Source organism: Rhipicephalus sanguineus, chromosome 2 (genome assembly GCF_013339695.2).
Source record: "Rhipicephalus sanguineus isolate Rsan-2018 chromosome 2, BIME_Rsan_1.4, whole genome shotgun sequence".
Lineage (NCBI taxonomy): Eukaryota > Metazoa > Arthropoda > Arachnida > Ixodida > Ixodidae > Rhipicephalus > Rhipicephalus sanguineus.
The window spans coordinates 104,108,324-104,244,321 of NC_051177.1; the positions used below are offsets into that span (position 1 = coordinate 104,108,324).

Here is a 135,998-nt window from a genome sequence, read left to right on the forward strand (position 1 = left end):
TCAGCACAGAAATTGACCACCGGAAGAATTAAGTATTAGCTCGTCATGAAGGCGCTATTGGCGGAGCAATTTAGGGTGGCGAATGTGAAACCCTCCCTAATTGCTGGCAACTGAGCGGTCGCGTCTGTAATTTTATTAAGAAGGCAAAATGCAATTACGTCTTCGCTTCAGATCATTATCCGAGCCACTTTACACCAGCGGGTGGCTCGATGCCAAGACCTCAGATGACCTCAGATTCATGTTTTTTTTTTTTTTAAATATCTTTCGACTCTTGAGCACGATTAATTTTTGGTTGTTTCCAAATTATAACAGAAGAACCTTCTAAAAAACAACGCGATATGGAATTGGGAATACCAATAAATCTCATGTAGCGAATTCCTTTCTTCGACACGATTGCTAGCAGGCTTTGGCAAATCGAACGAAAGGAATTCAACTTTTATACGCGCTCGAGCTAATGGGACCGGTTGCGATGCACGACCCGCATTCACAAAAATATCTTACGGTAAAGATGTTCGCAAGAGAATAGTTCAGCCAATCCTGGCGCTAAACATCCCATTAGAGAAGCCGGACAGCCAATGGAAAATAGAAGTTTGGTGAATTCGGCCCCCGAAAGTTAGGTAGCGACAAAAGTGTACTTTGAAATAATACAATAATTCATAGATACAATTCAAAATAGACGCGCAAGTCGACGCGCCTATAAATTTGTCTTCATTTTCTGCGCGGGCAGAGGTACCATTTCAATATTTTTTATATTTTCACGAAATAGTAATAAAACCTGCACAGCTGCGAGAGCTCGCGTAGCGGTCCATCAATCACGAGACTTAATTACAATGCTTCTAACGAGTAGCACAGAGAAGAGGTTGGGAGGCAGCATGCACCGACAGAATGTAAGAAGAAACGTTACAATAGCCGAGGAAGTGTCCAATGAAATGCATGCGTCAGTGTGTTACGCCAGGCTGTGATTTTACACACGAAGGGACAAGTAGCATGGATTTATTTGTGAGAAAGAAACTATGTCGTAGTGCACAAAAAGCAGAATAAATTTTTGTGAGTGAACTTCAATCAATCTTTCACTTTTCATACAAAACGAGCTGATGTCGATAAAAAAACAAAAAAAACTGAGGTTTGACTTGCAGCTGAGATTTGACGATAAATATCCAAGCGAGCATGTTTCGAAGAGCAATGCGCAGAATTACCATTGGTAAATTACTTTAAATTTGTTCAAATCGCAATGACATTTGTCGTCTTGAAGCGAACGACACTTTTGTTACACGATTTTGTTATATACAAGAATGCTTGCAAATCTGGATCATTACAATATGGTGTGAACGAAGTTATGCTTGCAAGATGACACGTAGTTTAGGGAGGTACAAGAACAAATCGCACCTAAAGCCGCGACTACATTTCACTCATGTTTTGATATCTCATAGTATGGAGTTCAATTTAAGCAAGTTTCCGCACGGGAGCCCAAGGACTCCCATGCGGGAGCCGAAACTTCGTGTTTGTTTTGAAGTGTTTTTATTGTGGTGGGCGTTTATTTCTTTTTTACAATTCCTTCTCCTGACCAGACGGGATTCTGTCAAACCCTGGATTTCCTATCTTTCATTTCTTCGATCTCCGCCTATAATGTGCACCGCTTCGTTTTCCTTGTGCAGCAAAACCTTTTCCTTGAGGTAAACGTAATAATGTCGATTATCTTTATCGTGAAGTATTATAATGTTACAATTAACCTCCGTCGTCTTGATGAAGAATATTGCGTGGGAAATGGTGCGCGAGGGAAGCTTCCTCAGGCCTCGTTTGTGCATTAATTACTGTTTAACGGTGCATACTAAAAGTTAATCATTTAAATTGTACCAAACGTTAGATGCAGGTACTTTGTGATCATGCGCTAAATATACGCTTATTGTTATCTTTCTTTATTTCGCATGGTTGTAGGACCCAGCATTTTAACGTCTCCATGCAGCAACAAAAAAGGCTTCGATTCGAGCGACTAAATTGTCGCCGTAAAAAGCTTGAACATTTCTTCTTAGTGTTCTGTTTTTGGGGAGGCCTTTAAGCAGTTATTCGGTCGTCGTAAAATTAAAGCTAATGCGAAGGTTTTTTTTTTTTGCTTCCGTCGACGAGATAAACACGGAACACGCAGTGAAGAACGAGAGCCTTCTTTATAGCGTAGCATTACTCGTGTATTCGAGGGGATTTCGTCCCGTGTTGAAACACCCCTACTTATTCTTGCTTTAACGTTTATGTATATAAAAAAGCTACTAGTTCATAAGTATCAAAATTATCATACTTTTTGGAAGCCCGTGGAAGTCAGGTATGCTTTAATTTGTAACTGTAGTTTCGAAAAATCCAGAACCAGATAACATTGGGTAAGTGGAATAAGACACCTGCCATCCCTGCTGCCCTTCGGCAATCTTTTTATTGCACAGATCGAAGTATATTTGGAAGCCCCGCTAAGGAGTTCGCCAAATATTCTCAAATATTATTTTTATTACCGAAGTTTTATTGCCCCTCTGCCATTTCATCAGCTGACTGCAGCTGCAATGGCAACTGTCAAGTATTCCCTCAGCACAATATGTGCTTGTAAAAAACGACATCATGAAAGCTTCACACTGTTATTGAGCAATTCATTAGACCGACGTCAATGTCTGTCGCTACCAGTTTTAACGCTCCAAGTCATCTTCTGTTCTTTTAAAGATATGTCAGCTTGTGTCCCTGTACTCGTTTCCGTTCAGCTTGTTCTTTTGAGCAGCCATTTAGATTAGGCGTATCACACTTTTCACCTTCTACGTCTTGATATCGCATTCAACGTGCTTTGTACCGTACCTGTACAAAGAGCCGTAGAGTATATCAGGTTACTACCAAACAGACGTTTTGTGTGCCTTAGGTATAGATTTCTCGTTTCATTAACCGTAAGAAGAACCGTTCCAAACACTAACTTTAATACGTGCTGTTAGAGCTTACGTTGAAAGCTTTCGCTTCTTTTGGTGTAGCTCTTCCACAAGACGACATTTCACCGCCATATTCAGCAGCTGACCACCATGGGCAGCACGGCAAAACCTTCGAAGAATGTTCCTCTGCAGATAAGAAGGGAAAGACTCGTGCTAATTCATAGTCGAAGGAACATTTCCCCAGAAAGCATTACGTGCAAACTCAGTTCATTAGCAGCATTTATTTAATTTCCACTGTGCCGACGCCAGCAAGAAGTTATGAGAAAACAACTTTAGCTACCTTTTTCACGTCGACTACAGTGTTAACTAATTGTCATACCTTGCTACCGTGAAGTAGTTCTGGCGCATCATCTGTATAATGATTTAGTCAGATTTCTTCTCTTGCGGAATATGTAGTACATACGTACGTAGGCGATGCCTCCACAAGCTCGAAGCGATGTTTTGCCTCTGCTGCAGTCATTTCAAATGGACTCCATGTTTGTGCCACAGCGAACTTCTATATTAATTAATGTCTATTAGTTAATGAACTATTGTTCTCTCTCTCTCTCTCCTAGCATCTTATCTTTGTAGCTCCTCCTCCAACCGCCAGGCGATGTAGCAAACAGTATATTTGTTCTGCTTAACCTTGCTCGTTTCCCTTTCTTTCATGTAGCTTGCTTTTTTTATATATATCCCCATTTTATTTCAGTTTTCTTTCTCAGTGCGTATATTGTCTTCGAACATTAGAGTCGTCAACGGAAAGCAATTACGCGGTCCTCGTTTTTATGTGCGCTTAAAAGTCGTTTTCATGTTGTATTAGGCTGGCTGGCTGTGTTCGTCAGATACAGAAACGGATGATAGAATGCCTTTCGAGAGGCACAGCCTAATGCAATGTACTGTGCCAAGTACATTAATGATCAATGCGCCCATTTTATGCCGCAGACTTATGAGTGCACTATAGCCAAGAAAGGCTCGAATATATTCCACAGTGGTTTCCGCTTTGACTGATGATGCAAACAGGTTACATGTACTCAATACTATATGCGTCATGTGTGCTCATGTAGCGTAATCCAAGCCATTATATGCGGGCAAATCAAGTGCGACTATGGCGAAAAAACACCTGCATTCGCATAAAGGCTATTACTTTAGCGGCCAATCCAGACGCAGGACATAATATTAGGGAAATTGCCAGCCAATGGCAAGGAGTAGGTTCAAAGGAAGCGATTTGTTTGTTCGTCCATTGTTAGAGTTGCTCGCTGCTTATATAATGGACATTCAGAAGCGGCGTCGTCGAGAAATGTCTGGCATGAAACTCTCTCACTCACATTATTTGCCCACGTGGAATAAAAGCCCAGTATTTACCTGTGTAGCATGTTTTCTTTTATGAAAGCGTATTTTACTCAGTAGGCTGGTTAAAAGCGCCCATCTTGTGAGTGAAAAAGCGTGCAGCTAGTATAGAGCACAGCCTTAGCCGTTTTCTGCTGCCGAATAATTTAGAACCTCAATGCCGTACAATAATACTGAAGAGAGCTGAATAAAGACATACACATCGTAGTTGAAGCTTAAAGAAAGCCTTCATTGAATACTTGTACAATAAAATCAACGTAATTCGATCAACCGTATCTATGCAGAAAAGGCATAGTTTGCTTATACCAACAGAATGCGGTGTTTTTTCCGCAGCCAGACCGTCATAAGTTAACCAAACAAAGAGGACAGAAACTACCGGCGAAATCTACACCTCAACACTTACTATTTTCTCGTCAGTACTTCATCATCAGCTTTTGGGGAAAAAAGATTCTACTGGATAGTAGGTTTCTTATAAGTTCCCTGTTTTTTATATGTATATTTAACCTGAAGTACATTGCTGTTGCTGAAACACTTTCAGCGTAGTCGAATAATATATTATGCATAGGAATGAACTCTGAAATTTTTTCATTGTTATAATAACGTTTATAAATATCCAAATGAAGCTTAATAATATGGCCTATAAGCACATTTCTTCACTTTTACAAAACATCTTAAAGCATGCAAATTGATATGTTAATAGTTCTGCTTCTTACGCTCCAGAAACTGGAAATCAGGTGAGTATTGGTGTTCCTTGAAGTTCCTTTCTATGTTGGCGCAATTGTTAAAGCAAATGCTATGCAAACGTAAAAGACAAAAACGATCATTGTATGAGCAGTCGCTCGCGTCTCATATTGAGAGGGTGATTTCCGAGAATCGCAGCGGGGGCATGAGAAAACCTAACGACAAGCTACCTTGCATACATCGAATAGATAGGGCAAGTATTGGATTACTTTGTGGAGTTAAAAGTCGAGAACCAATTGAAACATACCAACGTATTTAATACTGCAGAGAGCTCTAAAAAGTGCTCAATCAAAGTGTTTCTCGTAACTACTTATCTGCATACAACATAAAGAAATTTTCATATAGTAGGGGGCGCCACAGAAACAAGCGGAGAGCCTTCCTGAAATTTCTGGTTGAATTTATGAGATTCCGTAAGCATTAACAATCTCTGTGACGATTCAGGCAAAGATAGTATTCAGAAACTACGGAGTTTCGTTTCCTTTTTTCTCCTATTTCTAACTCACGAAAGAGACACTTGCTCCGTTGCACGTGTTTGTGTGTATGTAGGCCTATACTTCGCGTTCTTTCCATGATTCCAGTTTAAGCTTCTCGCTTTTCAAGTATTCTCTGTTGTGTGCCCTAGACGACACAGGAAATGGCACTACTCCAATGAAGAGCCAACACTTCGGGCTCAACTTCACACTGGCCAACGTTTCGTTGTATTCCTGCCTCGCTTTTGTAAATGTAAATTTCACAGAACTTGTTCTTGGGACTAGAGCAGCAATGTGTGACGCGCGGGCTTGTCTGACATTCGGGTGCAGTCGAATGTCTTCTTGCGTCGAGTTATAGACACAGAGTGCGTAGGTGGCACGTTGGCGTTCCCAGTTTCAGTTGCTCAGCGGAAGATCGATATTCGATAAACGTAACAGCGAGCGTTTGTAAGGAATGCGTTGTTGTCAGGGCGCGTTAACTCGGTGCTGTTCAAGGAAGCGCGAAAGATGTGAAGGCAAGCTCCTTCGCCTTTCCTGACGAAGTTTATCAATTTTTCGTTGTAAGGCAGTCGCTTCAGGCGCACCCTACAAGCAGCGCCTCTATTTTCTCACGGTAGATCAAGCAGAGAATGTGCGATATGCCAGAGTGCAATGGCGTCGAACGTTCGACTGATCAGGAGACGAGGGAACAAATTTGGGCTGTCTTACGCGTTCACGCTGCATGCTTCTTCCAACAGAGCTTTCACTTCGTTTAGAGACGACGTCAGTGCCATGTTTAAACCGTGCTATCGGAGTTACTGCATAGTTTTCTTAACTTTCGACGATATGTTAATTTTGGAAAACATTCTAGGAAGCAACACTTAAAATAACTGGTGTCGTCCAATAGCGGCAATTCCAACCGCATCAAATCGAGTACTCGCTTAAGCTGTAGAACGAAGTATTAAGTAAATAAATAATACATTTATTTATTTATTTATTTATTTATTTATTTGTTTATTTATTTGTTTATTCTCAACACCAAGCAGCTAGGTGGCACAGTAAATACGAAAACGAAGAACACATTCCATGTGCTATCGCAATTGAGATCGCTGTCCTTTATTGATTATCTAAACAAGAACAAAACGTCAACTACGAGCTAGCCTCATAAAGGGTCAACACAGAAAGCAGAAATTGCTGAAAAGAAGAAAAATTCGGTCTAGCACATTACGTAGTTATATTCTCACTCAGTCATTGCAATGTTTCTGTGCCTGTATGTTATTTTTCTACCGCTTGTACCTGCTCCGTTATGACTTGAAAGAAATTATATATTAAAAATGTCGCAAAGTATTCAAGCAGCGCTGGCAACTTCGACGTTACACATCTCGCCGCATTTGAGAAGAATCGTCACACGCAAAATACACAGGCTGTTCCGATTCGTCGCGTGGTAAACGGCTAATTAGCGAAGTTACTTGGTAAGTGCAAATGTGATGGCAGAGACGTCATACAGTGCTTAATTCTTGGTTATTCGTTCAAGCGTCCCCGGTTGTTCTCAAACAGAGTCGTAAAGTAGGTTAAACAGATCATTACTCTGAAAGTAGGCTTTTCGCACTGTTGAGCTCCTGTTGGTGCAGTTAGATTTACGTAGCAGCGATGGCACGAGCTTCCCTGCTTGAATGGCTCACTTGAATGAAATTGTGCCGTGCGGCTTTCGACAGAATCGTGAGCTCAGGGGTGGACTAGACAAGCATAGTTGAATTTCATCCATTGTGCGTATAGAACATCCAACCTCAGCTATAGTATGCGATACGGCGCTTTGTTTCCATGTTTGCCATTTTTCCATGATGTATCGATATAAAAAGTACAGAAAACAAATAAGAAAATATTGTTAAAAAAGATAGCGCAGCTTGCACCAAGTCGCGCAATGCTTGGTCACAGCAGAGCTGCTCGGTCCTGGCTTGGCTAGGCTCTTACCCTGCTCATGTCTTTTTCCCACCCCTTGCCATACTAAACTCTACATAGATATGCTTGCTCTCGCAAATATTTTTTTTTTGCCAAGAAGTTCTCTTTCCCTCTATGTTTATTTCTCTTTCTTTTTCTATCTCTCTCTCCCTCGCTCTTTCTTTCTCCCTCCCGGTACTCGTTCTCTTCCCCACCAGAGTTATTGCATCTCACGCCGGAGAAACGGGAGCACGTGTTTTGGGAGCGACGCAGAAGACGACAATGAAGGAGAGAGCGCGTGTCGGTTCATGATCATAATAATTTTCTATCTACGACACACGGCCAACCTCGAGCAAAACAGCTCTGCTGTAAAGGCTTCATTTATGCATTCTGCTACAGCAGCCAAACAAATCTGCATCTTTCAATATTTGCTTCTTATCTCTCATCCATCGCTTGCTGTAGAGAGATTGTCGGAACGAATAGCTCGGTGAGTTTATGGATTTTGTTTTACAGCAGATGATAATAAAAATAATAATAATAATATTACTACTACTACTGATAATAATAATAGTAATAATAATAATAATAATAAGAAGAAGACTTGGTTGTTATAACAAGTTATAGTATTTACTAATTCTTGGATCACATGTTTCCCCCTTTCAATTAAGCGCGAACAATGGCATCTGCGGCAGAGGAACGCCTAATTCGACTACACTAGTCCTCACCGATATCTTGAACAGCGCTGATTACCACGACCTAATCGTTTGTTGGGCGACAAGCAAATGTCTTAGACTATCCTTTAGTTTGCGCAGGGTATCTAAGGAGCATAGAACTAAAAAAACCTCTCAAATTTGTTACCGAGTGTAGCAGAAAAGAAGATCAAAACAGTGCATATAATAGTAAAAAGTACCTACACTTCTCGCCCTTGCATTTGCAGATCGTGGTTCAGAATCGGCGTGCTATGACACGTCATAGGGAGCTCACATAAACTGTCACGCTCGCCGACCACAAGCAAGGAAACTTCGTGAGGCAACTTCCAGACCTCATCTATTATAAGGTTTAGCCTGCTACCAGTCGTCTCAACCTCTACTCGCTCACTTCTCGTTTCATGTCGCGACTGCTGTTATCCTTTCGAAAATGGACGTTGCTGTGATGGATCGCTGAAAGTTCTCTCGCGAACAGGCAAAACTACAGTGTTGTACAATTCCGTTGCTTTTTTTTTGCTTTTTTTTCTCAGACACCTGAAACTCACTCGCGAGCTGTGGAACCTCATCCATCACTGCGATCGAGTCCGTTAAATTTCGGCGGTGACGGCGGTCGAGTCACGCACAGCAGCTATATACGGCTGCGTACATCAAGATGTTTCGCCGTATTCCTGCTGCTGAGGAACGCGGATGCGTTGGAGACATTGCCTTTCTGGAATGCGCAAAAATGCAAGAAGTATGAGCCTCTGCACCTTTTCATTGCGAGAATGCAAATAACGTCTGAAAATGCACGACAGTGAGGTCTTAGATTATATGAGACTAAACTTTTCCTGATATGCTGCAGGTTTTAATGCTGGAAGACCAGTTGGAAAAAGTTGGTTCTATTCGGTGATTTATGTGCTACTGCGTTCCATACCCAATGTGGTATTTTGCGAAAAGAACGTTTTGAATGCGTCAATCGTTCCATAAGTTTAATTTCATGCTCCGAATATTTACGACAATTATCTAACGCATCATTGCAGAGGATTTCTTTCGAGAGATAAAGGACCGTTTATCAGTATTACGCTAAGCAACCACTATAAGTTTATAAAACAGTAAATAAGCTAGTCGGTGGAGAAGAGGAATAGGGGAGAGAGTGGGGAGGGGGGGTTCTTACCATGGTATACATTCTAGCATGGTATCATACACTGCGGCTTCAAACTTTCGAAACATGTTACTTCAAAGCACTGCACGTCGTGCAGTGCACATTGCTGCTTTTGTCCAGCGCTTTATTGATGCACTTCACAGCTCCTCAAAAAAGTGCGTGGAACCGACAAAGAAAAAACCTTATGTACTCCAGTGGGTACATTTTTTCCTCAGTATAGTCCTACCTTCTAAATTTTCTGATGCAAATCGGCCGTATCGCAACTAGCTGTATCGCGTGATATGCAGTGCGGCTGTGAAAGCAATACTCTGAGTTAGCGATCACTGAATTCTCATTTCATGTACGCCCTTGCTCACTTCTTTATTGCACGCACAATTCTTTTTCCCCAGTACATCATGCTTTCATCAGCCATTTCACCTTTTGTTCAGTTGAAGTCGACCAGGCGCTTTGAATGCACACTGCAGTCTCGTTGGCGCTCTGTCGTAAACATTGCCAGCACTGCGCAAAGAAATGTCACCGGGCAGGGTAGTCTGTTATATTTTCACGACATCTCTTTTCACGACAGCTCCTTAGCTTTATCGGTATTGCAAAGTTCGTTTAGCTTCCTATCCACGCTTGCCAAGTAAGCATTCCGTTCACACACCGTAGTTAATTTTATAGCTACCCACATCAGAGTTCCCAGTATTCATCAAATGATTAGAACAAAAGAGCTGCCCATTTACATTCCTAGAAAATCACCAGCATGTCGCAGTGCAGAGGTACGTGATGCTGGACGCGCAATGAACAGACGCTTGATGGCGCAATTCACATCCTAATTGATGGCTCAGTTAGTAAGGCTTCACAAATATTTACACCCACACTGTTGACGTCTAAAGACGCATGATAAACGTTCCTGAACACGAAAGGAAAAAGTTGACAATGTGAGTCACGAAGCGATTCGGCGGCATAGATGTGCGTTGGCGTTAGATGCCGCCTGCAGGCCCCAATGTGCATGCGAACACTTAATATATTCTGTGCAGTACGTTTCACGCATGGAGAATAAAAGTCGGTCCAATTAGAGGTAATGAAGCATTTTCAATGCGTTTACGTACAAGCTGATGCGATTGTTAGTTCTTCGTGAAATACGGTTGCGTTTACCCGTTCGCACCTCTGAAACTTCACTTGAATTTTTCCTTTTTTATTGCTGCGTCTATCTTGCTTTTGTGCTTGTTCTGTGCTGATTGTTCTTGTCTTGGTACCTCTAACCTTCTGGTATAATCGGATTAAGTGTTGACGCTGGTCACATAAAGCAACGCCACAATTACCTCAAGCCAATTCAGTGCCGAGGGTGCCTTGCCGAGTCCCTCGATGTACCGTTTTAAGCCCTGTGAATTTTCTCAAGATAAGCCAGTGCATTAAATACCACACGCCCGTTCCTCGCTTAAATGCTGCCTACTAATTGACAAACTATTGACAATTTCGCTGAATGGGTCCCCTCTTTCCGCCCTTTACTCCGAGTTTTCGCGGACTGAACTCGCAAAGCCCTTTGTCTGGAGGATGCACAAAGAAAAAAACCGTAATAGCGCCCACGTTCGTCTGCGTTGCGCTTAGTCGCTAGCGGGACCAGAGTGACCTAGTTAAGGTTTCTTTTCCAAGTGTTCTTTTTTCTTTAGGAAGTGTTCTTAGAAAACATGGCGGCCGTATTTGGTCGACGACTGTGTCTCGTTATGGTAAGTACTAAAGTAAGAACGTTCTAAGATGAGCGAGCAGGCGAATTCACAGTGGGTAGAATTTTCCGCGAATCTTGCGTAGACAGGCGATAGCAACTACTCGAGTAGCGATCCATTAGACGTAGCAATGAAAGATTTGACGCAGTTCTTGCACTTTACATTGTTCTTTTTTTTTTTCGTTGGTGTCTCTAAGTGGGTGCGTAGTCTAAGAGATGTGGGAGGGTTAAAAATATTTTTTTGTTTCACTAGGAGCCCTCTGCTACAGCGACAAACGGTAAAAGATGAAGTAGCGATAATTAAACATCAGAGGCCTTCCCATAGTCACCTTTATTGTCATAGGAGTTACGTTCACCTACATTGTTCATCTTGCCGAGAAATGGAGGAAGCATATAGGGAAGCAATATTTAATATGTTACGTTTCCTAAATATGTTGCCGTAGGGAAATTCAAGTAAAACGCGCCTCGGCTACTTCATTTCTGTCTAATGTACAAAAAGAATAGTGAATACTGAATCATAACATCTAGACCAGTAATATCACATACTGGGATAATAAAAACGACGAGATCCCTGTATTAAGAAGTGAACGTTCAGCTGCAACACATGACAGCAGAGGCTTGAATTACCTCACGTGTAACACGACCTGTATGTTTTCCAATGACGCTACCATCAGTGAAAGTTGGCGCACAGCCATACGTGCCACAGTGAGCATCATGCATGTCTTTCATTCACATTCATATAAATCTCTAATCAAAACTAAATATGCGCTGAAAGTATAAACGTTTACACATTTTCCTAAAGCCTGCTGTGTGAACTCTACCGTGTTTACGCATACAGCAACAAGTATGGCTAAACGCCGGCTACTCGCTCTTATAACAACGTAAGAAAGTAGGACATGACCACTATGTCCCTGCATCCTTCCATAAAATATTTGACACACTGCTTCATCTCCATTAGATATATTTGTGGCGTATTTACTTATATTTTTTTGCATAGCACACCGAAAGCGTGAAACGTTTGAAGCAAGTAAACGCCGACAGGCATTCGCGATTATAAGCCGCAAATTATTCCACCGGCGCTAAAACTCTCTTTCCGCTAGAACTTTGATGCGCTAAAGGCAACATATTTTTCTACCAAATGTACTTTTGGTGGACAGTGCTACTTGTTACATCTGTTTTTAATACACCAGTAAAGGAACAGAGACATGTGATAAACACAAAGAAAGCAACAGCATGCCTAATGCTCCCAACATTTAATAAATATGTTTGTAGTATACGTGGCGGTAGCCTTATATAAGATAATGAAGTTCTGCCCTCGTTTTGACAACGTAAAGTGTATAGAGCTGCACACTTATAAATTGAACGCGGCATGAAATTCGAATGCGTGAAATGGGCGCTTATGGCCAGAGGTAATTTACGTAATCAGGTGTGCCTTGACGTCCATTGGTGACGTAATGACCACGTTCTTACGATGAAATGAGAACAAGCATGTGTGTGTGTGGAAGGGGGGGGGGGGTATGCGTCTATCCTGGAACGCGTTACTCTTCCCAACTAGGACGCCGTAATTAACGTCAGTAAACTTTGCTTAACTTTACCATCATAAAAGCACTTGCAGGCCGTATAAAGCAAAACTTACCCGGAAACGCTACTCTTGCATCAACTCAACTGGAAGTGCGTTATCATACACTCACGGTTAAGTGCATTAGTTAGGCTGCATCGACGCGTAGTGAACTTCCTGCGGAAGCAGTGTGAGCATGTCAAAGCCCTACTTAATATTATACGAGACCAATGCACCAACTCTGTAACGCATTTCCGGAGCACGCTTAGCAACTAGCTACCACAATAGTATTTTATTCATCTCTTCTCCTAGCGGGGACGTGTGACCTGTCAATCAGATTAACCCAATCTTCCAAAGATCGACAAGATGGCCAAAGATGGCCAAAAACGACGTGGCTGTGAAAGATTGGCAAGTTATCGCAAGGGTATATCTTTCCAACATCTGCGCGTGAGATTAGAGCGTGGGAAAGTATACAAGGCATGACGACGTCAAAAATAGCTTATTGCGAAAAACGACCGTAGTTCGGTGCTCGCAGTAAATTTCTTAGTGGCAATGCCGGTGACGACATTCCGTAGACGTCACCTAAGATTCAGAGGAGACGATACAGCGTTGCACAAAGTCGAAGACCGCCGTTTCGCTCTGATTGCCCGCTCGCAATTGTTAATTCTACTCTGCCATTGACAGCTTCAGTTTTCATCGAACGGCCGCATTGAGGAGTCCAGTGCACTTGGTGGAGAAAGGCGCCTAGTGCACCCCCGGCGACTCAACGACAAGGAACAGCTACAGTGAGCTCATTTATCAATAGTGTGATTTAATCTACAATTAAACACTTGCTTGAACATTTCCTAGCAGAGCAGTGAGTGAGCACGCCCGTGCTTTCCTGTGAGCTTAAAGGGGAACGCTACGAGCGCCGGAACGCTATACATGATTGTGAGGGCGTATTACCTGATTATGTATTACTCAGATTATGTGTTCCTCAGACCAGGTTGGCGCTGGCCGCTGCTCGTTTCAAAAGAATGCCAGTCAAGATCATCATCATCATCATAGACTGTTGTATAGCCTCTACAACTTGCTCCACTTATATATATATATATATATATATATATATATATATATATATATATATATATATATATATATATATATATATATATATATATATATATATATATATATATATATATATATATATATATATATATATATGTACACTGTTACAATATAATGCTAATAAAGATCAGCATCATCATCATCGTCGGCTGAAGAAAAACCTCTAGAGCTTACCGTAGCTTCAAATGGCTTACCGCATGCGTATATGCGTGTACTTTAAGTGCACGTGTACGCATATGGTCTTAACCACTACAGAGCGCTTCAACGTTTAAAATAATGAAAGTCAAATTCCTGTACAGCGTGGTTGCAAGGTAACCGAATACACGATGAACAAAGTATATCAGCGTTCTCACGAACAATTTCTTCGGACTGGTCAACCAGATGTGCTATAACTGATAATTTTAGCCCACGGAAGTATAGCGACACTGATTCATAGAAATGCCCCAGTGAAGCGCTGCAAATCAAAATTTCGCGTTTCTATCTTCCTGTAATACTTCGAAACCGTAGGACGAACTTATGACGCAATAAAAATATGAAACACTTGGTAAATTACGCTGACCCCAATGTGTCTTTGTTTCCGTTTTTTTTCTTTCACTCAATTAGAATTCAGAGGTCGTTGAAACGCCACACATTTTGTTTCGTATGGTTAACCTCGCGTCTTCTTGGTTTTCCGTAGTATTTTTGTTACTCTTGTTCATGCTTTTTTTTTAAAAGGAAAAAAAATATATGTTAAGGTGTACTGAAGGTCTTGTACTGAAGTTTGTACTGAGGTTTTGTACTGAAGGGTTTTGTCGAAAGCAATGGAATCGCTACTTATGTCTCGCCAAATGCTGCATGTCGCCATCTCTCTACTGTGGAAAGCACAGGGCGAAACATGGGAGAGAGAAAGAAACATAATAAATTCTGCTTGTACTAAAGAAAAAAGAAAGAGAAAATCGTGCCTGTACTAAAGCCGAGCATTCCGCCTCTGGCAATTTTCAGTTTTGCATCTGTAGCGCTTGTTCCAATTGTGTCATTTTTGCTTTCACCTAAAAGAGAACGGTTCGTCCGTATGCCATACAAGTCATGTTTCAACGTTTAGTTTTCAACAGCCGACTGAGCGCTCAGACGAGCGTGCCTCAGCTACGCCACTGCTTTGTTTTGTTTCTTTTTTTATACGTCCGGTGTTTCTTCAGCTGGGTATCCTGCGACGCTTCCGAGACGTCGATTCGCAGCGTTCGATGCCAGGACTCCGCCTTTCCGACCACGTCTTGTTCACGGCTGGCCTAAACTTTTTTGGACCGGCATCGTTTATTTGTGTTTTGCAAAGATTCTAACCATTGAGGAAAGAAAATAAAAGGTAATATGCTTAAGGCTCGAACGCAGTCGAACACGGTTTATGCACATAAACTAGCTCAATATGATTTTATAAACGTAGACAAGCCCATAACAAGCTTTTGCGATCCGCTTCAATAGACAGATATGTTAGAGAAAACAAGCGAAGAAGCGAAAGTGTGCCATGCCCGTTATTGCAATAAAACAATTTACTTTAGCCCATCTTTACACACGTTACGCTGATCGTATTAGCGTTTACACTGATGGGTCATGTCGAAACAAAGTTCTACGTCAGCTTTCTATATATACCTGAATACCAAGAGAGAAAAGCTTTTCGGCTCTGTCACTTTACGACGTCCACAACAGCAGAACTATTCGCTATACTTTCTGCTTTACGCTACATATGTAGAAAAACAGGGCCACTTCGCTGGGTAATTTTAAGTGACTCGCAATCGTCATTAGTGTGTATTAAAGACATCAACTTTGACAAAACATATAACAAATTAACATATGAAATTCGGAAGACATACGCCATAGCAAAAGAGTTACATCATGATATCGTTTTCCAGTGGATCCCAAGTCACTGTGAAATCACCGGAAATGTCACAGCTGATTGTTTGGCAGATGCAGCCCATCAAGATGACGATTTATCTCTATTACCTCTCGCGGTGAGTGATGCACGATGTTTCTTGAACAAACTCTGTGGTCGATTGTCCAAAGAGACTTGGTTCGCGAATGGAGCTCAAAACTCTCAACTATATACAATCGATCCAGGAATGGAATTTCAAATTCCGATTAAAATTAGCCGTTCTGTAGAAACAGTAATTCACAGACTTCGTCTAGGCACTGCCTACACTAAGAGCTTCCTATATAGGATAAGAAAAAATAACTGCGCTACATGTACATGTGAAGAGGCAGAAGAAGACATAGAACACCTCCTTCTACACTGCAAAAATTATGCTGTTCCCCGTAAAAAATTCTTACAAACACTAAACAGATTGGACAGACGGCCGCTATCATTAGCAAAAGTATTGGGTCCATGGCCAACTGAAACTCTTCAAAACATTGCTGCACGCGCCCTAGTACAGTTTTTAGAAGAGTCGGGAATATCAAAAAGATATTGATTCACATTTGCAATTATTCTTCACATTGAGATACTTCTAGTCACATGTTTCGCGTTGCCTCTTGTGATTCAAGGGAGCTGTGTTTAAAATGTGTTTAAAGTGTGGGCAATGCCCAGTGACTTTTATGTGATGTGATCGCACTATACAAAGGACTGTGGCACTGTGGGTTGAACTCTTCGGCAAAGTGCAAACGATTCTTGTGTGTCTTGTGTCTTGTGTGTGGACATTGTTGTCATCACGTGGACATTATGCAGGACGTGTGAACATTCCTTTTAAATGGACATTGCCGTGAGTGAGTGTACTTTTATTTATAAGTTTGTGACGCTAATTAATAAGTAAGGGAAGAGGAGTACCCGGAGCCATGTATAGGCACCAACCTCTAATTAAACACATTTAATAAAAAAAAAGCAACCTATTCATTGTTTTGATGGCAACTATATCTCATTCATTCATCGCTGCCTCCGTCATGGTTGCGCCTTGTCACTGACGGTTCCCGCGCGGCTTGCACGTGCCACTTTACAGGGTTTGCAGAGACAAGGTTTGCGTTGCTTAGAATGGTGTTTTCGGTGGTAACATGCGGTCGACTTCCCTGTACTGTACTGGCACAGTACATCCATAGCAGAAAGCAATTTTTGAAGCGCAGGAAAAAAACGCTGCTCCTCGCCTTCAAGAAGGTATTATGCCACGGACAGCGATCACCTCAAACTCAACATATAGTGAGTTCATTTATTTATGACGGAGCTATTTTATGTGAACATCGATCCCTGTTTCACGTGTTCTATTTGCGGAAGTTTTATTCGGGCTAGTTCTATTCGGCTTCAACCTTAGTGAAAGCACGCCTAAAGTTTATTTACACCATGAAACATATTAACTTTCAAAGATCTTGAAAATTGTTGAGCGGCATTCCAAAGTAATGAGCGTACGATAATTTAACAATGTTGAATGCGAGAGACGCACGCTACTGTACATAAAAAGCCTTAGAAAAAATGTCATTAACTTCAGAGCACGCTGCCTTTGCAGATAACCATACAACGTAGTGTTGGCGGAAAATCTTCAACCGCGAACAAGTCCTCCCAAATCTCACCACAGAAAACTAACTCAATTATGAGATAGGCGTTGCGGCCTTAATTACGCCGGCGGCTTCCGTGGGCGAAGCGAAACATTTTATCTAGTTTTGGAAACGGCACCCAGCCAGACCTCCAAGTCGATATCCAGCCAGAGCCTTTCGAAATTGTTTACACATGGAAACAGGAACGGAAACGACGACAACGAGAATATGCAACAACAGGAACTTGTTTGCCAGTAAGTGATCTTGGATAGATAGGAAATGCACTTCCAGAGCGATTTTGTTTTAAGAAAAGGCGCTAAAGCTAAATTGCAGCACTGCTTCAGAGCACCACCGAGGTATGGCCTTCCAGAGATAAAAATATCTGGCAACGCTGTAAATGATGGTGTTCAAAATATGAAATCCAAATTAGCAACGCAATTGTATGCCCTGGTTACCGGCTTTCCACACTTAATCAGGAAGCCAAAGTGACGGCCATCAGGCATTAAGTTATGAGTTGCAAACCATTCGTATTTACTCGCTTGTAACTTTTGGAACCGCAGCTGGATTCCACAGGGCGTGCAAACTTTGTCATAGAGAGCATGTCCGAACTGTCCTCTTTCTTTTCTGTTTGCCTTTACAGGTCTTTCATTGCGAGGTACCAAACCATGTGTTTGTCGTTGGTTGTCCACCCTGCATTTCGTTCATCTTGTACCCTCCCCCACAACCCCTCGAGTCACCTCTCTCTCTCTCTCTCTCTCTCTGTTTCTTTCTTCGTACAGCAACTTTGCTAGGTACGCTAAGGAGATAGCTGTTTGAACGGATGCAAACAGCGAATGCACTCGTGTGCAACGTCGAACATGTTGAAGACTCCCAGAACGGCAAAACCGGCCGTATACTTCCACTGCAGCGTCCCTGTGACGTTAAACAGCTAATTTCACCTATCAAACTTCCTCCAACTTAACCTCACCTCTTAGTACTTGTCAGCAATGCCGCTGTCTTGTAAGAAACGTGTTAACGCTTTTAAAGCGTGCGTCTGTAAAACTCCAGTTGGCCACGGGCCCAGAAGTAAGTACTAAGAAATAACGAACTTTCATTTGTATAACACATGTCGTACTTATTATGCGCAGTCTCATATGACACCCATCATATGTGTGTGCTGAAGTGAATGAAGTATCGACTGTTATGTCCACACGAGCGAATACATCTTCTTAAAGACCAGACGTGTGCTCTGCTGTTTTTGTGCTGGTCGGACCAAATATTAACGACGGACATTATCAGAGACTTCTTTCGCTGACTTTGGAACATTTCTTTATCATTTTGTTGTGATATGTGCCTATAAGTGTGTTTTTGCATATGTGTGCCCGAGTGTTCTATTTTCCATGAACTGCCTTGTATGTTTTACTTTAAGATATGTGTTCAAGTTTCACTCAAGGGCTAAGGAGTAGCCGGTGCCATAATTGTGCGCCAACATCTCCTTATATATCATATCAAAAAAAACCCTCACCTCTTCCCCTCTCTCTGTCCCTCTACGGAGGAAACAAGGTTCGTTTAATATAGCTACTGTCGTTCTAACGACCGGCGTTAAGCATCTGTAAAGTGGATTCTAAATGCTAATCAAGTGACAATTGCAATCCATCAGAAGTTAAGCACGTAATGTGTTTTCCCTTTGTTAGCGGAAACATTGCTAGAAGTTATTTCAAGTAAAGGTCCATGTGAATATGCACAGGAGTAAATAATTAGATTTGGCATGAAATAACCACAGTTTCGCTATTCTGTATAATCTACATGGTCTACGATTGCTTCGGAGTAAGTGCTGTTACTGGGGTTCCTAAACGTGTACCGGTATCTGAATGCATACGACACGCATTTGAAACCACAAAGCACAGCAAGCTATTGCAATATACTACCACAATGCCGGTCATTATACCATTAGCACGCACATGCTTTGCTGCTCTTTCAAGATACGCATTCATTGGCTTGGTCATCGGCTACTTATTGGAGTTGTTTTTTTTTTTTTTTGTAAAGTGCTCCTGTACATATAAGGCACATTATGAATGAAACCATGCGATCCCTCAACAGACTCGCTTGCAGGTGCGCTAGAAAACCCTAATTTGGCCTGTATTTCGATATAAACTTTATTGTTCTGTCCTTAGCGATGGGTATGATTGTTGACACGCCTATACTGGTGCCCCACCAAATGTCTCGCGCTATTCTTAAACCTTCGGAAGTGCGTCAACCCGCCCATTATGCTGCAGTGAAAGAAGCAGAACTTACAGTAGAATGCGTGTTCTTGAGTAATAGAAAAATCGCTCAAAATGAATTCGAGTAGAGAGATCAATACTTTTTCTTACTTCATTTCCATTCCTATATATCCTCAAGGCATTCATTCACCCACCCACCCACCCACCTACCCACTCTTTGCGTTCTGTTGCACTATATCGGCTCACCAGTTCCCGTAATGCGCTTTGTTCCGTGATCACTTGAGCTACAGTGTCAGATTCAACACACCGTGAACTTATAAGCAATGATTACCCTGTCGTCTTTGTTCGAAGACGAACTGCTTGCCTTCAGTTGCGTATAAGCCTTTATAGTCTCGTGTCTTGACATCGCAAGAAAATAACACACACAAAAGTCCCAGCGCGTTCTGTTGTTCACTACAGCGGAAAAACTAAAAAAAAACATGACTCTCTGATCGGGGGAAAAAAAGAGCACTGAGCGAAACAAAAAAATAAGCCACATCAAAAAGTATGAGAAATAAAAGTGGCTATTGCTCGGGTCAATGGAACCTCGAGCCAGTGAGCGATGAGGTCTGACCCGGCTTGTGACGGCGGTCTCGTGTGTCGCAGCTTGTTGGTGGGTCGCGGCGTTTGTTGCTGTGCACTTCGCTCGTATTTATCTCCGCCCCTTTGCTTGGTGTGGGTGTCTTATAGTCTGCACTTGGTATGCTCGTCGACTTCCAATTGTGTGCAGCCAAATCGGGTTACAAAGCGCACTCGGATGTACAAGTGGGCGTCCATCAAGCTGATGCACCGTGTGTGTGTGTGTGTGTGTGTGTGTGGTGGGTGCGCGTGTGCGTGCGTGTGTGCGTGCGTGTGTGTGTGCGTGCGTGTGTGTGTGCGTGCGTGCATGTGTGTGTGTGCGTGCGTGCGTGTTTGTATGTGTGTGTCTAAATATTGCAAATGCGTTTTCGTTTCTGGTCTAACACTTTGTGTGTTAGTCAAATATTTAACCAGCACATATGCTCTCCTATAAAAACGTATCTTCAATCCGGTCATCACCACACCGCTTCCGCTGACGCATTCAGCGTTAATTAATGTCGTCACTAGATCTTTAAAAGTTTTATTTTAATTTGAAATGCCGAGGCCTTGTGGCTTTACGAAAATAAAAATAGCCACCCTTCACAGATGACTTCATTACACCCACATGCTTTGTTACTAAATATAGTTGAGTTTATTGCGTGTACACGTCACTGAACCTTGGCATGAGCTCCAGATTGAATTAACTGTTGAGAAATTAAAGGGACGCGCGCCACGCAGATTATATACACCTACAATGCACCCCCCCCCCCGCTTCCCCCCCCCCCCCCCCCAGCCTAAAGACGCACGCTCACATATACTGCATTTTTCAGTCTGTAATGCAATATCAAATCAACAAGAGAAAAAAATATTTTCTCAAAAAGCCAACGCATGTTTTCGTTATATAACATATCGACATAATTAGTGAGAACTTGGGCGGTTCGTTTTAATGAGTTTACTACTGCACACGCCACCCTTCGTGATTTTTTTTTTCTTTTTGCGGGTACGATATTTGCAGAGAGGATGACATTTACTCCGACACTTAGCGAATGATAAAAACAAGAACTAATACATTCCAGTTCTTTGATAACGACCTCTCAAAACCCAGCCGTCAACCGCTTTATACGAGGAGCAGCTCTGGCTTGTATAAAATACGTAGGCGGGAACGTGCGCCCTAGAGAACGCATATTTCAGGCGTCAAACTTTTCCGAGCGTATGAGAGACGGTATAACACCCGCGCATTGTTCGACTTGGCGAAACAACCAATGATGGGTGCAAAAAAAACTTTCGAGCTTCGAGTTTAAGATCATCGCATTTATCACGGAGTTGGAGAAACAGAAGAAAAAAAATTCGTTTCCGAATAATCGAGCCATTACGTTCACCTCCTCTTTCCCCACTTTGGGCATTATAGTTATCGTTTCTTTTTTTCGATCGCTACGGGCTGACGTAATCATTTTCAGCAACGCACGCACGTCACGCCTCAGACACGTAGTAATTTCGCCCGGTCGCTGTGCGTGCAAGCACACTGTGCTATTCTTTACACGCCATCATCTCGGCTAGATGCAACCAAAGAACCTGCATGAAGGCCGCTAGTGACCATAGCTAACCGTTTTTGCTATATTTGCTACTGCTGTCTTCTCTGTGTAGTTAACCAAATATTTCCAACCATTCTCACTTCACTACGTATTCAGAATGGCTAATAATATCATTTCTTTCGCACAGCGGAAGTAGTTTCTAAGCTCAATTATGTCAGTTTCGCCATGGCGCTTTATCGAAGGCAATGATGTTGAAAAAACGTGAATAGGGTGTGTGATTAGAACGCTATGTCAAGTAAAGGCGGTTCGGTCGCTTGGAACGGGCACTAAATATTGCGCGGCTGCTGGCTTCCAAAAGCTTGATAATATGCACAGTTGATCAAGTTTGTTCGGCGTAACGCGATGCCTGCGTTATATCCTAGACTGCCGAAGCATTTGTTTCTGCATATTCATGTTGTTCAAGTTGTACATACTGAAAATACGTGCATTTGGTGTGGTATGTTTGAGGCATACACTAAAGCATGTGTATTCTGAATATGATATTGCGGGCTCTTTATATTTTTCCAGTTCCGTTGGCCATACACAGTGGTTTTTTTATGCATCCGAACATTCGGCTTGAAATTCATATTGCTTCGAGAGAGGTAAGGAGGATGTCACGTGCAACATTATCGTACGAAGCTCTTACTTCAAGGAAAAGCGCTCATGCTTTCTCCCTTCGCTATCTATCTATCTATCTATCTATCTATCTATCTATCTATCTATCTATCTATCTATCTATCTATCTATCTATCTATCTATCTATCTATCTATCTATCTATCTATCTATCTATCTATCTATCTATCTATCTATCTATCTATCTATCTATCTATCTATCTATCTATCTATCTATCTATCTATCTATCTATCTATCTATCTAATGTGTAGGGACCACAAGAACAAACACAGAGTGTCATGGTCATACGCGTAGTATGGTAGTAGAAGATCCTGCAGGAAGCTATGCCAATTTGAGAATCACTGTTCGTTCCATTGTAATGCCATTTACTGTCTATTTTTTATTTTAAGAGGAATTTATGATAGTGACATGTGTCCAGTTGGCCCTGGAGGTAGCAAAAAAAAAGAGAGATCCGTTCTTTATACGCACAGGGACGGCTTAAGTTGCTATAACTGTGCATTAACCGAGGCGCACAACACCACCCACTTTGACTCCAACATGTCCACTACAATGTTCACCGTTATGATGAAAAGCATTCCATATTTATTGTGGATTATGGTAATGGTTGACGGACAATTGTTTAATAGAGTTGTTTAGTAGAATAAATTAATGTATCTGTGTTAGAATTCGACAATCACGTATGAGGCCTCTGAATTATGTTGACGCAATTTTAACTCCTTTCAAGGAGTTAAAATTGTAGTTCTTCTTGTAGTTCTATTAAGTTGTCGCAGTTCTCACACGGCACATTGATGAAAACGTCTGTATACTATAGCTCAACATACCTCGTATTTCGCGCGCTCATGCGGGCGAATCAGATGCCAAAGCATCTAAGTGTTGCCACAGCTTTGGCTTTCTGGACTTCGTGGTTGGCTTCCGTAGAACGACGGGTCAGTAAAGACATGTACGAGAGACGCAAAGTGTTGCAAACAACTCAGCTGCGTAAGTATACATATATATGAAACGCAGCAGCGCCGACACTGCACGAACACAACCGGCTAAACAAGCCGGCCGCGCATGGGGAACTAGTTTGCCATATTTCATTAGGACATCGCAATCAATAGTGTGTTTGCGCCTCTCACCGATGCTCACGTATAGCTATCGCTTCGGAGGTGCTGTTCCGAAAAACGGTGCGATTGCATTCACAAACTTTGTGCGAAGGCCGAGGATTGGAAGGATCTTGTGTGTGCACTGTAGTTATGAATGCGATGAATGGGCTGTTGTGTATCATAACATAACGGTGTGCGGCATCTACCCTTATAAAGCATGTCTTCATTTTGTTGTTAACGCACACGTATGGACAACTATACATCTTCGACTCTGAAGCCCAGACTTTAAGTGGCTCCACTATGGGTGGTGTGGGGGGGGGGGGGGGGGGCAAGTGCCTCTTTTGACTTTTGCACCCCCTACCGACGCCCGTGTAGGAATGCCGCCATCGGAGTTGGAAGAGCATTTCACAGCTTATGTCGTGGGAGCGTGATCCCACACCTATTGTATTGTGGCGAGAAGGGAAGTCCATGTCGTGCTCCACAAGCTTTATCGCCAATCAGTTCTCATAGTTGCTGCGAACCGCGTGTGCTTTTGCACTAGTTCCTGTTATGTACTAGTAACAGATTATACATGCGAAGCGCAAGAGGCCACTTCTCAGACGCTGCTTCTTAAGTGTCAGTTGTCACTTTGTGTATCGGTAATGCCGCTTACTGCATCCAATGCAACGCCAATGCCACCGACACGCATTCGAGGCAGTTGCAGGAGAGAACGTTTCAGTACCGCTTCGAAACTCATGAACAATGAAATATGCGGCCTCCTTTATAACGTTTTTTTTTTTTCTTGTACGCTTGCTGTGTTTTTACGTTCGTCCTGCGTTTGGAGAGGAAGGGAGGGAGAATATAAGGGAAAGAGGACAAACAGACTATAGCGTCCTCTTTGCAAAAGAATGGTGGAAGAGAAAGAAGAAATGTGGCCAGAATTCGGTAATAAAGTGGGCCTACGCCGTACCACGAAATACGAAATTCTATTCCGTTTGCTCCGTGTCGTCGCGTTTTTGGCACCGCATGTGGGTGGCCTTGATGTATTTCGATATGGCCAATGCGCTCGTAGTGCGCGCGTAGTGGAGGGGGCACTCGCTTAGTTGACTGACAGGCAGAATCGACCAATCAGGAACAACCAACACGGAAGAGTAATCCGCATTCAATGGTACGGTATAGACTCGAAGTTTACGCGTGGTAGAGATTTTTTTTTCGCTGTCCTATAGCAGCTTATTGATCTCGTACAGGCACGTATATCAGCTACACACAAGATCATAGATGTTATGAGGAGGGTCATCGCTTTTCGAGTATATTCTAGGGTCTGTTAATACAAAGAAAAAGCACCGTAACGGACGGTAGACATGCGCATTGAACGCTCGGATAGGATGAGCGTAAGTGATTTGGTTTATAAAGAAGGGGATGCATATTAAAGTACTATGATCACTACTATAGGAGGGCGGTAAGCTGTCCCCACTCTCTCCCTGCTGACAGTTCCACTAAATGTGAAGCGTCTGTTTAGACAGAAATAGTGACTCGGTTAAGTACTCTGCACTGTACTATTGCAGAGCTGTACCTTAAATTAACGTCTATATGTTTTGACGGAAAATAACTTAGCCCTTACCGCTTAGAGTTTCTGCACAGAATGTTCGGGGCAACATGCTTGTTGCAACATTGTACAATAAACTGTGACCATGACACTGCTTCTGTAGTCAACGTGTTAAATACGCAGCGTTCAGCTCTTATAAGAGCCCTGTCAAGTAAAGATAGTCAAATGTGACACAATAGTCATTAGACTTAGCTTGCCCGTGTGCACAATATGGGAAGGGCGGCTTGTGCATTTCATCCATTATGCGTCTATATAAAATCGCATGGTGACATTTTTTTATGCTCGTCATTGTTCAATCTTTCTTCGCTGTTACGTGCGCCATAGAATTTTAATATCGAAGAAGATGCTCCATTGTATCGCTTCTTTTCTACTGTGCCACAAAAAGGTGTCGAAAAACGCCAAGCAAATTGCCGCATCACTGGTGCGGCACTAACGTTAAACCATTTACTTTAATAGGCAAACAAAAATAAACCTTTAGGTAATGAGCCCAGATGTCTTTTCAACTCTCGACACACTTTCAAATATATGATTAAAAGCCCTTCTCATGTAGAAAAAAAATGTCGTTCGTCTTCATCACTTCCTAACAGAAAGCACATGCAGCAAAAGGATGAGGCTGAAAGTCGACCTGTATTTTTTTATTCTATTCTGTAGCATGCCTAAGACCTTTTTTATACTACTTCGGCATGGGGTGTTGTCCACAACATTAGCATACGTCAAGTAGTTTAAAGTTTCACACTACAAATATAGCTCTAACGCATTGTTCATTTTTTATCTTCCTGCGCTAGAGCTAAACGAAACATTGTAGTATAAAAACATTAAGCGCACTGGCACGAAGTTGCAGCGTTTTTCGTGGCAGCGTCCTCTGTTGTAAGCACAGGCAATGGCTATAAAGCTAAAATGTTTTCGCGTGTGGTAAATAAATATAATAACAGTGCTCACATAACAACTTGAGCCAGCCAATCACCCACCGCGCTACAGGAATTGCCGTTGACTCGGACGTAAATATTCATAAAAGTTTAGCACTGAAAACCTCATGCCTGAATCTTCCTACGTTCGCTGCCTTGTATTACTGGATTTCTGGGCCTGAACAGCGTTCAGTGAAGCCGCTGAATTACTGCTGACAGGTTAGTGCTGCTGCTGCTGCTGATGATGGTGGTGATGATGATGACTATGGCTGGGATGACTTGAGTTAAAGCAAATAAACCTAGCAAACAAAAATATTCTCTTTCCTTTTTTTCTTAATTCTGAATAATTTGTGCATACATTTCGTCGTCCTCTGATAATAGTCCATACAGCATAGCTGCCTTTAATTTAGGGGCGTGCTTCAGTTAGTTGAAGTGCCAAATTGTATATGAAGAAAGGGAAAATAGAGAACCACCCGTTTGTAGCACGAAACCACAAGAAAATCCAAACGGATCTTTTAGAAATAATGTCTATTTCCCCTTTCCTAACCCTTCCGCCGCCTTGTATGTTGCATATTGCAGTTATTCCCATATTAGATGTTTATTGTGCATTACGAACAGTTTTCTGAGAACCTCGCTGATTTCAGGATTTCAAATTTGTCTAGGTTTTTCATCAGCCATCATCTCGATCGTCAGTGGTTTTATACATTCCGATGTTGGGCCTGAGGTGGCAGGCTTTATTACACGAATCAGTAAGAAACACCGATAAGCGCACACACCGTGTGTGCTTATCGGTGTTCACACGGTGTGTGCACACACGGTGTGTGTTCACACACGGTGTGTGCTTTAGCGCACACACCGTGTGTGTGCGCTAAAGTTCTAATATGTAGATAAGAAAACATAAAGACAAAGAAAAACAATCGCAGAGCTTTTTGTTCTTAAATGTTCTTGGCTGTTGGCAAAAATGTTGCTGTGCAGTACTTGGACTACGGTCATGGCCTTTTTTTTTTTGTTGCGTGCTGTCATCACAAACTCTTTTTCTTTTTCAATCTTTTACATCCACTTTCGCTTTCCCAGGTACAGGGTAGTAAACAGGCGGCGTTCTTTGGTTAACCTCCCAGTCTCATTTCTCTCTCTCTCTTGACCACTCCTCTTGGCTCTTAACATGTTCAGCATCGTGATTGGTTCAACTTTCCTCTGACCTACAGTTTGACCGTAAAGACTTCTTGAGAATACGAACCCACAACAACGCGCAGGAATGTTGGATATGCTAATACCCAGCGTCACCTTTCGATAAAACATCAGACATATCAGCGTAAATAGTGGCAGGAGACAAGCCGCACTTGTTAGTACACTTATGTATTGATTGACGTTTGCTTTAAGTACAGTAGTGAAGAGCAAGAAGAGAAGAAATTGGAGAAAGAAAGGCAGGGAGGTTAACCACTTTAGGACAACCGGTTTGCTACCGTACCTATGGGAACGGAATGGGGAAGATTGAAAGATAGAAATGAAAGAGGAGAGAAAGACAGCACATAACACAACACACACACAGTCAGTCATAGTCCTTCACTCTTGTGTGGTACGCGACATCACTGTCACGGCCGCTTGTCCAAGAGCCGAAGATCAAGCTACTCGTAAAAGGTCAAGCGAAACTGCCAGGCTACCTCTTGAAAACTTCCGACTGAAGAGAAACGCCACGAACTGTGGTACAGGCAAAAGGGCAGTCTGAGCTCAGAGCGAACTGTTGGGCGAAAACACACGTTTTTGCTAAAGTTTTCAATAAGGCAACCCCTAGTTCTAGCCTAGGTGTTTTCTGCTAGCTGAGGTCCTTCATTTTTTTTTGGGTGTGGGTGGCTCTCACTTGTTCTTCGTATTACCGCTTTCATTTTGGTCGATCCTTAATCCCACAAATTGGAGCAGACGCACGAGTTAAGCGCACCCCCGGCCTAGTTCTGAAAATTTCTCGAACACGTGTCACGGGGATCTCAGCCTATGGCTGAGATAGCGACCTTCGCGAAATTGGCATTTTTCTTGTAATCCAATCTTGCTTCGGAGTGATATCAAACTTCTGGTCTTTCAGAAAATTTTCTAGCAAGTTGCAATGGGACGGTTGTACTCAATACATACGTGCAAGCAGCGAAACAAACCGCAAACGGGATTCAATATAGTGGCCAGGGATGTATATACCAAGTGCATGATAAACAAACGAATGTTATAAATTTTTTGTTGGAAGATTGCTGTCGCTCTTGGTTTTGCGAACCGGTGAAATATACAGCTTCCGAACAGCGTGCGTGGGGCCACCTGAAGGGATTTAGGTGCGGCATTCATTCTTCACTTGCTGCAGGGCATGAGTAGCAATTATAGTGAAATACGAGTGTAGGTGCCCCCCCCCCCCCCCCCAAAAAAAAGGAAGAAAAAAGGAGCCCCTTGCCTATCGGGAAAACCGAGTCAACGAAGCTTGGAGTGAGCGTGCCAGACCTACTGCATTACTCTCTTTCTTTTCTTTACTTTCTCAACGAGCAACTTCGGGAACATGCACAAAAAGTAACTAACAATGTTGACAAAGGAGCACATCTTGTTGCTCATCTTAACTCCTGCTACAACTGTGCTCTGCGATTTCGCGAGACGTTCATTCTCGGCAGAAGCAATAATGGACATGCGCGGCTTGCCTTGGAAGCATACCACATCAAGCAAATGGGAGCTGATTTTATCAGTGATACCTCTATTTCTCTGTACTCCTCACAATATGAATTTCTGCGTGCGTATCTTGGTTAGATATTTATTTTTTTACGTGTGCAATACGTCTCTACGCGTGCGCACGCAAGGAATGTGGTCGTGGCATATATATGCGATGCTGAGAGAAGAATAACGCAGTTGTTAGTAAGCGCCAGTGCTTGCCGCTTCTGTTCTTTGTGGCCCGTCTTGATCTGCGCTGAAGTTCTCTTCTTAATTACAGTAATTATATATGTTCTACGTCTTCGTCCAGTCGTGTTTTGAAAAGATTTCAAGGTCCTATACTAGGTATCTTATATACCTCAATGAAGCCGCGATACTCGACATCCGCTAACAACGAGTAAAAAAATTTTAAATTTTAAATGCAGCATTGTGGTGCTCATAGGAATCGAGTTCGGGCCGGAGGACCGAGGTATTGGGTTTCTTAACGTTTTCGCCGATGTTTTTTTTTTTTTTAATTTCTGCATTCATTACAAGGTTGATCATTTGCCCATCGGAACCTTTCATTTTCCTTTCCTGTTCAAAGCGCGGAGCGACATTATGTTTAAATTAAATAATTGATCTCATTCGTTCAATGCAGTTAGGAAATACGACGAACTTCAAGGACGTACACATTATCGTTGGTATAGGTCACCGCTAGTTGGATTATATGAGTAAGGTTGGTTTAATATATCCTTCAGGGTATGCATTTAATGCTGCCCGTTCTCGTTATAACGACGGGTAAAAGAGCCCCGGCGCGCAGTTTTATTCTATTATTTTACTATTTTATTCTATTATTTTAATAGCACCCTTATATCGTTCCTATCTTCTGGCAGTGTAACTAACGCTCGGCTGACTCCTGCTGAATAGATAACCATTCGTACCACGCTGTGGTCACCACAGTTCCGCAGTTGTTTCTGCAGTGCACACTATGAAAAGATTAAGGTCATTACGGCCACGTGGTAGGCGCACGTTTGAAGCTGCACAGATGATGCAGTGACAGCGTAATAGGATGATTTCTTTTTCTCTTAGATATTCTTATCATCCCAAAACACACGAAACGGATAGTTAAACCAAGAGTTCACCATTCATACCACACTGTGGTCACTACATCTCCGCAGTTATTTCCGTAGTGCACAATATGAAACTATTAAGATACTTACGGCTACTTGAAGTAAGTGCGCGTTTGAAGCTGCACAAATTATGCAACGAGAACGTAATGCGATGATTTCTTTTAGGAGCTGGCTCGCCAGGTTCTTAATTAAAGGGATGCTGAAGTGGTTTTACAATTCGGTAAAACTTTGTTGTTAACAAGGACCAACATTATTGCGACGATGGCGTAATTTTTTTCGCTGTTGGGGCAGCAGGAGCTTTAAAATACGCGAAAGAAAAGTTCGTCTTGCTCCCCCCAAGCAAGCGCGCCAAAAGTGTTGGCGTGGAAATGTACTAACCGGAACGACGTCATAGTCGGTAGCTTTGGCCACGTTTCTCCAACCGTGGCCTCCGTGACTACTTCTGGCTGCGCGCGTTGGTGGAACTGATCGCGAAGGCCATGCTTTTACAGAGCTCATGGCGCCGATGACGCGGCACAACGAAGGGGACGTCACCGCCTTCGCTCAGCAGTTCAAGAAGCCCTGCGGCCGCAGCCGCTGTTTTTTTTTTTTTTTTGCCAAGGAATGCCATTTGCGTTCACTACTGTGAACTCTTACATTGGTTTTCGAATTCAGCAAGGATCATAAAACTATGATTACACATTCCAAAGTTATTTTTTTAAAGTGCTTCAGCTTCCCTTTAAGCTGGGGCAAAGTCCCGCGCCGTAAGCGTAACCTTAGTTCCAGAGGCGACTGCTGCAGGCGCAGCTCGCTCGAAAGAGAAGTCTTCTTCCTCTTGTTCTTCGAGAGCATTGATGATGATAACAACGCAGGCAAAACTACATATAGCATAGTCAACTGTAGCATGCTGCGCTCGCTCCACTCCGGCAGTGCGCTTCGATACTAATCACATGAACAAAGAAGACAAGGCGGCGGAACGGTGGGCTCACCGCCAAGGCCCTGCGGTGAGAGCTCGCGAGGCCGCAGAGAGACGTGGGCGTCGTGCGGACCCCAGATACAAGCCCGCGAAGCCAAAGCAGCGCGGAAGCGGCGGCAAGAGAACTTCGAAGAGGTACGGGCGCGGGATACAGCGGCCAAGCGCCGAAAGCGGTCGCTACCTGAAGTTGGTGGCGCCAACGGCCGCTTCAAGCGGCATTTCCTCGACCACACGTTCGGCCACAGCTGCAAGGTCTGCGACCGCTTGTGGTTCGACAACAATCTGACCACAATCGCTACTATAACAACGTGTGACGTCTTTTTATGACAGTAGATGAATTGTACGCAGCATTCACTGTTTACCCGATTATCTCCTAGCCAGCTCCTCAGTCATCATTCACTTCGTGGATATGGCGTGACTTTTTTTATGATCCGGAAGAAGACACCGACGACTTCCAGAGCCTGGGTAGTAATAAAAATAATATTTTGGGAACACGTCTTGCATCTTTATAGCTGGAAATCTGAGTGAACCTTTCTAGTCTTAGTTAAATGTGGTTTAAGAAAGTATTGCTTCCACCAAGCAAGAACATCAATTATATTTGAAAAATTTGAGGTCAGAGAAGCCGAAAATTACAACTGATTTTCCATTTCCTGGCTCTCCTTTACCATTTTAGGGAAGGAAAGAGGAAGCGAAGTGAAAAGCAGCGCTCGTTTAGTCAACATTTATGGTTTCCTAGTGCCGTTGCTGTAGGAAATACGAAAAACAACCATAAGTACAAGACGACGAACACGATGGTGAAACGGCACGTGCGAGTAATACTCAAGCTTACCACAGCCTACCACGTCATGATGTTATCTCTGCATGCGCATATTTTAACAATTCTTTCACTGAGCTTTCAGAAACATCAGAACCATAGAGGTTCCACAAAATGTTTCCGGATATCACCTCCCTGCATCAAACATCTTCTCTGTTCTGGTGTCATCAGCGCGTCAACGTCTCGCAGAGTTCATACGCTTCAAACCCCTCCTTCTCTATCCCGGCAAGCTTCGTAAACGAGGCGGCGCGTACAGAAATATGTTACATGTGATCGCAAGTTTCATGAACGAACCAAGTAAAGACATACTCCACGCAGTGCGTTTACTCCTATATTTCTTGATTGATCACTTCAGGTCAGTTTCGTTTTCCCTGGATTCGAGCACGTGCGCTGGATCCGCATGCACTTTTGCTTTATTTTGTCGCTATAACTGCTAAACCTGCCGAAAGGTTCCCCATTTCTGAGCAATGATTGTCGACGCTCTCTAGCAATACGACTCTCACTCACTCATCACTTTTTATGCGTTCGGCTCCAACACTCGCGCACAATATCCCATGGCATTACGTTATTTTTCGTCTCTATGGCTTGCCATCTTATCTTTCTTTCCTCTTTAGTTATCTTTTTGTCCTCAACTATTCCTCCTTCCTAAAGGCAAAGGAAGTGTCGTGCCCCACTCAGTGGAATTTCTCAGCCTGCTCTCTGGTGATTTCCCTGTGCGTCATTCGCATGTTTGTAGCAAGATTTGAGATTGGGCTATACTCGCGGACAACTTGTCTTGGCAATAGACAGATTTAGAATAGCGTACGCTAAGTTAGCGTTAGCGTTTGCGGCCCGCTATTTCCGTCACTTAACGGGAGCCCGCGAGCGGTTAGCGTACGACGCATGCGCAGTTGCGCGAAAAGCCAACGCAAAGCTTGGCGTACGCTATCCTAAAACTGCCTAACGAATCGAAGGCTACAGCGCCACAATGCACGTATCCTACCGCTAATGAGTGTAGTCCCAGAATTGCGTCCGTATTTTCTGCGTCAGATATATAAAATACTCCTTCATTTTCTACATGTAGCTTTTTGAGGACGGAACGCAGCGCGCACAAGTGAGATATTTGTATTTCTTTTACTTTATACGTTGTCACTTTGCGTTTTTGCGTGCATAAAAGGTCGTGCCCTTTACCCGTACCTCGGACGCTAAGCAGCGTTTGCGTCGAAATGCAACGCTATACCTGGCGACAGCTTTCTATGGCAGCACAGTCAAGGCTACGCAACCAAACCGCGCACTTTTTTACTACGCTTCTTTATGTAGTCCGCGAACGTCAGCTTATGTAGAATACGTAACATAAAAGAAAATATAAAAGAAAAGAAATAGGCATTACGTTCAATATTGTTTGCATTGAAAGTAAGAATGATTACATCGTAAAGGATTTGCGATTTTTGCCCTTTTGAGTTTTCAGGTTTTCTGGTGTCCATTTCACGTTTTCTGTCCGCACTGAACAACGATGGCGTCGCTCGGCTGCAACAGGCGCACATCGAAGCTTTCAAGTGAGCATAAGCGCGTGTTCGTTAGGTGATCTGTGTTCATCGACGAGAAAGAAACGAAGACAGCATTGAATTGTGAATTGTTTTGTTGTTTTGCCCATACCATCACCGAGAAAGAAGTGTGCAAGTGGTACCACCATCGCAAGTGGGTCTCTCGTCGCGATAGCTTCCTTGACGGTCACGACGGCGACCTGCAAGTCTTCAGCAAGAAGAGCCGCTTGAGAGCAAAACTGCGATTGGAAACAGTGCGTAAAATAAGTGGCCCATTTCACAAATTGCGATGCATACATGGTCGGTATTTCGGTCGCCTACTATTACTGATACAATCGCGCCGAAGACTGCGTCTAACACCGTGCCCGTCGTCGTCTACGGCGGGAGGTGTTTTGGCGCTTTGCAACGACCACGATTTACGGTGACAAAATCACGCGTGCACAGCTTTGCCTCGGTAACAGACGCGTTCATGTCTATTATGCGACCGACAGCGTGATTTCGCAATGTGCAAAAAAAAATCACAGCATATCCACGGAGGGAATGATGATGAGTAGGCGAAGCTGCGGAGGTTCATCGGTAAACCGTGAATCTTCCGTGAATTCTGCCCAGTACATAATCACCGACGTGAGATCGGGCGCGTTTATACTAAAGGTTCGATGAGAGTTATGACGACTTGCAGCTCACTTTAATTTTTACATGTACGCTGTGAATTTTCATTGTTTAATCACGCACAGGAGAAATCGCACACACACACTACCTTGGAGGTCAAAATCTAGTGCCTATATATACGGGGTGGTCAGTGAACGGTTGCGCAGCGCGAGCGGTCGGTTTTTTCAATCAAGACGCTGCCGCGACGCTGCCTCGCGACGCTGCCTGCGTCGGCGCCGCTGCGCCGCGAGGCAAGATAGGGGGGGGGGGGGACCGTAGGAGAGGAGAAAGAGGGGGAAGCGTAGGAGAGGAGAGGGCGATACATATCACGTACTGTACGGGAGATCCGTTTACGCCGGACAACGGAGACGTGACAAGGTTAGACTAAGAGGAGCTACGCCCCTAAAAAAGCATTCTTGACCACGGGAGTAACGAGCGCGTTTCACCCGTTTGTAATTGCAAACATGAGATGCCCGCTACTGACCGGTCGTGGCCAAGAATTTCGACGCCTTCGCGTCCTCTTACAAAATAACGCGAGCATCTCGAGAAAGTTATTGCGTGTCCAAATGTAGGAAAACGATGATGTCGACCCTGTGTGCACCGAGAGAGAGTGAGTCGTGAAAGAAATGAAAAGGGGTGCTATTTTCTGCCTCCCGTCGTGGGGGCCCGGCTCAGCGCCCTTAGGAATGGGGAAGGGGAAGTAAAGATGATAGAAGAAAGGAAGATAGAAGGAGTGATTAGCGTGGCAAGAGTGTCTTGTCCACGAAGGCGGGAGCACGAAGCCAAAGGGCTCGTCTATAAGGTGGCGAGGTCCGCAGAAGCCGCAAACTCGAGGAAGGCTCGCAGGGCTTGTAGCTTTAACCGTGCGGGAAAGAGAAAGTCCTCCACCGTTGTGGCAGGGAGACCGAGCAGGCAATAGCGGCGCGCCATCAAGCGTCGTTCAGCGGCCAGGGCAGGGCAGGCGCAAATTATATGGTCCAAAGTTTCGACGTCACCGCATCTGCGGCACGCAGGCGATGAGCAGCGACCCTTGGAAAACATGCGTGCCGCAGGCCAAGCGCTGCCGGTCCGCAGGCGAAGCAGTAGCCACCGCTCGCGTCTCTCCAGGCCGGTCTATGGTAGGGGTGGCGGTGGTTTGCCGCTTGCCACCCGCGTGTCAGGGTGGGCCGCTGGAAGCAGCTGCCGCAGTCGTTGCCGGGAGTAGTCCGACAGGGCTACCGCCTTAGTGACTGGGGTGTCGCCGTGTTGTGCTGCCTTAGCGGCGGCGTCGGCCTCCTCGTTACCGGCTATCCCAACGTGCGAGGGAAGCCAGTGAAGGGACAGACGCACACCGCTAGTTTCGATGGCGGTTGGCTTGGCGTGCAGTAACGCCACGGTAATGCCGGCTTGGTCTGGCTGCAGCAGCGCTTGTAGGGCTGGCCGGGAGTCGCACAGGATCGCCACGGGCAGCTGGGGTGGCATAGCAGCGAGGTAGTCAGCTGCCAAGTGAAGGCCAGCCAATTCTGCTGCAGTGGAGCTGGCGTGGAAGGGAAGGCGACACCGGATGGTCGTCCCAGTCGTTGGTATGACACAGGCAGCCGCGGCCGAGCGGGGGCTGTCCCGGACTGACCCGTTCGTGAACACCAGGAGGTGCCCCCGCAGCCTGTCGTGGAGCTTCGCCACGGCTGACTGGTGGAGCTCGCACACCGGTGTTCGCCTTTTGCTGAGGTTCATCATCATCATCATCATCAGATGATGAACCTCAGCAAAAGGCTGAGGTTGCCCAGCTGAGGTTTCCCAGCTCCAAATGCACGTCCAGAGGCTTCTGGTGTGGTGGAGGGGGCTGGATAGGACAGGGAGCCGCGGGCACCAGTTCTTCATAGAGTGTGCAGATTTGTCCCATTCGTGAAGCTGGTCGGCTCCGCAGTCTCCGTAGGAGGGCATCGCCCCCTGGGGCCCTGTGGAGACGGTCCACATGATGCAGCGCCTGTCGCAGCATAAGGAGAGACAGCGGCCACGTCTTGGCCTTTGCCAATGAAGCAGCCACGGGCGACTGGCACGGGTGTCCCATGAAGCGCCGAATCGTCATGCGGTGTTGCCGCTCCAACTGCTCCTTGCGGTGTTGCGCCAGCTGCACCAGAGGCAGTGCGTAGGTTTGCACTGCCGTTGCAGCCCCCTGGTAGAGCTGAAGTGCCAGTCGCGGGGTGCACCCTTGGCCCCTGCTCAACAGCTTGCCCACAGCAGTCTGAACCCTGGTGGCCTTGAAGGTCGCGAGTTTGACGGCTGGTATCCAAGTGAGGCGGTGATAGATCTTTAGCCCCAGGTACGTCACCGCCTTGCTCCACGGGATTGGCCGGTCTCCCAACACAAGCCTTCGGATGGCCCTCCGCGCAGCGACTCTGGGGTGAACCAGCAGCGCCTGTGCACCGAAGTTCAGAAAATGGCTTGTTACCTTTAAGAGAGAGAGAGAGAAGGAATGTAGGAAAGGCAGGGAGGTTAACTAGACAATGCGTCCAGTTTGCTACCCTACACTTTGGGAGGTGGAATAGATGAGTAAAAGAGACAGAGAGAAGGATAGACAACGCGCAGCATAGCAGCCTAGAAAGCCACACGAGCCCTCCTGCGGTACTTGAAAAGAACCCTATTGAGCGACTGCCTGTGAAACTCGGCACTGTGTGTGTGATGTTTAAGATTTCCAATTGCGCAGTTACTGCTGGACCATGCCTTTTTTTTTCTTTGAAAAGTAAAACCAACCGCTTTAATAAAGCTGATTCCTGCGTTCCTTCGCAATACAAAGTATCCTATCGCTTTCCCGAAAAAAGAAATGTAAACAATACTAAATCGTGTTCGCTTTGCACGTGGACTTCGCTAGTATATTAGCGTTATATAATTTGATTTGCAGAAAAGCTCCGCAAAGATTCCATTTATTTGTGCTTTATCCTTAAGTATATCAATTCATGTGGTAGATTTCGATTACATCTGTGAATGAACTATCTGCATAAATTCCCAAATAACATCATGAGCCATGAATACTCGTATGAAAACGCACATGTTGTATGCGCTCGCGAAACCAAAACCCAAATCGCCCGCGAGTGGACTACTTGGCGTAGTAACAGATGTGCAGAAGCTCCGCCCACGTAGCTTTGGCTGTGCTGCGACAGAAAGTTGTCGCCAGGCATAGCCATCACTTTCCACGACCTTACGAGACGCGCGCCAAACCGGACTACTTCGCGTAGCAGTACATGTACAGACGCTCCGCCCCCGTAGCTTTCCCTTCATTGCCAAGAAATTAGTCCTGAAAAAAAAGGGCAGGAGCGGGCCACAGATTTGTGTGTGCTCCTTTATCAAATAATAAAGAATGATCTCTCTCTCTTCTCTCTCTCTCAGATATATATATATATATATATATATATATATATATATATATATATATATATATATATATATATATATATATATTATATACAGAGAGAGATATGTATGCAATAACAAGACACTGCACGATAAGACCTGCCAAATTGCAGTATGCTGGTGAGATTCCGGCTCCGGCCTGGCCTAAATCAACCAGGAAGTGAATGTTCGATCTTGCAGCCGTAACACTTCTGCCAGTGCGGTGATTAAGGCGTGCCTTATTGATAGCCGTTCTCGTTCCTCGAGGCAGCAGTTTTGTCTTGCTTAGCTGCGCGAGCGGCCACCATTTGTCAGTCCTGGTGGTACAAGTTCCTTTGGGGCAATACCACTTCTCAGCACTATAGCTCCGTTCCTGTACACTGCAAACGGCTACATTCTTTCACTATTTTTTTAATTATCTGTGCGCTTCTGTATGACTATTTTTCTACGAGAGACTATTACTCCTCTGCAAGTACACCCGCGAAGTCTGCATTCATGCTGGTATGTGTGCCTCGCTTTCGTTGATCCCAAGGCACTGTGGTCGAAGAATAACACGCCGAGCCCCGCGCGTTATATACCAAGACACATTACCCGAAAATTTTGGTGGGAACATGACTGACTTTACTTCCTCTTGGCCACGCCAGAAACGCGTAGCCAGCAAACACCTTGTATTTCCTGCTTGTTTTCGCCGATCCCAGGATCCTTTCTGTCACACGTATATTTCGAACGTTTTTCTTTCTTTTCTTCGGCGTTACTCCATGACGAAGATACATTAGAACAATCGTAAAATTCTCGCAGAGCTTGAAATTCATTGCAACGTGGCATCATATGTGTAATGACCTACCGAAAAAAATTGAAAACCTGCTTTTCAGAGTATTTCGATGTTTGGTTTTTTTTCACTCTCTCTCTCTCTCTTTTGAATATCGTAGTCGGCCATCTCGGTGTGCTCGCGCCCCGCACACAACTGCTCCATGAGTCCATATACAGAAGGCGCCAGTCCTCGTCGTAGACTTGACTGAAAGTCAAACAAAGCGGCAAAGCCTACTCCATAGACTGCTTCGCATAACATCGATTACCCAGTGCGTGGGATGCGCTCGCAACTAAATGCTTGATGACACTATCTTCAATATGCCTCTTGAGTCTAGAATTGTACCATGCTTTGGCAATGGCGAGCAGTGTACACGGAAGATTGAAGAGCAAGAAACTGAAAGCAGTGCTGCCAGTACACGAGAAGCACTTCGGCTTCGGCAGCACCATTAAATGAGGCTCATGAGGCCGCCTTTCGTGAGACATCGAACAATGCCAGTTTGCCAAAGCATGAATAGTGTCGGGAAGTGGATGCACATAGTAACATCAGTATAAAGTAGAGAGTCCCCAATGGGTACAAGGCCTGAAGACATGAAGTACACGGTGACGACAACGAAGTGGCTGCTGGGGCAGGTTGAGTAGAACATACTGGACAAGGCAAAACATTTTTTTTTTCAGGGCGATGCTCGAAGAAAATAAGGAACAAGATAGGAAGAGCACACGTGGACTATAATTATATTAAGTACCCAATCGATTGAAAGACAACCCTGAAGACTGCATTTTGGCATGCATGCTTGCTTCAATAGGCAAGCGATATTTTGTCCTAATAGTTTTGCCCATCTTCGAAGGAAAAGACAGGACTTGCGTAATTTTATGTGTGTTTCAGAAGCATACAGAACAAACGACGGTTCTGAAGAAAAACAGGGTCTAGATCTGGCTCAAACGTCACTTCTATAGTATATAGCGAGAGAATAATACTGCACATGCAAGTTTTTGTGTGCTGCTTTGTTTTCAAACAAGCAGTGCTGTACCCTAACGCCAAGGAAGCAGGAAATATTTTTGGCAATGCTCTTACAGTAATCAATTCAATTTTCTTGCTCATTCACTGTTTCCTCTGTGGCTGAGCCAAGGGTAAAAAATAAACTACCTGGGGAAGAACATTACATGGCACAGACTTTCTTTTTATGCGGCTGGCAGAGTAGGACAAAACATTCCACCAACATTCCACTGCGCTTGGAGCATGTTTCACTGCCTCCTGAAAAGTAAGACTGTTCCGGAGCAGCGTTTTCGCTTTCATTTTCTTTTTCTGGGAGAGAGAGAGGTGGAGGCGTTTCTTTCAATTTCAGAGCAGTGCGCAGGTGGCTACGTGGAATGAATGTAATGGCGTCTATTTTGGTCGTACCTGTAAAGACGCACGTCAAAATATTTAGGTTCAGTGTTCTGGGTGCTTCGCAGTAGTCGTTCTCTTTTGGGCTATGGGCGCTGTTCTTGTGTGACCTTTATTGTGGGGTCATAAAACTGCGAAAACAGTGCAACAATAGAGTTGGCTGTCACTGATGCTCATTCTTAGTAAGCGACATCGAACAGGGAGAGTAGCAAAGTGTTCAGTGATAGGGCAGTTGTCAAATACAGACAGACAGACAGAGAGAGAGGGAGATCGGAAAAAGCAGGAATGTTCATAGGGCGGGCGTCCTGTCAACCTGTCTGCATGCTTTTTCTGCTCTCTCTCTCTCTCTGTGCGTGCGTGCGGGCGTGCGGGTGTGCGGGTGTGTGTGTGTGTGCGGGTGTGCGTGTGTGTGCGCGTGTGTGTGCGTGGGGGAGATGCGGGTGTCTAGGGCCTCCTGTAGGCTATTCTGCACAAGAGAAAAAGGACAACAGAATAAACAAAAATTATAATGGAATGCCTTTTCATCCATACTGAAAATTTATCCACCGTAGGGAAGGGTGGATTCCACCAGCCATCATTATGGTGGAATATGGTGCTGGACGATGGTGGCATATGGCGTATGATGGATGCTGGAGAATAACGGAGCGCAAAACGGCTCTACAGCGTCAGGACCATCGTGCCTAGCGGTCACACATAAATAATTGCACAGAAGGCGATGTAGAAAGGGTTAGTACAAAAAAAGGCCGTTCGAAAAGAATGGAAAAAATAAAAAAACGAAGTTTTTATCTATCTATCTATCTATCTATCTATCTATCTATCTATCTATCTATCTATCTATCTATCTATCTATCTATCTATCTATCTATCTATCTATCTATCTATCTATCTATCTATCTATCTATCTATCTATCTATCTGTCTAGCCACCCCCGACTATGTGCTCTCCTGGCCATTTGGTTAATGGGATGTATACCTAATTTGGTATGGCATAACATGACTGTATCAGGAATATAAATTACAGGTGGTAACATGAAAATAATGATATGTACGCCATATACGGCAAGATTTACATGCCATTTTCATGGTGCGCTCACGGCCTCTTCGCTAGCTTGGTACACACCAAAGTTGATATGACGTGACAAGAGTGTATGACGAACACAAGTTGCTGGTGATAACATGGAAATCATGGCTGGCATGCCATGTAAAACATGATTTACATGGCATGGTCTCGGTGCGCACGTGGTCGTTTAATGAAATGCATATATACCAAAATTGATATCACGAGATATTCCTGTATGAGGAATGTTAGTGACAGGTGGTAGAATGAAAATCATGACTTGCATGTCATGTACAGCATCACTTACTTGCCACGCTCATGGTGCGCTCGCGGCCGGTTCGCTAGCTTGATACACACCAAAATTGGTATAGCGCGAGGTAACTGTATGGCGAACAGGAATGACAGGTGGTAACGTGAAAATCATGACATGCATGACATGTACGGCATGGTTTACATTACATTGTCTTTGTGCGCTTCCGGCCGTTTTGTTAACTGGATGTATACCAAATTTGGTGTGGTATTACATGGATGCGTGACAAACATAAATTACAGGTCATGCGTTGTATATACCAGATTCTGCATCCATGCATGCATGACAACCATGAGGTATATAGTGAACTAGATGTCATGACATGAATGACTTCATCTGCTTCAAAGACGAACAAGGCGATATATGCAGCTCTTTGCTGGCTGCTTCGCATTAGATTGATTCCCACAATGCGTGGGATCTGCCGGATTGACACAAAGGGCACAATTATAGTCACGTCACGCGCTACCAATCTTGGTGCATATCAAATCAGCGAACCGGCCGCGGATGCTCCATGAGCATGGCATGTAAATCATGCCTTACTTGATATGCGTGCCACTATTTTCATGTTACCACGTGGTAGTCATGTTCGTCATACAGTCACGTCACGCAATACCGATTTTGGTGCATATCAAGCCAGCGAACGGACCGCGAGTGTACCATCAGCATGGCATGTAAATCATGCCTTCTATGACATGCGTGCCATTAAATTATGGTACCACCTGTTATTTACGTTCATCATACAGTCACGCCACGCAATACCAATCTGTCGCAGTCAGTTTTCATGGCGCACTGATCGTTATATGTGAGCCTAAAGGCGTCAATTTTACGCCAAAGATAATTAAGAGCTGCCCGGCAATGTTATTGTGCATGAAACTTCTGCGGCAACCTCGCGAAATAAGCTGCACGAGTGCACCGGAGACGCAAACATTCCCTAAAACAACATTTGCGAATTCTCAATGAAACGCTTGCCTCACAAAGGCGGGTATCAGTCGTGGGAACAAATTCTTCCCGCCGTATTCTGCGCAGCCACACAGCCCGTCGCTTGGAATCCTTTTTCTCGCTGGGAATAGCAAAGAGGACTTTGCCCGTTTCCCGCCGGTTGCTGCCCCCAAATGCGCAGCACCCAGGCATTCTTCGATGCCTCGACAGGCTTGCGATGAAGTGTCAAAACGACACGGGATGTCGTAATGTTCCTGCATGGCTTTATGAGTCTATAAAAACAATCGCCCTCCAAAGCGCCGTGCGTCGGCGGCCGGGAGACACTATCTAGGCGAGCGAGCCATTTATGTGGCGCGGTGGCGAAGAGTGCGCGGCGGCGATGAGAAAACGGACGCGGTACTTTTCCCGTTCCAGTGACTTTACGCTCTTCGAGCCCTTCGCGCCATCTCGCTACTGATAACGAAAACACGCGGTAACACGATTCTCTGAGTATCGCCACCGGCAAATGGTGTATATAAATAGCTCGCCGTTAGTATCGCGAAGAGCGTGTCGTCTGTGGCCGAATGGATTCGCGCTGCGCGCTGCGGAGCGAGGGGTCGTGAGTTCGATTGCGAGTGACAGAACTTTTTCTTCTGCTTTTTTTTATTTGCCCACTGTTAGTCTTTATATTCTACAACGTCACATCCGTGACGGAAATACGTCAGCGGAGCCGTGGTGGACCCCGGCATAAAACACTTTCGTGTTAAAAAATATCAAGTGGACCTAGGAGCGGGTATAGTTTACCGGCTGTTACTGCCAAGTTTAACAGCCGTTTATCGCCTCGCTTTTTCCAAAGGGCGACATGTGCAGAGGCTTTATGTCAACTTTGATATCATTCTATAAATACGGGCGTATATCTGATTGAGTATTGCGATGGTTTTTTGCCCAACGTACAGCGCGGCCGTGCCAGCGCACTGACCTGAGGCTGTATCATTGGCTACAACTACATAACAGCTGGGCCAAAAACCAGTGCAGTGCGTGGGAAAAATATGCCATTATATTGGTTCAGTAAGGCGTACGAGTTGGGGGGGGGGGTGGTTCAACCCATACACAAGGAAAAATGCTTAATTTAGGTTAGCCGATGCCACAGCTGTGCTTTAAGGTCATTCGTGCTCATCGGAATCTTGTATCCTGAAACCCAGAAGCGGCGATGACACCTAGATGGACTCGGTCGGTACGCTATGCCTTGCCTAACCTTTCGTGGAAATAATGGTGGTAGAATATGAAGGTGGAAGTAATACTTGTGGTGCGATCTTGTACGCGTTCCAAAGTAAACACTGAGGCATGGCGTTACATCCAGCCGCACGCGTTTAGTCAATGCAGGGCCGTGACGTCTGTCGCGGTTCACATTGGCCATTCGCGTGCGGCTGGATGTAACGCCACGCCTCCGTGCTTATTTGGAATGCGTACAAGATCGCACCATTGGTGGCGCTTATCTCGACGCGGGCCGAAGGTAAAAGTTTGTGCATTTTAGCTCCGCATGCGTTTTCACTGTTACCTTGAAGTGCCACTGAGGTAAGTGAGTGTGCGAGAATTTACAGATGGCGTTTCTAGCGTGGCGGTATCAAGTGGCGGCTGTTTTCCGTTCTACCCGCTCGAAGGGGCAATCGCGCAGCCTGAGCTCATTTACTTCTCCTTAACTGCACTCTAAGATAAAAAAAAAGAGTCAAAAGAGCGTCATGGAACCGTGACTCTCTTGGGTGTCCATTTGACCCCTTTTGGAAGGTACAGGCAGAGAAAAAGAGTTAGCATTTCGGAAGGAGTCAATAGACTTTCCTGAAGCGCGTTTCGATTGGCTTCGGTGATGAAAGAGCCGCCGTATACGCCATACATATCGCGCGCTTGCTCTTTGGCGCCGTTGTGGCGCCTTGCTCGCCGACGGAGACGGGGTCGGCGCCGGGGTGGCGCGCCGCTTCTGCCTCCTCTCTCAGTCGTCTGTCTCCTCGTCTATTCGAATGCGTTACGTGGTTGCGTTGGTTGCGCGGGTTGCGCGGGTTGCGCGGGTTGCGTGTCTTGAAGTTTCATGTTCATGCGCGTCTTCGGTGGTGTTGACGCCGGCTCCGTGTACGAAGTGACGCTTGGAGGGCGGAATATTCATGGAGCTGCGGACACGGACAACGGGCGCCAGTTAACGGTGAGTGTACTGCTTTCGTAGGTACTAATTAAACAGCTTTAGCTAGGCGTCAGCAGCAGCTCTGCGGAAGTTATCTGCCAGCCCTTTCCAACTACAGCCTGTGTCCGCGGGGCTGTTGCGGATGCCCAACTAAAGCTGTCGGTTAGCGAGTTGCCTCCGTTATGCGCGTTGCTGTACGAGCTCCCATAAATTGAGTGATGCAATAAATTATCAAGGGTCATTTCTTGCTGATCGCACGTTGTGTCTGCCCTACTGAAGCTGCAATATGTCGTTTTGAGATGCACTTTAGTCTACTTCATAATAACATTTCCATCGAGCTTGAGTGTGCATGCACACTCAAGGACGTTGGACGTGGGACGTGGGACATTCCCAGACCGCGCGTGGGAACGTGAAAAAAAAGCCTGTGTACAGAACGCTCAGACGCACTATATATAATGGTTTTTCTTGCCTTAAAGACGGTAGTTTGAGGTGCAGATATAGTACGGTGGCTTCCAGAACATACGCGGTAGTCATTCAAGTTGGACACGCCTCGCCGGTAAACTGAAAAAGCTCTACACTTTCGACGGCGCGCGTTGTTGCGGCCGCCGCCGTGCACTCATTTCCCTCGTTTCTGTTTGCTGTTTTCGTGGTTTGCATACACTGCGATGACGTTGGGCGTTATAACAGAATCGAGTGAGTGTACGTGATTGTGGGAGTTATGTGCGCTAATTCTAGCATATGACATGTCTGATCTAGACGTAGACGGCGTACGCACGCGCTGGGTGTCGTTCGGGCAATCGTGCTCGCATGTGTTTATCGGAGTATTTAGGGATGGGTTATGTCTGTAAAACATTTCTGCTGTTTATTTAGCACCATATGACACTGTGCACATCACAGTCACACATTTTAGTTGGCTATACTCATAGAAGCATGTAAATGAGGAATACCCAAACTTCTTAATTGGAAATCAAAGACCATCTTTTCGCGCTTTCTATATAACTTTGCTGGAAAATATGTTTGTTTTGACGAGTTTTATTAAAATAATGCTAAAATTGAACTATTCTTTTTTTTGCAGTCGCTGAGCAGAACGGCAAGTATTATTGGACTTGCTTAAAATGAATACTCCACTATTTTCAATAGTAGTCGCGCAAAAGTAGAGCAAGGGTCAAATGAGTAGCTTAACATATCTGTGGAGTCGCTTGACGTTTCGGTGTGGGTCATTTGACACCCGTAGGAGTGTTACCGACAAGAGTAGTCTGACTCCCTATAACGTGATCGTTCGGATGAGAGTCTTTCCATTCTTCCTAAAGGGCCGGGAGACTCTCCTAGAGCGAGCCGACCTTGACCCACCAAGATAGTCACCGTGACTATTTAAAGAGAGTCCTATACGTGGCAAGTCAGAACTCTCCGAAATGAGTCACGCATACTCTTTTCTTTCTTATAGTGTGCGCGGCGATGTAACACAGTTACTGTCGCTGTTCACACCGACACCGCTAGACTTGGAAACATCACAATACAGCAACACGTCGCGAATGAGAACCTGATAAGTACGTGCGCAAAATGTAAACATTCACGGCTGCTGCGCTCCACAAAACTTGAGGCGGTTACTGACGCCGCATGAATAAAAGAAAGGCTTTCTAGAAAGCGTAATGATCGGCGCTGGCTTCTTCGAACTGTAAACATATTTTTCTACGCATTCAACAGGAAAACATTAGAAACAACAGTGATTTCACATAATGTCACGTGCACTTCCATCATGTCACCGTCATACAGCTTTTTTCACCAAGCAGACCACCAAAACATGTTTTGCATCGCCACCATTAGCCAGCATTTTCCACTTAACACCAAAAGAAGCTCTCCACCACCACCACCATCTGCCACTATTTCTTCCACTCTCCCCATTTTCAGCCAGTATGACCACCACAGCTTCCACCACATCCACTATTCTTTCCACCACATCTACTATTGTTTCCACTATATCCACCAACGATTCCAGCATCCACCAACCCAGAATACTCAATAGGGATGTCTTTGCTTCCACGAAAAATGTCGCACGTGTTGTCTTGAAGGTGCAGTGCGTGAATTTAGCCCACCCCAGTATTCGATTTGATGCTGCGTCAAAGGTCAAACTTTAAAGGGTGGCACTGACACTTTATACAATTACGTTAAATCGCAGTTTGCGGAGCATCTACCTTATCTGTAAACACTGTCTTTTGACGCCATAGGCAAGTGGCCGAAACAGGGAAGCAGTGACGCTTAAGGGAAAAATGGCGCGGCTTGCCTGTCAGATAATACAGTGCATGGCGCAGATAGCGCGTGCTCCCTCCGTTTACGTGCAACGCACCGAGAGTAATTGCTCCGACGGTGCGTTTTCTCTTCAAGCGCACCCAGGTGTAAGTGCAGTACCGGAAAAGAAAAGAAAAGAACAAGGTTACTCCTTTCTGAACATAAATGAACTTCGGTAGCATAGGTTGGGGCCTGCAGACTCCGGCGAAATGTCGTTGCAAGTCTGTGTTTACCAGTGCCGGGCTTACTTGAATAATAACGTCTTTTACATTCCTATCGTTACACTTGCACAGCTCGGGGAAAGGCAGGAAAGAGAGAGAGAGAAAGTTTTCCTTTGCTTTTGTTCTCTAATCTGGAGGAGATGAGTACGAAGCTACGCCTTTGTTACGCATTCAAAGCCGCGACAGAACTAGGTCACGCTGTGTTTTGTCCATTTCTGGTGGTTATACGCGAAGAATAAAAAAGCTTCAGGTTGCCTGGAAGCTTGGGAGTTATATTTGTTAGCGTAAGCCTGAGCAGGATATGGGGGTGCTGTGCTGGCAGGGAAGTCCCGCCGAATAAGGAGGCATACGTGAAACTCGTATTGCATGTTGTTGGGCTAGTTGGCTCATGGATTCAGCAGACAAGTTTAAACTGCGCGAGGCAGACAACACGTAAGAACACACAAACACGCACACGCGTGAAGCGCAGACTTATTCACTATGTGTTTATTTTTAAAGGTTGAACATTTATAAGGGATGACAAGGAGCGATCGCACAGACAATCTTAAGCAATGCTGCGAGAGTCTTGCGAGACCACCGGCGCGTTACAAGCCCGGAAGGGTCCTGATGCGCCCATTTAAGAAATCTATTTCTCTTCATGGAAATGATAATGATGAGAGTGAACTAACGCAGGTGTCACCTCTTTTTGCGATGAAGAATGACTCCGTGACTTCTCTTTCGGCTCTAGTTTTTGCCTTTCAAAGACAAAAACGAGATCGTGTTTGTCTTAAGTTCATTCTCCTCGGCTGTTTATCATTTCGGGGTTGCGAGATTATCATTCTGAAATGTGGCAGATACTTTGATGCCGTGTAACAAAAACCGAAAAACGTCGTCGCTTGTCAGTTTAAATGAGGCTGTTGTTCTTACAAACGAAAAACTGTAATTATTTCATGTACAAGCGCAGGAAGCTGCCTTTATCACCTTTCTTCTCCACAAAAAACAGCTGCCTAATTAAGTGCTTATTTAAAAATAAGCGTTTCAGTTTGCGCATGGGGTAGAGAGCGTCTGGCGTTACATGTAAGGGCTGTTGTTCGACACAATTTACGCAAAAAATATTGACGCTCCCAAAGTTTCACAGCATGTGTCCAAGCATCGCACATTACTTCTGTATATTTAGATTCAATAAGCAAAAAGACGTACCCCGACTGTTTGAAAGGTACGCAAGGCACCTCTCAATTTTTCGGGGTTCTCGTTGGGTGCATCTAAGATATTCCAGTGTACTGCTTATACTGTAATCACGACGAACCTTTCCTGGTGTGAAGGTCTTATGCATAATGGGATATAGTTGTGCCAACTTTAACGATTCTGTCTCCTTAATTCGTCAATGCTACTATATTGCGGTATAGCACTCGTCCTGTTTGTTTGTACCTTCTTACAGTCTACGTCTTTTAGCGGTGCTTCAAGGATATCTTGCGATTACTACTACATTACTTCTGCTACCATTGGTACTGTTTGTTGAAGCCTGTCGCGCACTTACGTATACGGCAGAATAGAATTCTTGAAGTTAGTGCTTTGAGGCCCGTGTATTTAGATTTAGGTGCACGTTAAAAAACCCCAAGTGGTCCAAATTTCCGGAGTCCTCCACTACGGCGTCTCTCATAATCATATCGTGGTTTTGGGACGTTAAACCCCAGATATTATTATTATTATTATTATTATTATTATTATTATTATTATTATTATTATTATTATTATTATTATGAAGTTAATACTACACGCGTCACCAATCAATATAAAATGCACGTAAAATGTATAATATAGTGTACCGTTTCAACTGAAGCCATGCTTATTTCAGTAATATAATAATAGAGTTGATTTTAAGTTTCGCTGGATGTCCAAAGAAAAGGATATCTACATGTATTTGATGAATGCGATATGGCTGTAGGTAAATACATTGCATTATTGCTAGTATCGTTCAACTATTCAGCAGCGCTCCCGGCTAAAAGCCTCATACACATCTGTACTGTTTGCTTTTTTTGCTTAAAACAATGCCGCTGCCAGTCGCATACTTTTACAAGACTTTCGCTAATATTTAGCTTTCCTCGGGGAGTTTGCCAGCGTTTTCTTCCTCTAATATTATAGATCGGGTGGCTATGCCTAGAACAGAAATTTTCTCACTGTCCACGGTTCTTAGTCTTTTCCTCCTTTCCTCATAAATGGGGCCACACTCTCGCTCACTAATGGGTAGTAAAGCCAACACGCCAAGACACACAACTGCGCAAAAGGTCGTTTCTTACACCAGCCATGTGGGAGTGGCGCCTACAGCAAGAACACGTCGCAAAATGCGGCATTCTGGCATTCGTGTGCGCACTGCTCAATCGCGGCGAAAGTGAAAGGAACGAACGCGATCGATCTTCGTATCTGACCGCGTCATTCATCTCAAGATAAGAAAACAAGGAACTAGAGCGAGAGTTTGGCTTGAGGACATGGCAGCGGTGACCCGAGGCTCTCTGGCTCTATTGTCGAACATCGGCGGGTTAGCTTAGTGGGCGGGCCGTGAGCATAGCGCCAGATGACGACAGATGGTCCGAACGCGAACAGGAACACCGGCTGACGCTTGAGGGAGCGTGGAAACTGAACAACAGCATGCACAGTCTTGTTCTGTTGTCTGCTGGCGGCGTTCGAAAAATACGTGCTGTATATTAAAACCGAGTGCTTAGGCGAATAGCTTCAGTATTATTTAAACAACGCAGTTAAGTCAAAGGAAACTTAAGTTATCTGTAACACTACTGGCTGAGTTTTGGTTGCACGCATGAGACCGGTAGAAACAGTAGTGAAGTTTTTGCTGTGATGGCTATTGTACGTTGAGAAGGTTTTACGGCGACAGCGATTACATGGACACTCTCGGCTGGTTTTGGCCGTGGGCGTTGCCGTTGCCGTCATGTTCCACATATGTATGTGTATGTATGTATGTATTTATGTATACACATGGTGTTTATTTTTAGACAATACGTATTTTTTGTAAAAATGCTATGAAATTCGGCCGCCTGTCGTCTTCGCAAACGAACTCTACAACGAGGAGGAAAAACTTTGCTGCACCTAAAGTTACATTTCAAAGGAGTTTGAACCAGGTTATTTATACTAGGTTACTAGCGAGGCATTTACACTAGCGTGTCCACCAAGTGATGTCCGCCGCAGCAATTGCGCACAATGAATGAAAAACTTGCCTCGACCGGAATTTGGACCCACGCGCTCTGCATGGCAGTTTAATCTACCACAGAGCCACGCCGGTGCTTGAAACTCCTTCGCAAAAAAACCCCATAGAGGCGTCATGTCGGGCGAGGAACCGCGTTAACATATGTAATATAGAGTGGTAGAAGAGTAAAATAACACGAGGCGTCACACTATGCGAATTGCGTAACGAGTGCGTGGCTTAAATCTACCCACCCATTACTAGGGACTGGGCCATAATTCTTCATTGTTATCAACCGCAGCATCAACAAATTGTGCAGCAACGCAAGTGCACACAATCCCTTACGGATACGCAGTGGATACCTCGCTACTCCGAAAATTTGTGAATAATGGCATAGCGGGTATTTCTCTACTACGCAAAATAATTATGATTCATGGCTAAGAGGGTACCTTGCAACTGTACTTGTAGTAGTCCTCCCAACGGGCTCTAGAAACGCCGCTGCTCTAGCTTTCGCTGTGACTGTGCTGAGTGTTCTACACAAGCCTGGCGCGTTTTTTTTAATTATTATTACTGTTTCATCCTTCACTGCTCCGACTATCGTAGTAAAACTTTGGTCATGGCTCTGCCTTCAATCTGAAGTGAGATTTTTTTATGGTGAATAATTTGTCCGTCCTTAAATCTTCTCGCCTGCCTTCGTATAAGTGGAGGGATGAACAAGATTGAAATAGACGCGGTAGAGGAAGTGTACTAATGCGAATGACGTATATTTCAAGCACGTGTACTCACTGTTTTCTTCTTTCTTCTTTTTCCAAGAATTTCGCATTAACGTTCATGCTGTTGCTCGGGTTTGTCAAACAGTGCGTTCTGTGAAGAATTCTCAACTTTGCACGACAGCGTTCTGGAATGCTTTTTTCGTTCTTTTAGTAACGGTTGAAGTGCTTCCAAACCGGCTGCACTTCACTAGAAGGAGAATAGCTCTGGCTGACGCCTCTGGCAACTCGTTCGTATGTCTGATTTGAGGACGTCTTAAAATGCTTTTAAAGATTAAAACAAAAGATGAAACGAAAGGCGTCTGGTAGATATTCAGATAAGCGAACACGGAAGCCACCTCCTTCGTGTTTATTCTTCATTTGTTTGTAGCTAGCAACAAGGAACTTCTCAGAACCTCCTCCCTTAGATGCTTTCTTTTTCGTATTTTCTTATTATAGGTCTCTCGATGACGTAAAATGTCTGCGAAAAACCGCCTGCTATGGTAATGACACTTATGCATCATCTTCATTCTTCCTTTACTTCTGCTTTTCTCTCCTTGATTTAATTTTGATTTTCTTTGTTGCTGCATTTCAACGGTTAGTTCTTGTTTCATTCTTTCTCTTTCAGTTGTCTGTTTATTTTGTTTTGTTTTTTTACATCCCAGCTGGTGCCTAAAGTTTTCGCGTCCCCCAATACTTCATTTCCAAGATTGATTACGAATTCAAGCAAACTGCACAGATTAGCCCTTTGTATCACAGCGTCCGCATATGTGGACAAACAGATCAGTGAAGTGGAATCAGGCTGGCGAACGCATTGCGTTAAAAATCGGTTTGAAATGTTGGCATTAAGTCAGCATTTCGTAAAAACATCTATTTGTCCACTTCTGTGAACAAACAGTGGTAAGTGCGCTAATACCGTAACGTTATCCGTAATATAGCTAAAAGCGCCTTTTACGTTTAGAATAAAGTTATGTTTAAAATTTATTTGCTTTACTATTGACGTGCATTAAAGGGGTCATGAACCACTTTTCCAAGTAATGATCTAATGACCTTAGTATCGGAGTTTACTGCCACCCGAATCGATTGCCGCAAAAATTTCTCGAATCCGTCAAGAATCAGCGGAGTTACGGGGGTTTGGCGCACGCTCTCGGCGCTTTCTCTCTTTTCTCGTGCCGACGAGCGCACTGGAAGCTAGACAGGGAGGGATGGCACGGGGGTAAGAAGTTACGTCAGCGCGCGTCATGAAACTCGATCGCTCTCCTGCTGTGATTCGCATGCGCGAGTGCGGCTACCGTGTAAAGTTAGCAGACTGAGGAGTGCGGCGCGGGCAAGTGGCGGCACCCCGTGGCAAGAAGCGCGTCTCATCCGGCTATCGGCCAATAAGCATGCTATGCCTCCGCTATGTCAACGTGCAGGCGCCCCCGCCCACCGACGAGAGTGAGAACCGACCTCTGTTTGAAAAGAGGGCGCCTGAAGAAACGGCAACTTCGCGCTCCGCTTGTGGCCTTCACGCGGCGCGCACGACTGTAATATTTTGCAGAGCAGTTCATAGCCGTGTCAGCTATCGGCAGGTTGTGTTTTTTCAACAAGCCCAAGGGGTGCTTCATGACCCCTTTCAGTGATGAAGACATAAATGCCATAATTTTCGACCCGGCTAACGGAAGCGAATGTTTCGGTTTGGCGAGCAGCGATAATTAGCGCGTTGAAGCAGAAGCATCAATAAGCAAATGCCTCTTGAACAATGCCACTGCTGATGATGAAAACATTCAGTTTAAGCGTTCATCACCAAGCCCCTGGAGTAGCATGTCAGGTGAACTGTCAGGCTAACATCTCTAGCTTTTCATTAAAAGATTTTTCTCTCTCAGTTTCAACGTAACCATGAACGCATTGGCAATGATTATCAACGACGATAAAGATCATGACAAAACACGTTGAAGTAGAGCCGTGGGCAAGCACCCACCCCCTGTTTACGGATTTCGTCATCGCAAGCTTCCATTTTCTCCTTCCTGCCGTTTTTTGGAGTGCGCACGAAGGTCACTTTGCTCACTGCAGCGGCCGCGTTTGCGAAAGGAGCGCGCTGCTCAAGCACAAAAAGTAACATTTGTGGCAGTGGTTAGTTCGCGCCCGTCCTGAGTATAATTGTGCTTTCGTTTTGGGCGTCCTTCTTTGGGTTTGACGGTGCTATAGCTGTCAAACACCAATAGACGTTGTACACGCTCTCACATATCAATGCACAATAAACGCTCAACCTACCTCTGTGAAGACACGTTTCACTTTCGTGTTAAAATTCCTATTACGGATGGATCAGCCATGCTTTTTTTTTCTTAAATGTCCTGTGTTGATTTTACCGCCACATATGCGTAATTTTTAAGGACTCGTGAAATGAGATACCTAGAACTCATTTTTTAAAGCATATGGCCATAGGAAACTCTTTCAAGGAGTTTTATTAAGGCCGAAACCTTATACGGCTCAGGTAAACGTGGCCGCGAACCGAAAGCCGGCGTGAGTGAAATGAAGCGAAAGAAAATATGACGGGAGTGCGCGACCTGCAGCGTTCAGTTCGTCTTGGCGGCATGCGCATGGACTGAAGAGAATTTTTTTAGAACGGCGTTCCTCTCAAGGTGTTGTGTTTGTGTGTGTGTGTGTGTGTGTGTGTGTGTGTGTGTGTGTGCATGTGTGTGTACACTCGTTCTAAAAAGACAGGGCGTGCAAACACGGACACAAGAAAGAAGTCAGGACACCACAAACGCCGCTGAGCTAGTTGGTAAGAATTCATTCTAAAAAGACAGGGCCGTGCAAACACGGATAACAGCTCTCTGTTATTCTAAACCACACTCTCGTTTTGTGATCGTTATCATTGTTTCAGTTGCATTCGACATTCGTGCAGTGTAGGCGATCTCACTGAACTTGGCCATTAGTGTCCAAGAGTCGACCATTACTTTTGAGAACAAGTGGAACAACGAGTCTAGCTTAGTAAATCGCAGGGACACATAATCGTAGGACACATTACAGCTTGGAAGCAGAGTGAACAAATATAAAGAAAAAACTGATAGGGAACTTCTCGACGAAGAGAAAGCGTGAACGTATCAGTGCAGGGCTGCTCTTATTGTCGCCTTAACAACGCGTCATTAGGAACTTCCTCAATGGCTACACGCAGTTGACGACACACTTCTGCTTGTCTTCTGCGAGACACATCAGCTTGTCTTTAGGCAGCCGTCAGACTCCTATTCGATTAATCTGTTTGTTTCCTTAAGCTGGACCTGTACGAGCCATTAGGACAGAAAGGACCAGCAACAGGGGAGTTGCGGTCGTTCTTCCGACTTAATTGCCGTGTCCCACTTTACAAGGAAAAACAAGTGAACCGAGATGCACCCTCGGAGATGCATCTCGATTTACTTGTTTTTTCTTGAAAAATCTCCGGCCTATTTTGAGTCCCGCCTATGAAATTAGCCACATTTGGACAACAAAAGAGAAGACTGCTAAGGAAATCCTAGGTTCACTATTGCACCTAACTAGTAAACTACAAATGCTCCATTAGAGAAGAGCACACCACTAGCAATGAGACAGTAAAGGAGAAGAAACAAAGCACAATCAGCAAACATAGCTAACCTACCAGTCATCAGTAATGAGAGAAAAGCATTTATTGAACAAATGCTTTCTTCGTGTGGCCTCCCTTTGGCCCAGTATGCATAGAATCGCTGTACAAGAAGAGAGCGAAATGCTGTCGATAATAAAAGAACATAATCTGCTGTCGATTGTCGTGGCAATTATAGGGACTTTTTTAAATTTTGAATTGCTCCGGCAGTATAAAATATATGGTGCCTGTATATCTTGTAAATTGAAAAGAAACAATGGCTCATTCCCTCTGTCATAGGAATCGGTATAGCACGAAAGTGAAACGTGTCTTCACAGACGTAGTTGAGCGTTTGTCGCGCATTCTTTCTCCTCAAGGGCGAAGGAATGAATGCTACAGCAACAAATTGTAATGTCACGCGAAGAACGGCAAGCAGCTCGAAACTTGCAACGCGCTGCTCAAGCAGAAAGGACGCACAGAACGAACATACACAGGATGAGAGACGAACTAACTCTCACATTTGTAACTTATTTCTGCGTGAGCACCGCGCTCCTTTTGCAAAAGCGGCCGCTGCAGTGAGACAAGTGACCTTCGTGCTCTCAACGCGAGACGCACAAACCACCGCGATCACGAGATAAGCGCACGCACAAGCGAGCACGCCCTGTAGTCGCGGGCGCTCGTCGCAACGGCGACGACCTTTCAAGCGCGTTCTTCGAGCCCTTCGCGCCATCTCGCTAGTGATAACGAAAACACGCTGTAACACAGATCTCAGAGTACGGCCACTGGAAAATGGTGTATATAAATAGCTCGCCGTTAGCATTGCGGAGGACGTGCCGTCCGTGGCCGAATAGCTTCGCGCTGCGCGCTGCGGAGCGAGGGGTCGTAAGTTCGATTCCCGGTGACGGAACTTTTTCTTCTGGTTTCTTTCTTTGCCCACTGTTAGTCTTTATATTTTACAACGTCATATCCGTGACGGAAATACGCCAGTGGAGCCATGGTGGTCCCCGCCATAAAACACTTTCGTGTTAAAAAAAAGCACGCGCCGGCATAGCTTAACGCTTAGCTCACAACACGTACAAATGCAATTTACGATCAACTGCGTGCCGCCCCTCGTTGCTAACGGTATGAGTTCTTCGCGGTACGGGAAGTTTTCAGGTGGGAAGCAGTTTTGTGGTGAGAAGCAGTTTTGGAAGATATGCAGAGTACGAAGAAAGGCAGAAGGGGCACAGACTAGAACTTCGAGTTATCGTAGAGCTGTAAATGCAGTTATACCAATGGAAGCGGCAAAAACTTGCATGCCAAGGTGCGCACTGTGAGAAAAAACAAACTGGATAATGGCGAAAAGTTTGGACGTAGTTGGAGGAGTAACGACAGGCGCACAGGGCAACTCGGCTGCGTCTTCCCTTGAACTCGGTTTCTGCTACACCGCACAGGAGGCATAAGACGACTTCAGCGAGAGGGCGGCAGCAGCTATGACGAACGAACGTCTTCGCTTTCTTCTTTCTTTAGAACTGCTCCAGAAGAAGAGGTACAGCAGTTCCCATAGGTGCGGCTGCCCCACCTGCATGATTAAGCAAAAACTTGCTGCTAGAAGTTTCCGGTGAGAAAACCGTATAAGCCCACCACAGTGAGTTGCTAGCAACAACCTTCATGATTTATTCATTAGGCTAACTACAGAGCGGGATCCCTGCTTGAGAGGAGACACCGAGCGAATCGCAAAGCGAGCGATTAACTGTGCGCGAGCAACACTGAGTGGAGATCCCGAGATTCCAAGCGGCAATATGGATGTTTCCGTTCTGAGCGATAAACCCCGCTCAGACATCTGCGTCACACCATGCGCTTACTCCTACGTGTTCTGATGAGCTTGAGGAATTATCTCTTTATCTCTATACGTTAGCTCTCGTTGTTGCATCTCTGAATACGACAGAACCGTGTTTCCTGTCCGGGCGCGATTCTCAGAGCCCGCGTGTCTAGGCTATTATGAACGCATCCGCTTCCGTCCGTGCTGTTTCGCCAGCGCCTGGTTAGAACGACGAAAAAAATCGAGAGCACGCACCGTTACTTGAAAACTAACGAAAGTTCATCGATTATATCTGCAAAATAACAGAAAGCTTCATGTTACATCCACCGAATCGGTAAGGAGGTGGAAAGATCCGTCTCCTCGAAAAAGAATGAATTCTATTACATCATACGAAGCTGTGAGCCAATAGCTGATGAAAGATATTGCGCAGTAAGCCTTGCACTGTCCCCTGCTGGATTTGTTGGAAGTGCTTGTGTAGGCTCAATCTCTTTTGGACGAGTAAAGAACGCTTAAGTCATATTCGTTCTTGGAAGTCGCGTCGCCCAGTGGCCATTATGCGTCTAGCTCTATTATAATGTACAAGCAATCGCTTAGCCCGGTCGACTTTAAAAATAGTATCAATGCCTGCGACGTTTTACTGGTCTGTGGCGCTTAGGGCCATGGTCCGAGCATCTTTTCTACTGAAAACACTCTGTCGTCTAGCCAGATATCAGAAAAGTATGTAAGCGTTATCCTAACAGAGACGTAGCATCTCAAAATTCGCGGAGCATAAGTACGACGCTTTCAGCATCGCTAATGATTCCACCGCTCGAGGCGTTAATTAAAAGCTGGGATGCTAGAAAAACGCACGACGTGAAGAAAAAAGAAAAAAAAAAGAGTGAGCGCGAGGTAGATGCGGCACCACATTCCGATCCCGGTAGCGCATAGTATACTGCGCAGACTGCATTTACACTCTCTATATGGACATACGTGCAATCGCTAATTGCTGTGACTGGTTCGCATGTGCCTCTGCACTCGTTCCGAGCCATCCGAAGCAGCGCATCCTCCTCACCGTCCTATCACTTCTCCCCCTCACTCCCCTTTCCCACCCTCTTGATATACATGGCTATGCTATACATTGTTTTGCGTGCGTGACGCCAAGCGGCCACATAAGAGGACAGCATATGACAGCATATTTCCTTCCTCCTTCCCTTTCCCTTGCTCCTTCGTCTCTCCTCACCCTGACATCGCTTCTCCTCAGCTTCACTTCGCTTTCTCGCTACCTTGCTATACTTGGCTATGATATAAATGGCTATGCTATACGTGGCCTAGCCACTTATAGCATAGCTGTGTTACGCCAAGCAACATGAGAAGACGACAGCATACGACAGCATACGACAGCCCAGGCCCCTAAAATGCTACGCACTTTAAAGAAAGTCTGTCGGGAGGCTAGTACTACATTTCTGTAACCTCCGAAGCGTGACTGTGCAAACGAGTTCCGGGTTGTGTTTCTGGGTGCAACTTCGTTGAAGTACTTTCCGTTTGTACGTATGTGTGCGCAGCTTGAGACACTGCGCATATTTGTGTAGTGGTTCAGGAGAAAAGGAAAAAGACACTGCATTTCTGCAGCCTAATTTCTGCAGCCCTTAAGCGAGCACGGCGCAGCGCCTTATAGAGGTGGGGGGTAAGGGAGGTATAAAAGAAAAGTAGAAAGAAATAGGACAGGAAGTGATAGGACGTCGACAGGCGCGTTAGTATAGTGGTCAGTATCCCCGCCTGTCATATTTCGGCAAAAATGTGTTGTCTGGTATTTCCCTCGTTATGTAATGATGTGGTGTGTATGTCGAAAGCCTTGTATCATGCTGCCGGCAATGATGCACATTTTAACGTTGATTGCACGCTTATGACTCGTCTTATAGTGTACGCAATGCTCAATTGTCACTATGACGTGAAACTATTCCTTTTTTTTTAACCCAAGCTTGTGGTTTGCCCTCCGCGATCGGAAAAAAATTCGGGCCGCGCGCTCTTCGCCTGTCCGTCATGCGACATCACGAGAGCAGCGAATTCCATCACTTTCATAACAAAACAATATTAGACAATTATTGCACCTGTTAACATGACTGCCTGCCCTACATGATGCCTGCATAGGGTTTTTTCCAAAGCAGGTTCAAGAACTGGCGTGGCTCTGTGGTAGAACACTTGAATGCCACGCAGATTGCCTGGGCTGGATCACGGATTGAACCCCAGATATTTATTTGCGACCATGGCAGTTTTTCACTCGCGGACAACGCCGCCGACACCGCCGCAGGGATGGAATTTCTGCGACACGGGCTCTTTAACGCTGTCGCGCTAATAATGTAAAGAACCTTTCTTTGTTCATCATAAGCAGAAAGAAGTCCCTATAAAATCTTTCACGTATACGCTTTATATGCCCCATCCGTATTATGAAAATAAGTTCGTCGCCAAAATGCAAACGTCGCCGTTGTACATACCGACTTTAAAGAAACACGTTGCAGCACAAACAAGAGGAATCAAATAATGTTACTCGCATGGTCTTTCATGATGTCGGCGTTTAGGAAATAATCGCGAACGCCATTGACGTCAGCTCTATGGTTGTCAGAGCACGATCACAGTGATGCTTTGTGAGCGATGTTCAAATGGCAACGTGGGTGAACCCGCAGCTAGTTCACGCTACGGGCGTTCTGCGATAATCCACAGAACGAAGCCTGAGCGTCCGTATGGAAACCGCCAATCAGGGTGCGCGTTTTAGAACGCGCGTCCTTCCTGCTACCATTCATACTACAGCTAACAAACATTCGAATTCTGTTTGCCACCCGAAACTACGTAACCGGATCCATTCAGAGACGAGCTGTTTGTTTTCGGCGCTCGTTCCAGAAGTGAAATTTCATTGCGAACTTCGGCCTGTAACCTCATGATTTCAATGCTGAACGATGATAAAGTCTAATTTCCCTTTCAGCGGATTTCCTGATGCGCATTAACTACGGCTACTAGCTGTTTGACATTTGCAACTCGGAAGCATTCGATATGGGGAAAAAAACGAGGCTCTTCAACGGCGTACAGACTCCTTTCGTCGCGTATCTTTCGTACGAAAAAACCTGGAGGACGCTTGAGCTTCACCTTCAAGAGTAGAACGCGATAGCGTAATCCAGCCCCGCAATCATCGCCTTCTCAATTTGTAGCCAATGGCTTCGATTCTCGGTGAATGACTCAACCGTGCCGTAAGGAAACGAACGACTGTGCTCGTAACATTGGCCGTTTCAAACTATCTTAGAATGCCTACTGCAAGTACTGTTGTTAAGTGCCCAGTACTACATAACTCTTCCTTTTGCGAATCAGCGAAGGGCCCGCTACGCGTCCGTAAGGCAACACGCGAACTTACGCAGCTGCTCACTTTGTTGATGCTTTTGCAGCTGATGATGATTAAATATGTCTGAGCGCTAAGTAATGGGCGGGCCTTTGAGACACCCACCCGTTGCGCAATTCACATGTTTTTACGCCAAGCGCTGTTCTACGCTTCTGCCATGCAATATTACATGCGTTAAGGATGCTCCTTCCACTACATTACATTCATATAGTGTTTTTTTTTCCGGAGCTGTTTGAAGCAATAACGTGGCTCTGTGGTAGAACGCCGGCTTGCCACGCAGACGGCCTGAGTTCGATTCTCACTAGAACCTAATATTGTTAGTGTTCATTTTATTTCAATCTTTCCTAATTTTCCGGTCACGCACAAGATGATCATTTTTCGCTCACAACCAACGACACCGACGCCGACACCGAAATTTCTGTGAAACGAGCTCGTTAACGCTGTCGCGTTAAAGTAATAAGACGTTATTCAATGGATAAATATTTACTTACGCGAGCGCCAAGAAAAAAGAACGATGACAGTTTTGGCGTTCGTCTTGACTGCCTGAACTATCGTCGGTTAAAGAAGGAGAACGCTTCCACTAGTTGGGCGTTTACATTTAAAGTGAAAACAACGCACTACACAAAATAGGCACAAGAAAACACACGGAATACTCATAATGTGTACTTGTATTTTGCGCACTTTTGCAGTTTGAATTGTCGGTTGCTTTTGTCTACTGCCTTCAGTTCTTTCCCAATTTGTGTGAAACTCGTGCAATACCGCGTCAGTTCCGTCCGTACAGCGTACAAAAACCTACCTAGTATGCTATCTCTTAATTATCAGTTAAAACATTCTTATCCTGGCATTTGATCCATCGCCGTACATAGTAAGTACCTTATTCCACAAGACATCTCGTATGAAGTTCCCGTGGTGGGCAGTGTAGGGTGCATAGAAAGAAAGAAAGAAAGAAAGAAAGAAAGAAAGAAAGAAAGAAAGAAAGAAAGAAAGAAAGAAAGAAAGAAAGAAAGAAAGAAAGAAAGAAAGAAAGAAAGAAAGAAAGAAAGAAAGAAAGAAAGAACTAGTTGCTACTAAGAAAGGGCATTCGCCGTATACACAGCAAAAACCCAAGAGAGCCTTCAAACGTTTTACTCTGGACACTATAAGCTGCTTACGGCACACTCCTGATTGGCTTTGCTCGTCGACCGTGAAATGCAAGTTCAAGTACAAGCTCTAAGCTCTCGCAAAGCACGCTTACCGCTTCATATGCCTCCCCCATTGTCAACCTAGGTCCCTGGATGCAGTAAAGTTGTTAGCGAATAACTGTGCGCATTTTGAAGGCCGAGATGTATCCCACTGGGTGCTCGCCTACAGCGCATGTGAAGCCTGAGCCTCTCGTAACCAAATTTAGCTCCAGGTAGCTGCAGGACCTCGTCGCGCAGAGAAGCTAACCTTCTGTTTTTTTTTCCATACAGTAATTTCAAGCTTAATGAATGCTCAATTTGTCGTGTGTCTAACGGCTTGCAGAGGAGCACTCTAATCCACCACTTCTGTTGATACTTTTCATATATCAAAAATGGACTATTTGAAGAGATTTTTTCTGTAGTTCCACACTAAAAACATATCTCACGTGGAAGATGTTCAAAAAAAAAAGAACCCTGGCTGGCCCCAAGGCTACAGCGGTTTCGTCCATCTTGAAATGCTTCCGCCTACTTTTTACCTGATCCGGGACGCTCGTGATTTCTGTCTCTCATCATTATTCCTTTGACACAAGGCCGCTTTGATTAAAATGGTTAGTATAAGTAATCAGACCCATGGAGCTTCGTTTCCATATTATACTATCTGTCCTTATATAAGCGACGGATTAGCACATAATTGTCAATCCAGCATAATGAACGAGACTATGCCTGTCTATTTCTGTCGAAACATTTCAAAACAACGCACACGTACACACAACGACCAAGATGAGGTAGTAAGCTTTGCTAACTTAGCCTCCATGACACACATATATAGAGGTTACCAATTAGATCTATCTATCTATCTATCTATCTATCTATCTATCTATCTATCTATCTATCTATCTATCTATCTATCTATCTATCTATCTATCTATCTATCTATCTATCTATCTATCTATCTATCTATCTATCTATCTATCTATCTATCTATCTATCTATCTATCTATCTATCTATCTATCTATCTATCTATCTAGCCGCCTACGTCTGGGTGCTCCCATGATCGCCTCCTTAACTTGGTGTAGACCAAAATTGGCATGGAAGGGTAAGAGGATTTGGCGAATATGGCTGTCGGGTCATGACATCAATAACGTGAAAGTCCTGTCGCGTACGTCGTCAAAGCCTTTCCTCCAGACACGTGTGGCACATACCCGTTTACCACGGGCCTCGGTGCACGGGTATGCGCCACAGGTGATTGACAGTTTATTATCTACGCAGGAACGGCGAGAACAGGCATTAAATGCGAGAGCTTTAAGAAAAATTGACATCGGCAGCATTGACCCGACGAATAGAAAGAATGACAATTAGGATCCCAGGAGTAATCGAACCTAAGCATTCTGCGTGGCAATCAGGTATTCTACCACAGAGCCACGCCAGGTCTAGAAACTGCTTTGGAAAACCACCCTATGCAGGCGTAATGTCGGTGAAACGTCAATTGTGGTTGTGGTGCTTGCTATCTAATTTGACAAGAAAGCAATAAACACTACATATGTACTCTTACGATACAGGCGTCATATCAGTTTAACATCTTTGGTTCCAGTGTTGGCTCCGCTTTTACAGTTTAATAAACATTAGAGAGGCAGTCTAACAAACATTACATTTGCATTCCTATGATTCATCAAGCTATATTAAAGCATTGTTCGACCCCAGATGAATACATTAACGAAAGTTACCTATGATATTCACACCATCGCACCGAAAAGTGCACTTAGTTCGCCAGAACGACGCAGTGTCCTCTTCATTTCTTACAAAGCTGGGTGATGGCCTCATGCTGGCCCGGGAATGATGCCAGATTGATTGAAATCCGCCTTGTAGACTAGGCTACGTAGGCCACATACGCCCCAGGTAGTCTACGAATACGACAAGCGCCATCCACTGATGTTGGTCTACGTAGCGCTATCCAGGCCTACCAGCCTCGACGGCCTATAGCTCACCAACACGAAGGGTGACTTCAGGTTCCAATATGTCGCCGGCTCTGTCGATGGACAATTTGTCGACGAAATGACCGAGGCATCCACGATTTCCAGCGCGCGTACAATACTTCATACTTCACTCCACATGGACCCCTCGTCACCGCCATCGCGACCGGACCCGATAACAAGTCATGACCAGGTGCTTGTGCTCACTGATCACGGTGATGATGACCTTGTTCAAGAACTGTCGAAAACCTCTTCCACACATGCACACGGGTTCGTGAAACGTGTCTGCGTTCGCCATCATAAGGGACAAGTATAAGCACTACATATCAGCTTAGTGCTTCTGATGTTGGTAATACCCACGTTGCCGTTGGCAGTGTTACCCAAATATAAACAACTGATTATATAACACATATGCGGCTTTTCAACATATATGTGTGCGTATCAAATTTATACAACTCTTTTGCATCATTTTGTAACGTTTCGCTCAGTGAAGAAAAATTTACGCACAGTCACTTTCCCGCCGCATCCTTCGCTTAACATCGACTCCCACGGTACGTGGGACCTGCCGAATTTTTTTCTAAGGAGTGTAGTATACACAGGAATCCAAATGCGGCTTATAACCATTCAACTATAAATATCCATTCGCTACGAAGCTATCACCAGTTCCGTGAAATTTAATGCACGAAACGTCTACTAGCAGGTCACCTGTTACTGCGCAAATCTAAGCGAGAGTTGGCTGAGACTACTGAGTAGCGTTTGCGCCAGGCGCTGGTTCTCCAATAGAATAAACGTGCATTGTGATTCTACGTAACGCCAGTTGCCTTTTGAAGTTTCGATTTAACTCAACAAAGAAGCGTGCGCCATCGCCTAAAAAGCCCCAGCGACGAGATAGGAGGGCCACGGATGCTAATGCTGAAGTGATGGCCGTCCGCAAAGAACGCTTCCACGACAACGGCTGCAATTAGATTTCCTTGGAAAAAGAAGACCAGAGAAGACCAGCGTGGGAAGTATTTGCACTTTGCCTTCACGAACGCGTGGAAGAAAACCGCGAGTCTCGCGAACCTGTGCTCGACAGCCGAGGTGTTGAGGTAATGGACCAAATTGTACAGCGCCCTTCGCCTATATTTAGCGCGACGCGGTGTGTTGGGGGTGCCCTGTATGCCCAGTGCTTGCCCGGTGCTTTTGATGTGGAAAGCTGCATTGCGGATGCCAGCATAATGGGATACATTTTCTAATTAACACGTCATCATCATCAGCATCATCATCATCATCTAATTACCTAGTGTCTGGTTACATACTGCACATATATTCTCACTTCTTTTGCACGATTACTTTCGGTTTTCTAAAAGGAAAAATATTTTTCGCCCTTTTCAAAGCACCTACGTGGCTGAATATAAGCTGTAATGCTCAGCATTTCTATGTTGAAAATTTAGTGGCTGTGCTGTGAGGGCACCTGCATTTCTTCTGCTCTGATTATTGTAGATAGGGAAGATAGCTGCAACCAATAAAATTTAGTTTGGACAGTAACGCGGCACAATGACAAGCTATAGCGAAAGGACAAGCCATCCTCTTCAGGACAAAGAGCGTTTTGCTAGGAAATAAGCTTGCGAAGCATTCGCACTATAATTGCTATAATTTCACAGATTCGTTGAAGAAGAGGGCAGGTCTGGTTTTGAATGCTCTTTTTGTGTTTAATATATACTATTTTTCTCCAAAGCATCCATGCATTGTATATTCTTTCTCAACTCTCTCACCTTCCATACGGCTACCATTTCAAGCCTAATAATAATAATAATAATAATAATAATAATAATAATAATATTAATAATAGTAATAATAATAATAATAATAAGAAGAAGAAGAAGAAGAAGAAGAAGAAACGTATAAACAGCGTCATATACTACTTTTTTAAGCATCAATGGACTTTGCGATAAGATAACCACTAGCCTAATGAGGATCGTACAATGCAGAGGACTAATGCCGCAGTTTTTCTTTCAGCTATGCAATTTCTAGAGCCGTGACCACAAACTGTTGTGATTGTTGATAAAACTTAAAAAGTTCGAAAAGCCAAATATCGTAACGAGTGCTTTTCCTGCTTCAAGGCTAGTCTGAGCTGCAGCCGAACATCACTGTCACAAGCACCGGTATCCTTTTACGGCGTGTGAGCGTCATTTATGCATAAATGTATGTCTCGATTATAATAATCCACGTTATGAAAGTTATCACGTCGGTTGTGCTCAACTCGCGCTTAATTCCAGAGGTTGCCGCTTACGCTTTTCTTCGTTTGTCCACATTCCTCATCTAAAACTATATCCTATATTGCTTCTATGCTTTGTACTGTGACACGACATCGCTTGTTTTTTCACATAGGTCGTCCTTGCCCTTTTCATATTACCAAGCAGCTTTACATTCTCTTGTTTTCCACACTGTTCTTTACTTTTTAAAGTTGCCTATAACGTTACCGTATCCACTGATGTATGCATATATCACTTCTGTCCATTCACATTTTCCGCCTCACCCCAGCGGGAGAGGGGGGTGAGGGGGCATCAATACAATCGACTGAAAAGAAGAAGCAGAAGAAGAAGACTGTTATCGCCTTCAAGTCGTTTTAGGCAAATGCATAACTGTGGGACTTTTAAACTTCTTGATAACAAAATAACCTTTTGTGCCGCGGCCATCCAACCTACAAAAGGCATTTTTATTTGGGAAACTCCAACGTACAGCGTTATCTCACCTTTTATTACAGGCTTCTTAAGTAACTTATTGCTAAGCATTCTGCGGCAGTAGATGCCTCTTGCTTACGAAGCAATAGTGTGCTCGAAATCAGGCTCCCTCACATGTACGCACTCTCGTGCTTGACACCGTTGACCTCGTCAAGACAGCCTAGCCGTGCACGAATCGCAGTGGGCGTTGATTAAACGTCGTGCAGGGTCATCGCAATCTCTTCCAGCGTCCATGCTTACGTGGCCATTCTTAGAAACGTGGGAGGGCCTGTCTGCCTAGCTCTCCCCGAAATTGGCTTCTTGCTGGAGGAGAAAACATTGGACGTATCTGTGCTGACAGTAACAACTCGACAAAAAATGTATACATTGACGACAAAAGCTAATAGAAACTTGTTGGCACTGAGAACGGTCACGGTAGAGATTGCAACGACGCAAGCCTCCGAAATATAAATCACTAAAGAAATAAATTAACCACGCAATAAATCAGTCTCCTCAAAAAGCGTATTGAATTATTGATGCTAACTATCCCAATGGGAGACACGTGGTATTTGTTGGCATTGTGCATATCAGTTCATTCTGCAAGATACTCATTTGGAATAGCTTGTGAGCTGTACCGTCATGCAAACGTCCTTCCAGTAGTCACTGATCTATCTATCTATCTATCTATCTATCTATCTATCTATCTATCTATCTATCTATCTATCTATCTATCTATCTATCTATCTATCTATCTATCTATCTATCTATCTATCTATCTATCTATCTATCTATCTTGCTCTTTCGCACTCTCACAAGTGCATTCAATACTAAATGTCCGAGATCGCACTCAGAAAACAACTCGAGTTTGACGATTCCGTCCCAGTGGGGTTAAGGTTAGGTCTCTGGAGACCGCCCGAAGTTCAGGCGAAATCTCCTGAATCTTACGTTTTCGTCATATCTGAAAGAGTTCTAACCTTGTCTATCCCTCAGTCTCCCTTTTTCAATATTGATACTGGACTTTCGACGAAGGGTGAAAGAGAAGAAGGAAGAAGTGGAGTTGGATTCTGGGCTAAGCCTTCCGCGACCATCCATCATCCCGCCTTGTAAAATAAACATCTCTCACCGCAACAGAATTGGTGGAGGTGCTGGGTAACGCATTGGAGCCCCGGGAAAGTACGGCGGAAGACAAACCACTGGAGCTTCGCCGAAGCCGCAGACTTGCAGGACTTCCGCTACTGCCAACCATGATGAACACTGACGGTGACATCCCGCCGCCTCAGCCTAGCACCCCTGGACAGCACTACAGAGAGCCACGCCCGTTCTCTGGGAAACCTGGAGAGGACGTCGAAGAATGGCTCAAGCACTACCGGCGGGTGAGTCTATATAACCACTGGGACACTGCCAGCCAGCGGAACAATGTACCACTTTTCCTTGAGGGAACCGCGTTGATGTGGTACGAGAATCATGAGGAGAATTTGACAACGTGGGCAAATTTCGTCGACGAGATCAAGAAGTGCTTCGGCGACCCGACCATGAAAAAGAAGCGGGCCGAGCAGACGCTGAGCCAACGTGCTCAAGTCCTAGGCGAGACGTGTACCATGTACATAGAGGAAGTCATCAAGTTATGCAAAAGTGTGGACCCAGTCATGACTGATGAGGATAAGGTCGGGCATCTCCTCAAGGGAATTGCTGAGGGTATCTATCACTACCTCATCGGCAAGGATGACTTGCAGTCGGCAAATGACATCATCCGACACTGCCGGAAGTTCGAGGCCCTTAAAGCTCGGCGCATTTCGGCAAAGTTCGGTCGACTCCCCAACGTCACCACTGTCGCGAGCATCGACGTGGGCCCTCCGTCCACTGATCTGGCGTCAACTATACGACAAATAGTACGCGAAGAACTTGATCGATGGGACGCTGCTGCTACTTCGATAGCACATGTCCGCGGTGCTTTCACGCCGTGCGGCCCCCTGCCTGTATCCATCAATGCTGCGGGCTTCGACGACTCAAGGACGACGGTACAGTCGCGTCGTCATACTCATATTTATGAGCCGCCAAACGACGGCATCAGGAGGTCACCCACCGACATCACAGCGTGGCAAGATCATCCCGCTGACTGCCGTCAGCAGTGTGTGGTGCGTGAAGCGCCTGTGTGTTTCCACTGTGGCATTCGAGGACATATAGCCCGCTTCTGCCCGGAGCGACGTCGGGCGCCTCTACCGCAGTATGAACGACCCCCTGCATCCTCACGTCGCACAAGTACACGTGGTGACTATCGCTGGTCACCGAACAGCTACTACCGAAACGACATCCAACAGAGCTACCGCAGCGATTCGCCTGCTTCTGTGCGGAGTGTGACGCCACCAACCTCCCGCCAGCGTCGATCACCATCACCAGGTCGTCGGCGTCTCACCTCTCCTCCGCCGGGAAACTAGACGCCGCGGCCTATGGAGGTGAGGTCGCCGGACATGTTTCACTGCACGCAGATATGCCTCCGCCAGTTTCCATGTTACAGAATAAGGTCCGTGTTCTTACAGATGGTGTTCCCACTTCAGCTTTAGTCGACACGGGAGCAACAGTTTCCGTTATGAGCAGCGATTTTAAGACTCGACTCGGTCAGAAAGTGATGTTCTCTTGGGGAACCAACACAACGTTTCGTGCAGTGAGTGGGGAACCATTGCGCCCAGTGGGAGTGTGAACTGCAACTGTTAGTTTTGGCGCAACATTGTTCCAGGCAGAGTTCGCAGTTCTTGGGATTTCTACTCATGACGTTATCGTGGGGATCGACTTTCTGAAAGAATGCGGAGCCACCGTAGACTGCGCTGCCGGCGAAGTTTTACTGTCTGCTTTTTGTGAGGAGGCCACGCGCGGCCAACAGACAATTGCAGTCGTTGATGACATAATTCTGCCGGCGCAGTCCATAGTTGGAGTGCCTGTTGACGTTTGTGGTGTCGCAGCGGATAAAATTGATGTTATTGTTGACCCGATACAGATGAGCTGTGCCAAGAAGGATGTGTTGGTACCGCGTTGTGTGATTTCTGCGAGCAGTGGAAAATCCGCACTATGGGTGATCCAACTCCACAATATAGTGGCTGTACGATTGGCTCGAGACGTCAGTGTGGTGTACTCGCAGGCTCGCACGTAGTATTCTAGAACGCTGCCGCAGCAATCACAATGGCTCCAGTTAAATTTAAAAAAATGATGGCTCATCCCTCCGTCATAGGAATCTGTATAGCACGAAAGTGAAACGTATCGTCACAGAAGTATAGTTTATTGCTTATAGAGCATTGGTGTATGAGAGCCAATTTTTTTTAAACCTCCTTGATGAGAGCTTATACAATGTCTACTGTTGTTTGGCAGATATAGCAGCGCTTGATGTGGACGCATCTGACTCACGTTGACGCCTAGTGGCACATCTCCGTACCGACGAATAACGCCCGTGATCATGATTCAACCCTTTCAGTAGCTGAAGTTCTTAACATATACGTGAACACCGCATATGGTGGATCCCGCTCAAAGATGGCATCAACAAGGACAAGATAAACACTGATACTCGATATGCACTCCTTCAAAGCGTCGTAAAATGCGAAGAGAAACGCTAGGCGCGTCGTGTCTTCCCTCTAGCCTGGCCGTTACTTCTCACAGGGCGAGCGGGGAACGCGGTGCGACAGCCAGGCGAGCGTCGGAGAGCTATTGTTCGGTATGAATGGATGCTATGAGCGAGGCTTGGGTTAAAGGTGCCACCTCATGGTGTGTTAAAGCGTTGACTAAATTAAACTTGTATCGGAAACGCGCCGAATGGGATAGTCGTAGCAACGGCGCATTTTTTTATTTTTTTCGAGCCTGGTGCCAGAGATGTCACCGCCCCATTATAAAGGGGACGCTCATAGCATCCATCCATCAATACAAGATCAGTGTGAGAGGAAAGTGTCAAATATAAAAGGCGTGTTCATGTAGCCACCGCAACGTGTTTGGCGATAGCTCTGTGGGCTGAACGCCCGCCAGCCATTCCCGCGGTCCGAGAGGTCATGGCTTCGATTCCCGTCAACGGAACTTTTTCTTATAGTTTTTTTCTTTGCCATCTGATGGTGTTTATTTTGCGGACGTACTTCCGTGACGGAAATACGTCATGAAAGTCTTGGTGAGCCCCGGCATAAAACACTTTCGTGTTAAAATGCTGTAAATGAATACAATTTGCAGCCAGTAAAGTCGGACCATTAACCTGTTAACTCTGACGCCGGCTCCACTTCTGTTGTTTAGTAATTAAAAGTCACACCGTCTTTTATTTATTTGCCTAATATGACTGGTAGGTGAAACCCATCTTTTTAAATGCGAAGCATTTCTTAGCGAACCTCAGGCACTTTGGCCGTTTCTATCTATCTATCTATCTATCTATCTATCTATCTATCTATCTATCTATCTATCTATCTATCTATCTATCTATCTATCTATCTATCTATCTAGCCGCCTACGTCTGGGCGCTCTCCAGGTCGTCTCCATAACTTGTAATATACCAAAACTGGCATAGCAGGGGATCAGTGGATAACGAACACGATCCACTGGTCATGACCTGAATAACGCAAAATACCTGTCGCGTACGTCATGAAACCCTTTCCCTCAGTCATGTGTGGCACATACCCGCATACCAGAGTTCATGTATTGCGGGTATGTGCCGCAGGTGATACAGTAGTAGTAGTAAAAACATTTATTGCCTATATAACGTTTCTGGGCAAGTGGGTGGGGTCCTCAGTCCAGGGCTCCACTGGCCTTTGCGGCTCGCTGGGCTTGGTCGAGCAGAGCCAGCTGGCTCTCCCGATCCTCGCTAGCAAGCCAGCTCTCCCACTGTCTTGATCGAGATTGCGTCCCCAAAAGGGGGATTTGACGTTTGGGGGCCGCGATTGGCATTCCCACGTAATGTGGGCAAGAGTTGGCCGTTCTCCACACCACGGACAGCTGCGCGCGTACATTGTAGGGTGTATGTGGTGTTGTCTTTGTAAGTGAGGGTAAGTGTTGGTTTGCACTCGACGCCAATCTCGAGCCTGTTCTCCGGTAAGATCCGCATGGGGATAACTGTATTTTTGCCGTTCTCCTCTGAGTCCCAACCAACACAGTAACCGCGAACACACACACATTGACACTCAGGTAAACTGATAATAATAATAATTGTCGGAGTTTTATGTCCCAAAACCACGATATGGTTATGAGAAACGCCGTAGCGAACGGCTCCGGAAATTTCGACCATCTAGTATTCTCTAACGTGTACCGAGATCGCACAGTACACGGGCATCTAGCATTTTGCCTCCATTGAAACTCGACCACCGCGGCCGTGATCGAACCCGCGACCTTCGGGTCAGCAGCCGAGCACCGTAACCGATACACCACCTCGGCGGACGCAAGGAAAGTGCGCCTGCGCGTGCCACTCGGCTGTGCATATATCTAGGGAAACTTTTCCTGAATGAAGCTTAGTTGCGAGTAACGGCTGTCCTGCACATCTGTGTTCCTTATCTGTCTTGTTCGGATTCGCGCTATCCAGTATTGAAGAATATAAGCGCTACATATCAGCTTACCGCGTCTGGTGTTGGTCATTCCGTAAGGTTTCGGTCAATGTGAAAAATTACGCCACAGTGACCATTCCGCGCATGCTTCGCATAACGTCGATTCCCACGGTACGTGGTATCTGCCGAATATTTTTTTATCTGAGTCCATTGTATTGATTCTCACCCTCTCCCCTCCACTCCCCCCCTCTACTTGCTGCACCCTGCACCTAACGTGGTTTTGCACTATCTCTGGGATCTGAGGCATCCCAAGCTTTCTGCATCTCACATGGTTTCGCACAGCCTCCGTGATCGGCTCGACTTTGGCCAAGCGACTATGTCGTGCGATGCCGTCAGCATGTGATGTCATCATGGCGTCAAGATCGCGTCATGACGACATCACAAATGATTGTGATCTGTGACGTCACGATGACATCGTGTTACGTTGTGGTCATGTTACTTTTGGTACGCTGACTGCATTCACACATTTGCCTAAGTATCACGTGGCTTTTGACCAAACTTTATCGTTTTTTTTGCACGCCGACACTGCCGACAAAGTCCCGCGATGTTTCACGCTTCGCCAAATCTCAAAAACTTCTTCACTCATGAGACATATAAGGCTTTCGCCTTTATATTCACTATATTAATCAATATTCATCAAAAGAGCAATCTCAGTTCCGCGGCTGTCATGTTGACGTAGCATTGGTGATAATTGTGTTCCTCGAATTGTATCGGCACGCGGTATCCAAATATAGTACTGCTTTGGCTTGCAAGCAAATGCGCTTTTCCCAGAACGTCCTTTCTCGGGAACGAAGCCGAAAGGCGAATGTAAACGCCATCTAACGGTGGTTGCGCTCAAAACAGGGTATACGCCAATATCCCACTTCCAAGAACGACAGAAGGTTCAGCTAGTTGGTCCGGATTCATGATAAAAAAAGTTGGCGTGCAGACGCGCACACAAGAGAAGGGATCAGAACAAGAAAAACGCCAAGTGACACCTACGCACTGCGGCGGAAAGTAGACACAAAAGCTTATATGCGCATGCGCCTCATTCTCCTTCCAAAGATCGACCTTGTTTGTCCACAGCGGCACACAGCCTTAACACGAGCGACTGCATACAGCCCGGGGTTCGGACATCGGCAAATAAAGCTTGTGACACCCACAAATATGAGCAGTACCGACGAAGTTTACTAATGTCTAGAGCCGACCTTACTCATGCCACTACCTTGAGGCTTCCATAAGAAGGTGGCCACACAACGATGCTATGACTGTATTACACCACAAAGTTGCGAAATCGCTGAAGTTGTCAGCGCCTTCTGCTTTATAGTGTTGATTGTGGTAGTTACTATATTTCTACCGTAATGTGTGGCATATGTCCTCTTTGTTTACATCAGTGCTTGAGTATTACGCGGTATATTTAGTACTTACGTGCATTGGCAGTCTGTTATCCCAGAACAATGACTTCTGGCACCGTGCTGCTCAACCTTGCCACTTCAGCGATAACTACGCGCGCGTTACACGCACAATGTGCTTAGTTCCTCCAGGTAAACTGAATAGTACAATTCGATGAAGATGGAGCTAAGCTATTACTAATCTCAATAATATATCACACTACTGAGCGAAATTGCAACGAATGCGTTTTACAGCAACGCTGTTTAGGCCGAGGTTGGCGCGTGCGTCGTCGATAGAAAGTTATCATCATCATGAACCACCACACGCCATCTTCGTCCTCTTCTTCATCGCGTTCCTCTTCTTCCTCTTTTGCTTCGCTAGCAGAAGACGTGCGCCGATTTGTACGGCGAGGGATGCAATAACGTGATGGGCGAGAGCACGAGTACAGAGAGAGAGAAACAAAGAGAGAAAGAGCGAGAAAGAAATAGAAACAGAGGATGTCTTGCGGAAAAAAAAAACATTCTGTTGAGGCGAGATTCGGACTCGCGTACCCACGATCCGAATGCGAACGTCCAAACCACTCGGCTATCCAGGCACGCTGGCGGAGCAGAGCATAGCCTTGTACACTATAGTACAGCAAGGTGGTGGGAAAGGAAAGAGGGGGTGAGGAGGATGGGAGAATGAGGACAGAGAGAGAAGAGAGAGATGGATGGAAAGAAATATAAACAGAGAAAAAGACAGAAAAACAGAGAAATAATTAGACACAGAGAGAGAGAAATAGTTAAAAAGCAAGAGATAAACAAAAAAAGATAGAAGGCGAGAGACCGACGGCGTAGACAGATAGATAGAGAAACAAAGACATAGAAAGAAAGAGATAAAGCAAAAAGAGAAGAAAGGCACGAAAGAGAGAAAAAGACAGAAAGACAGAGAAAGAAATAGAGCGAAGAGGTGTAAGGCAACACACGAAATTAGAAGATAGAAAAAAAAGGCACCGATAGCATAGCCATGTAAAGTACAGCATAGCTAGTAGAGTTTGCCGCGTGGCGTGGAAGAAACTATCATCTATATGAACCGACACACGCTCTCTTCGTTGTTTTCTTCATATTCGTCGTCTTCTTCCTCTTCTGCTTCTAGTCCACTAGCTCTGCTGTGGCCCTGCCTTGCGCAATTTTGCGCAAGCTGCGCTAATTTTTTTATTGGAACAGCTTGGAACTCCGCCCACGACGCACGTATTTTTAACCTTGCAGACTTTAAAACGTAACTTACGGTCCACATACTCATACCGTTGCTACAGATGGCGCAGCTGGCAAAAAAAATTAAGGAATGCTCTTACACTAGCATTGTTTGTAACAGCAAGTTCCAGCCAATCCTAACGCTCGGCATATTATTAGCGAACGCAGCCAGCCAATGGCGCTTTGGAACGAATAGCTTGATGATTGTGATCCCCGTTTTCTGCATAATTACGCCATAAAAGTACAGACACTACCGAAATGTCCTCATTGCAACAAAGATGTGCCGTCAGCTATAGGAGCCTCATTTACTTAATAACGAGCATATCTTTCTGGAACCATTCGACTGTTGAACCGTCGACGGGTGCAGAATGGTAGCTGTAACAAAAAAAAAAAATAACTAAGTTGGCAATAACTAAATATTGTTAAACATAGCGGAGAATCACAAAGGGCGATCGAAATGGAAAGTACCCCCGTATTCAGAAACTCTCCTTCACTTGAACTTGACTTGCCACCGCCTTCAACGCGTTTCGAACGCGTCGCCTTTAGGCTGTGCCAAGGCAGTAAGAACGCGTTTCGAACGCGCTGCCCAAGGCGGTGGCAAGTCAAGTTCAAGTCGAGAAGCGTTTGTGAATACGGGGGTAAGCGTCGCTTAACAGGCAGCGCTTTCATGAAGCAATCCGCCTACCGACGTCAAGAAACATACTTCCCGTGCTAGCCATGCATATTACAGGCCACCTCCACTGATAAGTGTGCGAATACATGCATCAGTACCTAGTTCTCCAAATACGCATTTGCTGGTGATTTATTCTATCCCTCGTTCATTCGTAGTTTTGTCGTCGTCTTCAACAAGACTCGGGTTCAGAGAGTCTCATCTATTCAATAGCTTTTCACGTACGTTGCTACAATTACTCGTTGATTGTTTAGGTTGCTGGATGCAAACGCCTGGCTCATAAAGACGGGAATTTGAGCATTTGAAGAGGAGCGTATTACTTGTGGTCTCAAAGCTCAAAACACAGAATTATTGAACGCACTCAGCATGTATACCATGGCAACGCAGAATGGCTTCGACTCATGTAAAACCGGCAGTTCCAATTTGGAGTGAACCCAGTCGTTTGTCCCACAATTTCTTCTTTTTTCCTTACCATTGGGGTACTTGGAACCGAATCAGGGACCTATTTTCATCTAGTTGGCGCCGAAATCCGGCTCCCCAGCTCGAAGTGTCATATGGCGAAATGAAGTAAGGGTCTGATCGCTCAAGCAAAGGCAAAGTTTAGAACTCTCTTCAAGAACTTTAAGCGTCGCCGTCGTTGACAAGGAACTCTGGTCGTTCTCTATGGTGAGAGTTTTTTTTTTCTTTTATTCATATATTTTTCTTTTGCCAGCCGTCTTGGTAAGTCCTTCGTTAAAGACCGTTTCTTCGTGACTGCGCAGCACACGCGAACTTTCGTCGTCTCCCTCACCCACGTTTCCTTATTCTCTCCTGTTTCTTCATGCGCATTCTTTTCCTTACATTTTGTCGGCGCCGTTTTGAAGGCACAGCGCGAAAATCAGAAAGCATCTGCACTCGTACAGGCTGCAGTAAATCTGTGAAAGCGCTGAACGAAAATTACGAGCAAAAGTGCGCTAAGCATTCACGGAGCTTCACGGCGACCCTATTAGGGATTTTTTAATACCTTCCGAAGTACGTTTCGTCTAAGAGTAGAGCTTCGATATGAATTAGAATAAGCGAAAGATAAAATTATTAGAACTGGTTCGATGCTCGAAAGGTACGGTCCTTTCAAGATAAAGTGTCCAACGAGAAAACGGTGCAGTAGGATTTCACGAAAGATTAGAAGACAACACTTAAAGCAAAATAGGATTTAAAAGTGAATTAAAAGCTATAATAAACAGTAAGAAATCCAGTCATGCAGAACTTTCACTCGCCCTTTAAATGACGTAAATGATTACACGTGCCCTGACTTCACTACGTGACACGCCTAAACACTGAGCCATCAAAAAAAATGTTGCAGTGGCTTATCTCGGCTATGCCAGGATAACGTAGCGTTAGCAAAGGTTTATCCAATTATTCTTAGCTTTCCTGGTTGTCTAGGATTAGCTTGATTATCACGCTTACTGCTGCTCCAATGACACACACACGGTATAGGTATTATGTGGCACATGTATATTTATTTTCCAGGCAACTACTTCGGGATCCGATCAGGTAAGCTTCTCTGCTCCTCTGCGCCGTTGAGCAACATTTGGCTCTCCTTCTCCATGGCTATACCACACTGGCAAACGCCAGTCCGAGGCGCTACTAAGCGGCTCCAGCACAGTGTCAGACGGCGACTGCACAGCGAAGGCGAATAGCAGCGTCGCGCCGGCGCCAATACGTCTGCCAAGGCTACGACGTCACTCCTCTGGAAAGCGCAGACTGGCGGCGGCGGAGTGCGTGGGAGTTGCCGGCTCCGGTGCGTGACATCACTGATCCTCGCGCATTCGCAGCACCGCTCTTGAGGATCCACGCGAAAGTGGCTCGTCTAGGCCAGTGTAGCTAACGCTACAAAAAAAAAAAAATTGTGGAGATAGGACAGAGATACTGGTCAAAAAATGAACTTCTTTCCCATCTTTGGCACCGCTATTCCGTATTCCTGGTTTGGCTGCAATTCCAATTTTCATGAATATTCCGCCCTTTTCCGATCGTGTCTTAATTTTTACCAAGATGCAATACGGCAGTGATTATTGGAGTCCTCTGACATTGGCCTGCTTGCTGTTATACGGCCAAAGAAAAAGGTCTACAATCGCTGATATATCTGACAGTGACTTTTTACGAAATTAATAATGTTCTAATAACTGTTGTTGACGGGCTTTGGGTTGCACTACAATGGAGGGCCCGGCATTACCTTATATAGTCTGAGCGTCTCGGGCACGCGCACAAAGCTGAGCACGCGGCAATCTGCCCGTTTCTTTCCCTTTACACCACTCACAAGATTTGGAAGTACCTACACACAACAGCAAAAGTTTACGGGACGTTGGCTCCACTACAAATGCGAATTCCTGCTGTGCCATTGCGTAACGCTTATAATATATATATATATATATATATATATATATATATATATATATATATATATATATATATATATATATATATATATATATATAAGTGTAGATTAAGGGTTCAATGGGCCAGTTCTTTTCGAGTATGCCGCGATTCAACCAGTTGGAAAACGAAATACAGTCCTTGAGAGTCTAAACGGGAGCAAATAAAGATATGAGCTGTATATACGAGTCGCGAAAACCAGACACCGAAATGAAAATTATTGACGATGCCATACTACGTGCTCGCAACGTGAACCGGAATGGCATAATTAAGGAGGCAAAAACAGTATCCAAAACAACTTCCCAAACAAATCTTGTACTAACTTACTCCTCATCAGTGCCACGAGTTTACAACATACTTTCCCGCCATTTCAACATAATCAGGAAAAGCAAACGACTGACTTCCATCTTCGCGGAGCCACCTCGCGTGGTCTACCGCAGGGATAAAAACCTGAAGGACATTCTTGTCAGAGCAAAAACAAACCCCGCCAAATTTGAACCAGGGTGACCCCCCTGCGGTAAAGCTCGTTGCAGGGTATGCCCACACATGGTCACAACGCCTGAATCAAAGGCAAGCTTCTCAGATTTCAAATTCAACATCACCCAAAACCTAAATTGTGACTCCAGCAATGTGATATACATGTTACATTGCAACGTCTGCGGGCAAGAATACATCGGCCAAACGGATGCGCCATTTCGGCCGCGGTTCAATATACACCGTGACCACGCCACTTCACTGCCGAAGCTACCCTTATCCCGACTTCTACGCTTGCCAAACCACAGCTTTGAAAATATCAGCGTAACTCTTTTACAGTCCGGTTTCCAAAACACGCGCGCGCGCGAACAACGTGAGGCATATTTTATTTTTAAATTTATAACATTGACAGCCGGCATCAATGAGGACCCTGGAAGACTCTCCTGCCTATATATATATATTTCTATATATATGTATGTAGCGCAGTTGTCTTTATAGGTTGGAATACCATCTACAGGCAGGCACATTTATTTCAAGGTTATATTCCCAGAAAACGCCGGAATATAGTTTTCTCACAAATTTCGCGTCCCGCAAGCTTTTGTTCTTCGGTGTACATTATGAAGGCGCGTTTACAATACAGCATCCCAGCGCGGTTGCTTTCTTTTTCAGACAATACTACTGTATGTCGCTTGACAATGGAATATTTAGCTGCATATGGAAATAATTCCCAAACCCACGCATTGCATCTCAAAGTTTCGGCCGTCACGGGCTTAGCGGAGCGAGTACAGCCATGTCGTCAGCATTACAGCGTGAGCGTGGCAAGGTTTCTTGTATTACTTTATATACATAGGGAGAAATGACGGAATAATGCAGCTTGCTTCAGAGAGTTCTACTTTCGGTGCTAAATTTGACACGTCGCTAGTGGGAATGTAGCCCGCCGTCAGTCAGGAACGCAATAACGTTGAACTGATATCCGTTTCATAACGAATGTGCGCTTCAGCGGAAAGCTTGCGTCACGTTCCCACTTCATGATTCCGGTTCAAACGAATGAAATACAACGTAGTGAAGCTCGAAGACCCTTTGAAAAGCATTTGAAGTTTTAAATATGCAACAAGTAAAACGTCTACCTCCCAAAACAAATGTAAACTAATACTGCTATCTCGTCCAGTTGTCAAAAATATAAAGGTTGTACGAAAAAAAAAAAGATTGATAAAGTGGTGGCATCAACGACCTCATATTTGTTACCAACCTCATAATGACGCTCTGAACGGTTTTTTGTATTTTGTATTCTCTGATCAGAAGTTGATTAGAAAGGGAGATTTCTTGTATTCTTGCCTTTCTAAACACAGTCACGGATTGTTGCGCTAAAAGAACGGAAGGACGTATTACAAGATGAAATTTCGAAAGGACAAGATATCAAACGCCGACTCCACATATCCGCCCTGTTGAAACTTCGTAGTTTTTTTTTTCTTCAACAGCAATCTGGAAGACAAAAAGTAATGAACGCCAGAAAAATGAAAAGTAAGTACACGAGTACACGACAGAAACTGTACTGGAAAAACAAGTAGAAACAGAAAGGTCCATTGAGGCAACTCCCATAAGATCTCGAGTATCGTAGTCATTCTCAAAAGGACCTTTCAAAAGGACTCCCGACTGTCTTTTTTTTTCCTTTCTGTCTTCTTTTAACTTACCCTCCTACTCTCGGATATCGAAGCCCTGAATCTGGCAGGACTACTGCTGTTCTGCATGCGTTGACATGCCGTGATTCAACCAGTTGGAAAACGAAATACAGTCCTTGACATGATAAACGGGAGCAAGAAAAGATATGAGCTGCATATACGAGGCGCGAAAAACAGACACCGAAATAAAACCGGACAACCGAAAAAAGGACAAAAATCTAGGAAAACAGTAAAGTGCCTATAGAGGCACATTCGATGAAGCGCCCATTCTTCTTCGCCCCGTCACAGCTGAGAAGTGATGGGTGTGCACAGCCGTTGCCGCTATACGCAGTCGATGAACGAGAGAGCGTCTCGGAGCGACCCTCGAAAGAAGGTGCTGGCGGCCGTCATTCGCACCCAACCGGCACCGAACCCGTGGAACTCGCCAAGAATGCGCGGCCAAATGACGGGAGACGAACTGAAGCGGACACGAGAGATAAGCAGCAGCTGCATGGCCGAAGAATCAACGCAGAACTCGTGCGGAAAAGAAACCGCAGTGAGGAATCGGGCAGTTGGAAACACAGTGCAAGATAGCGAGCGCATGCATTCGCGCAAAAAGATAGAAGTTTCGCTACTGAAGACAAAGACAGCGTTGGCGCTGCTGGTGCACTGAGGCCCGTAATGCGTGTTGCTTTACTCGACTTGCGAGGATGAAGGAATAGCAGCGGTGGCATTGGTCGCTGTAGTTACGGGCCCCTGCATAAGTTGTATAGTAAGCGAGACAGAGGAACTGAAGAAAACGGCATGAAAACTCGAAATAAATAAGCTGTAGGAATGGGGCAGGCATGCGGAAAAGCACAGTGCTGCGATCCATGCCGCTGGGCATGGCTGCCAGCCACGCATTAGCTGGAAATACTTTAGCCGCTTCCAGTAAACAAAAAAGCAGAAAAAAAAGATACGGTAGCTCCTCCTAAATCAGAGCACACAGACTTCATATTGCGTAATATTCTTACGCCTCGCGGTTCCCATCGATGCTTTATTTTTTTTATTTTTTTTTATTAAACTGACCTCCTTCACATTCATGGTCAAAACGACCATATCCACACTCACAAATTGTTTCACTATTTCTAATACCACTGACTTTTCACGTTTATTTCATGTCCTTTTCTTGTTTTCGTTTGTTTTATTCGCTGTAACAAGCTTGATATTAAAGCAAGAGACACTGCAGCCAATTTTCTAGTGGTGTAATGGTAGATCTTGTATAAATATTAATAATCGAATATCTACGTTTACTATATAATGACTTTAGAGTATGTGACTGATTATCAAGTGAGCCTTCTTCTAAAAGCCCTTTCCCATTTCCACAGCGTAGGGTAGCCAACCACACAAGTGTCATGGTTAACCTCCCTGCCTTCTCCCTCTTGTTTTCTTCCTTCCTACCTTGGTAGACATAATAACTAGGGGTGTGCGAATATTCGAAAATTTCGAATATTCGTCGAATATTACATTCAAGATATTCGTATTCGATTCGAAAATCGTGTATTCGAAAAGTTTCGAATATTCGATAACTTCGAATATTCGAAAAGTTCGAATGTTGCGATTCGATTATCATGCGTAAAATAACTCGTCTTCGACATTTCTGCTGTGTTCGTATAGCTAAAAACGTTGCCGAGAGTAGCGATAAACATCGTAAGTACACGGAGGCACGATATCTGCCTGCGACGAGCGCCCCAATACGCATGATTTATAGCTGGTGCATCTCCGACGTGCAGCGCTGTTGGCGATCATGTAACTGTACATTTTCAATATTATGTGGCCGTAACGTGCCGCACTACCACTCGTTCACTATGCGGGACCACTTCTGAAGAAACACAGTGACCCACGTGACTGGTGGCGGACTGTAGGCATCTTCAGATACCCCAGTATGGCAAAGCTTTGCCCCATGTAACTCCCTATACCGGCCACTTTTTCCAAGCGAGCGTGCCTTTTCAGTGGCGGGGGGGGGGGGTGTCTCTGTTAGAAGGGAGCGCCTGCTGCCTGGTCATGTGGAGCAACTCATATTTCTTCATGATAACATCTAGTCATTACATTCATTGTGCCGTGATATTTGCTTGTGTTGTGATGTGCATTGTGCAAGCCTGGACATTGTGTTCCGGAGATAGCAGTGTATGTTGTGTTGCCAGTCAGGCTGTTAATGTTTTTTTTTTTCAAATAGCTACATGTTAAATAAAATATTGTTACTGTGGAGGCATTTTTTTTTTTGATATTCGATATTCGATTCGATAGTCGAAGGTGGATATTCGTATTCGATTCGTATTCGAAAATTTTGATATTCGCACACCCCTAATAATAACAGTTTCACGTACGCCTGAAATACGTGTGTCACATTTATCTCATTCGGGGTGACCTGAGGGGCGCACTTGACAAAAACGTAATAGTTTTGTTTGGAATACTAGTGTATAGTGGAAGCAAGACGAAGGTACGGACGAAGCGATAAACACCCTGATAGGACTTGACAACAATTGTTACATAGCTACTGTCTCAACTAGGAGAGGTGGGGGGGAGAGGCTGAGCGAAGGGGGCGGCCGCCCTTGTGTTTCAGATGCCTACAACACAAGAGGGCGGGGGGGGGGGGGGAGGGGCAATGTCCGCCCTAAACTTTTACCCAGTAGGACCTGTTCCGTTTTAAAGTAGTGTAATAGTCACGCAGGTGACCATAACACTACCTTTCTCTTTTTATGGTGTCAAGCGTGCATGCCTCAAGCGCTACGAGAAGCCGTATCTCCTTACAGTGTAACAATACCGCCATTCAAGGCATATATTACCTTTTATTTCGCTCCATGAGCTTCATACCCTGAAAGAGATCTCTCAGCTGTGCAGATAAGCCCACACATATCGCATCTCAGTTCCATACACAACGTTGATTCTAAGTACAAGCCCTTCATGGTATCTATTTCAATAAACACCAATTTCAAGAACAATCCAGGCCCCGTTCTGAAGCTTTAAGAAGTAGCTATTTATAGCTTCCATTCGGGCATTCGCGACAGAGTGCTTCACGATGCTCTGAAGCGTTGCTGAGTGAGTTCCCCTAAACGTTTCTTCGTGGAACGTCAGCTTTAGCCACTTCTTTGTAATAACCACTGGACAAGGAACATCCTTTCTTTTACGCATCGATGGTATCGCTGCACACGTGACGAGTATATTATGGAACAAAAAAAAAGTGCAGAGCGCCAGGTCATCAAATTCTCGTTAGCGGCAAGCAGTGCTTACATTTAGTCATTTTTGTCGTGGAAAAAAAAATCTCCTCTTTGTCGAATGTACAAATCGACTCTTAAAAATGATAGAATTTTATCAGTTGCAACACGTCTGGACTCGTATCAATGCCTGTCATTATTTACGCGTTGTCGTAGCAACCCCCCCCCCCTTTTTTTAAGGGAAAGGGTCACTGTAAGGGAAGTTGACACTGAAGACGAATGCCTCTAGCAGTTTGCACTCGGGTCAGTCTGTCACTCAGTCAGTCAAAAACTTTATTGAAAGGTCCTGAGGAGAACCGTTATTTATTTTTCTCCCTATTTCTTTTCTTTAAAAAAAGCCATCACTAGTTGCGCCCTAACGCATTTTGCTCGCAGAAAACGCCCCCACAACAAAGCAATTAGGTCACTTCGTTAATGACACTGAACGCGCCTAGGCTTCTGCGTCAAATACAAACAAAATCCTGCAGGAATCCTTAGACCGCATTCAGGCGCAAAAAAAAGTAAACCACGGCTTCTTATAGCTAAGTTTGTAAATCACTAAGTACCACAGGCTATTATCGCCAGGTTTCGTTAATGGTAATGGAGCAGTAATGCATGCGTACGCTCTGCCTGAATATATCGCTGCTACCCAAGATAAATAAACACTAAAGACTCCGCTTTCTGTTAATGCCGTCATCACCAAAAACTATTGCGTTGTTATTGTTTGTATGAGAAAATTACAGACACAGTTAATGCTGGGCATACAATTAGGGAAGGAGACCGGCCATTGGCAAATAAAAGAAAAGAGAAGAAGAAGAAGAAGAAGAAGAGAGACATACGAAGGAGAACTTTTTGTGAATTCGGCTCCAGTTATGTAACACAATTTTACCGCAACATCCTAGAGTCTTGCTCTAATATATCATCTCTTTAAACTATATTCAACCATTCTGCGCATTCTACAGGGAAAAAAAAACTGCAGTCATAAAAGGGGTGTTCAAATGAAAAGGTATGAAATGTCGTAACAACATGACCGCTTACACAGATGCCTATGCCGCTATTGGAGAATGTATCGAGACACCTAGAGATGCAATTGGGGTCGCTGCCGTGGATTGGACCATGCGGGGGCGCCCGCACGCGGAGTAGAGAGCAGAGGCTCTTATAAAGAGCGCCGTCCAATTGACGCGGCAGTGTGTGTGAGGACAGGATGGCGTTCACAATGCAAAATTCGACGATTGTGTAGTAGCGGGGGGCTAAACGATTTCTGACAGCGGCAGGTGTTAAACCGGCCACCATTCAGCGTCTGGGATTTCCATGTGTTTGGTCCACTGAAAAAACACCTATAAAGGAATCTCTTCAACTAGGACGGCGAACTGAAGTACGCTGTGAAGGAGTGGCTCTCGTCACGGCCACAGGAAGTATGGGAACAAGGAATCCTTCGGCTCGTCCATCAACGGGATCGTTGTGATCAGGAACATAGTGTATACTTTGAATAAATTCTTCATTTATACGCAGTCTCGTTTCGTACCTTTTCATCTGAACCCCCCTTATATATGATACCAGATACATACATACTCCTCGCAGTTTCAGGATGTCATGTGTTATACACTAAGCGTAAAATACCACTGTAATATTGCTAAATTGTTCGGGTATAATGACTGTTATGTTGCGGTCCGCAAAATCACTCTGCTCCCTCCAATCAGGAGCGGTCAATACGCGACGCCACAGTTAGTTCCGCACCCCAAAACTTCCCTCTGATTGTTCGAGTCGAGCGTGACGGGAAAACGAGTACTAATGAGAACGTAGGCCTGACTTTCTTCCCGGCCAATGAGTGGCCACAGTCTGCGTTCGACGCACGAGAGCCTGCGGCGAATGTCAATGAGTCGGTCTTACTAACGTGACCTGCTTAACTATTTTTTAGGGCTACGCTGTTGGGAACCAGTACCACTCGTGCCCTCATTGCGTTAATGTTCTCGTTTGCTCCATTATGTTTTAATGCGGATTTCTGGCTTGAGTATATCTTTTTTTTTCTGTTCTGCTGATCAACCATGCATAAGAGATAAGTTCACGGACTTAGGTTGTAAAGCATCCATGCATTTAAAACATCGTTCAGTAGCAATGGTGCGAAAGGTGCAGTTAAAGAAATAGATACACACATTGAAAGAGCGTATGCTTTGGCATGTTGGTAATTATGTTTCACTTTTTGAGCGCACTAATGAACAAGGACGCTCTGTCCGCGTCGCTTTTCGTCCTTGTTCATTTGTGCGCTCAAAAAGTGAAACAAGATGCACACTGTATAAACAGCTACTTGTGGGGCTGGTTGATAAAACCTCACTGCGAGTGCGCTAACGCTAGCAAAACGTAGCGAGCTAAAATATTTAGAAGCCTCGGAAAGTAAACATCACAGCTTGGTCAACAACAACAACAACAACAACAACAACAACAACAAAAAACGAGTGCTCTGTGATATCGAAATAAAAAAAAACAGCGTTTTTGTCTTTTTTTGTTATTTATTGGCAGTCTTAGCAGCACCATCCACCACCCTCACATCAGAAGTTCTTGTCGAATATTGGACTCACAACATCGCCGCAGTCACAGATGCACTCTGCTTGGTGGTTGAAGAAGATGGCGGAGGAAAAGAAAAACATATTTAAAGGACTGTGTACTGTAATGGCGAAGAACGACAACGGGGCTCTGGCGCGAGAGCAGGATGCGCGAAGAAGAGAAGAACGAGGGCAGAATAAGAACAGCCGGCCCACGAACGGGCGTTGTCTCTTGTTTCTCTGTTTCTTCTTCACAATGGCGCAGCCTACGACGCGAATCGAACCTTGGAGATGAAGCCACCTGCCCTCGAGGGTCGTCGGCAGCACGGGTCGCTCCATCCAAGGAACGCCGTCCACGATTCCTCGATCATGGACTCCACGACTCGACCTCTGCTGCCGCTACGCATCGAATCATCCGCGGACGGCGTCCATGCCTCTGCGGTGTTTCCAGCGTACGACCTGCCAGGCACGATGCTACCACCATCGTCTGTGAATCCGCACGGGCTCCTGTCGTCTGGGAACGTCGCATACGCTTCCCGTGACATGCACCCCGTGCCCAAGACTGTCCCAACGCGGGAGCATCCAAGGGACGCCGTTCAGGCTTCTTTGGACGTGGAAGTTGCCGTCGGGCGTATTGCTACCGCCGCACACTCCGCGGACGTGAGTCCTCGAGCTTTCTGCGCCTCATCCGACGGCGCCACGGAGCTGTTCTGTGCCATCGCACACCTCCGCGACGAGATTAACGGCTGGATAGCGTGGTGCTCCGAGATGTGTCCGGCCGCTATACCTTCATTGTGCACAATGGATGCCCTTTTAGCCGAAGCTGCCTCACAGGACCAGGAAGAGACCTCACCCGAGAGCCGCAGAGAGCTCCTGAATTCCCTCACGGAGCTCTCATACCAACTAGGCTGCTTGGCGTCGTCATGCTCCGGAGTTTCGGCTGCCGTATCACCATCACCGGCTGCCTGCGAACTGCCGGAGTTCCGCGGCTTCCAGGACGACGCCGACCATTGGGTGGCCACCGTCAACGCTCTTGGAGCTCGCCAAGCGTGGACGGACCAACGGAAATGGTGCGTGGCCATTGACCGCCTTCGGCATGCTGCCGCGGCGTGGCATAGATTCGAAGGCGTGCGGCAGCAGTCCTGGGCGGACTGGAGCTTCAAGCTCATTGCTGCTTTTGGCCGGACACCCTCCAACTTCTATGCGACCACCGAGGCCAATCTGACCGTTACCGAGGATGGAGCTCAGGAGGGGTTCCACCTCGGGGCTGCAGCTCGGGCGTTCAACAACCTGCCCTCCAGCGGACATATAGCTCGCGAGGCGCAGCGCCACCCTGGTGCAGCTGTGCCCTGTAGCTGCTCGACGGACAGCTTTACGGAGTGCCCTGCGGCAGTCGTCCGCACTAGCCGCAAGGTGTCCTCCTCCCCACAGGTGTCAGACTCCGCGTCGATACCTGCCCCACAACGACCCTTGACACAGACCAAGACCGTCTCTGAGCCACAGCAGCCGGCGAGCCGGCCTCCAAGTTGGCCAGTGCTAGAGTGCCTGGAGGCGTCGGCCTACTGTGTGACGACTTCACCTCCCTCGCTACAAGCCGGAGACGATGCACTAGCCACCACTTCCGGTTTGGCCAACAGACAGGAGTCACATAATCCCCGGACGTCGCCGCAGTCATTGGCCGAGTGGGATGACTCTCGCCAATTGCCAAGTGCCGTCTCCATAGAAGAACCTGAAATGCCTATGCCCATGCCGCCTGTAATCGAGAACCTACCGGTGCAACCCATGTTTGCACCTGATTACAATGGGTTTGACCAGGATGGCTTGACCGCACGTCGCCCATTGTCAAGAACCACCAGCTCGTTCACCAGTACGACATCAGCGATACCGCAAGAGCACGACTTGCCTCACAAGCCAGTACGTGAACTCTGCTCTGCGATGCCACAGATGTCTAGTGGAACATCCCGTCGCCCCTTCACGCACAGCGAACGGCGTAGAAGTCCCCGCTCAGTGTGGACTGTCGTGGCACTGCAGCCCAGATTCGCTGCCGTGTCTTCCCAACTGCGACGGGATAGTCATGATGATCTGCAACCGATGCGACAACTCCGCATCAGCCAGTACCACCTGCTAGCTCCATATTCTACAGGTGACCACATGCATTCACAGCGTGGAAGAGACCTGCAACGACCACCCCGGTACAGCCAGTGTCGTCCACCAGAATGTTTGGCAGCTCAGCAGGACAAGTCACGGCGTATACAACACCGACCACCGCGACACAGTCAATGCCGCCCGCCTGAACTACGTTTGGCACCTCATGAAACGAAGTCACTGCGTGGCCGAGATCGGCCACCTCGATGCAGCCAGTGCCGCCCACCAGAGACACTGTCGGCAGCTGCGGCCGCTCGCAGTCGTGGCCGAGTGTAATGGCGAAGAACGACAACGGGGCTCTGGCGCGAGAGCAGGATGCGCGAAGAAGAGAAGAACGAGGGCAGAATAAGAACAGCCGGCCCACGAACGGGCGTTGTCTCTTGTTTCTCTGTTTCTTCTTCACAGTACTTATAATTTCTGAAATAGCGGAATAGCGGTTTTTTCCTTCTCCTACGGATGCATTTCAAATTAATTCCCCGTGCTAAGATGTACGTTTATAATTCTCACGCATCTATTTTAAAGCAAGCTTAATACTGTTTGCGTAGGAGTTCAATGAAGTAGCCAAGAATCGCACCATATAATTCCAACCTTTCGTCGATGAAGTTGGTACGGCAGTCCGAGTCAAGAGAAGGGTTCAGTTGAAGCAGTCTAGCTTAAGAATGCGGTAACACGTGGTTGAACTCTAATACGTTGACGCATTGTAAAATCAGACATGCAATCGTACTGACCCTGTAAAGTCATGAGAGTCTTTTAGCTTTAGCGATTTACGTCTAACATCTTTTGTGCGAGCATGTTATTTCCGTTGCCCGTCTTCTTCATTTTTTTAAATTTTGTGGTGTGTCTTTCTTTCTACATTCCTTTGTTACTCGCTCTTCATATAGCACATACTTGCGCAACCGTACTTGTTCTCATAACGATGTCTTTCGCGCAGCGCACGCGTATATCAAAGTTTAGGGGGGAACCAACGTGGGCGGATACAGGAAGGCTTCGGTTTTTCACTTCGTGTGAGAGCGCTTGGTGCGCTACGACCCACAAGCCGGAGCAACAATTTATCACGCTGATTGAATCCATAAGCCAGGAAAGTCGTCGACTGTTGCGCCACTAGCTCGGCGTTTCTAACCCCTTTGCATTGTCCGTGCATCGCATGAGTTACCAACTATACGCTGAAAAGAAAAATGTGTTCCTGATTCTGACTCTGCGAGTTTTGCGGTCGCGAAAACGAGACGTAGCATTGTTCTGAGATGGCAAGAAACAGCAAAATATTCTTGTTTCAGGGAGACAAAAACGCAATGCAGATTTCAAACTTTGTTTGAGTATGGGAGCGTGTAATTTTCCAACCATCCGCCCACACTCAGCTGGTTTTTGCACTCACAATATTTTCGTATTTAAAATGGGTGATGATGCAAGCGTGCATGTTTCAGCAGTGTCAGAAATCAAACAGCTTTGCACGCAGTTTTCCTTTATATGTCTTTCAATACCTCAATATCTGGTAATATTTATTGCGAGCAGGTTATACTTCAAATTCTCAGTCATCGACTTTTTTGGTAATCATATTCTTGTGCTGGTGAAGCTGAAAGTAATGAAAGAAATATTGAACCATACAACGCTGAACAAAAATGGGCTTCGACGCATGATTGTAAATTGTGCAAAAAAAGAACAATAAACAACCAGAAATAACGGACACAAAGGCGCAGTGAGGCACATTTGCATATGGCGCATCAATATGGCGAGGCTTCTTCGGTGTTCCGTGTTTTCTTTGACTGTTAACAACTATATGCGAGCTGAATATGTGGGTTTACACTTCTGGCCTACGCATCTTTCCAGGTTCAAAAAAAAATCACCATTTTACGTGCGTGGCCTCGTGGAAGTGGGAGAAGTCTTACGTGCGTTGGCCGATTGGAGACAACCGGATGCGGTCAATTTGTACACGCTCCTAGTAGGCAGGCAGGCAAATAACTTTGTTATTATCCGGAGGCCGCGCTCGACCCCCCTTAGGGGGTGACACCGGTGGGCCACTCCCACAACGGGACGGGGAGGTTTAACTATACGGCCATGTCGCGGGGCCTCTAGATGGCCCTAAGCTGGTCTCCTTTGTCTTCGCTAGTGAGTGCCAGTGGGCCAAATGTTCGCCTATGTCCGACCGTGGCTGGCTCACAGGAACGATCGCGAGGACAGGGTCATCCTAGCCTGCCTCTGTGCAACAGAGCGTCGCTTTGTTCCGGTATCTGCCTCACTGCTAGCAGCCTGGACGGAAACGACACAGGCTAAGTTGTACTTCCGCGACATGGTGTCGACGCTGAGACGCGCCCTTGTGATTGCACTTCCTGACAAAAGCGACCTGGCGAAAAATGGAGCCGAGGCGTTCGTTGCGATCAGGGTCGTGACCACCAATAAGTTGATCAGTTTTAACACATTCCTGTCTGTCTGATGGTGTCTGATGATGAAAAGTTATTCCTTTACGCGCCGCGGTGGTCTAGTGGTTATGGTACTTGGCTGTTGACCCGCAGGTCGCGGGATGGAATCACGGCGGCGGCGGCCGCACTTAGATGGAGGCGAAATGCTAAGGAACCGTATGCTTAGAATTAGGTGCATGCTAAAGAACCGCATGTGGTCGAAATTTACAGAGCCATTCACTACGGTGTCTCTTATAAATATATCGTCGTTTTGGGGCATAAAAACCCAACAATTGTTAAAAATTATTGATTTCGTAAAAGTCAGATTAGCAGTCGGCCTTCACTAATCGTATGTTCGCTATCGCATTGCAATTGATCGACGTCCATAAGAATATGGACGTCGAGTTTCGCAGGCCGTCTGAAGTAGGCGAGCGCGAAAGTATATACGCTAGCTTGCCAAATCTCACTCTGGCTTTATCGATTTGTTATCATTTCCGCAGCCGAGCAAAACGAGAGCGAGTCTGCATGCCACATGTAAGACCTATCATCAACATTCCTCTCGACCGACGTCTTCATCGGCAACCTGATCCTTCTGTTCAAAGCAGACACTTTCATCGGCGCTAAACTGTCCCATGCACTCATAGCAGAGGTGGTGAAAGACGGCTCGTACGAACTTCACGGTAGCTTCAGGTGATCTGTATGAAGAGTAGGACACATGGTGTTCGTACCTTCGCTGTACCTGTCTGGAGACCTGCTGCACGTCGAAGCGTCCGGGCCAAGCCTGGACGTGTCCACGGTAGGAGTGCCCATCCTGATATCCTGGGCGCGTTCTACAATGTCTGTCGGAAAGAACAACTGATCTACGACAGGTACATCGTACACAGCCTGCGTGTGCAAAAACCATCCTCTAGATCACGCATTGTGCGACAGGGCCTTCGATGAAGCGCTGCTCACTAATGCGCTGCTCGTGCCTTGGGCGATAAGGGTGGCGTTGACTGCAACATCCACGATGCCTGGGAAAGATTACGGTGCTTCGGGTTATGGTGGCCAGTCGACACAATCAACGTCGACGGCAGTGCCGCTGACTCCAGCGACAGCGCGAGGATGCAAATTTTTTTTCGTGAGACTATGCCTGGTGGAGTGCGGTGACCCTGCAGGCGCACCGGCTTGCACTTACGCGACGGCACATTCGCCAAGAATTCGCTGAGGCCTTCGGCTGCCCGAGGCATCCGGAGCCGCCCGGTCATAATCCCTGCTCTGATCCCTGCACTGACACTGAGGAGCCTGGCCGCTAGGCTTAAACCAATTTCCGGCAATAGTATGCTTAAAGGACTTGATTGATGGCTTCTACTTTCATGTACTTTCAACGCTTCTATTTCCATGTACTTTGGTTAACTTGGCATTATTTGACATAAGTTTAGCTGAGGAGACCTTTCTTGCCTACCGGAATTGAGCCTCACTTGGATACTAGCATGACAAGGTTTCACGTCAATACCTTCAGATTGAACAAGTCCATAACCTCCGAGATCGTTGCTAGAGAAATGCCGGAGTTCACTCCAGCTTATACGCGGAATCCGATAATCGATGTATGTTTTAGAATCTTCGGGGAATATTTTTCGGCGCCTTGTGTTTTTACGTATTTGGTGCGCGATTATAAGGGCACAAACTTATAACTGGACCGGTGGCGGTAGTGCTTCGGAATACGGAGAAATATTGCGAATTTAGAAGCTGTGCGATAAGCCTGCTTCTTACATATTCACTTATTTGCTGTGTAACACGCAGACGCACTAAATATTCTTCCTAGCGATCAACTAAAACCACTATATCATGCTACTGCAACTGTTATTCAGTATTAGATGTTGTTCTTTCTTGCAGTGTAACTCATTGAACTAGTTCATCCCCAATGTCGACATCATGTACTGCATGAAACTATCATACATATACGTGTGGCGCCATTATGTGCACCTAGCTTTAAAAAAAACATTAATAAAATATTTATAGTAATTCATTTAATAATAAAATAATTGATTGCGTTTAACGCCCCAAAACCACGATATGATTTTTAGAGGTGGCGTAGTGGAGGGCTCCGGAAATTTTAACTACCTGGGGTTCTTTAACGTGCGCCTAAATCTAAGTGCACGGGCTTCGAGCATTTTCGCCTCCATCGAAAACGCGGCCGCCGCGGCCGCGATTTCATAACGCGATCCGCGGGTCAGCAGTCGGGCACCATAACCACTAGACCACCGTGGCGGGTTTCATAGTAATCCAAAGAACCCGAACGTCTAGTAGTTCAAGCTGGTTTTCTACCATTAGGTTGGCTACGGGATATTTCTGTTCTCGGTATAAACACTAATGCAGCCATTGATTCGCGCTCTAAATGCAGGATGAAGTTGCGAGAATGCGCCCTTTCACGGACCCAATTCATTTGTCCATCTTGTGCCTAAAGCATGAAGCATGAAGCATGACGGATGATGATGATGATAATAATCATCAGCCACATCATCAACAAAGTGTAAATGAACAATCAATCTACTTTAGTTATTCAATTTTTCAAGCTTTGAGTATGAAGAACAGTTTCCCATGAGGGCTTTGTATACGTTATACGCAATTTCCGACTCAGAATCTGTATTTTTTTCCTTGCGCATTTTCTTTCTAGCATCACAAGGAAAGTGACGAAGTTTGAAACACATTGACGAATATTCGAGTACTATTCCCTATAATTAAGTTTTCTATAAATTTGTAAAACCACCCAATTTTTCGCCAGAATTGGGTGGTGTCCACACACATGAACTAGGCGAACTACAACAACAATAACTCGAGTACTCGCTTGCGCCCTAACAGCAGTAGTGCTTCTCAGCATTTCATCTACAAGAGTAACGTTATTAATTTGACGCGCTATCGCTCAAGAAGAAAGCCTTTAAAAAACCAACATCATTTATGCATTGACGTCTTTCTCGCATTCTAAGCAGCTTAGTAATGTCAAGAGTTAGTCTAGTTAGTTCTGCGTGATTCAAAGTGAAACAGCAGCGCCACTTTTCCGAGGAGGACAAAATCTGACAAGGGGTACAAGGACCAGCACGTGTACTTGATTAAAAAATGTAATAAAGCTTTCGAAATCTTTTCTTGACCTTGCGCCCTTACTTTACTTCGAAGATGACGCAGAAGAAGCAGTCAGCTAATATAGGTATCATCCATAGGTTACAATACATCTTCTTGGCCAATCCCCCAGAGTGGGTATGTGCCAAACTTGACAGGCTACAAACAAAAACTGCGTCATTCGTGCACGTGCCTTCACATCTAGACAACGAGAAGGAAGAAGCCGAGATCCCGGTATCTGTGTTCCACCATCTCGGCTGAGACATGAGTGCGTCATCTCCTCGTGAAAACACTGGTGAGAGTTGATCGAACGTATTAGTCGCATTTAGCTGCTGATACCGCACAGTAAGAATCCGTGTGCGTGATAAATGCTTATGGGTAGCAGAAAACTAATAGGTTGCTTCTCTTCAGATGAATTGCGAAGAAATCCTAAGCTTCTCGCTTCATGTCAACTAGCGTGAGGGCTGCGAAGCCGCCGCATTTTTTTTCTTCTTGTCAATACGTTAAAATGGGATGGTTCGCCGTGAGCTCTAAGTATTTGTTATTCAAGGCAGATGTTTCAAAGAAAAAAAATTCACAGCATATCCACGGGTGAATGATGAAGAGCTTGGGCGAAGCTCCTGAAGCAATCATTGTTACACCGTGAAATCTTCAGTGGTTTCGCCCAGCAGTAATCAAAGCGATAGCCCAGTACATCATCAAAGACGTGACAAACACTGTGTATATTTATACAAGAGATTTTATTAATCGTAAGTGGTAGCTAGACGTGGCTTCCGATCCCCCTTCATTATAACGGCTTTATGGTCGGTGAAGTGATGGATCGGTGATGGGTCGTAGTGGGATGTTTGCAAAGACGATGTAGTGGGCAGTTTGCAAAGGATCGGTGATGGGTCGTAGTATACTGCCGGTTACGCCTTACGCCGGATGCCTTACGCCGGAGAATGTTAGACTAAGAGGAGCTTCGCCCCTAATAAATAAAAAGATAACAACCAAATAACTCGTGTTCTCCGGGATCGAAACCTCGAAACGTTGGACGTCCGGATATAATATAATTGTTGTGGTTTAACGTCCCAAAACCACGAGATGATTGAGGGACGCCGTAGTGGAGGGCTCTAGAAATTTCGACCAGTTGGTGTCCTTTAACGTACACTTAAATCTAAGTATACGGGACTCAAGCACTTTCGCCTCCATTGAAAATGCAGCCACCGCGACTGGGATTCGATCCCGCGGCCTTTGGACGTCAGGATGTTAACCACGCAACAAGCACTCACGAGGCCGACACCAAATAGACAGCACATATTGACTAGAACAGAAAGCTTATGTTAATTCTGCAGCATAATTAGTTTCGCTGTTCCTTTAAATGTGCAGCTTTAAAGTGTGCGAGATACTTCTTCAAAGCTACCTCCTTATATGCGAGCTCTACGTTTCTATAGATGCCAGCTATTTAAAGAATTGTCCTCAGCTCCTTCACCCTAGCACTCTTAGCCCTAAACATTTAGAATATCCGGGGTTGACTCGCATCTGCAACGCTTTCCTGCATTTTTTATTTTGTTATCGCCATTTAATGTGTGCACGTTATGTATTTAGACATGTATTAATTCTGAATATATGTGTCTAATAATTCCCACAGCAGGGAAATCGTCCGTCACTGGAACAGTTGACGACTGCATACCAAAGGAGCTAGAAGAAGTATTCGAGTAAGTAGAAGCAACGAAAGCATAAACAGCTATCTTCTATAGCTTATCACAATTTTCAATAACGCGAATCATTTGCATGGCGCAGATAAATAAATATTCATCATAATTTTCACGCTTAGTCCGTTTAATAAGGGCACAAGTACACGTGTTAAACAGTCATCGTGTTAAAAAAAAAAGCAGGAACTGGCTCTAATAAATACAGATGTGGCTTCCAACCATGCTTATTATTTAACGCACACGCGCACAGAAAAGCAAAAGTTTCCTTTCTTCACACTGCAGTGCCCATTACACCGGGAGAAGTTTCTTGTTCCGAAACATGTAGTAAGGTATAGTCTGGCGAGGTTTATAAAACAATAAAAATAGTTAATTACCTCAAGTTTTTGAGCTCCGCTAAATGAAAATTCACTTACAGCTTCGTGCTTGCAGAAGAAGCTATATTCAAATTGATTATCTCGGCACATAATCTGCGTTTTTTTTTTCTAAGTTTATCATAAGGTTTAGCAGAGTGTAACGTTCGGCGAGCTGGCGCATAGCTTAACGAAATATTGTGGCGCAACTGAAAACGAGTAAAAAAAGAAAACAAGAGAGGACAAAAATGAGAGGCACCTTATCTTGTCATCTCTCGTTTTTCTTTTTTTTTCCTCGTTCTTAGTTACGCGACATATAATTCGTTAACTTATCAGCTGGTCTCACGCTTACACACGTATCTGCTTGCAGCATCATCGAGCAAATCAAAGGCCAGATGGTCACGTGGCTAAAGGACTTGGTTGCCATCCCCAGCGTGTCAGCCGAAAAAGAACACCACAAGGACATCATGCGTGCCATCAAAGAAACCAGCACGGTAACAAACTAAATAACTTAAAGCTAGAATGGATTGCGTGCCTGTCAATGACTTCCTTTGTTTATCGGTTTTTCTCCTTCGCAGAAGCCTTTTTCACAAGCATTGGGAAAATCGAACACAAGTTTTGCGCAGTTAAGCACATTGTCATTAACCTGAGTCTTTTCATTTGCAGATTATTGATTCCTCAATACGCTGCGGAGCTGAAGCTGTTCTCGAATTTGTCAGTTGCTGTCAAGCCATCACTTAATTTACCGAATTCAGAGCTTACGTTAGCTAATGGTAAGGGGAAATGCGGTTTTTATTTCGATATGGACACTCTCGGCGGATCTCTGCCGTCGCAGTCACCATCATTTTTGCCGTCACAGTCGCCGTCACAGTCACCATCGGTGACTGCGTCATACCGTCGCAGTCATAATTTTGCTCATAACTGCGAGAGACATCAGGAGACTGCTCGTAAACGTGTGCTCTCACTGCTTACTGTAGCGGCCGTGTTCACTTCAACCAGCGCTTTGTTGTGTTAGGCGAGATTAGATCCAAAGTAGTTAGCTGCCAGCCTTCGTATAACATTCCAATTTGTTGTTATCGCATTTATTGATTCGCCCTATAGCGGCGCAACTGTGATTTTTTTTGCGTATTTCAGCAGCCGAAATGACACAGCGTTTTCATCAAACGTTTCCTTTCTTGAAGCCTTCGAGTGAAACTACTGGAATACCGTTGTCTTCTGATTATATTATTGAGACGAAACCCTTAGATGCCTCATCAAACGCAAAAGTTGTCTGTCGGCGTCCTGCGGCGGGGGTGTGAACACGAGTGATGGAAAAGCTGATCACGTGATGACGTCACTCGTCATCATGACGACGGATATCGCCACATTTTGTGACTTCCCAGGATGACATCATAACGCATGGCATTGTCGCTTGGTCAAAGGTGCACCGATCACGGAGGCAGTGCAAAATCAGGTGACGTGCAGGAAGCTTGCAATGCCTCCAATCCTTGCGGCAGTGCAAAACTACGTTAAGTGCAGAAAGATTTCGGAGGAGAAGGGGAGGGGGGGGTCCGTAAAGTCGACCGAGAGGAAAAATAGAATATGGCGTTCGCCTTCGAGTCGCCTTAGATGAATGCATGAGGGACCCGTGAGTTTGTGATGGGGCCGTCGTATAACAGTTTTGGTCGTACCAACGGAAAAACCACCCATATTGTTGACTGACACGTAGATACTGCAAGAACAAGGCGTCCACGTGACTGAGGCTCCCCTCGGCGACCAGCAGCTGCCGGACGGAAGCAAGGTTCCGTTGCCGCCGCTGCTGTTGGCCACATTGGGCCAAGAAGCCACCAAGAAGACTCTGTGCGTCTACGGACACCTGGACGTCTATCCGGCACGTAAGGTAATGGTCGACGCAGTATCCAAACTACAAACGTATGCGATTTGTTTGGTTTTATTTTTTCTAGTCTACGTTTATGTTTTCTTTCATACTCTGTGCACCTTGCACTGTCGTTATTTTGTCCACATAATCTTAACCGCAAGGTTTTATTAACCTGTCCAATTTCTTTGTTGGATTATAGTCGTCGATGGCTTTATCCAGGTATCTGTCGAAGTCGTGCCTAGACTGCGCTGGCTCCTAGCCTACTCAGGACTACTGATCTGATGCAAGAGAGCATTCAACGAATTTTTAACTGAAAAGCTAAATATGGCAAGCGTTCACCAGTCATGTAGACCTTGTATTCGTTCTACAATTTCGGATGGCTTCGTAGAGAAAGATTGCGGGGGGCTTCCTCTATTTTCGATTGAGTCTACATTGTGTTCGTGTACTCGCCTCTGAGTACTCCTTTGGAGAAATACAATTTACCCTAACAGTTCACTCATTTCATCGCATGATTTTACCGAATACTCAGGTTACTACACATTGATGATATAAACGTGTTTAATATTACTGTGACATTCAATATTAGACGGAAGCAGTTCGCCGACAACGGGAAAATATTTTATATTCTAAGCAGTTATGTTTCTCCGCATTGTAGTGAAAACTGTCAGTGACAATTAAACACCTAACTTTCCTAATGAATTTGAGGAAAAATTTTGGCGATGAAAAAGGAAAAGACGTCAATCTTTTGCGAAGCAAAAGAAATCGATGGACTTTGCTATCGTTAGTATGATAGCTTAAGCTTGGTGACGCTACACACTGACAGTGGTACCAGATACCGGCCTTTACTTTGTTTGTTTGTTCTAAAATAGATCATGCTGCAATAGAACCTCAGAGTTCACCTGCTCTACTTGTTACTATAATCAAAACAAGACGGTAATGGCAACTACGTGTGATTATCCGGTGATTGTGCTGTGTCAGTGACCGCCTAAGTGAGCGATACAGCATGCTAGCCATAAGGTACACATATCGTGGCATTGCTAAGGCGCTTCACCACGCTGTTTCATTAGTGGCCACTTTCCTTGTTTTTATGCATGCGATCTCTATGAAAGAAAATAATTTCCTACAACGACCACTTCGCAGGAGGACGGCTGGACGGCGGATCCGTTTCTACCGACGGAGCAAGACGGCCGACTCTTCGCAAGAGGCGTAGCGTCTGTCAAGGGTCCCCTGGTTGCATGGATCGCGGCTCTGTATGCTTTCCGCAAGAGCGCCGCAAAAGCTGCGCCCGTCAATCTCAAAGTATGACCCCAAGAAGTAGCATTTCACGTTAACTCACTGTGAACAATTTGCAATGTTAAAATGCAAACACGCGTAATCTTATGATGACCTCAAATTAGACAGATTGGCTCTGAGATTACAAAAATGAGCTTCGTTATTTCCACGACTCAGTTTAACCACGTTTTGCTTAATCACTTTGCTCAATTCTTGCGTGGTCTGCAGTACTGTATGCTGTCGCAAAAGTTAGCTTTCTTTTTGCAAAAATGGTAGCGGCTTTACAACTGAAGCCAAATTGTCTAGAAGACTAAGTAAATTATCGTGCGGCGACTAATTATGTATTCTAATCTCATTTTCTTTCGTCGCCAGACGAACAAACTGTCAGTATGGTCAATTGCGACCGTGTCGAGACGCATCGCTATTTTAGATCTTTAGTCTAAAATAGTGATGCCCTGGGGCCAAGTTAATGTGAAGGACTCTGTAGATCTCCTTACTCGCAAAAGTATAGAAATTAAGCTCTTCAGAATCATATTGGCGAACATGAACACATACCGCTGGATCGTCATTTACGCAAACAATAAAGATGGTAGACAGGATTGCTTCATGGCATGTTTTTTTTTCTTGTTGCTAACATGTGCACCGATGCATTCCCGCTCCTATGCAGTTCCTGATTGAGAGCATGGAAGAAGTTGGCTCGCAGGGATTGGATTCCTACCTGGCGGCGAACGCCAAGGAGGACTTCTTCAAAGGCATAAACTTTGTCTGCATTGCCGATGGCTTCTGGCTGAACCAACGCACACCTTGCCTCAGCTACGGGCTCAGGTAAGTGGCACTATGCTCACTCTTCCTTCACTTGTTTCAATATTTTAAAAAACCCGCTAAATAGCCCCTAAATCACACCGGGTTCAAAGACGAGAGAGGGTTTCTTTTTTCGTCTTCGCTACCCTTACTACGGGCGCTATCTCCCGCCACTTACTTCATAAAACACGTGGACAATGTCAGCATTAAGTGATGAGCTTATCAGGATTTCGCGCTTCTCGGCTACATGCTGTTATCTACGCTTGCGCAGTCGAAAACGCACAAAGCGAGATGAAATCAGTTAAGAGCGCGCGATAATCATGCTGGACGAGGCAGAATGGGTGTGCGACTGCATGGCAAAGCAGGGTAGAAGACAATTCACAACTGACATTTCCAGTATATGGATCATTTGAGAACTCATTTCCTCGTGACGTCATGTGAATAGACTGCAGGCGTCACGAATTGTGCCGAAAAGATGGGAAACGACAGGATAGAATAACGTGCTCGTTCTTTGTATTTTCGGAGGTTGTTTAGGGGCCCTTTAACATCTTCTAGCTTTTGTCGCGACTTCACAGTGTAAGGCATATGAGTTCATGAATTGTGTGTCCTGCTTTGACGTTCTTTAATGCGGTGCCGTTAGCTTGAACTACTCACGTTTAATTTACAATAGAGAGACATATAGTTTTCACACTATTCCAACTAAATATACTTGAACTGACGCACCAGCGTGTCGCACTAGTTGTTATTACTAATCTCACAAGTCAACGGAAACTAATAAAACTAATAAGTGTTTTTGATCCTCGATTTTTCAGGGGATTGTGTTCCTTCAACGTGGAGATTGGCTCCGCCAAATCAGATCTTGAATCTGGTGCGGACGGCGGAGCATTGTGAGTTGTGCGCATATTGTTCACGAAGTGTCTAGCTCATGACGGCCTGCCTGCTTTTGCAATCAGGCACCCTCAGCTGCACTTTGACAACTTTATTAGAAATCTGACGCAATAGCTAGAATATTCTTAGGAATAAATTTGGGTAAGACGGGCACAACACCCATAGAAAGTTTAATGAGTGTCATTTTACGCAAAAAACAATCAAGCAGAAACCTTTCATCGAGTGCACAAGTTATATCTCTGACACTTAAAGGCCAACTCCGGCGATTTTTCGAGGTCGAAGGATCTCAGTGAAATTCGCTGGGTACGTTCCTTTGCACGTTTCCGTCATTTGTGCCAAATTACAGGCTTGAGACATGCGCAGATTGTTTGCAAATGAATTTTAAAGATTGTCTGCAAACGCCCTCCTGGCTTCCCACAATTATTGGCAACATTGCGTCTGTGACATCAGTGTTGGCAAGGCGGCGGAAGTGACGCAGCCGAGGGCACAGCTAACTTCGGCGCTTAGGCCGCTACAGCGAGCGTCTGCTGTGCACAAGGCGACAGACAGCGTTGGTTTGGCCGGCGCTTCGCTGGTCGTCCCGGCTGTCACAGTTTTCATACTCCGCGCCGGCGTGACCGGCATGCCTTGCACGACTTCCGGTTCGTTCGTAACAACGTCTACGTCATACGTAGACAGTACACTCGGTTGGGTTTCGGTTTCGGTGTCGCGCTTTTTTGCTTATTTAAAATTATTCTCCAATTTGCCGAGTATTTCCGCTATCGGGCCCGTAACAGGAGCGTCTCAGGAACATAAAAGCACCATTACTTTGACATGGCCGAAAAATCGCCGGAGTTGGCCTTTAATGTATCTCCATTAAGATAGCAATACTCACGGAATGAACTTGTCTTTAGCATGAAAACAATATTGTGACCCTCCGACAGGAGAATTTCGGTTGAACATATGATTGTAAATATATGTCTTTTCATTGCCTTGCATTAATCATTATATATAACTTTCTGACTCAAAAACTGCTACTTCCGCTGCTCTAGGCGAGGTTATGGCCTTAATAAGGAGGATTTGCATTTCCTCTTGCATTGCTTCGCAGGCGAACTTCAATTGCTTGACTGTAATAAACTGAATTAAACTTACTCGTTACCATAAAAGTGTGGCATGTATTGCGATCCGTGAGAAAAGTTCCAAAATAGAGCTGCTTTCATCAGGAGCACTCTATCCCATTCCCTTGTGTAAATGTTCCAAAAGGCATGGAAACATATTTTCTGGGATTATTCCAGCAAGAAAAGCAGGAGTGCTTGCAAGTTGCAATGTCCTCACTGGCTGCGAGCCTCTAGTCTCGAGTCTTTTGCCGGAGATAACAAACATCATCCATTTCAACAAAGAATAGCGTGAACATAGTCGAAGTAGTTGTCAGCACACCGCCGCTACTGTTGTTTATGCTGAAGGATCTATTTAGGAGCATAGGGGCTTCTACAATTTCTATTCAGCACCCAATGCAGATCTATGCCATTAGCAGAACACGTACAATGCATTACGCTCACACGGTGTATGTGAAACATAGTGTTTCACTTACCCGCAGCAGTTGTGTAGGGAGAACGACGTCGACGTGAAGAGCAAAATGCGCGTTGTATTCGTTGTATTCGAAGCTTCTTCTACAACATTTTTGAGAGAGAGCAGAGTGCGACAATGTACGCATACGCGCATATCGCTACACGCTCGAATGAATTATAGCAGCGAAAGAAAACGTCCAAACCCACCCAACCACTCTGTCCCGGGTAGCTAAACACCCGCTTCAAAGAGAAAAATGCACTCTAAGAAAAAATTAAAGAGAATGGGCTAGTTTTTTGGTGAGTACTGACTTGCCACCTATATGACTGTCTTGAAAGAAACGCGTAAACTCTCTTCTGGGTCCGATGACTCTCCAATGAGAGTATAACGATCTTTAAAGAGAGTTCACGTGTCTCTTGAACGAGAGTCATATGTGTGGCAAGCCAGGACGTGCAGAAAAAAGAGTCAAAGGACTCTCCTTTCTCTTTGCTTAGGATGCAGTCAGTTATCCGAGTGCCTAATACCATCGCGAGCTGATAATTTCATTGCTACCGTCTCTACCACCACGCAGCTTTCACTCGTAGAAGCATAATCCTTGCCTGGCGTGCACGTCGTTCAAATCAGTTTGACTGATATTGGTCGGGCGGGAACGATGCGCGGCAAATCGCCTCGCTAAATACAATTTAAAATGTTCCGACCGTTATTGTTATTACGGTCTGTTAACCCATATACACAGGCGCGAAGCGATGTCGGACGTTGTCTTCCTGCTGGACAGCCTGATGGGCACCCGCGGTCACGTCGCCATAGAAGGCTTCCACGAAGACGTGGCCCCAATCACGGATACCGAGTGGAAGCTGTACGAGCACGTGGACTTTGATCCGGTGAGAACAGCTGCACTTGTGCACGGAACCCGCGAGTAACGAGCAGAGATAAACACCTTGCATATTATGGCAGAGCAGCGCCAAATACGGGACAGTGAACACACAGGACATGGCGCTGACTGTGTTCTGTTTGTCTAGTGTCCCGTATTTCGCGCTGTCCTGCCATGAAGTTCATAAACTAGCCCACCTAAGAACCCGTGTACCTTACATAATACAGCAAAACCTCGGTGATACGTATAATCACGGCCCGTACGAATTTCGGGGTGATACGAATTTTTCTGTGGTCCCGGCCAAGGCCCATTAGCCTGCAATGTATTGGAGTACGGTTGTTGCGAACCGATGTGCACCCCGCGACGAACGTACGCTAGCGTACAGGTAAGAACAGGTGTTGCCCGCGCTGTCGCGGAAGACGCGGCGGTCACGCGCGGGCGCGGGCATGCGCGCTGCGCGACCATCAACGGTGCGTCGTTGCCTCCGAGATAGTGCGCGCGAATCTTGGAGGCCTTTATGCGCCTTCACATTTATATTACAGATGACGTTGACGTCGCGCTTTTTTTTTTAGACGTTTTGACGCGTGCTCGAGGCAGCAGCGTCTTTGTACTCTGTTAACATGTGCCTGCCACGTCCATGCAAGCCATGTCCCCGCAATCAGACCTTATATGAAACAAGACTGAAACTTGGGCTGCGGGTCCGTCATGAAGTCCCATGAAACGTGGACGAAGAGTACAAGAGACGAAGCGGGCGGTCTTGGCGAAGGAGCTTGGCCTCTATCTATCGTGTGCAAAGCGCTTCTTAAGTCACTTTTGTCGCAGTACTTTAGTGTCACGCACCAAAGCGTAGAAAGATCAGGAAGGAGTTACTAGCGTTCACGGGGCACAACACATCTGGTTCATTAATTACACACGCGCGCATGCACCGTATATTTACGAGTACAAGTATAATCGTTGACGTCTAAAAACTTTACCGGCAATCATTCAGAACTGTTTATGACGTCGCTGTGGTTCTGAGAAACACTAAATCTAAACGTATGCCAACTTTCTTTTGTTGCATACTAATTTTTTCGTGTTTTCTGGTGATACGAATTTCGGATGATACGAATATTTCGGGTACCCCCGTGAGATTCGTATCACCGAGGTTTTACTGTATATGTGCTATGTCATGAAACATCCTTGAACAGGGGCTGTCGCTGGAGCAATCGGTTCGACAAATGGTCTTGTCTGCAAGGCAGTTGTTGCCTGCCGTGCTATGTCATGTTGCGTACGTTAAACATGGAGGAAAAAAAAAACCAGGAGGGAGCATCACGTGACATTTTTGAAGCCCAGCCAAAAGAAATGAAACGGGGGCATGCTGGGAAATGAGCACCCTCACGTGATAGGCAAGCGGTGAGAGTGGGGGAGCGGCGTCCTAGGAGGTTGGCTTGTGGACGCTAGACGCGCCCGCTCGTCAATTTTTGTTTTTTGTTCATGAGCCCACCAAAAATGGAAATGAAACAGGAGCATCATGGGAAATGAGCCTCGAACGCGAGGAGCCAGCGGCTTCAGAGGAGGTTGGCGCGGTTTCAAAGGAGGATGGCGCGGCTTCAGAAGAGGTTGGCTTGTGAACGCTAGGCGCGCTCCCTCCTATATTTTTTTCTTTCCTCCATGACGTTAAAGCAGCATTGAGCTTGGTCATTAGTCGTGATGGAGGACACGCAGATAAAGACGATCTTTCACGGCTCGCCTGCTGTCACGTAATAGGCCAGCCCTTCGCGTTTAGCTAGCCAGTTACTAGCTTAGATATCGGGGGCACGGGACCATTCTCTCCCTCTCAATAAGCTGTATTTGAGCGGTAAGTATCGCGTATGCAAAACATCGATGTTCGCGTTTTGAAGTTAACTTTGGCGCAGTACAATTATGTTATGCGGTAATGAGTACGCAATTTATTGTTATTATTATTATTGATAATAATAATAATAATCAATCAATCAATCAATCAATCAATGATTTATTTAACGTGCCCAGGAACAACCGTAAGGCCTTTGTGCTGGCGCACGCAAAAAAAATAATAAAAATAAACAATACAATACAGACAGTTTTCAGAAATAAAAAGAGCAAAAACACGTAGACAAAGAGAAATGAACACAAAAGGGGAGGAGTAAAATAAGACAACACGAGAAATATTGACGGGGCATAAAAAATTAGATTGCATATATACAACTATGTGGAAAGACTGAGAAGGGAAGACTTTGTACATTGTGCCACACTATGCCAAAACAGTGCAAAGCTCGGATAAAAACAATGATTGTGGGCTATGAAAAACGTCAAGATCACGAAAATTAACATTATAGAGACTTTGTATTCTGTGAACGGTAGAGTGTTGGAAGAAGCAGGCAGGTACATGAAACGGTCTGTTCTCTCTGGTTAACTTACGCGGAATTCGAAAATTTACACAATTGAGAAGTACAGGGCAGGATATGATACCGTGGACTAGCTTGTAAAGAAATAAGAGATCAGAGCGATTTCGTCAGCAGTGAAGTGATGGCAGTGATAATAATTCAGCAGTACTTGAACGAGATCCAGAGTCATTTTTAGCAAAGCGATGGTTATATATGCTGAGGAATTTTTTCTGGACTCGTTCAATGGTGTTACCGCTGGATTGAGCAATGCCATTCCATATCACGGACGCATACTCAAGTTGCGAAAGACATATTGCCGTGTACAATTTGTGTAGGGCCATGGGAGACCTGAATTCTCGAGATATTCTACAAACACATCCGAGAGAACGAAGGCCCCGCATAGCAGCACGCTTAACGTGAGAAGAAAAGTTTAACGCGCTGTCAACAACAGCACCAAGATCACTGATTTCATAAACCTTGCATAACGGCACAGAATTGACAGAGTATTGAAATGACACGCTAGATGTTTTGCGAGTGATAGACATGAATTTTGTCTTCGAGGTATTCAGAGAAAGGTTATTACCGTCGCACCATTCGGAAAAAGAGCGCAAGTCTGACTGCAGCAAGCGACAGTCGTTAACTGAATGAATTTCCTTAAAAATCTTGATGTCATCGGCATACAAGAGGAAAGAAGAATTACGAATGGCAAAAGAAACATCATTAACATAAATTAAAAATAGGAGTGGGCCTAATACCGACCCTTGAGGGACCCCACTAGTCACTTTATACAAAGAAGACGTTTGGCCATTTACGGCAACATAACAATATCTATTGAGCAGATAGCTCTGCAGGAGATTCACAACTGACAAGTCAACATCAAAGTGCGCAAGTTTAACCATAATCAGCGTGTGGCTGACTACGTCAAAAGCCTTGCTCAGGTCACAGTAAATTACGTCAACCTGTCCTCTCTGAGAAATAGGTGTGGAGATCTGCGTCATGAAACTAGCAAGATTTGTGGTAGTTGAGCGGCCAGCGAGAAAACCATGTTGATTAGGAATCAATGAGTTTTTCACACTAAAAGACAATATGTCGTGAAGAGCCAGCTCGAAGATCTTTGATGTGGCACATAGTAGAGAAATCGGGCGATAATTAGAAGCATCTGTTTTAGAGCCCGACTTAAATACTGGAAAAAACACGAGCAGTTTTCCACATGCTTGGAAATGTGGAAGTGTCCAGGCAGTTATTAAATATCGTAGTTAGTACTGGGACAAATATACTACCATAAGCTTTTAGTATGGCGGAGGGGATGCCATCTGGCCCACATGATAAGGATGGTTTTAAGCGCTTAATGGATTCGCAGATAAGATTTTCATCCAGCGACAAAGCACTGGATGAGCTAACCGCCTTGGGCTGTTGTCTGATATCAGTGCTAGAGTCTGAGGCCTTATAAACGGATGAGAAATGCGTGGCAAAACAGTCAGCGACGGCATGCACTTCTACCCCATTTGAGTCCAGTAGTCTGAAGGACTCTCCGCTTTTGCTGGACCGTTTACGTACATACTTCCAAAACTCAGCTGGCCTGTCAGAGGCGCTTTTTTCTAAGAATTCAATATACGAACTATGATCCCGTTTATATAGGCGTTTAGAGAGAGTTCGAAGGAAGCTGAACTCTTCCTTCCACTCGCTGGATGGAGAACATTTAGATTTCCTGTGTGCGTGATCTTTATGCTTCAGTGCACTGATAAGTTCAGATGAGAACCAGTGGGGATATTTACGTTGTTTAGGTGTATATTGGGAAATAAAATTACGCATGCTGCTCAGTAAAAGCTCCGTAAACCGATCAACCTGCTCATCAACATTTGGTTTGTCAGTAACCTGTGACCACTCAACGGTAGACAAGTGATGATAGAGGCCCGTGTAATCACCTCGCTTGAAGGCAAATCTCGGAGATTTGTTTACGTAACTGCTGAAGCTCGTTGTTTCGGCTGATGCGGATAATCTTACGTTAAGTGGTGGGTGGAATTTGTCCGGACGTACAAGAGAGATGTCGGAGCGGGAAACTTCAAGGGGTTGATCGTTTGACACACACAGGTCTAAGACGTTGCCACTGGAATTGACGACTGAGTTATGTTGCAGTAGGGAATTAAACGCCAGAAAGTCCAAGAGCAGGCTGCACTTTTTCTCTATGAAATGATTGTAATGAGAAAAAGTAATAATAATAATAATAATAATAATAATAATAATAATAATAATAATAATAATAATAATAATAATAATAATAATAATAATAATAATAATAATATTATTATTATTAATAAATATCTGCGCTTTTACTTCCCAAAACCACGATATGATTACGAGGGACGCTGTAGGTGAGGGCTCCGGAAATTTCGACCATCTGGTGTTCTCTAAGGTGCGCTGACATCGCAAAGTACACGGGCCTCTGGCATTTCGCCTCCATCGAAATGCGACCGCCGCGGTCTTTCGCTCAACGGGTCTACGGTAGTATTACGCTTTTCTTGCTACAGTGTATACACTACAGAATCATCAGCGTACTTAAGAATTATGTGTTGGGGGCCCGGTTGGTTAGAAATTATTTTGAGAACTTAAAGTGCGCTGGGAACGAGACACTTCTCTGGTGTCTCGTCCATATAGCGTAAAGTTCTCAAAATAATCAGCGTACTTGTCGACTCTAACAAATGTTCAGATACATTGGTTATGTTGCCTTGTTTTTAATGACACCGAACCACCGTCAGTGTCATCTAAACCTTTATTGCAGGTCGAGTATCAGAGTAAGCATGGAATTCGGCGCATCACCATCGACGACAGGTTGCAACTGCTGATGCGCAAGTGGAGATACCCATCTCTCACCATACACGGTACGAACAGCTGGAAGAATTCAGTGCAGCTGAATACCGTTGGCGTCATCTGTGAACTCTTTCGCTATTGGTTTTGTTGTTGCCATCGATCGTCGTCGCGTTCGTCGCATTGCAAATATCCGGAGTAGCATGTCGTTGTGCGTTGCGCAGGTTTTTGTGTGACAGCATCGAAAAACCGCCGTGATTTCGCGTGACAGTCACCACCCCATCGCATACTCAAATTTCTACATGTTACTTAAGGTGTTAGAAACACCGCATTGTTGTTTGACTGCGTACCTTCGCGTAGGCACTACGTGCCACTAACGTTCCGTCGGTCCGCAATCGTTAGCTCTTATTCCCCTGCGTTTTGCGGAGCAAGATTCGCAGTTAGCGTGCTTGACTTTCCACTTTAGGCACCGGTAAAGATTTAAAGGACACGATTCAGGCAACGGTGAAATACTTCTTGAAAAAAAACGTAAGCAATTCTCAAGAGCAGAAAAATAAAGTGGGATCAAAATTTAGACGCATCTGACATTGCTGTAGCATGACGACCGCAGATCGCCTGCGCTGTGCATACAATGTTCGAAAGAGCGAGATCGAATAGCAAGTGATTAAAACTTTTGTTCTGGTTTCCCAGCAGCACAAGAACCTGTCACGGTGGTCTAGTGGTCATGGTGCTCGACTGCTCATCCGAAGGTCGCGGGATCGAATCGCGGCCTCGGCGGCCGCATTTTTGATGCAGGCGAAAATGCTTGAGGCCCGTGGGCTTAGATTTAGGTGCACGTTAAAGAACACCAGATGATAGAATTTGCCGTATCCCTCCACTACGGCGTCTCTCATAAACACGTCGTGGTTTTGGGTCGTTAAAGCGCAACAGTTATATTAATATTAGCAGCGCGAGATGAGACATGTATGTACAAAAGCCGTCGACTGAATCTTCATTCCTTTTTTTCACGCACTATTATTCAGGACTTGACAGTTAATTCCGGTTTATCACACAGTGAATTCAATCCTATCAAATGTGGCTGCCTCGTGAAACTTCTGTTCAACCTCGTCGACAGAATAGAAATCGGGGAGGGTAAATTCGGTCACTAAATGCAGTACACATACCGCGCATATTTACCGAACCTTGTCTTTTCGTTACTTGACAGGCATCGAAGGCGCGCACTCGTCGATCTGTGAGAAGACGGTGATCCCTGGTCGTGTGGTGGGAAAATTTTCCGTGTGCACGGTGCCCAACCAGACGTGCCAGAAGGTGTGCGACTGCGTCACCAGGCACCTTGAGCGGCAGTACGCAAAGAGAAACAGCCCCAACAGTTTCAAGTGAGCGCGTGAAAGATATTCAATAAACAGGCAGTTTCGTCCGAAGTTGATGCATTAAAAGTGACAGAGCAGACCTTTAACACTTTTCGAAAGTATCACTTGCATGCTTTTGTATTCGAATGCATTCTATACTTCAATATTATTGTACTGAAAGTCGCCTAAACATTTTCTATCTCACATTTGCTGCATCTCACTTTTTTACTATTCCTTCAGCCTCGTGTAATGTATATGCACCAATCCCGTAATGCCATCTAAGCCTTACCGGACTTCTTGTTCCGTTATTATTTTGCGTATTCCTTTTGTCCACGTAATCTGAAGAGTGGTATATATCTCGCAAGCAACGCACGTGAACAACGACACGCATTTCGATAGTTTGATCGCCAATCTATGCCAGCATGTTATATGACGCGCAAAGGCTTACCTATTCAATAATGTCTAACTACGAATGCTCCAAAGAGCTCGAAGTTTTGGAGACAACTTAGTTTTTCCCCAAGGATGTCTTTATGCTTTCTGTAGAGTGTGCATTTATTAACGCGTGGTATAATAATCAGACAAATATTTTTAACGTTTTAGATAACGGAATGGGAAAGTTATTTCATTCTTGTGCGGCAGAGTTAACACGGCCACAACGGGGGGCCGCCATGTGTTGGTGCCGCGCTATGTACGTGCTCGAATTACACAGTAGTGAGGCTACCACGTTCGTGGTAGCGTCACTACTAAAAGTGAACCTACGCGATCACAAAAAAAAGAAAATAAAAGAAATAAAGTGATGAAGGTGATGACGCTGCCTGGCGTAGCTTCGTGCCCCTTCTTGCCCCCCAAAGTAGGACAATTATGTTGCTCTGGGCGTCTCCTTCCATTTTCAGGGTGACCATGACTCAAAGCACCGAGACGTGGTCCAGCGCACGTCATAGACCTCACACCAAGGCCGCCGCGGCTGCCGTGCGTCACAGTGAGTTCTCTTATAGCAATATTAAATGATAAACGTTTCAGTGAGCTGCAAGGATGTTATTTAAATGAAGGATATGTGTTATTCTAAGCAGTGCCTAACTGCTTAACGCATCCCAATAGAGAGGAAGGCACTTTAACAGTCGCAGACACACGCCGTAAGAGCTTCCGCGTGTTTGGATGTCCATTTGACTTATTTCTGTTACCCATGCCTCATTTGCTATGCGCCCTGCATGATGTTTCAGCTAACATTAACGAGGGCATTGTTTACAAAAAGTCACCCCAGTTTCATCCAGCGTGAAATCTGCAGAAACAGCTGAGCTGTGGCTCTCCTATAATGCCCTTGTGGTTTTCTGTCTTTTCTGTCATGTTCTGTGATATTGTGTGGATGTCTGTGGTTAACGTTATTATATATAGAATAGAGATGCACGGAAAAGGACGTGCGGTAGCCCCTGGCCGACCCGCCCCTGCTAGTGACCGTATTCCCTATTCACGCTCAAGCTGCCCTTCACCGTTTTATTCTGCGGATACCGCTTCGTCCGCGACCGAAGCAGTTGTGCCATCTATTAGCGTAGCGTGCTTATTTACCGGAGCGCGACATGCGAAGCGGAGGCTCATCTGTCATCAAGCCCAGCCCTAAAACAACTCCGCTGTTAAAATATTGGTTGGCTGAAGCTCTGCAGGGCAATTGTCTCTGGCACACGCCCACCTTCGATTCGCATTCAGGTCTCCATCGTTTCATAACCCTTCAGTCAATTGCGTCACCGGTTAAGAAGAAGCAACCACTTGACGAAAAGTGCACGATGCCGCTAGAGAAATAAACGAGCCCGCTTTACTATCATTCTTGCGTAGCAATATGCGTGTTGATATTTTCTAACTTCTGATGGTCAATCGGCAACGGTTTTACTCGCACCAGCTCAGCAACTGGGCCTGACCACTTTGGATGCCTGAGAGGCAAAGTATGGAAGCGCAAAGTTCTTTACAATGAGATATGCATTAACCTAAGTCAAAGAACGCAAAAGAGAGTAAATACTAACAGTAAATAGTTGCATGGAAAGGAATATAAACTTACTTAGAGTACTAAATTATCATAGCATGTAAACCACAGCAAACGCAGAGTAACGGCTCATGAAGCCAATAATAATGATATCTGAGGTTTAACTTACATAAGCATACGCACAATTTATTAATGGAGACGAAGAAAACAACGTACAAGAATTGAAAAAAATGACCGGGTCCCTTATTCATTCCCCTAAGATTACTCGAAGGCGAAAGCCACCCACCTCAAGTTCTCCTCACCTAACATAGTTTCGCTATGCCTCCAGGATCGGATGCTTTGCAAGATTTTGCATATGGCCTGGTTTTGCACAGCTTCCGTGATCGGCCCACCTTTGACCAAGCGACGATGTCACGCGATTACGTCATCATGTGTCGTCACGTGATGTGACGTCACAAGCTTTGTCACCATATGACGTCAAGATGACGTCATATGGTGACGCTATCACGTGATGATTTTTTGCATCACTCGTGTTGGCGCCGATGCCGCGGGACGCCGGTCAATTCTCGCGTTTGATGAGGCATCCAAGGCTTTCGCCCTAATAAAATATATATGAAAGGGGTCCTTATAACGACCTAAACTGAAGAGCAGGCTCGCTTCTCGAGTTGTTTGAATTCTCTTTCAGCTACGGTCTAAGAAAAAAAAATAGTCCTTTCATTATTTTTTGTGAGACCTGACTCGCCACCTATATGACTCCCTCAAAAGAAGCACGTGAACTATCTTTGTAGATCATTATACTATCGTTAGAGAGCCGGGGGACCCAGGTAATAGTAAACGTGTCTCTTCAAAGAGAGTCACATGCGTTGCAAGTCAGGAATCTCTGAAATGAGTAGAACATGCTATTCTTTCTTTTCCTTCGAGTGTATAGCGAAAAGGGACAACTAACTGTGGCTCCTCTCTTTCCCTGTCGCACAGCGTACGGCGTCAGTCCTGACCTCACCCGTGAAGGCACGGCCGTGGTGGCGGCCAGCCACCTGTACAAGCACGTGTGCCCCGACATGATCGTGCTGAGCATGACGCCCGGTGATCGAGAACTCCACTCGAAGGACGAGTACCTCAGTGTCGAAGAACTCGTCGCAGGGGTCAGTGACATCTTTCAGCGTGATAGTGTTTATTGCACGCGTGTATCCACGCGGATACTTTTGGCATTCGTTGTTTCTTTGTCCTTAGAACGACGTATTCTCGTGATACTGGGCGACTGTTACCGCATTACTGGGAGCTACAATGACGTATACGCATAGTCCGGAAAATCAATGGCTATTTTAAACGTTTACTCTTACATCACATGCAAGGGGTTAAGTTGAATTCAGAATGATGTGCCCTACTGTTAGACGTGTGTCATTCCTGATCAAAATACCATTTGGGCCAGTGCATGAAGACTGAATTGAGGGTTTGAATTGAGGACGATGCGCGAGCCGTGGAAAGAAAAATTATAGGAGTAACCTCAAGGGGAAAGAAGTGAACTGAGTGGGTCAGGGAACAAACAGGTGTTAAGGACATCCTAGTCGAAATCAAGAAGAAGAAATGGACATGTGCAGAGCATGTAGCGCGAAGGCATGATAAACGCTGTTCATTTAGAATAACAGACTGGATGGTCCAACAGAAGGCAAGCGCGCGAGGGGGAGACACACTGTCAGGTGGGCCGATGAGATTATGAAATGTGTGGTGATAACGTGGCCATAGCAAGCACAGTACCGGGTTAATTGGCGAAACATGGGAAAAGCATTTGCCCTGTAATGAGTGTAGCAAGGTTGATGATGACAATGAAGACTGAATCCCCCTCCCCGACACACAATAGTTATATTGTTGGCTGTCGACTGCTACCGACAGCGCTATGCTTAGCAAGTTCCAACTCGGCTATTCGTACTCGGGTGTTCCGTGGTAATGGTACTTACGTGTAAGTACCATTACCACGTGATACCATTCATCTTCTACAGTATTTGTTAAACCTTGACGCCGTCTCCGCGAGTAGCGCAAATAGTCGCAGGACGTAGTCAGAGTGACGGGGTGACCCGAAGGCCGCGGGATCGAATCCTGGTCGCGGCAGCCGTATTTCGATTGAGACAAAATGCTACAGGCCCGTGTGCTCAGATTTAGGTGCACGTTAAGGAAACCCGGGTAGCAGAAATTTCCCAAGCCCTCAGCTATGGTGTGCCTCATAACCATATCGTGCATTTGGGTCGTAAAATCCCAACAATTACAGAAAGAAGTGCACAGAATGACGGGGGCAAGCTTTATTTGAACACCATTTTATCCCGGGATAATGTTCAGGTTTGTATGAAAATAGCAATACTACGGTGTTTTTACCAGGCATTCTCTATCGTGCATGTTTGACTTCAGTTTTTTGTGTTGCTACATTACAGGCGAAGCTGTTCGCAGCGTACATGTTCGAGCTTTCCAAGCTCCCCTAAGGCATTCGCACTATGCCGTGCGGCCGATCCTGCCGTCCACTACAAGGACCGGAAAATGCGCGGTGGAGGTCTCGGAGGCCACACTATCGGCGGTTGGCCTGAATGAGTGGTTTTTCGATGGCAGAAGGATTTTGTGGCACCTTCTTTGGAGATTCGCGAAACACAAATTGTAATAATAAAACAATTTGTCTTTTTTTATGATTACGAATAAAATGCGCTTATTCAACTCGGATGTCATGCGCCCCCTAACTTGCTGAGCATCTGTTTTTCAGTTTCTGGGTGACGAGGGTGCCGACTTGATTACGATGTCGCTGCCATTTGGTGAAGCATTTAGCATGACAAAACTTGCTTGTCGCATACTTTTTCTCGGAAGGCTTTGTGGTGTCCGTTTTAAGCGAGCTCGTCCTCAATATGAATGTGCCTATGATGCTTTCTTTTAGTGATTCCATTTTGGGGTGCGGCTACCAAATTTTTAAGCGTGCATAAACGGTATGCTCTACTCTCGTCGATAGCCTTCCGAAAGAGAAAGCTTTGTTGATTCCTTTTTTTCTTCGTCACTATATGACGACCGTTCCACATGCAATAAGTAGATGTAGATGTAGGTCCTGAAGTTGTGGCTCACACCCACCTGTGGAAATTGGCCAAGAATCGGGTAGCTTAAAAATATATTTAAAATATAGAAAACAATAGTTTCGCGCTTCGTCTAAAAAAGCTTTTTTATCAAATATTTTGAAAATAATAAAGGGGGCTCGGATCGATTGTTATCGAATAAGAATATAAATTAATAATACAAAAGAAATCACAATGGACTCTACTTTGGTTAACTATGAATCTTTTGAAACGTGGTTATTGTGTAAATCGCATTGACTGTGCTATGATAGTATTCTCCACTAAGACAGTCTCTTCATTTTCTAAATTTCTTCTACGCATTTTGTACCAAGGGTTCCATTCGTTTCCAATTTCTCACACTGGTTAAATCAGAGCCCCGTATGCAGAGAAAACAATACGCAGGCCCCCACAGTGACGTCACACACTGGACACGTGTTGCTTTCGTACCGTATGCGCGGGATCATTCAGTCGAGTCAGCACTTGCCACTTTCGCGTCTCGGAAGGGTTAGTTGCGACGGAGTGAATAGCCAATCCATTATGTGGAACAAGATGGGGACGACGCTGAGCGTCTCTTAGCCAAAGCCGTAATCAAGCTAAGTTAAAGCCGTAATCAAGCTGCCCGCTGCCAGATTTCACGTCCTCGTGTTCTGTCTGAAAACAGAATAAGCGTTTATTCCGATCAAATCAACGCGATTCATCCATTCACCAGGACGAAACAATTGAACATTACTTCTTATCATGTAACCGCTTCAATTTACCGAGGAAAAACATTCTCAAAGCAGCGTTTAATCGTATTAGATTGGATTTCATTACTTCTAATATTCTATCCTTGGGAGCCTCCTCATTAGGTCATTGTCACCGGGATGTCTGTACCGCTGTACAAAAATTCTTAATTGAATCAAGGCGATTTTGATTCTGAATTTTTAAATTAGCATTAATAATACATTCTAACCTTCTATAATTCGTTTTCACATGTGACCACTTTTACCTATAAATTATTCGTTTCTTGGCCAATCCCCCAGAGTGGGTGTGAGCCATTTATAAAGGTCGTCATCATCATCATCACTTGTGCTGGCTTATGCTCATCGGTCGTCCGTATATAATACTAGTCACGTCCAGTGCAGGCACTCGGAACTTATTCATTTCAGTGAGCTGAAAGACATACCCTAAGTTATCTTTTAGCAAAATTCAGAAATATTAGTGTCCACTAGACACACATCAGCGCGTGTACCCTATCGTTTCCTCTTTCGATATTTTTGTACTCTTAACATTGTTAGTATGCGCATGTTTAATGCAGATATGTACTTGAGTGTTCATGCATCGCTTCATGCATTACTTGGTTCTTACTTTTGTATTTGGTAGGTGCGGAGCCTTTCCTTCTATTTCTTTTTTGTGTTTTCACTAGGACCAACAGAATCGTCTAAGAGATGGCTCTGTTGGAGTGATCTAGCCTTTTGATATAATGACGGAGCTCTGCAGCCTAGCAACCACCATTTCTCGCATAGTAGGTAGGCCGGAACACATTCATTGCAGATTGTGTGCTGCGACTGACTAACCCACATTCCAACTTAGAGCACATTGAACAAGATAAATCAGTAGTGACGGCCACACGCCCGTGCTTCCATTAATAGGACCAAGGACACGTAAACACAACCAGCGACAACAACCGGCTGATTGTACTCCTGGAAGGACGCGAGCATTTTCGAGGGTCATGTAAAAAGTAACGAGAAACAACTTTTCATGTTGCGGTTAAGCTAATTTAATTTACTGATTAAGCTGGTTTGGTCATCCCCATCGCTGTAACTTTCAAACAGCTATTCTGGAGCAGCCGAGCGTGCTGCGTTGCGCTGTTGAGACACCGTCCGAGGTGGAGTGCGACGCTGTACTTTACTGCAATCTTTCTTTCTTTTTAGATTTCTTTCTTTTGTCACAGGCCAAGTTGTTCGAAGCGTATTGCTACGAAGTCGCAAGATTTCCTTGAAACGCCGCACGATTTAACGCAAGAGAAAGAAACAACTTACATAGGACCATAGGTCGGCAAGCTCACTCATGAGTCGACTCACTCACACTCAGATCGGGATGCGAGTCTGAGTGTGAGTGAATCCGGGTGAGAAATGTTTGGTTGAGTTTGAGTCCGAGTGAGTCCGGCTGACGAAAATTTTAGTGAGGCTGTGTCCGAGTGAGTCCGGTCGAGGAAAATATTCGTGAGTCTGAGTCCGTATGAGCCCTAAGCACAAAGTATATTTATTGAGTGAGTCTGGGTGAGCTCCACCTTCTACTGCCGACCTATTCTCCATTCTGCTCATCTTCAGCATTACTATCAGTGTTATATCGGCTCACATTTACACTCAAGTCCATTCACACATACGTCCACGCACGAGCGTTCATGCGCCACATCAAGATTTATTGATAAGAGGTTGGGGTTTGGGGTGCCATGACCTCACAAGAAATTCTTGATAAACTATCATATGCGAGTTGTGTATTTCATAATAAAGTCCCTGTTTCGCCGCAAGGACGAAGCAATGAATGCGATAGCAAGAAATCGAAATTTTACACGAGGAACTAGAAGCAGCTCGATATTTGCAGCGTGCCGCTGAAGCACAGAGAAGGACGCCCTGAATGAACGCACAGGCATTCACAGGGCATGCGTTAACTAACAACTGTCACAGTTGTTACGCCTATGTGCTTGAGCAACACGCTGCAAGTGTCTACAATGGAGAATGAGACGCTTGCTTGCTTGCTTGACCCTTAATTCCTGGCTCTTACCCACTACGGGGGATTAGCCATGAAACCGACGGTTAATATAAGTAGGAAATTTAGAATTTAGACGCTCTTAGATATTTCTTCTTTTAAACTGCGGTGCGTGGAGTGACCCTCTGCGTCTACTACCACAGGGGGCATCTGATGCAAGGTGTGCCAGGTGTTCTTTGTCTTTTTTTTCCTTCCACATCCCGAGTGGGTACAGAAAATGGCCACTTTGTTGTGCGCGTCTCAAGGGCAGTATTCGAAATGAAAGAAAATTAGGAGCGCTGCGTCTGCAAGCATCGACAATGGAGAATCGGACGCTCTTAGATATTTCTTTTTTCTTTAAACTGTGGCGCGTGGAGTTACCCCCTGTGTCTCCAGCCACACGGGGGCGTCTGATGCAAGGTGTTCCCGGTGTTCTTTTTTTTTTCCTTTCACATCACGAGTGGATACAGAAAAGGACCACTTTGTCGTGCGCGACTGAAGGGCAGTTTTCAAACTGAAAGAAAATTAGGAGCGTTGCGTGACAGAAAACACGCTCACGCTCCTCCGAGATTTGCTTACCACCTGCGGTACATGGTGTATATAAATTGCTCACCATTATTTCGCCGTCGCATACATGGCGTGTGGACACACAGGGCATAAGGTATTTGATGATGGAAAATGATGATGGATTTCCCTATGATATTACAATGTTATTGGCGCTTTATAGCATTTGGAGGTCCCGAATGGCTGTACGTAACGCTGATGTTGATGCTCGGCGAGCCATAGAATACTTTTGTGAGGCGCTGACTTCGTTTCTCGAATTGCAAAAAATGCAAAAGGATGTACCCGATTGGGTACCTCGCATGGAATTACTGTTGCACATGAAACAATTGTAGACAGGATGTACTCTCTTCTCACTTGAAAACTGAAGCCCTGCAATAAAGACAAAAACAAATGGTGTGTGGCTGAGTTGTCTAACGCAGCGCCCTGGGGAGCGAGGGTTCGCTGGTTCGAATCCGCGGTCGGTTACTTCAGAATTTGTGTCTTCTGCTTTATTTTTCTTTGTGCCTTTTTTAAACATATACATACATATACATATCCGGGACCTGACGACGTCGACAGACGGCGACGGCAGAAATCAGCCGAGAGTGTCCGCGTTTTTCTGCGCTGCAAATCCCTCAAAAAGAGCTTCCGTCTGCCTTTCTACCACTTCGCGTGTCGCTAAGTGGTTTAGATGAAGTAGTCATTTTTCAAAAAATCTGGCAGATCCCACGCATTGTGGGAATCAATTTCATGCAAATTTCATGCGACAGATTTTTCGCTTTGAGCAAAGCGTTACGAGATAGTTCGACGTATTCGCGTAATTTGAGTAGCTGTGCGCATATTGCGCGCTTACCAGGCACGCCAAGTGCGCTGGAACGCCGCAAACGACGTGGGAGCAGTGGCGTCAGTTTCATCGCCACGAGTTGCGCGCTACGGGGTGGTGATGCGCATATCATACGTAGCGTTCATAGGCGTATTCACGCTAGATACGTAATGTATGTTAGATTAATATAAAAGCGGATAGACGATGCTGCCACCCCAATTTGCGTTTCCCTGACATGCCACTTGTGTAGGGTTTTTTTCCGAAATATTTTGAAGCAAATACGTGACTCTGTGGTCGAACACTTGACTGCCACGTAGAATGTCTTGGTTCCAATCCAGCTCTAGCCCTGATTTTTATTCCTTGCTTGCGTCGGAATATTTAATCCATCTACAACCCCGCCGACCCTAGCACCGCACTTTCTGTGACACGGCTGCTAGGGTTTGCCCCTGGGTCCCCCGCGGCTTAAACTAGCATCTAGCAAATCCTACAATAAAGCCTCTGATGTGCATGTTTTCTTTCGAGGCGATTACTTATGTATACGGTAGTCCAGAAATTTGAGTGAGGAATTTTGCGCGGAGTGCTCTCTGACACTTTACATTTTGAATCAAAGATAGGGGGTTAAGTAGAACGAAATATTTACAAGAATTTAAATTTGAGTAAAACTTTTATTGACCATAACTTACAAAAACGCTTCTCTTTATGGAAGGGCAATCCAAGAAAAAAACACACAAGAACTGCAAAATAGGCGCTAGATGAATTTTTGATGTCTCTTTAAGCAGCAAATAAACTTTGATGCGTACTTAACTCAAACGAAGTGTAGTTTCATGAACATGGAATTTCGTTGATGCCGGCACATTTAACGACTGCTTGAACGAAGCCAAGCAACTGGCCAAAAGCAGCCGGGTACGCAAGGTCCTTGACGTAGTACACACACAAACAAAGCACCAGTGCTTTTTCTAGCGACGTGTTCGGCTGTAGCTTCAGCGTTTTGCTGGGCTCTTTGCCGCATACAAGCTCCTTCACCTCGCCCCACACAATGCACGGGCCAATAATGTCTGCGGGTTAAACCTGGCAAAAATAAAAAGGAGAAATTAAATTGCTACCTGATGGAATGAACCGTTGTCCAATTTCACTTGGTGCAGAACTACAAATTCATGAAAATGATTTTGTCGACAAAGCTCACATTACGACTGCGGCGTTAAATCTTCTGATACATTGCTGAAAACTGAGTAGTGTTAGAAGAATGATGACGTTATGAATTGCTTCTGAAACTTTAGCTCTTAAAAAAACTATCTTACTCACCTCTGAAATTAGGGCCATTTTCGCGAGCCTTCGCCTCAGGTACGCATCCACCTCTGTGTACGGTGGGTCCGCTAAGGACGACACTGCCGCCACTGCAGGCAAAATATTGCAGAGGCGCTTGACATTCTCCTCGATAGTGCTTGAAAATCTCAGTTCACTTTCAAAGGCAAGCTGAAAGAGAAAACGTGGAATTAAACTTCATGAACACTGAATACAGCGCACAATCAGCAAAACTTCGTGGCTCTTTGTTGATTTAATTATAGCGGCATTGGTGGTCAGCAAGGACAGTACAAAGGAATTTTGAAGTCGTAAGGTCAAGTATAGTGCGTACACCGGCAATCTGTTTGAGCACAAATGAAAAAAAGAAGTGAGTGCTCCAGAATAGACTGGACGCCAATAAAATCTTCTCAAATATGGCAATCTGAAGAAATAAAGAGGGACATAAGAAGGTACAGGACTGTCTTACCAGTTCTTCGTTTAGGAAATAAGCCGGTAATACCGCCACTGGTGACGTGCTCCTCAGGATAAAGGATGCTTTTAAAAGTGCCTTCACGCGGGGTGCATCTATTCCGCTTTCAGAATGTCCTTCTTCATCTATTGTCTGCACAGATAAACAAATATAAATTTCACAGCGATAAATATAACTGAGGAAGTAAGACGAGTGCCTCTTTCTGAACCCCATAAACTCCAACAGATCTTGCGAGCTTTTCAATCAAAAGTTGTTCCCTTGACAAACGAACTGCGTTGGCAGAACCGTTAGTCCTTCTCGAGACTAAATGCAGAGAGGTTAACCGTATGTTTGACATCCCGTATGACTCAACTGTAAGCCCCAAAGAAGGAACATTGTCGTGCAACCGTTCATCCATAGAGAGGAACAGCTGCAGGGAAAAAAAAAGATTTGTGCCCGCGGTGGGAATCAAACCGCTGTCTTGTCGGTTGGCAGCCGGGTGAGCTAAGCACTCTTCCGCAACTATAGTGTTTGTGGAAGTAGAACTCAACTCGACTGTGAACACGCGCACTCAGCGTGGTATCTCATACATATTTATCCATTAGAAAGAAAACCGTTAACCTGGAGGTCGTATACTGACCATATTTCGCTGCGAATTTCAGAAACGGCATTCAAAATATTAGCTATTAGTTACACCACTGAGTATCATACGAAGCACTTCATTTTTGTACTCGCGACAGTTTTGTGCTTTTACAGTAGGTCGATTCCACGAAAGATAAAAAAAGTGTGTATATTTGATGTTTCCGATTTTCCTGATAATTTTGTATGTTGTGCACATATGACTGCACAGCACGAAATCGCAGTTCGTTTTCAAATAAAAAAATTTTTCATAACATAAAAATTGGACAAGTGTCGCCGGTTGACGACGACCAGTTTACGAAGAGTGCGTTTTCGTAAATTCGCGATCATGCTGGCAGCTACTGAAGCTATATATTACAAATATCTTTCTTTTTGGCGGAAGTAGAAGTAAAGAGGAAATAGCTCTTATGATTTCATGGAATTCTGAGCAAATTATGTATTTTTAAAAATTCACGAAAAACGCTGCGTTTTTGAAAATCAGTCAAATTTGGGACGCTATGGCTACTTCTGTGAACATCTTAGCTTGTTCATATTTTGCAGCATGAATAGGCCTCTATGTGAATAATGAACCTCTGCATTTGTATTTCTCTAATAATTTTCAAAGTAGTAAATTTTAATGCTCGAAACACCAAAAAGAGAAAAGTGCTCCTCGATTCAAAAATCTATAATAAAAAAAACCCAATCTCAATTTTGTTCAAAGTCCCCCAAAATGTTCTCAAAGGACTGCAGAATGATATTATGAAAAAACATGCTGCATCACTTTTATTAGGACAAAAGCAGAAAATGTCAAACATTGTGTTTCCAGAGCGTGGAGGCTACTGCGTGAAGGACATCTCTAGTAACAAGAAAATACAGTAACACGTCTTTTTTCTTCTCTGTGCTTCGCTAAACAACAGTAATGATCTATTGTCGGAAAGTGGGAACTTTTTTGTAAAGAAAAAAAAGATCGTTCCAATTAAATGCATTTGCGACACCACTTATATTCCTCATCGACGGGCAGCACGGACATTTTCATTCCTCTGGATAATTTTTTTTAAGTAAATGCGCTTACCTATATAAAAGCAACGAAGCTAAACGCGAAATTTGTGTAGCTGAGTCGATCATGCATTGTAAGAATGTGAGAAATCGCAAATAGCGACAGTGGTGAACGGCGAGTACCGCAGTGCAACCTAAGCACAGCAGCCACACATTGTTTGCCAGGCTTTGTCGCTCTGCACGAGAAAATGCTGGGGTGTTGATTGCGTTGGTTACACGCTATATTTTTCACCGCTCGTCGCTCTCCCGCCCGGTCTCGGGATCCGCACCGTGCGGATCGTGTGGCGGATCGAGTGGCCCGCGCTACAAGCACTCGTGTAAACGGTGTAGCATGCGTTAGGCGGACAGGTGCAAAGGGCGGCGCGATAGACGCCCGCCTGAGCAGACGACAGCAACGAGCACGGCTGTGCCAGTCAGGCAAACACCACCTGAGATAGAAGTTAAGCATCCAAATTGTGCTTCACCTTGATGCGATCACTGTCCTACGCTCTGAAGGTGGCTGATAGCCATGACCGAGATTTTGTACGGACTGCCTCATGGTGCACAAAAAGAAAATTCCGCTGCAGCGGAATTTTCGTTATGTAGAAGATATCGTATCGAGTCTCTTTTGCGGAGGGTCATGAAGTAGGATGCGCGCTCAATTCAAGAGGGAGACTAGATCTGCCAGCACTGCTTCAAGACATACAAGGAGATGCAAAACAAAGCAGATGCAATGTAAACAAAACGTGTTTTGTCCGTGGCCAAAACTGCTGCCACCAATCTTCACGTAATCGATTCTTTTTAAACTCTGCGTTGATCACATAAGGTTTGACAACGTACACATTTGGGCCAACAAAAACCACACGTCTTGGCGACCGCTCTCCAGAATTTCATTTCCATTCATGAAGAGACCTTGGCTTTTATACCAATCTCTCAATTCTGGCGCACCACATCATCATAAGAGACGCATGGAGGGAATGCGTTCTTTAGCACTCAAGATATGAATTATACTCAACTGAAATAGATGAAAGAAAAGGAGGCTACAACTGAAAGTGCCTACTGTGGACTGAGGGATGTCTGGCGTGAAGTCGCAAACCACGCAAATGCATTTAATTGGAACGATCTTTTTTTCTTTACAAAACAGTTCCCACTTTCCGACAATAGATCATTACTGTTGTTTAGCGAAGCTCAGAGAAGAAAAAAGACGTGTTACTGTATTTTCTTGTTACTAGAGATGTCCTTCACGCAGTAGCCACAACGCTCTGGAAACACAATGTTTGATATTTTCTGCTTTTGTGCTAATAAAAATGATGCAACATGTTTTTTCATAATATCATTCTGCATTCCTTTGAGAACATTTTGGGGGACTTTGAACAAAATTGAGATTGGGTTTTTTTTAATATAGATTTTTTAATCGAGGAGCACTTTTCTCTTTTTGGTGTTTCGAGCATGAAAATTTACTACTTTGAAAATTATTAGAGAAATAGAAATGCAGAGGTTCATTATTCACATAAAGGCCTATTCATACTGCAAATATGAACAAGTTGAGATGTTCACAGAAGTAGCCATAGCGTCCCAAATTTGACTGATTTTCAAAAACGCAGCGTTTTTCGTGAATTTTTAAAAATACATAATTGGCTCAGAATTCCACGAAATCATACCAGCTATTTCCTCTTTACTTCTACTTCCGCCAAAAGGAAAGATATTTGTAATATATTGCTTCAGTAGCTGCCAGCATGATTGCGAATTTACGAAAACGCACTCTTCGTAAAATGGTCGTCGTCAACCGGCGACACTTGTCGAATTTTCCTGTGATGAAAAAAATTTTTATTTGAAAACGAACTGCGATTTCGTGCTGTGCAGTCATATGTGCACAACACACAAAATTATCAGAGAAATCGGAAACATCAAATATACACCGTTTTTCGATCTTTCGTGGAATCGACCAGTAAAAGGTGCAAGCTCGAATTGACTGTTTTGACACGTATGCTCTACCTGAGCCGCTTATAAAAACACCCTTTCTGTAATTCCTTATAATTTTGCTATAAGATCACAACATGACTGCAACAGAGCTCCATTCTTGCTGCCGCGACTGCTAGCATTACCGAACGCCGAGGCACTGGCTCCACGTACTGGACCGTACGGCAAACTATTTATGCTAGCTTACGGTAACGCAAATATTAGGTAGTTTTCGAATAGGGGCCAGAAAGAAATAGCGTCGAAGCCGCTGCGCATGCGCGAGACCCAAACAGCTTCGTGTTTTGCGTTGGGGACGCCATTTCTCGAATTTAGCGGGAGCTCCAAAGCCTGCCCCAGAAGCTTTGCGTCAAGCAAACATGACGGCACTCACTTCGAAGCGACGGCTCTCGGCCAAGACCACAGTCACTTAGAATAGGGGGAGTGCCCAAATCGCCGCAACACCTATTCGAAAACTCTATAACTCCTGCCTGACCCAAAGCGATCCCACGCAAGAGGCTTTGGGGCCCCAAACGTTGGGGGCCCCTATTCGAAAACTCCCTAATAAATGCACACAAGTGCGACTTCACCCAGTAGCCTGAAATTCCTGAAGGTGACGCAATCGTATCTTACTACAAAAGGCTAGGCTGCGGCATAAATAGTTCGCCTGTAACCAGAGCGGTCTCTTGGCAAAAGCGGCTTCAAATAATACCTATGGACTCATGCGTTGCGCACTCACATAAAAAAAGCGAGCTTCAGCCTTGATGTGCAGCAAAAACACACAATTTTATTGTGGCCTTAACGCGCTTGTTTTGTAGGATATGACACAATTTTAACGCTTCGTAATGAACGCATCGACTACATGAATTTACGGCATACAATATATTTTTGGTCATTTTCGAGGCCCTCTGCGGAGGACGGAGGAAGCAGGCGCTGTTTATTCACCGCGCGAGGCGCCAGGCGGCCCCTTTACCGGCGTTCTGCCTCCTGGCCCGAAAATGGCCACCGCCGCGAACCGCGACGCGGCCACGAAATTTGGCGCCGACAAGCCATACCGGTGGATACCCGGCGGCAAAGGAGAAACGGCTCACAGCCACGGCACCGAGAGCAACACTCCTTCCTTCTTTCTTGTCATCCTTCCCGGTCGATCGCACGACCCGAGTGAAACAGAAACTCTCGGACTGAAAAGCGACATCACTTTCTTTACTACAAATACTTTCATAAGCAATTACTCAAGGTAACCACGTCACGTCGCTACGAATCCAGCATCTAAAGTTAATGTTGGCTCTGATGTAAGTGTTCGAGCCAAAATTACGTCGCTATGACACGAAATGGAGATGTTGAAAATGAAAGTACGTGAATTACATAGCCCTAAATTTTCGAGTTTCTGTCGGTCAGTACTGTACACAGAGAACTTGGCCTGATACGAATGTCGAGTTCAGAAGTCAATAGGAAGAAACGTCGCTGTTGGGAAAATAGTTGTAAAATATGTAATGAGCAAACACATTTCGAAATATTTTGCTCACCCAGGTATTTCAAGCGGCGGGCACTTGCCTGCCGTGAATGGCAGGCGAGGGCCCGTATTATGCACACCATCCGGCCGGAATAGCAGAGTTCGCATTGAGTGGCTCCGTGTCGTGCGAGGACTCCGGGCAGTCGCATTCGGTGTTCTTGCATCTACCGCGCGGCACACCACGCAGGTCAATCGATGTCAAGTTATTCATGACTTCCCCACTTTTCAACACCAAAAAGCGAACCCTCCGCACAGTACGCGCTCGAAGGGCAGGCAGAGACGGTGCACAAAGTGCTTGCCAAGTCAATGACTCCAACGACTCTAACGCCGTTTTCCCGCCAAAAGTATATACCGAAGCAAGCGCCACTTTTCAAGGCCTTCGCGTGAAAAACAAAAATAAATGAAAGGAGGCGCAAATAGCAGCCGCAAATCAGAGGCGAGTAACGGCGACGTCGCACGGCTGTCTTGGCGATTGTATCAGGATATATATACGCGTGATGAGGAGAAGCGCGATCGGCGTCGCAAACTTTTCCACAGCGTGAGTTTTCCGGTCCTCACGCGTAGAATCCTGAATCACGCGTAAAATACGGGGAATGTGCGTTTCCTCGACCGGTGTCAGGCTTGGGTGGAGGAAAACAACGCGTATATTGAGTCACGTGGTACACAAAACGAATTTTAGGAGGTCGAGGGGCGCGTTTCACGCTTACTACGCGTGAAAATATTTAGAGTGCACACTCAAATGAGAGAGAGAGAGAGAGAGGAAAACGTTTATTAGTTGGCCAGTAAGTGAATGTGGGAGGGTCCTTTATTCCAGGAACCCTCTGGCCTGGACCGCCTCCCGGGCCAGGGCGACGAGTTGGTGCTGAAAAAAAAAAAGAATATGTCCTGCGTTACTGTCATCCCTGTACGATACAGGATAAAACAGGAAGAATAAGTAGTCAGCAATCAATGCATGCCGCCGACTATACGCCTGGGACCTACAAAAAAAAATCCTAATTGTGTCTGTAATGACTGGAGGCCGCATTTTTAGGCATTAAAAAAGCGCATTTTAGGCGCCAAAAATAGGCAGGCAAACACGTTTGAGGCCTGCAGTATTGTAAATGCACGCACAATAAATTTTTACATGAATGCCAATAATTTCTAAACAAAGACCTGCGCGACCTGTGTCTACGACGGGAAAGCAAAAAATGTCATTGCTTATGATGGCACAAAGGCGCCAACATGACCGTGCAGTTGTCCTTTTTTCCGGATGGTTCGCAGAATACGGTCTCTTCTTTTATTCGCTAAGAGAGGATGGTGCGTCAAATGTCCACTGTCGAGTAAACACACTCCTGGGTGTCTTTCTTTTCGGCGTGGCTGAGAAGACCAGCACAGGAGCAGATAGCCAGACCGCTAAAAGACCCGAAGGGAGGCATGCCTCGTGTTGAGCGGGTCTAATCGCGTGGGGTCAATTTCTCCCCTATCTGTGAACGCCGTAAGAACTACAAAAAAAAAAGAAAGAAAGAAAGAAAGAAAGAAAGAAAGAAAGAGAGAAAGAAAGAAAAGCCGCATGCACGTCACATTTTTTCTTTCTTTTGATCTTCAGTCTCCTTTCCATTGACGGTTCTCCACCACGGTTGCCAGGTTTGGCTACTTTGCGCCAATTTGGCAATTTTTTAGGCCGGTGGCGGCAGAATGAACGTCTTGGCTACTTGGCTACTTTCTTGCTGCCTCGGTTTTAACGAAATGGTCAATATCTGATGATGTCGCAGCCGCTGCCATTCGAGTATGCGATGTCAATCAAGGCTGCCAAGACGTGTTTGCAACTCCCAAAATTTATTTGCCACTAATAATATCTGGGGTTTAACGTCCCAAAACCACGATATGATTATGAGAGACGCCGTAGTGGAGGGCTCCAGAAATTTCGACAACCCGGTGTTCCTTAACATGCACCGAAATCTTAGTACACGGGCCTCGAACATTTTCGCCTCCATCGAAAATGCAGCCGCCGCGGCCGGGATTCGATCCCACGACCTTCGGGTCAGCAGTCGAGCGCCATAACCACTAGACCACCGTGGCGGGCAAGGGCGTGATTCACATAGACAGGAAAAGCAATGTGCAGACAAGTGAGAACACGCACTTTTGTTTAAAATTTTGGCATGCTTCGTCCTCCTTGTGTTTTCTTTCACTTTCGAATTTTGCGCTTCTCCAACATGTTTAACTATACACCTCCACGAAGTATCGTACGCGACGTATAGTACGTTTGAAGCGTCCATTGTGTTGATGTGGCGCACCTGGTTCTCCGTCACGTCTACAAACTCGCATAAAGAATGCAACACGTTTACAAGAACAACCAGCTTGTCGTTCACAACCTTCTCAGCGGCCCATTGCAAAGAATTATTCAACGAAATTGTAAACCGCGAACAGACAACGGCAACAAAGCATTTATTTGCCACGCGTGTTTTGCAGAGTCAGCTGTTTATGCCATCTGTTTTTTTCTCTCAGCATTTCATTTGAATAGTTTCTAAATAGATAGACCTCCGAGAAAAACTCATTGGATCTGCGGTGCGGTGTGATTACGCCACATCGTCATAAGTCAAGGATTCGACATCATTATGACGTCGTATCAACGATGGTTAACTCTCAGTGTACGTACAAAGACTCGTATACATAAATGTACAGACGCGCTCAATATGACTTGCAACACAGTAGCGCGTGGCCTTACGAGTTTAAAGACTTCGCATTCCGTCCACTAGACCTTATTTCTACAAATAAACGCTTTTCTCTCACTCGGGGATGTTCCCAAATAACGAAATAATATTAGGTTACGGAAATGAAGCAAATTGCAGCTGTGCGCAATCATTAAACTCTAGAGGCCACGCGCTCCCGGTTTGAAAGTCATATTGAGCGCGACTGTACTTCTGTGGCTAATGATGCTCGCGGATGCAATTATCGCTTGCTAGAGGAGGTAATGGCGAGGAGAAAGCAACGCAAACTGAAGTCACAATCTCAGTTTCGCTCTTATAACAAAGGCTCGTTGCGCATTCTACTACTCTCCATTGTGGCTGTGTGTTTTAGGCAAAGAAACGTGGAAGAATTAAAAGAAAAAATACATGCCGCAATGGCAAATGGAAAACAAACTTACAATGATTCCTGCGTTGGTGCGTGTGACGCTTTTCTCGCAAATAAAATTAAAGTTTGTGAAAGGGACGCGGGATTGAGAAAGATAGCTCGTTAGTGTCACATTGATGCATAGGATGAACGTACCGGGCCAGAGATGTGGTTTATAGCTTTTTTTTATCCCTTTGTACGATACCTCAGTAGCCACAACACGAAGTAAAAAAAAAGAAGAAATGTTACGCTGTATCAAAAATAATGACTTCCGGGTCCTTAAAAGTTTCCGCGTCCCAGAGGCGGGTCCAGAAAGTTGAGAAGCATTTGAATAACAATGGATTCAATTACTCAGCTTCCGCAAAGCCACATCCGGCTTTTTTGAGACCCCCTTCTTGAGTGGAAAGAAACTTTTGTACAGAAGAAAGAAAGAGACAGACAGTTCTGTACACCGAATTGAATAACCAAGCGTTCATCGTCAGGATTGAATTACTGTTCCCAAGTACGGGCTCAGTAAGTGCGCTGTTCTTTCCTCGATCTTTGTTCTAAAGGCCACGTTGCCGTAATGCTGCGAAATACTTCGCAGGATTTCCGGCGCGCAAAAGATCGTAACTGCCTAAGGCTCACTTTAAGAGCGGATGCCGAAGCAAACTAGGACAAATTAAACAAATTCAAAATACTGTTATCGCCATATAAGCGCTATAGAATAGAATATGCTCAAAATACCACCAGGAGGCAAATACGCCACTAATCACGTTAGTAGGCGCGTCCGTCTTTATCCTTTTCCTAAGCAGTCATTATGGTGGACTAAGAAGAAAACTTTCTCGTTATCAGTGCTACATGCGGCTCTTAAGATGTGAGCTTACAAATGTGATTTGCCGATGGCATTTCCATAAAATTTATAGACTTGAATGCGGAGTGTATCGGTTTTGCCGAAGCTATTCCGCTTTCTCAAGTTTCTACTTTTGATGCGAAGAGCAGGATCGTAATTTTTTCAGCGACTTATTTCGACTGATGGATTCACTCTAAAAAAAGTAACTATGAAAATTCCATTATAGTTCGTAAAGTAGCAGCCTCTCAGAGGCCGAGTTTAATTACTGTTCCAAGATAAGACTACGGAACAGCTGCAGGGGCCTATTTGAGTATCAAGCAAGATCGTCAGTGACGCCCCAGTCTCCCTTCGAAGCAAAATGGCTTCCATTCTTTTTCGTATATTATTACTTTTTTTCGTACAGAGGAGGATGAGTCCTGGACTAAGGGACCCTCCCACCTAGGGTGACCCCAAGCTTAAGAGCTCGGGGACACTGTTTTGGCAAATTAAAAGTTTATTTCATCATCATCATTTCCTACAGAGGGCAGCTGGGATGACTTTCTTGCCGCATTAAAGACGACGTTCAATATCTGATAAGTAGTCTTTGCTACTTGCCCAACTCGACAAAACCAAGTATAGTCTCGCCGATTCCTTAGTTAGGATTCCGCTCCGAAGTCTGTAATCTTAGGTTAGTGAATGTGGAAAAGAGCACTCGCGCGTTTTTACAGGTCAGATGCTGGGAGCGGAACTACGCGATATACTGACGAGATCCTGCGCTCATATGCAGTACTACAGTTCAGCAATCGTAGACAGCTTGCCGATCCAGCAAACCGTCTTAAAGGAACTCTGCAACGCCATTCGATGTCATTCGGAATGATTCTACCATTATTCTTAGTTGTCTCAAGTATTTCAGGAATGTATGAAGAAATGAAACAAGTAAAATCTCCCGTTAGACCAATAGTTGTGTAACGTACAAAAATACGTATGCCAGTGCTTGATGAATCAAGATGATGCGTAATACTTTTTATGGCTCTTGAGTATATAGCCCTTCTTCCCGTGTTTGGAAAAAATGGCGAAGTGAGCAGGGTGGTCTTTTTTTTTCCTTCGCACCTAATAAAGCATGGTCAGATGTGGACATCACTACGACACAGAGAAAGACGGGTGTTCTTAAGCTCTCGGCGGAGGTCCATTTCTATAACGGGCTCATTTGTTCGCACTGCAAAGCACCGCACGCGCAGAATACACACGCTTCGCTCTACAGTTTGTCCGCACACCGTGCTCGCTGGTTATTAATGGGCTACAAGCGCGCACGCTTCCGTTCTGCGCTTCGCAACCGTATACTGCCGGCATTCGCCGCCCGAGCGTATGTGCATTCTGTAACAGTCAACCGGGCAAAGTTACAGTTTCCGCGCTATACGGACGAAATTCAAATTGCGCGTGATCTCGCACAAGCTTCTCGCTGCGTGCCTAATGACTTCGGGTCCTGCTCGGCCATCACCGCATACGTCTAAGCGCGCGAACGTCGTCCTTGTCTCTCCGCATTCGCCGAAATCCGTGCACTGGTGCAGTTACGGTTAGGAACTTAGCTGCGCTGTCTTTTGTTAACATACATACATACATACATACATACATACATACATACATACATACATACATACATACATACATACATACATACATACATACATACATACATACATGCGCGCGCGCTTGTGTGTGTGTGTGTGGTGTGTGTGTGTGTGTGTGTGTGTGTGTGTGTGTGTGTGTGTGTGTGTGTGTGTGACAGCGTTTAAAGCAATAACAGCCAGCTGCTGGCCCTGCGCCAACGGATTCCGTATTTTCTAAGCAATTCCTTTTATATCCCACAGCGCCGCTAAGCTCGTCACGTATACAGAAAAGATAAAAAAGCATATGCAATCGACTGTTATTCGTGCGTTCGTCTAAACAGAGGGCTTCTGCACAAACACTGGACTCCTCTTCCGTGCCTAAGTAGCGAGAGACGGCAGTAGCGTGGAGGGAGCGTAGTTCCCGCTTGCGGTGTTGGCGCTTATCAAACAGCGAGAGTGTCACGGGTCTTCCAGGAAATTAAGACCCGCTGAGACAGCAACCGGAGAAAAAAAGCCGACGTGGCATCTTCTTGGCAGTTCTTTGACAGCGTGGTTGAACGGCGGTAAATGTGGAAATGAGGGGCTCATTTCGGCATTCCGGTCCATTCAGTGCCAGCTTCGTGTATTTCTCCTTAGACTGATTATTTCTGGTTGGTTCCTCTCTTACAATTTATAAATTGGGTACTCTCATAGCGCGCACGAAGACACCTATCAACTATACATATCCATCTTCCTGCTTTTATTTTTTGTGTGTAAGATGTGAATTTGGTTCGTCCGTTTATTGCTATATCGTTTCGAATTGCCATTATTCTGGTGACCTTTGGCATATTTTTTTTTAATTCTTGACACATTGAAATGCTCTCACGTGTGAAATTTAGGAGCAGTTAGAGCACCCTGCGTGGCCGCCGCAGTGGTGCAATGGTTATGGTGCTCGGCTGCTAACCATAACTAATGCCACGGGTTCGATCCCGGCCATGGTGGTAGCATTTCGATGCAGGCAAATCAAAATCCTAGAGTCCCGTGCGCTTGGATTTCAGCGCACGTTTAAGAAACCCAGATGGTCGAAATTTCCTGAGCCCTCTGCACTACGGCATGCCTCATAATCATATCGTGGTTCTGGCGCGTAAAACCCCGGATATCATTATTAGAGTGACCTGCGTGGTTGACATTTTTAGCGGCTTTATTAGTTCGGAGTGAACCCATAGTAGGCTATCTCACAGCCAGTGAGGTCTTATGGAACATAAAACATCCTAATTCGCTTTGGCCTAAAGAGTGGTCACATCGGAGCCGTTTGCGAGTGAACCATCGGTGTATTTATTGGCCTTATTGAAGGTGCTTATAGCACCTCAGGTAAATTTTTTCCCCACAAACGAAACCAGCGAGGAACGATGCGAAAGCCTCAGACTGACGTAATCCTCTTAACCTCCTATAACACAGTATATCTATAAATCGGCGTCTAATTTGAGTCAGTGAGTAAAGGGTAACTGCGTGCGAACAACGCATGCGTATGGTAGCCATAGGAAGGACGAATTGGAGTAACTTTTCTTCATATACAAGCCGCGACAGGTCAACTTTACACCCCTCGTCCACACCTTCGTTTCTTCAAGTACTGAATGTAGGAGTCGGCGCTGCCAATACGCCATGTAAACGTCACCCATGTCACGTAATCGTGACATGGACAGAACGTAAAATACAAGGAGCGAAGTGAAAACAGTGACCCGCATATGCGATTCATTGGACACTAGCCTGCGTGAACAGCGCAGCTGTTTAAGGCGGTCGTAAAAAACTCTGGTGTCCGCAGAAAACCACAGGTGGGTATGCACCACAGGAATTTGGCAAGCCCCACTACCGAGTACAGCAGGTGCGAGACTCTTCTCGGCGTAGTGGAGCACGTGGAACACTTGAAAGAGAGAGAGAGATAAACAGAGAGAGAGAGGGAGGCAAAGAAAGCGATAGAAAGAAAGGGGAAGAGAAAAATAAGGGGAAAGAAGAAAGGAAAGAAAGAAAGAAAGAAAGAAAGAAAGAAAGAAAGAATAAGAAAAACAGAAAAGAAACGAAAGAAAAAGAAAGAAAGAAAAAAGAAAGAAAAAAGAAAGAAAGAAAGAAGAAAGAAAGAAAGAAAGAAAGAAAGAAAGAAAGAAAGAAAGAAAGAAAGGGAAGGCCCTCTAGCTCCACTCTTCCGTCAGGCTTGGCACCACTAGTCGGAAGCTGGAATAATTTTTTTAAGCTTTTCAGGGGAGAGTTCTGCATATAGTATAAGTATAAATTTGAGCTGAGACATATATTATAAGGAGTTCTCAAACTTTTTTGTGCATTTTGATATAGTTGACAGAGCGGAATGCACTCACTGGAAGGTGCGACGTCTCGCCGTTCCTTTTATTGTCGACGCCGTCTGAAGCAATGCTGAACAGGATAAATGAGGCACTCTGCATACAGAATTGGTGTCGACACCGATCTAAGAAACTTTCCGCGAGTCTGCTTGAAAAAAAAGCAACAAAGAAAGAAAGTAATCTGCATACCGACGCGACATCAAAGCGCGTTAGAAGCAATCAGAAATACATAAATGTTGCTTATTCTTGTCATCAATGCGGAGTAAAAACACAGAAAGAGCCGTGTAAGTATAAAATGTATGCTAACTTGTATGCGCCGAATTCACCTAGCTAGCTGTTTGCTTTGCAGCGCCTCAATACGAACCAAGAACATGAGGGATCTGTCTTGACTGCAGTTTGAAATAAAAGAGTATTCGCAAAGTTACTCTTGTCAATGTTCCTCTGCGCGGAGCAAGCAAGCTTACAAAGCCTTCATCAACTTCAACGAAATGAAAAGATACACGCTTTGCACGTTGCGGTATCGACACAGTCTATTCAAGTATGTTTAACCAATGATGCCTATAGAGGCCTCATCGGCAGGCAGTTCAAGGCGACGCAAAAGTAAAAGCTGCCGTGCCCGACCGCGCCGCCAGGGGTCACAGCAAAGCTGATAATAGAATTGTTTGCCTCGTACGTAAATGCGTTCTATTCAGAGATGCCCGCACACAAGATAGCGCTGATAACTGGCTGTCTAGACACTGAAGTTTGTTATTTCGATGAAGAAATATTTGCCAGGCTGTCTGCACATATATCCCCTTTCTTTCCAGGCACATTGAGGCAGCCTCAACGTACACGGCGACAAAAGGGAGAGCAAGAATGTTAAAGCCGCTTTGAACGGTAAACGGGATTATTACATGGATGCGTGAATATCACTGTAAGAGATAGAAGAGTATCGAGTCTGCGAAGCAACGGCATCCAACTAGGATTCTCAGGAATGCGTTATGTCCCTAGAACACCACGTGAAAGAGCAAGGTTCGATGCGTGCAATGCCCTTAAGCGCTATTTGAAGACAAGTTGAAGGTATTTCTTTCTGTTGCTTTTTTTTTTCTTTGCAACTTTTGTGACTCGCGCTGAGCAACCGCGATCGTTAATTTTATCGTTCATCTTCGATGTCCTGCAGATGTCCTGCGATGTCCTGCTATGTACTGCCAAACGAAAGTAGAGAGGAAGCCATATACAGTGAAATCTCGGTGATACGATGACAACACTTACGAATTTAGGGCTCATACGAATTTTTCGTTGGTCCCGGCCAAGGCCCATTGGCCTGCAATGTAATGGAGTACGGTTGTTGCGAACCGATTTTCACCTAGTGACGTTTGATACGAACATACGCTACCGCCCAGGTACGAAGAGATGCTGTTGCGGAAGATGCGCCAAGCACGTACGAGCGCGGGAACGGCCTTCGAGATTGTGTGCGCGAATCTCTGAGGCTCTTATGTGCCTCCGTGTGCCTTCGCGTTTAGATTACATTGGACATTAGCTCCATGCTTTTCTTTTCTAATGCGTCGACGCGGGCTGCAGTCGTTGTACTATGTTTACACGTGCCTGCCTCGTGCATCAGACATCCTATGAAAGAAGGACGAGGACCGAAAGAAGGCGAGGGCAGTCTTTGCGAAGGAGTCAGACCTCACAACGTCAACATGCGCGACCGTTAAGGTCGCACTTTTGCGGGCACGGCCGCAAATCTGCCAAATAACATGCCCAACACCTCCGCGATAACAAAATCATAACACGGTACCCTGGTTCTGCAATTTTGTGGCCTTGAACCATCGCGTCAAAACACTTCTTTCGGTACTTTCTCTGGAGTGCTCAGCTGTCATCCAAAAAAGCATACTAAAATTTAAAAGGGGCTACTGCTGTGGCGGGTCACAACGCACCTGGTTCATTAATTAAATATGCGCGTACGGGACGTATATTTACGAGTGCTGGTATGATTGCCGACATCTAAAAACTTAACTGACAATCATTCAGGGTTCTTCCTGACGTTGCTGCGGCCCTGAAAACAGTAAATGAAAATGTACGCTAGCTATCTTTTGTCGCATGATAATTTTCCATGCTTTCTGGTGATACGAATTTCGGATGATACGAATATTTTTGGTGGTCCCATGAGATTCGTATCACCGAGGTTTCATTGTATAAAGAAACAACTATCTGATACGGGCCAAAGTGTGTGTGTGTGTGTGTGTGTGTGTGTGTGTGTGTGCGTGCGCGTGCGTGCGTGTGTGTGTGTGTGTGTGTGTGTGTGCGTGCGTGCGTGCGTGCGTGCTTGTTATGCCGACTGATAAATATGGCCAATAATAGCCGGCAGTTAGCCGAAACTAACCATTGCGAGTGAATACGGTCGGCTTCACACAGTAGGCTTCGGAAAATGTTATACAGTTAATATTTTAGCGTGTATATTTTATTGAATCTTAATTATACTGTTATAGTTTTACGTCCTGTTAGCGGGTGTATTTTTTACAGCGAAAGGTGCTATGAGATCGCCACAACAGGCGATTTTAGGAGTGTAGTTGCCCGCTGCTGTCGCCACCACCACCATCGGTGCCCGTAACCGCTATCGCGCGAAATGAGTAAAAAGCATATCCAAGATAAGATGGGATTTGAAGGCGGGTCCTCTGCGTGGAAGTCGAGCATTCTACCACAGAGCCATGCCGGCGTTTAGAATTCTTTCGCAAAAAGATCCCATGCAGGCGTCATGTCGGGCAAGGAATCGCGTCAACATGTGTAATTCAGCGTGGTGGAAGAGTAAAATAAAAACGCGGCGTCACAGAATTTCGAATTGAGTAACGAGTTGGCCGCTTAAAGCTTGCAACCCATTACAAAGGGTTCAACCGCAATTCTTCATCGTCATCAACTAAGTGGCCATAATGCCTTACATATTTGTAGCGGGTACCTCGCTTCTCCGCAGGATAACGAATAATGACATAGTGGGTGCTTCCCTACTTCGCAAAAATTATGATTATTTATGGCTTAGTAGGTACCTTGCGAGTGTACTTGTAGTATTTGCCTCAAGAGAGTTCACAACGGGCTCTAGAAAGGCCGAATCACTACAATACCAACTACAATACCCAGTGCGCATCTCTTTGTATTATCATTATGACAACATACCGCAGGTATCTGTAGGGCTGAGAGCTGGGCTAGTTGGTGAGATATCATTTTAACATATGGTGTAGTAGCGCAAATTCGACGGGGACAAAGAGGACAAGAAGAAAGAAGAAGTAGCGAGTGTCGTGTTTCTTCTTGTCCTCTTTGTCCCCGTCGAATTTGCGCTACTACACCATATGTCAGGGGCGTAGCCAAGGGGGGGGGGGTTGGGGGGGTTCAAACCCCCCCCGAAATTTTTCAGTTTTGCTTGCGTATATAGGCACGCACACATACAAACGCACGCACGAACATACATAAAGTATGGTTGAACCCCCCCCGAAAAAAATTTCTGGCTACACCCCTGCCATATGTTAAAAAGGTATCTGTTAAATACCTTGAGGTAATTTATGATATATCCCTTTTCTGGCGACCACACATCGAATACATCAATGAAATTGCTGATTCTTCTCGGAAGTCATCAATAAGTGAAACAATTTTATTGTGCTTTCCATCATCCGCTATTGTGGGGTTTGCTACCTTTCGCAGACGTGCAATTATGGAAGTCTTTGCAGACACAGCACTGACAAACTCAACCGAATATCGGCACCCATTATATCAATCGATTTGTCAAACGCGTAAACTGGAAGTGTCCATCACGAGGCTACGCAATGGCGTACTGAAACCAAATTTCTGCCAACACATGTCTGGTCAGGGTCTTTCTCAACTATGCGCATTCTGTGGTGCGCTAGAAGCAATGAATGAATGAATAAACATCATTAAAGTCCGGGCGAGGCGGGGGGAAGAGGGGATTAACCCCTGTCCCGTCCCACTCTCCGTCGATGATGATGGCATCAGGTGACGGCTTGAAGCCCTTGGACACGGGCGGCATCCTCGGCTTGCCGGACGGCCCAAAGTTGGTCGGTCAGCTTGTCGCTGGTGAGTGCCGCCTCCCAGCAGCAGCGACGCTGACGCAGCCGATCCGCAGCAGTGACCACATCCGCGGAGGCGGTCGGCCCCTGCCCTCGCGCGGCGGTAGCTCTTCGTCCCTGCCTAACATGCGTCGCGAAGTGAGCGGCGGCAGCGACATTAGCTCGCCCGGCACATTCCCAAAGCATGTGCCGCAGTGTGGCTCTTTCCCCGCACGCTTTACCGCGTCCGTCGGGTATATGCTTGGATAACAGATGCGTAGGATCGCCGGGCTGGGGTAAGTGTCTGTTTGTAGTAGTCTCGAAGTTACTGCCTGTCTTTTGCTTAATTTGTCGTGTGGTGGAGAGTATTTGCGTCTGTTTAGTCTGTAATGTTGTGTGATGTCGCTGAATGTGGTCAGGCGATCGCCCCACGACCATTCCGGTTGCTGTTGTGTTCTCACACTCTCTGAAGTGGAGGCGGCCACTGAATCGGCCGCGGCTCGAGGAAGACCGTCGCATTTTCGGTTTTTAAATGCGAGGACTGTGACGTCAAGGCAACCGCTCCTCGAAGTTCGCCGCCGTCCCTGCTGCCAAGCGAGTTTGAAGTATGCGGGCCGCCTGCCACGAGATGCGGCCGCGCGCGAAGCCACGGACGGCAGCCTGCGAGTCGCTGATCACGACCGCAGCTTCCGGTGCCACGACCAGTGCAAGAGCGATCGCCGCATATTCGGCTGCCTCTATGTGTTCCGTACGCACCGTGGCGCTAGATCATTTCTTTTATTGCGATCAATTATATGGACAGTCTCGGCTGGATTTTGTCGTCGCCGTCGCCGCCGTCATGCACCATATATGCATAAGCATGTATATATATGTAAAATCCCCAAAGAAAATAATTCAGAAAAACGCATCTGAAGCGCGGAATCGAACCAGGGACCTCTTGCTCCGCAGCGAGTGGCGCTAACCACTACGCCACGAAACGCAGATCCTCCACGTAGCTAACGGCGAGCGTTATGTACAGTGTCAATTTTTATGAAAGGGAACACGCGAACGCGTGGCCTGCGCTCTGCGACGGCTGCTGTCAGC

At 45.3% G+C, this 135,998-nt stretch overlaps 1 protein-coding gene across 1 annotated transcript; it reads left to right on the plus strand.

The window, feature by feature from the left end:
• Positions 1–78,121: 78,121 nt before the first annotated feature.
• LOC119381238 (cytosolic non-specific dipeptidase) lies at positions 78,122–111,469 on the plus strand. The gene is made up of 14 exons (XM_037649175.2): positions 78,122–78,358; positions 84,812–85,489; positions 85,607–85,718; positions 93,590–93,747; positions 94,962–95,132; positions 96,252–96,410; positions 97,051–97,208; positions 97,997–98,071; positions 100,354–100,498; positions 105,652–105,751; positions 106,882–107,053; positions 107,920–108,005; positions 109,974–110,140; positions 111,422–111,469. Exons 1-14 carry the CDS (start codon positions 78,122–78,124, stop codon positions 111,467–111,469), a joined length of 2,466 nt encoding a protein of 821 aa, XP_037505103.2.
• Positions 111,470–135,998: the final 24,529 nt, after the last annotated feature.

Bases quoted from the DNA above. Each gene is read 5' to 3' on its own strand.
- LOC119381238 (XM_037649175.2), top strand. From the start codon at position 78,122: ATGGGTGTGCACAGCCGTTGCCGCTATACGCAGTCGATGAACGAGAGA. The intron at 97,209-97,996 runs GTAAGTGGCACT...TCGATTTTTCAG, and splicing joins TGCCTCAGCTACGGGCTCAG to GGGATTGTGTTCCTTCAACG. The intron at 98,072-100,353 runs GTGAGTTGTGCG...CCATATACACAG, and splicing joins GGTGCGGACGGCGGAGCATT to GCGCGAAGCGATGTCGGACG.